The following is a 144,179-nucleotide window of genomic DNA, read 5'->3' as shown; positions in this document are numbered from 1 at the left end:
TTTTCAGAATACCATGTGTGCATGTGTGCTAAGTTGCTTCAGTTATGTCTGACTTCTTGTGACCCTGTGGACCATAGCCCGCTGGGCTCCTCTGTCCATAGGATTCTCCAGGCAAGGACACTAGAGTGGTTTGCCATGCTGTCCTCTTGGGTATCTTCCCAACCCAGGCCAGAGATCAAACCCGTGTTTTTTACATTTCCTGGAGTGGCAGGAGGGTTCTTTACCACTAGTGCCACCCAGGAAGCCCTCAAAATACCATAATATTGTATTATTATGGTATTACATATTAATTACTAATTGTAACATAAAGGTTTAAGGAGAAAAGCATTAAAAATTTCAACAGTTTCAACTGTTAATAGGTATGCAATATAAAAAGATATAAATGGTGACATCAAAAGCAGAAGGGGGAGTAAAAGGATAGAGTTTACACAAACATAAATATATATTGTCAGTATACTTCTGAAAAATATTCTACTTTATCATTAATTTTTAAATGCAGATTAAATAGCATACCTCTGACAAACTATAGTTTAAAATTACACATCTTTTACTTAAATAAGATTAAAAACATATAGTATTGGCTGGAGAACAAGATGGTGGGGGAGTAGGTGGATGTGGAGTATATGTCTTTCTATGGATACATCAGAAATACACCGTCAGACACAGAAATGCGTGCAGAACACCAGCTAAGAGCGGACAGGAGTACCTGACCAGTGGAAAAGAACAGACAGAACCACGCAAAACTCAGTAGGACAAAGGAACTAGGGAAAAACAGGAGTAGGACTGCACCTGCCCTCAATGGGTGGGGGAACTGAAGCAGGGTCCTATCCCCACAGTGGGACAATTGTCTGAATCCAAGGAGAAGCATTTAAAGCTGAGAGTAAAGCAGCTGATCTGTGGCAACCTAAATGGAGTGAGAATCAGACAGTCTTTGCCACAGTCACACATACCCTGGACAGGAACGCTGGTCTCCTGGAAGGTACAGCAGCTGGGAGCTGGAGTTAAGGGATTTTGGAGCAATCCCAGGGTGAGGGGTGCTGTTGACTGCAAAGAGATGGATCGAGCAGATGTGAGGAAGGAGATCATGGTGGGAAATGTCAGTGGAGGAAAGCCAGGCAGCCATGGAAGCAAGGGGATACTGCTGAGTCACGTAGGGGGTGACTACATAGGGGGTGGAACTATCACCATAGCCTCTCTCTCCCCACATGCCAGCATCAGCAGCTGAACAATAGAGAGGTTGGCCCATCAAATGCCTGAGGCACTGAACTACAGAGTAGGACCCCGCTCAGTTCAGTTCAGTTGCTCAGTCATGTCTGACTCTTTGTGACCCCATGGACTGCAGTACGCCAGGCCTCCCAGTCCATCACCAACTCCCAGAGCTTACTAAAACTCATCTCCATTGAGTTGGTGATGCCATCCAACCATCTCATCCTATGTCATCCCCTGCCCCACCTGTCTTCAATCATTCCCAGCATCAGGGTCTTTTCAAATGAGTCATTTCTTTGCATCAGGTGGCCAAAGTATTGGAGTTTCTGCTTCAAAATCAGTCCTTCCAATGAATATTCAGGACTGGTTTCTTTTAGGATGGACTGGTTGGATCTCCCTGTGGTCCAAGGGACTCTCAAAAGTCTTCTACAACACCACAGTTCATAAGTGTCAATTCTTGGCAATCAGATTTCTTTATAGTCCAACTCTCACATCCATACATGCTGCTGCTGCTGCTAAGTCACTTCAGTCATGTTCAACTCTGTGCAATCCCATAGATGGCAGCCCACCAGGCTTCTTTGTCCCTGGGGTTGTCCAGGCAAGAATACTGGAGTGGGTTGCCATTTCCTTCTCCAATACATGCATGCATGCTAACTCGCTTCAGTCATACTGGACTCTGTGTGATCCCATGGACAGCAACCCATCAGGCTCCTCTGTCCACAGGATTCTCCAGGCAAGAACACTGGAGTGGGTTACCATTTCCTTCTCCTACCCATACATGACTACTTGAAAAACCAAAGTTTTGACTGTACAGAACTTTGTTGGTAAAGTAATGTCTCTGCTTTTTAATATGCTGCCTAGGTTGGTCATAAAAATGGACTAAAATGGACTGGAATGGGTGAATTTAACTCAGATGACCATAATATATACTACTGTGGGTGAGAATCCCTTAGAAGAAATGGAGTAGCCATCATAGTCAATAAAACAGTCTGATATGCAGTACTCGGATGCAATCTCAAAAATGACAGAATGATCTCTGTTCGTTTTCAAGACAAACCATTCCATATCACAGTAATCCAAGTCTATGCCCTGACCACAAATGCTGAAGAAGTTGATGTTGAACGGTTCTATGAAGACCTCCATGACCTTCTGAAATAAACGCACAAGAAGGATGTCATTTTCATTATAGGGAACTGGAAGGCAAAAGTAGGAAGTCAAGAAATACCTGGATAACAGACAAATTAAGCCTTGGAGTACAGAATGAAGCAGGGCAAAGGCTAATAGAGTTTTGCTGAGAGACCACACTAGTCATAGAAAACACCCTTTTCCAGCAACACAAGGGAAGACTGTACACATGGACATTCACCAGATGGTCAACACCAAAATCAGATTGATTATATTCTTTACAGACAAAGATGGAGAAGCTCTATACAGTCAGCAAAAACAAGACCAGAAGTTGACTGTGGCTCAGATCATGAACCCCTTATTGCCAAATTCAGACTGAAATTGAACAAAGTAGGGAAACCACTAGACCATTCAGGTATGACCTAAATCAAATCCCTTACAATTATACAGTGGAAGTGACAAATAGATTCAAGGAATTAGATCTGCTGGACAGAGTGCTTGAAGAACTATGGATGAACGGAGGTTTGTGACATTGTAAAGGAGACAAAAGATCAAGACTATCCCCAAGAAAAAGAAATGCAAAAAAACAAAACGGCTGTCTGAGTAGGCCTTACAAATAGTTGAGAAAAGAAGAGAAGCTAGAGGCAAAGGAGAGAAGGAAAGATGTACCCATTTGAATGTAGAGTTCCAAAGAAGAGCAAGGAGAGACAAGAAAGCCTTCCTCAATGATCAATGCAAAGAAATAGAGGAAAACAATAGAATGGGAAAGACTAGAGATCTCTCCAAGAAAATTAGAGACACCAAGGGAACATTTCATGCAAAGAAGGGCACCATAAAGGACAGAAATGGTACGAACCTAACAGAGCAGAATATATTAAGAAGAGGTGGCAAGAATACACAGAACTATCATGACCCATATAATCATGATGGTATGATCAGTCACCTAGAGCCAGACAGCCTGGAGTGTGAAGTCAAGTGGGCCTTAGTAAGCATCACTATGAACAAAGCTAGTGGAGGTGATGGAATTCCAGCTGAGCTCTTTCAAACCCTAAAAGATGACGCTATGAAAGTGCTGCACTCAATACACCACCAAACTTGGAAAACTCAGCAGTGGCCACAGGATTTGAAAAGGTCAGTTTTCATTCCAGTCCCAAAGAAAGGCAATGCCAAAGAATGTTCAAACTACTACACAATTGCACTCATCTCACACGCTAGTCAAGTAATGCTCAAATTTCTCCAAACCAGGTTTCACCAGTATGTGAACCATGAACTTCCAAATGTTCAAACTGGTTTTAGAAAAGGCAAAGGAACCAGAGATCAAATGCCAACATCCGTTGGATCATTGAAAAAGCAAGAGAGTTCCAGAAAAACATCTATTTCTGCTTTATTGACTATGCCAAAGCCTTTGACTATGTGGATCACAATAAACTGTGGAAAATTCTGCAAGAGATGGGAATTCCAGATACCTGATCTGCCTCTTGAGAAATGTGTATGCAGGTCAGGAAGCAAAGGTTAGAACTGGACATGGAACAACAGACTAGTTCCAAATCAGGAAAGGAATACATCAAGGCTGTATATTGTCAGCCTGCTTGTTTAACTTATGTGAAGACTACATAATGAGAAATGCTGGGCTGGATGAAGCACAAGCTGGAATAAATATTGCCAGCAGAAATATCATTAACCTCAGATATGCAGATGACACCAGTCTCATGGCAGAAAGTGAAGAGGAACTAAAGAGCCTCTTTATGAAAGTGAGAGGATAGTGAAAAAGTTGGCTTATAGCTCAACATTCAGAAAACTAAAATCATGCCATCTGGTCCTATCACTTCATGGCAAATAGGTGGGGAAACAATGAAAACAGTGAGAGACTGCAGATGGTGACTGCATCCTTGAAATAAAAAGACTCTTGCTCCTTGAAAGAAAAGTTATGACCAACTTAGACAGCATGATGAAAAGCAAAGACATTACTTTGCCAACAAAGGTCTGTCTAGTCAAAGCTATGGTTTTTCCAATAGTCATGTATGGATGTGAGAGTTGAACTATAAAGAAAGCTGAGCACTGAAGAATTGATGCTTTCGAAGTGTGGTGTTGGAGAAGACTCTTGAGAGTCCCTTGGGCTGCAAGGAGATCCAATCAGTCCATCCTAAAGGAAATCAGTCCTGAATATTCATTGGAAGGACTGATGCTGAAGCTGAGAAACTCTAATACTTTGGCTACGTGATGCAAAGAACTGACTCATTTGAAAAGGCCCTGATGTTTGGAAATATTAAAGTCAGGAGGAAAAGGGGACAACAGAGGATGAGATGATTGGATGGCATCACCAACTCAGTGGACATGAATTTGAGTCAACTCTGGGAATTGGTGATGGACAAGAAGCCCTCAAATGCTGAAGATCATGTGGTCGCAAAAAGTCGGACACAACTGAATGACTGAACTGAACTGAGGTTGGTCATGACTTTTCTTCCAACAAGCAAGCGTCTTTTAATTTCACGGCTGCACTCATCAACTGCAGTGATTTTGGAGCCCAAGAAAATAAAGTCTATCATTATTTCCATTGTTTCTTCATCTATTTGCCATGAAGCGATGGGGTGAGATGGCATGATCTTAGTTTTCTGATTCTTGAGTTTTAAGTCAACGTTTTCACTCTCCTCTTTCACTTTCATCAAGAGGCTCTTTAGTTCCTCTTCACTTTCTGCCATGAGACTGGTGTCATCTGCATTTCTGAGGTTAATGATATTTCTGCCGGCAATATTTATTCCAGCTTGTGCTTCATCCAGCCCAGTGTTTCTCATGATGTCTTCTGCATATAAGTTAAATAAGCAGGCTGACAATATACAGCCTTGATGTACTCCTTTCCCGATTGGGAACCAGTCTATTTTTCCATGCCCAGTTCTAGCTATTGCTTCTTGACCTGCATATGGATTTCTCAGGAGGCAAGTCAGGTGGTCTGGTATTCTGATCTCTTTCAGAATTTTCCAGTTTGTTGGGATCATCTTTTAGGGTTTGAAAGAGCTCAACTGGAATTCCATCACCTCCACTAGCTTTGTTCATAGTGATGCTTACTAAGGCCCACTTGACTTCACATTCCAGGCTGTCTGGCTCTAGGTTACTGATCATACCATCGTGATTATATGGGTCATGAAGATCTTTCTTGTATAGTTCTTCTGTGTATTCTTGCCACCTCTTCTTAATACCTACTGCTTTTGTTAGGTCCATACTATTGCTGTCCTTTATTGTGCCCATCTTTGCATTGCAGCCTCCCTTGTGGCTCAGACGGTAAAGCATCTGCTTGCAATGTGGGAGAACCGGGTTCAATCCCTCTTTTGGGAAGATCCCTGGAGAAGGAAATGGCAACCCACTCCAGTACTCTTGTCTGGAAAATGCCATGAACGGGGGAGCCTGGCATGCTGTGGTCCATGGGGTGGCAAATAGTCGGGCACAACTGAGTGACTTTACTTTGCATGAAATATTCCCTTGGTATCTCCAGTTTTCTTGAAGAGATCTCTAGTCTTTCCCATTCTATATTTTTCCCTCTATCTCTTTGCATGATCACTGAGGAAGGCTGTCTTGTCTCTCCTTGTTCTTCTCTGGAACTCTGCATTCAAATGAGTATATCTTTCCTTTTCTCCTTTGCCTTTCACTTCCCTTTTTTCACAGCTATTTGTAAGGCCTCCTCAGACAGCTATTTTGCTTTTTTGCATTTCTTTTCCATGAGGATGGTCTTAATCACTGCCTCCTGTACAACATCACGAACCCCCGTCCATAGTTCATCAGGCACTCTGTCTATCAGATCTAGTTCCTTAAATCTATTTCTCACTTCCACTGTATAATCATAAGGGGTTTGATTTAGGTCATACCTGAATGGCCTAGTGATTTTCCCTACTTTCTTCAATTTCAGTCTGAATTTGGCAATAAGGGGTTCATGATCTGAGTCACAGTCAGATCCTGCTCGTTTTGCTGACTGTATAGAGCTTCTCCATCTTTGTCTGCAAAGAATATAATCAATCTGATTTTGGTGTTGACCATCTGGTAAATGTACATGTGTAGAGTCGTCTCTTGTGTTGTTGGAAGAGGGTGTTTGCTATGACCAGTGTGGTCTCTCAGCAAAACTCTATTAGCCTTTGCCCTGCTTCATTCTGTACTCCAATGCTTAATTTGCCTGTTATTCCAGGTATTTCTCGACTTCCTACTCTTGCATTCCAGTCTCCTATAATCAAAAGGAACATCTTTTTTGGGTGTTAGTTCTAGAAGGTCTTGTAGGTCTTGATAGAACTGTTCAACTTCTACTTCTTCAGCATTAGTGGTCAGGGCATGTGTTAGTCGCTCAGTCATATCTGACTCTTTGTGACCCCATGGACAGCCTGCTAGGCTCTTCTATCCACGGGATTTTCCAGGCAAATATACTGGAGTGGGTTGCCATTTCCTTCTCCAGGGGATCTTCCCGACCCAGGGATCGAACCTGGGTCTCCTACACTGCCGTCAGATGCTTTACCATCTGAACTACTAGAGAAGCCCAATTGACTTGGATTACTGTGATATTGAATGGTTTGCCTTGGAAACGAACAGAGATCATTCTGTCGTTTTTGAGATTGCATCCGAGTATTGCATATCAGACTGTTTTATTGACTATGATGGCTACTCCATTTCTTCTAAGGGATTCTCGCCCACGGTAGTATATATAATGGTCATCTGACTTAAGTTCACCCATTCCAGTTCATTTTAGTTCACTGATTCCTGAAATATCAATATTCACTCTGGCCATCTCCTGTTTGGCCACCTCCAATATGTCTTGATTCATGGACCTAACATTCTGGGTTCCTTTGCAATATTGTTCTTTACAGCATTGGACTTGACTTCCATCACCAGTCACATCTGCAATGGGTGTTGTTTTTGCTTTGGCTCTGTCTCTTCATTCTTTCTGGATTATTTCTCCACTGATCTCCAGTAGCATATTGGGCACCTACCAACCCAGGCAGTTCATCTTTCAGTGTCCTATCCTTTTGCCTTTTCATACTGTTCATGGGTTCTCAAGGCAAGAATACTGAAGTGGTTTGCCATTCCCTTCTCCAGTGGACCACATTTTGTCAGAATTCTCCACCATGACCCATCCCTCTTGGATGGCCCTACACGGCATGGCTCATAGTTTCATTGAGTTAGACAAGGCTATCGTCCATGTGATCAGATTGCTTAGTTTCCTGTGATTGTGGTTTTCATTCTGTCTGCCCTCTTATGGAGAAGGATAAGAGGTTTATGGAAGCTTCCTGATGGAAGAGACTGACTGAGGGGGAAACTGTGTCTTGTTCTGATGGGTGGAGTGCCCAGGTGCCCCTTTAAGTACCTGATGCGCCAATTCACAGAGGAGGACCTCAGTTAAGGGGGGCCCTCTGTGTGCCTGATGCGCTGAACAACAGAGAAGGACCCCGGGCAAAGGAGCCCTCAAAGCGCCTGAATGGGTGGAGCTATGGGGAAAGACTGGCGGAAGAGGCCTTCTGATTGCCAGCTACAAGAGGCTCAAAAAACAGACTCTGATAGGGCCATAACTCCTGCAGCAGAGGTGGTCCATGTCCCTACACATTTGGCGCTGCCAGGGTCCCCACAAGCCAAGCAGCTGTGCCACCTTCACGTTCAACTCTCACTGGGGCAGAGCTGCCACAAGAGGGAAAAAAAAAGTCTTGTGTCTATGCTCGTAGGGTTGCTTTGGTAGTGTTCAACTCTTTATGACCTTGTAGACTGTGGCCTTCCAGGCTTCTCTGTCAGAGAGGGGGTTCTCCAGGCAAGAATACTGGCGCGTATTAGCCAATACTGGTTGCCATACCCTTCTAGAGCATTATATTTCCTGCTACCCTAGTCGCCAACCCCCCTGAGTACCTGGTGCTGCCAGAACCCCTGTGACCCAAGCGGGTGCACTGCCTCCACACCTGGCCCTCACAGGGGAAAACCCAAGGCCTCCAGGGCAGCCTCAGGAGCTAAACTCCAGTGGACGACTCACATGTAGAGGTGGAAATAAAACCACAATTGAAATCCAGGGGCAATTTGGCTAAGGAATAAGATCAAAAACCTCCCCACCAGCTCTATAAGCTGCAGATTAAATCCACATGATCAACTAAGCAGACTCTGTCCATGGAATGTACAAAAGGCTATTGAGAGCTCCCACAAAAGAAAACACACTAGCTCTGACAGCTGTGGACATTGGAGGCAAGAACACACAGGAGTAGGGCCAGATTAGAATCCCAGGTACCCCTGCAGCAGGTCCAGAGATCAGCACTCTGTTGGAGGGCATCCCAGGGAGGTAAGGCGGACTGTGACTCCTGGCAAGGGAAAGGATTCTGACAGCAGTGACTCAAGAAAGACATTTATTATTCTTATTTTTTTACTTGTTTTGTAGATTCTTTTGAATTTTTTTCTATTCTTTCCACACCCCCACGTAGTAGTTGTCAATTTTATTGACACTAAGAAATCCAATTAAGCCTTTGAGGTTTTTTTTTTCTCAGTCACATTTTTTATTGTCATAAACCTCTGCCTCTGCGTTGGGCTTTTGCAGTTCTGTGGAGCTTTCCTCTTTCCCCCCCGCTTTTCTCTATTTTTAATTTTTTAAACCGATTGTTATTTTTTCTCCATTTACTCCTTTGCTTGCTTTTCCTACTGTTCTTTTCCCCTTGCAGTTCATCTTTAGCATATATAAATCTTCTTTATTTACCTCTATTTAACTTTGCATATCTATTCTTTCTTTTCTTTCTTTCCTTTCCTCTCAACATATTTGTTAGTTTTATTTTCATTGCTTTATTCCCCAATTGGCACCTTGCTTTAGTTTTGTTTTCCAGTTTTGTGCTTTAATTAGTGTTGTTCTGGTAGATATAATTTTTGGTTTCCTTTGTTTGCCAGGTCAAACTATTGTGTTTTATTTTTGCTGGACTGTTTTGAGTTTGCTTATGGGTGTATATGTATATGTGTATATTCAGTCACACCTTCTATTGTTCTTATAAACCTCTGCCTCTGCATTGTGATTTTGCAGTTCTGTGGTGTTTTTTTCCCCCCTGTTTTCTTTATTCTTCCATTTTTCCCCTATTTTTTATAATTTTCATTTTTTAAACCTATTATTTTTTCTACATTTATTCTTTGTTTGCCTTTCCTACTGTTCTTTCCCCCTTGCAGTTAATCTTTAATGTATATGAATCTTCTTCATCTACCTCTATTTAACTTTGCATATTTATTCTTTCTTTCTTTTCTTTCCTCTCGACATATTTGTTAGTTTTATTTTCATTGCTTTATTCCCCACTTGGCACCTTGCTTTAATTTTGTTTCCCAATTTGTGTTTAAGTTAGTTTTGTTCTTAACTGGTAAATATAAATTTTGATTTCCTTTGTTTTCCAGGTCAATCTACCATACTTTTTTTGTTGGGCTATTTTCACTTTGCTCGTGGGTGTATGTGTATATGTGTATATTCCATTATTAGAATTATTATGTGTCTGATTTTGTAACTGCCATTTGTCTGGGGTTCATCTTTGGTTTCTTGTTGTTGGATATTTGTTTAAATCTCACTTAATGCCATAACAAACAACTTGTGGAATCTTCGTTCCTTACCAGAGATCAAGCCATGAGCCTTTGGAGTGGGAGCACTGACTCCAAGACCCTAGACCTCCAGAGACCTAACCCTAGGGAGTTTCAAATACTCACACACTAATGAACCTAACAAAGACTAAACACAAAGAAAGAATGTTAAAAGCAGCAAGGAAGAAGCGACAAGTAACATACAAGGGAAACTCACACTTTGTGTGAGAACTCACACAAAGGAAACCACTTGAATATGAGACCCGGCATCACCCTACCACCAGTAGCATCCTGTGCAGGACATCTCATCTAAACAACAAACAAAGCAAAAATACAAACCCAATCATCAGCAGACAGGAGTACCAACTCACTCACCCTTGCCCATTAGAGGAAAAACAAACAAACAAACAAAAACTCGGCACAAATCTCACCCTATATAAAGCTCACACAAGCCACTGGGCCAATCTTATGAGGGCAGAAACCAAAAGAAGAAATAATTCAACCTTCTTCAAGGAAAGAATTCAACTTTCTTTGAAACCTAGGAACAGGAGACCTCAAGCACAATACCTTAGAAAAAAATGAAAAGGCAGAGAAATACAGCACAAATGAAGGAACAAACTGGAAACATAGAAGTCCAAATAAATGCAGAGGAAATAGGCAAATTACCTGAAAAAGAATTTAGAATAATGATAGTAAAGATGATCAAAAACCTTGAAAACAAAATGGAGAAAATTCACGAATCAATTAACAAAGACCTAGAAGAATTAAAGAATAAACATACAGAGACAAACAACACAATTACTGAAATTAAAAATACTCCAGAAGGAATTGATAGTAGAATATCTGAAGCGGAAGAACGAATCAGTGAGCTGGAAGATAAAATGGTGGAAGTAACTTCTGAAGAGCAGAATAAAGTAAAAAGAATGAAAAGAGCTGAGGGCAGTCTCACAGACCTCTAGAACCATACCAAATGCACCAACATTCAAATTATAAGGGTCCAAGAAAAAGAAGAGAAAAAGAAAGGGTGTGAGAAAATTTTTGAAGAGATGGTAGTTGAAAATTTTCCCAACATGGAAAATTTCCCAAAAGTAAATAGGCAATCAATGCAAGCAATGCAGAGAGTCCCATACAGTACAAACTCAAGGAGAAACATGCCAGGACACATACTAATGAACCTAACAAAGACTAAACACAAAGAAAGAATATTAAAAGCAGCAAGGAAGAAGCGACAAGTAACATACAAGGGAAACCCTACACACTTAACAGTTGATCTTTCAGCAGAAACTCAGCAGGCCAGAAGGGAATGGCAGGATATATTTAAAGTACTGAAAGGGAAAAATCTACAATCAAGATCACTGTACCCAGCAACGATCTCATTCAAAATTGATGGAGAAATAAAAACTTTTCAGACAAGCAAAAGTTAAGAGAATTCAGTATCACCAAACCAGCTTTACAACAAATGTTAAATGGACTTGTACAGTCAAGAAATACAACAGAAGTAAAAAATCTACAAAATCAACCCCAAACAATTAGAAAATGGCAAAAAGAACATATATACCAGTTCAGTTCAGTTCATTTCAGTCGCTCAGTCGTGTCCGACTCTTTGCCACCCCATGAATCACAGCACGTCAGGCCTCCCTGTCCATCACCAACTCACAGTGTCCACCCAAACTGATATCCATCAAGTCGATGATGCCATCCAACCATCTCATCCTCTGTCATCCCCTTCTCCTCCTGCCCTCAATCTTTCCCAGCATCAGAGTCTTTTCCAACAAGTCAGTTCTTCGTATCAGGTGGCCAAAGTATTGGAGTTTCAGCTTCAGCATCAGTCCTTCCAATGAACACCCAGGACTGATCTCCTTTAGGATTGACAGGTTGGATCTCCTTGCAGTCCAAGGGACTCTCAAGAGTCTTCTCCAACACCACCATTCAAAAGCATCAATTCTTCATTGCTCAGGTTTCTTTATAGTCCAACTCTCACATTCATACATGACCACTGGAAAAACCATAGCCTTGACTAGATGGACCTTTGTTGGCAAAGGAATGTCTCTGCTTTTTAATATGCTATCTAGGTTGGTCATAACTTTCCTTCCAAGGAGTAAGCATCTTTTAATTTCATGGCTGCAATCACCATCTGCAGTGATTCTGGAGCCAAGAAAAATTAAGTCAGCCACTGTTTCCCCATCTATTTGCCATGAAGTGAAGGGACCGGATACCATGATCTTAGTTTTCTGAATGTTAAGCTTTAAGTCAACTTTTTCACTCTCCTCTTTCACTTTCATCAAGATGCTCTTTAGTTCTTCTTCACTTTCTGCCATAAGTGTGGTGTTATATGCATATCTGAGGTTACTGATATTTCTTCCAGCAATCTTGATTCCAGCTTGTGCTTCTTCCAGCCCAGGGTTTCTCATGATGTACTCTGCATATAAGTTAAATAAGCAGGGTGACAATATACAGCCTTGACGGGCTCCTTTTCCTATTTGGAACCAGTCTGTCGTTCCATGTCCAGTTCTCACTGTTGCTTCCTGACCTGCATACAGGTTTCTCAAGAGGCAGGTCAGGTGGTCTATTATTCCGATCTCTTTCAGAATTTTCCACAGTTTATTGTAATCCACACAGTCAAAGACTTTGGCATAGTCAATAAAGCATAAATAGTTGTTTCTATGGGATTCTCTTGCTTTTTCAATGATCCATCGTATGTTGGCAATTTGATTTCTGGTTCCTGTGCCTTTTCTAAAACCAGTTTGAACATCTGAAAGTTCATGGTTCATGTAGTGCTGAAGCCTGGCTTGGAGAATTTTAAGCATTACTTTACTAGTGTGTGAGATTAGTGCAATTGTGCAGTAGTTTGAGCCTTCTTTGGCATTGCTTTTCTTTGGGATTGGAGTGAAAACTGACTTTTTCCACATATATCAATAATTTCTTTGAATGTAAATGGGTTAAATGCTCCAACCAAAAGACACAGACTGACTGAATGGATACAAAAACAAGATCCATACATGTGCTGTCTACAAGAAACCCACTTCAGACCTCAAGACACATATAGACTGAAAGTGAAAGGATGGAAAAATATATTTCATGCAAATGAGAAGCAAAAGAAAACTAGAGTAGCAATCCTCATGTAAAACAAAATAGACCTTAAAATAATGAAGATTACAAGAGATAAGGAAGGACACTACATAATGATCAAAGAATGAATCCAAGAGGAAGACATAATAATTATAAATATCTATGCACCCAAAATAGGAGCACCTCAATACATAAGACAAACACTAACAGACATAAAAGGAGAAATCGACAGTAACACAATAATATTAGGAGACTTTAACACCCCACTCACACCAATGAACAGATCATCAAAACAGAAAATTAATGAGGAAACACAATTCTTAAAAGATACATTAGATAAGATGGATCTCATTGATACCTTCAGGACACTGCATCCAAATGCAGAAGAACACAGCTTCTTCTCAAGTGCACATGGAACATTCTCCAGAAGAGACCACATCTTGGCGCACAAATCAAGCCTCAATAAATTTAAGAAAATTGAAATCATATCAAGCATCTTCTCCAAACACAATGCTGTGAGACTAGATATCAATTACAAGGGAAAAAGTGTAGGAAACAGAAACACATGGAGACTAAACAACACGTTTCTAAATAACCAACAGGTTACTGAAGAAATCAAAAGGGAAATAAAAAAATTATAGAAACAAATGACAATGAAAACATGACAATTCAAAACCTATGGTATGCAGCAAAAGCAGTTCTAAAAGGGAAGTTCATAACAATACAATCCTACCTCAAGAAACAAGAAAAACATCAAATAGACAACCTAATTTTACACCTAAAACAACTGGAAAAAGAAGGGAAAAAAAACCCAAAATTAGTAGAAGGAAAGAAATCATAAAGATCCAAGCAGAAATATATGAAAAAGAAATGAAAGAATCAATAATAAAGATTAATAAAACTAAAAGCTCATTCATTGAGAAGATAAACAAAATTGACAAACTTTAGAGAGACTCATCAAGAAAAAAAGAGAGGGAAAAGAGGAAAAAAAAGAAAAAAGAGAGAAGAATCAAATCAACAAAGTTAAAAATGAAAAAGGAGAGGTTACACCGGATAATACAAAGCAGCAGAAATACAAAGAATTATAAGGGACTATTATGAACAACTATATGGCAATAAAATAGATAAACTGGAAGAAATGGACAGATTCTTAGAAAAGCTCAATGTTCCAAGAGTGAACCGGAAGAAATAGAAATTATGAACAACCCAATTACAAGCACTGAAATTGAAGCTGTGATCAAAAATCTCCCAAAAACAAAAACCCAGGACCAGATGGTTTCACAGGAGAATTCTATCAAACATTTAGAGAAGAGCTAATGCCTATCCTTCTAAAACTCTTTCAAAAAATCACAGATGAAGGAACACTTCCAAATTCATTCCATGAAGCCACCATCACCCTAATACCAGAACCAGACAAAGACAACACACACAAAAAAGGACAACTACAGGCCAATATCACTGATGTATATAGATGCAAAAATCCTCAACAAAATTTTGGTAAACAGAATTCAGCAACACATCAAAAAGCTCATACACCATAATCAAGTTGGGTTTATTCCAGGAATGCAGATTCTTCAATATAGACAAATCAATCAATGTTATACAACGTATTGACAAATTGAAAGATAAAAACCATGTGATAATCTCAACAGATGCATAAAAAGCCTTTGACAAAATTCAGCACCCATTTATGATGAAAACTTTTCAAAAAATGGGCATAGAAGGAACCTATCTCAACACAGTAAAGGCCATACATGATAAGCCTACAGCAAACATTATTCTCAATGGTGAAAAACTGAAAGAATTCCCTCTAACATCAGGAACAAAACAAGAGTGTCCACTTTCACCACTATTATCCAACATAGTTCTGGAAGTGCTAGCTACAGCAATCAGAGAAGAAAAAGAAACAAAAGGAATCCAGATCGGAAAAGAAGTAAAAGTCTCACTGTTTGCAGATGACATGACACTATAGATAGAAAACTCTAAAGATAGCATCAGAAACTTACTAGAGCTAATCAGTGAATTTAGCAAAGTTGTAGGATACAAAATCAATACACAGAAATCACTTGCATTTCTATATACTAACAATGAAAAATCAGAAAGATAAATTAAGGAATCAATCCCATTCACCACTGCAACAAAAAGAATAAAATATCTAGGAATGAACTCACCTAAGGAGACAAAAGAACTGTACACACAAAATTATAAGATACTAATGAAAGAAATCAAAGATGACATAAACAGATGGAGAGATATTCCATGTTCCTGGGTAGGAAGAACAATATTGTGAAAATGACTATACTACCAAATGCATCTACAGATTTAATGCAATCTCTATCAAATTACCAATGGAATTTTTCACAGAACTAGAACTAAAAACTTTCACTAATCATGTGGAAACACAAAAGACCTTGAATAGCTAAAGCAGTCTTGAGAAAGAAGAATGGAGCTGGAGGAATCAACTTCCTGACTTCAGATTATACTACAAAGCTACAGTCATCAAGACAGTATGGTACTGGCACCAAAACAGAAATATAGACCAATGGAACAAGATAGAAAGCCCAGAAATAAACCCATGCACCTATGGGTATCTTATTTTTGACAAAGGAGGTAAGAATATACAATGGGGCAAAGACAGCCTCTTCAATAAATGGTGCTGGGAAAACTGAACAGCTACATGTAAAAGAATGAAATTAGAACACTTTCTAACACCATACACAAAGATAAATTCAAAATGGATTAAAGACCTAAATATAAGACCAGAAACTATAAAAACACTTGGAAGAAAACATAGGCAGAACACTCGATGACATAAATCAAAGCAAGATCCCCTATGACCCACCTCCTAGAGTAACAGATATAAAAACAAAAGTAAACACATGGGGCCTAATTAAACTTAGAAGCTTTTGCACAGCAAAGGAAATATAAGCAAGGTGAAAAGATAAACCTCAGAATGGGAGAAAATAATAGCAAATGAAACAACTGACAAAGGATTAATTTCCAAAATATACAAGCAGTTCATACAACTTAATACCAGAAAAACAAACAACCCAATAAAAAAGTGGGGAGAAGACCTCAATAGAGATTTCACCAAAGAAGACATACAGATGGCTAACAAACATATGAAAAGATGCTCAACATCACTCATTATTAGACAAATGCAAATCACAACTATAATGAGATATCACCTCACACCAGTCAGAAGGGCCCTCATCAATAAGTCTACAAACAGTAAATGCTGGAGAGGGTGTGGAGGAAAGAGAATGCTCTTGCACTGTTGGTGGGAATGTAAATTGATACAGCCACTATGGAAGACAGTACAGAGATTCTTAAAAAACTAGGACTAAAACCACCATATGACCCAGCAATCCCACTCCTAGGCATCTACCCTGAGGAAACCAAAATTGAAAGAGACACATGTATCCCATTGTTCATTGCAGCACTATTTACAATAGTTGGAACATGGAAGCAACCTAGATGTCCAGTGACAGATGAATGGATAAAGAAGTTGTGGTACATACATACAAAGGAATATTACTCAGCCATAAAAAGGAACACATTTGAGTTAGTTCTAATGAGGTGGGTGAACATAGAACCTATTATACATAGTGTAGTCAGTCAGAAAGAGAAAGATAAATACCATATTCTAACACATGTATATGGAATCTGGAAAAATGGTACTGAACAATTTACTTACAGGGCAACAATGGAGAAACAAACATAGATAATAGACTTACAGACATGGGGAGAGGGGAGGAGAAGGTGAGATGTATGGAAAGAGTAACATGGAAACTTAATTACCATATTTAAAATAGATAGCTAATGGGAATTTGCTCTATGGCTGTGGAAACTCTAACAGGGGCTTTATATCAACCTAGAGGGGTGGAATGGGGAGGGAGATGGAATGGAGCTTCAAAAGGGAGGGGATATATGTATATCTCTGACTGATTCATGTTGAGGTTTGACAGAAAAACAGGAAAATTCTGTAAAGTAATTATCCTTCAAGAAAAAAATAAATTTAAAAAAAGAACACAAAAAAAGAAGATAAGAATAACAGTACTGGCTGAAATATGGGAAAATAGCTCTCTTGTATTATTGTATTATTGTTGGAAAACTAAAGTAGATAACCTATGTAAGGCAAAATGTATTAATGTGTATCCAAAGCATTAACAATATATTTTCCCTTTCATCCAGAAATTTTAGTTTATTAGGAACCTAAAGAACCCCCCTGCCAATGCAGGAGATCTAAGAGATATGGGTTGAATCCCTGGGTCTGGAAGATTGCCTTGGTGGTGAGCGTGGCACCCCACTTCAGTATTCTTGCCTGGAGAATCCCATGGAGAGATGTGCCTGGTGGGTTACAGTCCACAGGATGGCAAAGAGTTGGACAGGACTGAAACAATTTAGCACACACGTATCCAAGCTACGTAGTCAAGCAAAGTGCACAATGACATATGAATAAAGACTGCTGAATAAAACATATGAATAAAAACATATGAATAAAGTTTCTCAAAGTGGCAGATAAGGTTATTCGGATCAAATTCTGTTATAAATACAACTAAAAATTTAAAAAATTTATATTAATTTTTTTTTTAAAAAGCCAAAGTGAAGGGGAAAAAGAACTCATCCAATTAAGCAAAACATGAAATCCTCTTTTACCCTGCAAGTACTTGCCAATGTTGGAAAATTTAAACTTTGATTTTAGGGGTCTTACGAAGCAAGAGGATACAGATATCCATTTCTAGGGTTAGATCAATAAGAAGTCTAAAAAAAAAAAAAAACCCCTCTTCAGTGAGTCAAGATTTCTAAAGGTACTGTTCTCTGGGAAAGAGCAAATTAGAAGAAACTTGGCCTTTACACAGTTTTGTTTTGTTTTTTCCCAAGTGGCTTCACATCACTTCAGTTGGTCAGGAAAACATAAATATTTGAAATTGGTTCAAAGTAGTCCCCAGACTGGTAACATACCCAGGCATCAGGCAGAAGCAAATGCAAATTCTCTGGAGGAAGCTAACTTTATCCTATAGAGAAAATTATGTTTATAAGTATGTACTCAATAACAATGACCATAACACAGTAAAAGATAACCAGGCATACAAGAAAATAAGACATAAAGAATAAAAATAGGAAAAAAGCTAAACAGTTAACGCAGGGAAAGGACTCACAAAGCCTTCAGATACTGCAGTCTTTGACAGAGTATGAAACAACAATGTTTACTGCCTTTAATGAAATAAAAGAAGAGCTGAAACTATCTTAAGGGAATAGGAAACTATACAAAGTAATTCAACAACTGAAAAAGAACAAAGTAAAACTTCTAGAAACAAATAACAACCAAATTTAAAATTCAGCTACTCAAGAGCAGATTAGGATAAACTGAGAAAGAATTGATGAATTGAAACAGAGCTGAAGCAAGTTATGCAAAAGGAAACATATAGACAAAAAGATGAAGAAGGTGGAACAGATAGAGAGTTATGATGATATACTAAACTTTATAGTCGATTAGAGTCTCAGGTGAAGAGGAGATAGAGTAGATGTAATATTTGAAGAGATAAGAGCTGAGAATTTTCTTCAAACTTAAAAATCCATCAGTCTACAGATCTTTAAGTTCAAATTCCAGTCATTACAAATGGAAAGAAATCCACACATAGACACATCTCGTTTTTTGTTTTTTTTTTTTTTTTTTTTTGCAGAAAATGTGAGACAAATCTAAAAGCCTAGAGATTTAAGAGAAAACTGCAGAGTACTTAAAGATCTTGGGAGAGAAATATTTTCTCTGGAAAAAAGCTACAGATTAGATATATGTCTCAGAGAAGAGTACCAAAATAGTAAATAGAATAATTGACAAGAAACCAGTGGTTTCCAGAAAAAAAAGTCTCCAATGAAAATGAGGTTTCTAAAATCCTTTTGTATGATTGTCAATTTCAGTTTTTGTAGTCATACTCATAAAACATGCAATTCAAATTTTTTAAAGTTTTATAATTTTATAATACTCTCCAGTAGCAACCAGCATTACCATCTCTTTGTTTTATATGCATTTCCCAATTTTACAACATTAAACCATGAGGTCAGAACCAAATGTAGTGGACTATTCATTTCTACTTCTTTCTCATTGTGTAGCTCCAGTCTGGTTAGAAGAACTAGTTCACCTTTGGGGTTGAGTTCTGATTAAGTCAATCATGTTAGTTTATTTCCCTAGGCAGTTGTCCAGAAATCATGAGTGGGCCATTTATTCCATAGCACTCTCTACTGACAGTTTTTGGCCCAGAGATAGGCACAGAACTTAAATTGGTCCTGATTAGACAGAAGAATTCTTGTTCTGTGGTTTGTAGAGTCGCTTTTTCTCTGTTCCTCTGGATGTTTACAATGAAGCACATGGCTGAGATTATTACTATGTCTATCTTAAGCCTGTGAAGAAAGCCAGCCTAAAGATGGAAACAACACTGAGTACAGCAGAACTGTGGACAAAGTTACTCTGACTCTTTTATACAGTCAAGTGTGTGTGTGTGTGTGTGTGTGTGTATTCAGTAGTGTCCAACTCTTTGCGACCCCATGGACTGTAGCCCACCAGGCTCCTCTGTCCATGGCATTTCCCAGGCAAGAATACCGGAGTGTGTTGCCATTTCCTGCTCCAGGGAATCTTCCCAGTCCAGGGATGGAACCTGTGTTTCTTGCGTCTTCTACATTAGCAGATGGAGTCTTTACCACTAGCGCTGCCTAGTACCACTGAATCAAATCACCCTGAAGATTGTCCAACCTCTGTACTTCCTGCTAATCAAGTTTATACATTTTTTAAAGAAAATGAAAAATATATATATATATATATGACACAGATATTAACGAGAGCACTTCATAAAGTAACAAATAATAACAATAGTACATTATTTAAATAAATAATGAGACATTCATACAATGAAATAAAAATCAGCCAATAAGAAAATTGTTGAAATATGTTTATTAATATGTAAGTTTATAAGTGTTACATTAAATTATTATAAAACAAAGAGAACAATATTACCTGATTTTTGTAAGAATATGTGTGGTGTGTATGTGAGTGCATGTGTGCTAAGAGAGGGAGAATAGAAAGAGAAAAACATGAAAGTATATACATCAAAATATTAACAGTAGTTTTTATTAGTTAGTAGTTGTTATGGGATATAGTAACTTTATTTTTGTTTTAAAATTTTAAAAAACCTAGTGTCTTTTCAGTCTATCTGTGACTTCAAAATTTATTTTTTATTTTACAAAACAATGGGGTGAAACTTTGTGTTACGCAGGTCAATCCAGTGCTAAGTTCTGAATTCCCCTGGCTTCAGTTCTGACTTTCATACTTGTTATTTGATTTCTGCATATCATCATCACTTGCATTGCTTTATAGTTTACAAAGCTCTTCATCTGTATTGTTTCAGTTTTCCATTGTGAAAACAGAGAAAAAAAATTAATGACTTGACCAAAAACCTCCAACAGTATTTAGAGCTTATCTCTTTACGCAGCATTAGGGTTCAGAGTTTTAGTTCCTAAAGGCAGTTAAATATGTTTTAATACTTTCCTTTCATCTGTAATTTTCTACTTGGGGCATGTGTTTTGAAGTTTTGATTTTATTTTCTTTTGAACGAGAAACATAGTAAACATTCAACAATGCTTGATTTTGGATGTTGTGGTTTGATGCTGTTGATTACTGTTACTGATATGACTATAATGATGTTGACTGCTATTTGAGATAATGGAAGCCAATGATTTCCATTGTTATCTTGTTGCTCAACTTATTATGCTTCATCTCAGCATTTGTCTATAATGTTTTTGTGTAGTTTGTCTACCTCTGTTCTTGAAAAATGTTCTTTCTCATCAATCTTTTAATGATTAGCATTTCAAGATTATCTCCCAATATTAAAAAATTCTATTGGAAAGAATGGAAGCAAGAATAATTCATAATAAAGAAGATAAAATAGCAGTTGGATCTACTTTGTTGGATACTCAGAATTAAAAGGTGCTCAGAAATAAACAGCTCAACTAATCGTGTTGCTGTGTCACATCCAGGTGTCCTAGTAGTCATTCTCCCTTTCTTCCTAATAATTACAGAACTTTCTCTCCTGCCAAAAAAAAATTTTAACAGGACAAGTGACTACCAAGTTGGAATCAACATTTCCATCTATATAAGTACAATAATGTGTTCAACTTCCTTGTCAAATCTTTAAAAGGAAATTGCTTGCTTTCACTTTCTCCTTTTCCTGATATTACCTTCTCCCTCTTCTTTCCTACTTCCTTCTTTCAAGAATATGAATGTGAAGATTTGGGCTACATATGCACCCTGAAATAATGAGGGAAAAGTCAAGATAATCACAGAAATCTCAGTCCTAAGATTCTGGGCCATTGAATCGATGCCAATATCTGCATAACTAACACTTCTTGTTATATGAGAAAAGTAACATCCAAAATTTATCTAACCATTATGTAGATAATAGCTAAACACTATTCCTAACTGATTCATGAAACAGCAAAGGGAAGGTAAATCTCACTGAAGAAAAAGACACAAGATAAACGTCCTACAACAGAAACAGATTTTGCTACCTATTAGCTATCTGTTGATATAAACTTGCTGTATCACAAACAGGAATAAAGCTTCAGTGGCATTAAATAGGAAATATTTATTGCTTATGAATCTGGAGCCTATTGGAATTTGGCTAGGTGGCTCTGCTAATCTTGGTTGGGCTTGCTCATATGTCCACAGAAGGACTGTTTTTTGACTGATCTCGCATGTCTCATTGAGTTGGCTTGCGTGAGTCTCTGCTGTACCTGTTTATCATCCTCCAACGCAATAGTCCTGGCACGTTCTTGTGTTAGTGTCAAAGACGCAAGGGTAAACTCAAGTGCACAAGCACCTTTGAAGTCTCTATTTGCTAACAACTCATGAGCCTAAGAAAAGTAAATAACCAGGCCCAGATTCAAGGATTAAAACAGAATAGCCATGGACGTCCCTGGCGCTCCAGTAGTTAAGACTCCACTTTTCCACTGCAGGGGGTGCATGTTCCATCCCTGTTTGGGGAACTGAGATACCACAAGCCATGTGGTGCAGCCCCCCAAAACGAATAGCCAGGACACAAAGGATAGCACTATGTAAGAATAAAGCATTTGTTCATTTAGGAAAGGAGATAGTAACTCAGGTTATCTCTACATTGGTTATTTCTTGGAAGTTAGGGAGAGGTACCACTGTGCTCCCTGAAGTTACTAACTTCACCAGACATTTTAAAACAGCTGAGATCAAATATCTACAAAGGGATATGATCACCTTGCATGTGTGCTAAGTCACTTCAGTCATGTCCGACTCTTTGCAACCCTATGGACAATAGCCCTCCAGGCTCCTTTGGAGGGAGGTTCTCCAGGCAAGAATACTGGAGTGGGTTGTCATGCTCTCCTCCAGGGGATCTTCCTGATGCAGTGATCAAACCTGTGTCTTGAACCCACGTCTCTTATGTCTCCAGCATTGGCAGGTGGGTTCTTTACCACTAGTACCACCTGGGAAGCCCTATGATCACATTGCTGCTGCTGATAATCACCTTAGGACATTGCAATTAAGTTAGGATGCCTTTGATCACAATTATGAGAAATACCAATTCAAATATCTTAACAAATAGCACATTAAAGAAGTGGATATAGGGTAGACCAGATAATCTGAAAGATCTTCTACCTAAAAATGTCTGTATATGTGTAAGCTCTACCCTGTTTCCATTTCTTTAGTATGTTATTAGTTAAGATATTAACATCTATAAATGTCTAAATTCTAGATTAAAATAACAATACATTCAGGTGCATGACTGAGCTCAAGAGAGGAAGAGGAAGAAGGTAAAAACTAGGGGAGTGAGTGAGTATTGAAGTCACAGCCACCCTTGAGGCATTTACCAATCTCAGTAAAGAAGATACTTGTTTTTTAATGGCTACTTGAGGGCAAGGAATAAGGTTTTGGACCCAAATGAGGTACAGTTTGAACTTGGGTCTCAGTTTAAAATCGAAACCCTTACCTGTCCTATACATACAGTGAAAGAGTGGATTGATTCAATTCAGTTCAATTCAGTTGCTCAGTCATGTCCAACTCTTTGCAACCCCATGAACTGCAGCACACCAGGCTTCCCTGTCCACTACCAACTCCCAGAGCTTGCTCAAACTCACGTCCATCGAGTTGGTGATGCCATCAAACTGTCTCATCCTCTGTCATCCCCTTCTTCTCCCACCTTCAATCTTTCCCAGCATCAAGGTCTTTTTCAATGAGTCAGTTCTTCACATCAGGTGACCAAAGAATTGGAGCTTCAGCTTCAGCATCAGTGCTTCCAATGTATATTCAGAGTTGATTTCCTTTAGGATGGACTGGCTGGATCTCCTTGCAGTCCAAAGGACTCTCGAGAGTCTTCTCCAACTCCACAGTTGGAAAGCATCAATTCTTTAGTGTTTAGCTTTCTTTATGATCCAAGTCTCACATCCATACATGACTACAGGAAAACCTGTATCTTTGACTAGATGGACCTGTTGGCAAAGTAATGTCTCTGTCTTTTAATATGCTGTCTAGATTGATTATAACTTTTATCCAGGGAGTAAGTGTCTTTTAATTTCATGGCTGCAGTCACCATCTGCAGTGATTTTTAAGCCCAAGAAAATAAAGTCTCTCACTGTTTCCACTGTTTTCCCGTCTATTTGCCATGAAGTGATGGGGTCAGATGCCATGATCTTAGTTTTCTGAATGTTGAGTTTTAAGCCAGCTTTTTCACTCTCCTCTTTAACTTTATCAAGAGGCTCTTCAGTTCCTCTTCACTTTCTGCCATAAGGGTGGTGTCATCTGCGTATCTGAGGTTATTCATATTTCTCCCAGCAATCTTGATTCCAGCTTGTGCTTCATCCAGCCCAGCATTTAACATGATGTATTTTTCATATAAGTTAAATCAACAGGGTGACAATATTCCTTGATATATTCCTTTCCCAATTTGGATCCAGTCAGTTGTTCCATGTCCAGTTCTAACTGTTGCTTCTTGACCTGTATACAGATTTTTCAGGAGGAAGGTGAGGTCGTCTGGTATTCTTATCTCTTGAAGAATTTTCCACAGTTTGTTGTGATTCACACAGTCAAAATCTTTGGCGTAGTTAATAAAGCAGAAGTAGATGCATTTCTGGAACTCTCTTGCTTTCTCTATGATCCAACGGATGTTGGCAATTTGATCTCTGGTTCTTCTGTCTTTTCTAAAACCAGTTTGAACATCTGGAAGTTCTTGGTTCATGTACTGTTGAAGCCTGACTTAGAGAATTTTGAGCATTACTTTGCTAGTTTGTGAGATGAGTGCAATTGTGCAGTAGTTTGAACATTTTTTGGCATTGCCTTTCTTTGGGATTGGAATGAAAACTGACCTTTTTTAGTCCTGTGGCCACTGCTAAGTTTTTAAAATTGCTGGCATATTGAGTGCAGCACTTTAACAGCGCCATCTTTTAGGATTTGATATAGCTCAGCTGGAATTCTATCACCTTCACTAGCTTTGTTCGTAATGATGCTTCCTAAGGCCCACCTGACTTTGCATTCCAGGATGTCTGGCTCTAGGTGTGTGACCACACCATCGTGGTTATCTGGGTCATGAAGATCTTTTTTGTTCTTCTGTGTATTCTTGCCACCTCTTCTTAATTTCTTCTGCTTCTCTTAGGTTCATACTGTTTCTGTCCTTTATTGTGCCCATTTTTGCATGAAATGTTCCCTTGGTATTCCTAATTTTCTTGAAGAGAGCTCTAGTCTTAATATTAATTCTTATTTAAATGTTTGGTAGAATTCACCAGTGAAGTTATCTTGACATGAGCTTTTATTATCTGAGATTACTGACTCAATATCCTTATTAGTAATAGAACTGTTCAGCATTTCCATTTCTCTATGGCTTAAACCTGGTATGCTGAATGTCTCTTGGAATTTGTTAATTTCTTCTAGGTGTTCAATTTATTTGTGTATGATCATTCAGTGTAATTTCTATAATATTCAAATTTATGGGGCTCAATTATAACAATGCTTTCATTTATAATTTTATTTGAGTTTTTTCTCTTTTCTTGGTAAATCTACCTAAAAGTGTATTTTGTTTATCATCTTAAAAAATAGCACTTAGTTTCCTTGATCTTTTCTATTATCTGTTTAGTCTCGTTCATTTATTTTCACTCTAATCTTTGTTATTTCCCTTCTGTTATTAACTTTGGGTTTAGTTTACTCTTTATCTAGTTTCTTGAGAAATAGTTTGTTTATTTAGATGTTTTTGTTAATATAGGCATTGATTATGATAAACTTCCCTCATAGAAGGTCTCTTGTTGCATCCCAAAGTTTGATATGTTGTATTTTCATATACCTCAAGATATTTTTAGCTTCTCTTTTATTTCTTCTTTGATACATTGGTTATTTAGGAGAATGTGACTTAATCTCTGCATCATTTTGAATTTTCCAGTTTTCTTCATGTAATTGATTTCTGGCTGTGTACTGTTCTGGTTAGAAAAGATGCTGGATGTGACATCAATTTTAAATTTATTAAGATTTATCTTGTGGCCTAAAATATGATGTATCCTGGAAAATATTCCATGTGTGCTTGAGAAGATTGTATAGTATGTTCCTGTTAGGTGTAATGTTCTGTTATATGTCTTTTGGTCCATCTTTCTATGTGTAGTTTAAGTCCAATATTTCCTTATTGATTTTTCTGCCTGGATGATCTGTCCATTGTTAACAGCTATCTTCAGTTTTTAAAAGTTCTTTTTTTCTCTTCTGATTGAATAAATCAACTATCCTGTCTTTGAGTTTACTGATTTTTTTCTTCTGCTTTATCTAGTCTTCTATTGAACCCCTCTGTTGAATTTTTCAATTCAATTATTGTATATTTCAGTTTTGTGATTTCTGCTTGGTACTATTAAGTGTTTTCTATCTCTTCACCAGAATTCTCGTTTTGTTCATGCATTGCTCTCCTGACCTAAGTGAGCATCTTTGTAACAGTTATTTTGAACTCTCTATCAGGTAAATTGCTTGTCTCTGTTCCATCAAGATCTATTTTTGGAGACTTATCTTTTATCTAGGCTATATTTCTTCTTTTCTTTATTTTCCTCTACTCTCTGTGTTGGTTTCTATACATCAGATAAAAATATGTCTCTTCATCTTGATAGAGTGGTCCAGGGTAGATGAACCTTGTCTATCCAAAGTTTAGATAGACAAATCTCCTGCTTGCCTCTCAAATTTTTTATTGTACTAGCTGCTGTCCCGGAGAAGTCAATGGCAGCTGATGTCCAAGTTTATTCTTAGTACGTCCCCGTACCTGAGGGTGTGCCAAGACACATCAGCTTCCCAAAGGAAAGGATCACATTCAGCACCTAGATACAGGCTGATTGGAAGGCTCCTCTGGCAGTAGCAGAGAAAGTAGGTAGTTGAGCTCCTTCCAAGGAAGAAGAAATTGGGAGATAGGGTGATTTTGTCTGTTTTCTCTGTGCCCTGCCCAAGTGTATAGTTGCAGAGTTCTTCTGCACCTATTAAGAACTGCTTCTTTGTTTACTGTAGTTCTATGTTGTGTTAGTTGCTCAGTCACGTCCAACTCTTTGTGATCCCACGAACTGTAGCCTCTGTCCTTGGAATTCTCCAGGCAAGAATACTGGAGTGGTTTGCCATTCCCTTCTCCAGAAGATCTTCCCTACCCAGGGATTGAACCCAGGTCTCCTGTGTTGCAGGCAGATTCTTTACCATCTGAGCCACCAGGGAAGCCCACCATAGTACTATGGGACTTATGAATTCAAACCCCATTGGCTATCAGAGCCAAGAAATCCAGAGGCCCTTCCCCTAGTCAGCAGCCACAAGATCAGGGGTGCCAGATATGAGAACACACCCTTTGGACCGGGCTAAAGAGAAAATGCCCGGAAAGTGTGCAGCATCTTCCCCAGTTTCTGCAGACGACCATAGCCAGCTCCCAAATGCATGATAAATTAGAAGCCTGACCCTCAGGTAGAAGCTCTTAAAGTATTCAGATAGAGCTTTTTCAGGAAAAGACTAGAAGCACTTTTGCTGCCTCCTCTGTGTTGAACATGGGGAGAGAGCCATGGTGAGTGCTCGTACCTGTTGACAACTACTTCTTTGTTTGCTATAGTTTTGTGGGTCTTAGAGATGCAAACCTTGTTGGATTTCAGAGTAAGTGTTTTGGGAATTTGTCACTCAGATTGGTGTCTTAAAAGTGAGGGGGCGCTAAATATGGGGTCCAAACCCTTAATTCTTCAGGCAAAAGTTTGGAATTGGGGCTTTCCTCTCAGCTGAGGAGGAGAGTGGGGCTTATGGCAAACATGTGTCTCACTCAACTTTCCTACCTACGTTGCTGTGGTATTTTCTCATTCACTCAGTATGTAGGAGTCATACACTTGGCCTTTGGATTTCCTTCAGAGGTAATTGCTTTCTGTAGCAGAACATTCAGTGAGTCCATGGGAGAAAGGGGTCAGGAGCCTCCTATGCCACCGTCTTGATTGACCCCTCTTTCTCTCAGTCTTCTTTTAAAGTCATTATACTTTTATCTCATTTTATTGACATTATCTGTTTGTGCTTAGCCTCCCTAATTTGACTCTAAATAACCTGAAAGCAAGGAATGTACCTTCATAATTTCCCATCTGCAGTACCAAATTAGTACAGAGCACATCCAGTCAATAAATGAACAAAGACATAAACCAAATGGAACCAAGCAGCCTAGTAATTATGTAGATAAATAGGTCCCTTCCTTCTGAATCTTCAAGCATGATATCTGGAAAACCGTTTGAGTGAGATAAATTTTGAGTGAGTGAACTAGAGCCACAGTTGCCAAGAAAGCCTTTTTTTATAGTTAGAAATAAACCACTAAACAATTTGTGTAGACTCAAGGAGTCTCCCCAAGAGGAATTCCCTCATTGGTCCAGTGGCTAAGACTTCATACTTTCAATGTAGGGAACCCAGGTTTGATCCCTGGCCTGCAACTAAAGATCCTGCACCCTGTAACTAAAAAAAAAAAAAAAAAAAAAAAAAAATCCCATATACCGTAACTAAGATCTAATTAAATAAATAAACTTTTTCTTTAAAGTAGTCACTCTGAGAAATAGCTCTGTTTCTTCTTTCATCTCACAAGAAAACAGTAGGAAGTAAAGATGGAGAGGAACTTTGAAATAAAAAGCCTTATAAAGCAAAAAGAGAACCCCCCTCATCTTTTAACTATTGTTCACAAGTTACTTCAAAGTTCTAAGAAGGTAAATTAATACCTTTTCTTTTCACAGGTTATGAACAGGACTGGAGCCATCTATCAACAGAGTCTGAAATCCAGGTGCTAGAGCAGTTCATGTCCCACACTGTTCTTCTGGCCTCAAGCAAAGATTAACCTTGATATGAAGCTTGGACAATAAATAAAATAACCTATGAAGAATTGTATTTGGAGTTTATACATATTTTAAGAATATTTATCAACAGATCACCAGCCCAGGTTGGATGCATGAGACAAGTGCTCGGGCCTGGGGCACTGGGAAGACCCAGAGGGATCGGGTAGAGAGGGAGGTGGGAGGGGGGATTGGAATGGGGAATACATGTAAATCCATGGCTGATTCATGGCAATGTATGACAAAAACCACTATAATATTGTAAAGTAATTAGCCCCCAACTAATAAAAAATAAATGGGGGAAAAAATAAAGTCAAACACTCAGTAAAAAAAAAAAGTTTATCTTCACTTAAATTTTATACAGTTCAAGTAATTTATTTCTTTAGTATTCACATGTCTATTTTAAAATGGTGCTAGTGGTAAAGAATCCGCTTGCCAATGGAGGTAGACTTAAGAGACGTGTGTTCTATCCCTGGGTGGAGAAGATCCCCTGGAGGAAGACATGGCAACCCACTCCAGTATTCTTGCCTGGAGAATCACATGGACAGAGGAGCCTGGCAGGCTACAGCCCATAGGGTCTCACAGAGTCAGACACAATTGAAGCAACTTAATATGCACAAGGAATAGGGTTGTGTGGTACACACTCCCTCCATTTATGTCTGCATGTGAGGAAGCTTGATTAATTAGTCATTGCTGAGAATGTAGCTAATATTGTTGTCTTAAATCCATTTTGTGTGACCAAGAAGCCTGCAGGGGCTCTGAATTGACTCTAGCCCTAGATAGCACCTTTACAGTCACAAGTAAATGTAAGATCCTGATATGACTCCCCTAGATGCCTTTGGGCTGGCCTTCCTCCTGTGCACCCCTTACATAAGACATCCCACAACCTTCACCAAACTCCTGCTGTTTTTGGTTTGAACTGACCAATCTGGACTTAGCCAGGGAACACCAATTCCACCTGTAGACCCTGATAAAGACATGTGCCTCAGGTCATGCCATGCTCTCTCTGCCTGAATCTTGCCTTGCCCTGCTCAAACGGCCCATTGAGGTACACAGTGCACCCCTTCCAGGACGTGTGAGTGATAAACTTCTCTATTTCAATTCCCTTGTGGTCTTTCTTGAACTGTGGCTCAGCAACCAGACACCCAGGGCTCTACTTAAAAAAATGCCCATTTAACAAGGTCACAACAGTCATACAAGTACCATTTTTTCCCTGAGGGCAAAGTTCTTAAAATAAAGTGAAGTCACTCAGTTGTGTCCAACTCTTTGTGACCTCATGGACTGTAGCCTACCAGGTTCCTCCATTCATGGGATTTTTCAGGCAAGAATACTGGAATGGGTTGCCATTTCCTTCTCCAGGAGATCTTCCTGACCCAGGGATTGAACTCGGGTCCCCCGCATTGTAGGCAGATGCTTTACCGTCTGAGCCACCTAACCAGCCCCTAAAGGGCTGGCCCTAAAAATCCAATCACTTAGAATAACTGCAGACCTCATGGTAACACCATAGAATTTTGTTTTCATCATTTCCTACAAACAGTTATTATCTTCTTGTGCCAGTTATTATCTGCTTTGTGGAGATATACATAGTATTTACACTGGATACAGTAGAAGACATTTCTGCTCTTGTAGGATTATACTCTTAAGAGGGAGATGGTCAACAAACAAGTAAACAAGAAAAATGAAATGAAGTAGTGATACCTGACACAAAGAAATAAAAACAGGGCATAGTCTAGACAGAGTCAACAATCACAGTCGTGTAGACAAAGTGATGGGGACAAGACAGTAAAAGAGAAAAAGTAATAGGCAACCAAATATATAATTAGCTCTCCATTATATCCACCATGTCACTTTCCCACATGTGTTGAATAACGGAACTTAACAGTTAGGCTCAAACATGCTATTATTTTAACACTTTTTATTTTATTTTTAGAAATTTTGGCCTTTTTTAGACTTACAGTATGTAGATATTATACTTTAAATTCTTCTTGAAGTCAAAGGGTCAGTCTTGTAATTGCTCGTTATGCTGTGGTATATGGCTTGAGTGCCCAAAGCATTTAGCTTTGACTAATCTGTACCATCTGCAGAGCATATCTGAAGCTTGCATTCTTGAATAAATTTGCATCACTGGCATGTTTTTCAAAAAATAAATATCTGTACTTTTTAAAAGTAGAAAATGGTTTCACAACCTCTTAGAAATTGAGAAGTGATCTTTCTGAAAAATAACTAGCTAGCTTAAATACTGAATCAGGTTTCTCCTAAACAACTTTTCTCTAAATAAAATAATCTTTGCTGTTTTTTTTTGAAGTGGTCTTTGACTTTTTTAGGTATAAAAAAGTGAAATTGAAATTTTTTTAGCATCAGTAACTTCTTCTGTCCTTGGTGGCTCAGATGGTAAAGAATCCACCCGCAATGCAGGAGAACCAGCCTCAATCCTTGGGTTGGGAAGATCTCTTGGAGAAGGGAATGGATATCCACTCCATTATTTTTCTCTGGAGAATTCCATAAACAGAGGAGCCTGGAGGGCCACAGCCCATGGGGTTGCAAAGAGTTGGACACTTTCACTTTTCTCAGCTACTTCCATTACCTCAGTTCAGTTCAGTCGCTCAGCCGTGTCCGACTCTTTGCAATCCCATGAATTGCAGCACGCCAGGCCTCCCTGTCATTCACCAGCTCCCGGAGTTGACTCAAACTCATGCCCATCGAGTCAGTGATGCCATTCAGCCATCTCATCCTCTGTCGTCCCCTCCTCCTCCTGCTCCCAATCCCTCCCATCATCAGGGTCTTTTCCAATGAGTCAATTCTTCGGATGAGGTGGCCAAGGTACTGGAGTTTCAGCTTCAGCATCAGTCCTTCCAATGAACACCCAGGACTGATCTCTTTTAGGATGGACTAGCTGGATCTCCTTGCAGTCCAAGGGACTCTCAAGAATCTTCTCCAACACCACAGTTCAAAAGCATCAATTTTTCAGCGCTCAGCTTTCTTCACAGTCCAAAATTCACATCCATACATGATCACTGGAAAAACCATAGACTTGACTAGATGGACCTTTGTTGGCAAAGTAATGTCACTGCTTTTTAATATGCTGTCTAGGTTGGTCATAACTTTTCTTCCAAGGAGTAAGCGTCTTAATTTCATGGCTACAGTCTCCAACTGCAGTGATTTTGAACCCCCAAAATACAAAGTTTGACACTGTTTCCACTGTCTCCCTATCTATTTCCCATGAGGTGATGGGACCAGATGCCATGATCTTAGTTTTCTGAATGTTAAGCTTTAAGCCAACTTCTTACTCTCCTCCTTCACTTTCATCAAGAGGCTTTTTAGTTCCTCTTCACTTTCTGCCATAAGGGTGGTGTCATCTGCATATCTGAGGTTATCGATATTTCTCCTGGCAATCTTGATTCCAGCTTGTGCTTCTTCCAGCCCAGGGTTTCTCATGATGTACCCTGCATATAAGTTAAATAAGCAGGGTGACAATATACAGCCTTGACATACTCCTTTTCCTGTTTGGAACCAGTCTGTTGTTCCATGTCCAGTTCTCACTATTGCTTCCTGACCTGCATACAGTTTTCTCAACAGGCAAGTCAGGTGGTCTGGTATTCCCATCTCCTTCAGAATTTTCCACAGTTTATTGTGATCCACACAGTCAAAGGCTTTGGCATAGTCAATAAAGCAGAAATAGATGTTTTACTGGAACTCTCTTGCGTTTTCATGATTCAGTGGATGTTGGCAATTTGATCTCTGACTCCTCTGCCTTTTCTAAATCCAGCTTGAACATCTGGAAATTCTCGGTTCATGTATTGCTGAAGTCTGGCTTGGAGAATTTTGAGCATTACTTTACTAGCGTGAGAGATGAGTGCAATTGTACAGTAGTTTGAGCATTCTTTGGGATTGCCTTTCTTAGGGATTGGAATGAAAACTGACCTTTTCCAGTCCTGTGGCCACTGCTGAGTTCTCCAAATTTGCTGGCATATTGAGTGCAGCCCTTTCACAGCATCATCTTTCAGAATTTGAAATAGCTCAACTGCAATTCCATCATCTCCACTAGCTTTGTTCATAGTGATGCTTTCTAAGACCCACTTGGCTTCACATTCCAGGATGTCTGGCTCTAGGTGAGTGATCACACCATTGTGATTATCTGGGTCATGAAGATCTTTTTTTCTACAGTTCTTCTGTGTATTCTTGCCACCTCTTCTTAATATCTTTTGCTTCTGTTAGGTCCATACCATTTATGTCCTTTATTGAACCCATCTTTGCCTGAAATGTTCCCTTGTTATCGCTAATTTTCTTGAAGAGATCTCTAGTCTTTCCCATTCTGTTGTTTTCCTCTATTTCTTTGCACTGATCACTGAGGAAGGCTTTCTTATCTCTCCTGGCTATTCTTTGGAACTCTGCATTCAAATGAGAATATCTTTCCTTTTCTCCTTTGTTTTTCGCTTATCTTCTTCTCACAGGTATTTGTAAGGCCGCCTCAGACAACCATTTTGCCTTTTTGAATTTCTTTTCCACGGGGATGGTCTTGATCCCCATCTTCTGTACAGTGTCATGAACTTCCGTCCATAGTTCATCAGGCTCTCTGACTATCAGATCTAGTTCCTTAAATCTATTTCTCACTTCCACTGTATAGGCATAAGGGATTTGATTTAGGTCATACCTGAATGGTCTAGTGGTTTTCCCTACTTTCTTCAGTTTAAGTCTGAATTTGGCAATAAGGAGTTCATGATCTGAGCCACAGTCAGCTCCTCATCTTGTTTTTGCTGACTGTATAGAGCTTCTCTATCTTTGGCTGAAAAGAATATAATCAATCTGATTTCAGTGTTGACCATCTGGTGATGTCCATGTCTAGAGTCTTCTCTTGTGTTGTTGGAAAAGGGTGTTTGCCATGACCAGTGCGTTCTCTTGGCAAAACTCTATTAGCCTTTGCCCTGCTTCATTCTGTACTCCAAAAGCAAATTTGCCTGTTACTCCAGGTGTTTGTTGACTTCCTACTTTTGCATTCCAGTCCCCTATAAAGAAAAGGACATCTTTTTTGGCTCTAAAAGGTCTTGTAGGTCCTCATAGAACCTTTCAACTTCAGCTTCTTCAGTGTTACTAGGTGGGGCATAGGCTTAGATTACCGTGATATTGAATGGTTTGCCTTGGAAATGAACAGAGATCATGCTGTCATTTTTGAGATTGCATCCAAGTACTGCATTTTGGACTCCATTACCTAGACAACCTCAATTCAGATTCTAGAGCCCCACCTTTCACTTAAAAGGCCCACAGTATCATTTTGTGAAGACTGGAGGAAGGAGCTTGATAAAACAGAAAGAACATTTTATATGAAGTCAGATATTTGCTTATACATTTATTCATTCATTAGCATATGAATATTTATTAAAAACCTTACTATGTGCTGGGCTCTGAGGTAGCATAGTGGCTAAAAAAGATATGCTCTGTCATCATGAAGATTTTAGTCCAATTCTTGTTTTCTAATATTCTGCCTGAGTAATTCTGAATAAGTCATTTCACCTCTAAAAGCCAGGATTTCCTCATGACTAAAATAAGCAATGTGTAGAAGGGTTGCAGGAGAAGGCAATGGCACCCCACTCCAGTACTCTTGCCTGGAGAATCCCATGGACAGAGGAGCCTGGTAGGCTGCAGTCCTTGAGGTCGCTAAGAGTCGGACGTGACTGAGCAACTCCACTTTCACTTTTCACTTTCATGCGCTGGAGAAGGAAATGGCAACCCACTCCAGTGTTCTTGCCTGGAGAATCCCAGGGACGGGGAGCCTGGTGGGCTGCCGTCTATGGGGTCGCACAGAGTCGGACATGACTGAAGTGACTTAGCAGCAGCAGCAGCAGTAGCAGAAGGGTTGCAAGAATTTCAGATACTAGCATAGGCTTAGCACAATGCCTGGCATACAGTGGTTACTTAGTAGATTTCAATAAGGACATCCTACCCAGAGACCCCATATATTCAGATATTTGTTTATTTATGAGTTGAAATAGTGGCAAAGGATTCCAGGATTTCAGGAAGTCTAGGTATTAGCTTATAGAAAAAGCATTTCAGTTCTGAAGAACAAATGAGGTAGTTTCAATTCATTGATTATTTTATTATTGTTTAATTTGTTATACTTATTGGATAGCTGTATTTGTTAGTTTGAACTATTATCTCCAGCTTTTTAATACCTATAAATAAATGATAACTTTAATTCCATAAGGTTGCCACTCATAAATGTGCATTTCCTAGAACAAGACTAACATTGGTTACTATTTTTAATCAATAACAAGAATCCAAGATGACACAAGTTCCTTAGAATCCTCATTAGTGGTTTTGGCAATAAATGTTTACTACCACCAATGCTTGTTTCAGAGTCTACCAAAACTACACAGTGAGGACAGAAACAGTAATTTTTCTTCGTGAGGATAAAAAAAAATTGAATGTTTCCTTCAAAAAGTTATTTTAATCTATTCTACCAAAATACAGTAAACTTATGGTTTTTCCATTAGTCTTGTATGGATGTGAGAGTTGGACTATAAAGAAAGCTGAGCGCCGAAGAATTGATGCTATTGAAATGTGATGTTGGAGAAGACTCCTGAGAGTCCCTTGGACTGCAAGGAGATCCAACCAGTCCATCCTAAAGGAGATCAGTCCTGGGTGTTCATTGGAAGGAGTGATGTTGAAGCTGAAACTCCAATACTTTGGCCACATGATGCGAAGAGCTGACTCATTGGAAAAGACCCTGATGCTGGGAGGGATTGGGGGCAGGAGGAGAAGGGGATGACAGAGGATGAGATGGTTGGATGTCATCCACAACTCAATGGGCATGAGTTTGGGTAAACTCTGGGAGTTGGTGATGGTCAGGGAGGCCTGGCGTGCTTCAGTTCACGGGGTCACAAAGAGTCAGATACAAGTGAGTGAGTGAACTAAACCAAAATATAACATAATCATACATTTTCAATCATTAAATTTAAAGTTCCTTGCAAAGATCTTACATATACAGAATCATTATTAAAGATACCTCCTAACACCATACACAAAAATAAATTCAAAATGGATTAAAGATCTAAATGTAAGACTGCACTATAAAACTCTTAGAGGAAAACATAGACAGAACACTCTTTGGAAACATAGACAAGATCCTCATTGACCTATATTCTAGAGTAATGGAAATAAAAACAAAAATAAACAAGTGGGACATAATTAAATTTAAAGGCTTTTGCAGAGTGAAACTATAAACAGGATGAAAAGACAACCCTCAGAATGGGAAAACATAATTGCAGTGAAACAACTAAGAAGCGATTAATTATCAAAATATAAAAGCAGCTCATAACATTCAATATCAAAAAAAGAAACAACCCAAACGAAAAATGGGTAGAAGATCTAAACAGACATCTCTCCAAAGAAGACATACAGATAGCCAACAAATATGTGAAAAGATTCTCAACATTGCTCATTATTAGAGAAATGAAAATCAAAACTACAGTGAGGTATCACCTCACACTGGCCAGAATAGCCATCATCAAAAGATTTGGACACTGCTGGGTAAGGAGAGGGTGGGATGATTTGAGGGAGTAGCATTGAAACACAAACATTTACCATATGTAAAATAGATGGCCAGTGGGAATTTGCTGTATGATGCAGGGAACCCAAATCCAGTGCTCTGTGACAACCTAGAGGGGTGGGACGGGGTGGGAGGTGTGAGGGAGGTTCAAGAGGGAGAGGATATATAAATATATATATAACTGATTCATGTTGATATATGGCAGAAACCAGCACAATATTATAAAATAATTACCCTCCAATTAAAAATAAAATTTTAAAAAATCTATAAACAATAAATGCTGGAGAGGGTATGGAGAAAAAGGAACCCTCTTGTTCTGTTGGTGGAAATGTAGATTGATATAGACACTGTGGAGAACAGTATGGAGATTCCTTTTAAAACTAGGAATAAAACTACCATATGACGCAGCAATTCCACTACTGGGTGAATATGCTCAGTTGCTCAGTTGTGTCAACTCTTTGTGACCCCCATGGAGTGTGGCCCATGAGGATCCCCTGTCCATGGGATTTTCCAGGCAATAATACTGGGGTGAACTACCATTTCCTCCTCCAGGGGATCTTTCTGACTCAGGGACCAAACCCACATCTCTTGTATCTCCTGCATTGGCAAGCAGATTCTTTACCACTATGCCATGTATACCCTGAGAAAATGCAATTGAAAAAGATTTGTACCCCAGCTTTCATTGCAGCACTGTTTACAATAGCCAGGACACGGAAGCAACCTAGGTGTCCACTGACAGATGAATGGATAAAGAAGTTGTAGTATGTATATTCAATGGAATATTACTCAGTCGTAAAAAGGAAGGAATTTCAGTCAGTTCTAAAGAAGTGGATGCAACTAAAGGCTGTTACATAGAGTGAAGTAAGTCAGAAAGAGAAGAATAAATATTGTATATTAACACATTATATGTGAAATCTAGAAAAATGGTATTGATGAACCTATTTGCAGAACAGGAATAGAAACATAGAGAACAGACTTGTAGACACAGTAGGAGAAGGAGAGAGTGGGATGAATTGAGAGAGTAGCATTGAAATATATACAGTAGTGTATGTAGGAATGGATAGCTAATAGGAAGTGGCTGTATAACACAGGGAGCTCAGCCTGGTGCTCTGTCACAACCTAGAAGGGTGGGAGAGAGGTTCAAGAGGGAGGCAACGTATGTACACTTATGGCTGATTCTGTGGAAAGTTCTTAAAGAGATAGGAATGCCAGACCACCTTACTTCCCTCCTGAGAAATCTGTATGCAGGTCAACAAGCAACAGTTAGAAGTGGATATGGAACGGCAGACTGGTTCCAATATGTTAAGGCTGTATATTGTCACCCTACTCATTTAACTTATATGCAGAGTACATTGTGTGAAATGCTGGGCTGGATGAAGCACAAGCTGGAATCAAGATTTCCAGGAGAAACATCAATAACCCCAGATATGCAGATGACACCACCTTCATGGCCGAAAGCAAAAAGCAACTAAAGAGCCTCTTGATGAAAGTGAAAGAGGAGAGTGAAAACGTTGGCTTAAAATTCAACATTCAGAAAGCTAAGATCATGGCACCCAGTCCCATCACTTCATGACAAATAGAAGCAGAAACAATGGAAACAGTGAAAGACTTTATTTTGAGGGGCTCCAAAATCACTGCAGATGGTGACTGCAGCCATGAAATTAAAAGATGCTTGCTCCTTGGGAGAAAAGCTATGACCAAACTGTACAGCATATTAAAAAGCAGAGACATTACTTTGCCAACAAAGGTCTGTCTAGTCAAAGCTATGGTTTTTCCAGTAGTCATGTATAGATGTGAGAACTGGACTATAAAGAAAGAGGAGCACTGAAGAATTGATACTTTTGAACTGTGGTGTTGGAGAAGACTCTTGAGAGTCACTTGGACTACAAAGAGATCAAACCAGTCCATCCTAAAGGAAATCAGTTCTGAATATTCATTGGGAGGACTGCTGCTGAAGCTGAAACTCCAAAACAGGCCACCTGATGTGAAGAACCAACTCATTGGAAAAGACCCTGATGCTGGGAAAGAATGCAGGTGGGAAGAGAAGGGGATGACAGAGCATGAGATGGTTGGATGGCAGCACCGACTCGATGGACTTGAGTTTGAGTAAGTTCCAGGAGTTGGTGATGGACGGGGAAGCCTGGCGTGCTGCAGTCCATGGGGTCGCAAAGAGTCAGATGTGACTGAGCGACTGACCTGACCTGATGGTTGATTCATGCTGTTGTACGGCAGCAACTAGCACAACGTTGTAAAGCAAGTACCCTCCAATTAAAAATAAAACCTTTTTTAAAAGAATCATAATTAAAGTAGAAGTTTAACACAAAGCAAGGGGAAAGAGATTTCCTGTGAGTTAACTTGGTTCCATGTAATTTTCAAAACAGCACCAATTCCCCACCAATATTACTTGGGAAATGCCCTTGAGCACCAGTGTCAGGGGACGTTATGGCTTTACCCCCAGAGGGACTAAAGGTTACACAGAGGAAAGAGGTCAAAAGATGGAGTCCAACTTGACTGGCCTCTAAAGGTTCATATGGAAAGACAGCTCCAATTTTGTTTTTGTCAGTTTCACAGGGAGGTGTATTTTTGTATAAAAGCAGGGTTCCAAATGTCTATGCCAGTTCTATGAATCAAAGGGAATTAGACATTCACTGAGTCTGTGGTCTGGCTCCCTCAAAGTTGAGGTGGAACCCTCTCAGGCACTGACTGGTAAAGCTTATCTATTCTACTGCTGTATGCTTTAGTTTTCTCTGTTTTGAATCTGTCCTTTGGTAGATGAGGTCAGGGATAACAATCCCCTAGCGTACTAAATCAGTTGTCAGTTTAGGAACAAAATCAAACTTTTGTCTGTCTGGTTGACCAACTGTTCATCTGAATTAATCAGCAGCTAGCAAGAGGCAACAGGTCTTATCAATAAACCAAATGTTGGCTGAATTGTTTGGTTAATTCATTGACTACCAAATTCCCTTTCAGACAGTGCCTGAATCATTATGTCTTCCCTTGCTTTTTTGTTAGTGGAAACTTCAGAGCCTCTGATTATTTACTGAATATTTGTGTTTTTACTTTGCTTTGTGATAAGCTTCTTCTCTTTCCCACAAGCTTGCATCATCTATGTCCTGGGGGAATGGACTGGTTTCCAATTAGGAAAAATATTCAGTGATTTTAGTCTCCTTTAATTATCTTTATAAGTTGTTTTCATTGAACATCTCCAAATGAAGATGTCTTCCTAAGAGAGCACAGTAACTGTGCTGTCATAATTGAGAGGAAGGAGGGTATGGAAGAGAAAGAGAGAAGAGGACAGGAGGGAGAGAAAGTGTGACCATTTATTAAGCACTTACTTTGGACCCAGCTCTGGGCCAGTGTAAATTACAGACCTATTTTGTGAGTTGGGCTTGTGGCTCCAGGGTCCAGCAGGATGCATGAGTAGAGTTAATGCAGCAGCATGTTAGCAGAGTCCACAATATTTTCATTAATATATATTTTTTATTTCCCCACTTCTGCTGAGGTGATAGAGGTAGAGATAGTAGTTGCATATTAGGGTTGGGGGCAGGGAGTTAATATCATCTCTCTACTGCCCTTAAAAACCTCATCTGCCCAGACCTGGAGGCAACAGAGTGGCTCTTTCCTGAAATGTTATAAAGTGTTTTTGCTCACATATATCTGTGATTGATATATGGCTTCCCAGGTGGCCCTAGTGGTAAAGAGCCTGCCTGCCAATGCAGGAGACTTTAGAGACACAGGTTCAATCCCTGGGTCGGGAAGATGCCCTGGAGGAGGGCTGGTAATACATTCCAGAATTCTTGCCTGGAGAATCCCATTGACAGAGGGACCTGGGGGGTCCATAGGGTCTCAAGGAGTCAGACATGACTGAAGCAACTTAACGTGCACAGTGCATCTGTGGTTGAGCAGGAACTTGAATCCAAGCCTGTTTAGTTCTAGAACCTGTGCTCTTAATCAGGCTTCACTGCCTTTCTAGCCAGTTCTCTTATATGTTTCACCTGCTTTCTGTTTTCTCTCAAGCCTTCCTGCACTGCAATAAGATACAGCAGCAGTCCTATAATTGCCCGGTGGTGGGAAAGTAGTAATTCCCTGTGCATGTATACAAAAACTGTTAATTTTTTTTAAGGTAATAGGTTAACCTGATTTTTTTTAAGATTATAAAGAAAAGACATAAAGGTAGCAGTGCAAAAGCAAGTCCAGGAGACAGGTAGAGAAGGTTATGAGAGTCTATGACCTCTTAAAGGTTTGTTCCCTCACCAACCAACAAAGCAAGCCTCACCTTCCCAGAAGTTAAAACTTGGATGAGAGGCTTCCTTGTAGGACTGTTTCTTTTCCCACCTCAGTGAGATAATGTAAACTTGCCTGTGTGCCCAAGTCCCATGAGAGGCAGTGTTCATGGTTAGGAGTGGGGAATCCAGAGAAAGTCTGAATCTCATCTCTGCCATTTTTGAGCTGATGACCATGGTTAAGTTATTTAGTTTCCCTGTGATACCATCTGGAAAGTAAAGATAATTAGAGTACTCACAACATAGGGTTACTGTGATGATTAAGTGGGTTACATATTTTCAGGACTTAGGACAGTGTCTGGGATCAAGCCCTGTCAACATCATTAGCAACAGCATCCAGGAGTTTGCTTGTATTCTCTCAGAGCCAAAGCCCTCTCTCTGAGATCTCAGGCTGTTATTTAAGCTTTTCAGGGAGCTGAGTGGAGTTTTCTCTCATGCTCTACTCAATGGGCTCAGCCTGAGTTGCCAGTTACTGGGCATCCTCTGGGTACCAGGACTTTCTGTCCGTGCAGATTCCAAGTTAGTTCTAAGAGCCCTTTGAAAAGCTGGAGCCAGATCTCCAAAGGATGGTACCTAGGATGCTGGATCAATTTTAAAATGGGATTAAAGTATTGAAGACTTTTGTATGATAAGAGTTAGCAGGACGAGCTTAACTACTCACATAATTACAGGCGCACACACTGCAGGATGTGACAAAAGAAATGGATGTGTTGTCAATGCTCCCTTCAAAGTAAGGGCAATTCCTTGGTAAACTTAAATAATGTTGACAGTCCTGAATAGCCAGACAGTTCCCAATCTTTGTACATATATTCTTTTTGCACATTCTAGGCACATGTGAGGGGCTTCCCAGGTGGCCCAGGGGTAAAGAACCTGCCTGCCAAGCAGGAAGCATGGGTTTGATACCTGGGTCAGGAAGATCCCCTGAAGAAGGAAATGGCAACCCACTCCAGTATTCCTGCCTGGAGAATTCCATGGACAGAGGAGCCTGGAGGGCTAAAGTCCATGGGGTCACAAAATAGTCAGATATGACTTAGTGACTAAGCACAAACAAAATAGGCACATGTTAAGTTCTTCTACCACTCTGTATCCCATTTTACAGATGAGAAACTAGGTCTCAGAGAATTTTAACAGTTTGTTCAAAGCCTGACTCATAAAGCAGAGCTCCAGGCTTTGTTTAGGACTCTCTGGTTACTCATGATGCCTACCTCATGATTAAGCTCACACAGCGCTTTTTGATTCTGCATGTGTGTTAAGAATAGTAAAGTGGCTTCAGTCTTAGACCTTGTCTGTGGACAGCAGTACTTGGGGAGGGGGGCAGGTTCTGTGTCTGTCCTGAACTTTGTTTGGACAAAGACAGAAATGAGGAGCAAAATTAGGCTACTTATCTCACTCAAAAGAACTTGAGGGTGTTGTGTTGTTGGTTGGTTGCACAAAGTGCCTTAGGCTACCTGGTTCTGAAACTTCTTTTCCCATTTACTGCAGTCTCATATTTTTAAAAATATCAACAGTTTAATTTTTATTTTGTCTATTTAAAATTGTGAAAGAAAGCACTCTTGCCTTTGTGTTACCCCAGCATCAAAGAACCTGAAACCTCCCATTCACATGCTTTCTTCTCTTGCTAGCACTGTGGAAATCAAAGCAGAAACAAGAGATTTAACTTTCAATTCACTAAGAAGTTAAAAGGAGGGGAATATATGGTCGATGTGATGAGACCTCTCTCTCTAAAGATAAACAGTGCTTGAGGAGAAAGGAGAGGGTTCTCCATCCCAGGCCCTCGATTCTCTACATTCTGTCCAAGAGTTCACAGATCTTCTGAAGTGTACCTGCCTTCCTTTTAAATCTTTCTTTTTTCCATAACTCTCCAGGCTAACATAGTATATTCAAGATAAGCACAGAGCAGGCAACTTTCCTTTCTTTCTTTCTTTTCCTCCCTCCTCTTTGTACTTTTCTTTGCCTTTCTCCTGGTTCCTGCTTTCATGAAAGCCCGAGGTTGCTCCTGATGAGGTAAAGATACAGAGAGGAGAAGGGGTCACAAGTTCTTACTGAAGATTCTTTTCTTTCCCATTTCAGGTCTTGGAAAAAAAAGAAAACACTCCTTCACCCAGATTAAAAAAAAAATCCTCCGAAAACCTGAGTGGGGAATGAAAAGCATCCACTGTCCGTCCATGCTCCATGTGTAAGTTACAACTTTCTGCACGTTGAATGTTCTATCACTTGTTCAGGGAGGCCATGCCATGGTGACCCTGCCCTGGGAAAACCAAACAGTAGTGGAATTTGTGCTTAAAGGATTCTCTTCCATCCCAGAGCTAAATATTTTTCTCTTTATGATGTTTTTAACTTTATATATCTTAATTATTTCTGGAAACACCCTCATTGTCCTGCTAGTTTTATTCAGCAGTCCCCTCCACACCCCTATGTACTTCTTCCTGGTGAATTTGTCCTTCCTAGAGATGTGGTATACGTCCAACATTGTCCCCAAGATGCTGCTGATTATCCTAGCCAGACGGAAGACTATCTCTGTGGCTGGCTGCCTGGCACAGTTCTACTTCTTTGGCTCCCTAGCTGCAACAGAGTGCCTCTTGCTTGCTGTGATGTCCTATGACCGCTACCTGGCCATCTGCCAACCTCTCCACTATCCCATTCTCATGACTGGCCCCTTCTGCATTAGGCTGGCTGCCAGCTCTTGGCTCTGCTGCTTCCTTCTCACAACAATCACGATGGCCCCACTGTCTAGACTAACCTTCTGCGGACCCAGTGAAATTGATCACTTCTTTTGTGACTTCGCCCCTCTGGTCCATCTCTCCTGCATGGACACCTCACTGACTGAGACGATTGCCTATGCCACCTCTTCGGCAGTGACTCTGATCCCACTTCTCTTCATCACAGCCTCCTACTCCTGCATTCTTGCTGCTATACTAAGAATTCCATCTGGCACTGGCCGGCAAAAGGCCTTGTCCACTTGCTCCTCCCACCTCACCGTGGTCATGGTGTTTTACGGGACACTGATTGCCACATACCTTGTACCCTCAGCCAACTCTTCCCAACTCTTGCGCAAAGGATTTTCTCTGCTTTATACCATCCTAACACCAATGTTCAACCCTATCATCTATAGCCTGAGAAACAGAGACATCCATGAAGCCCTGAAGAAGTGCTTGAGTAAGAAGCCAGGTTTCCTTAGATGATGGAAAAAGGAAAATAGTTATGTTTGTCTAATAGTTTATTAACTGGACTGAGTAATTTGGTTTCTACATGAAGGGCAACAGCCTAAATCAATAGCTACCAAAGACTAACGACCTGAGAGTATAGCTGAGGCCACTGCTAAATTCTAAAAGCCTCAGGTGAACTGGTACCCTGGGAATGATTTAAAAGGTTCAGATTCTTCTTCATTATCTTCAGTAGACCTGGATCCTTGTGTAAAAACTTATCTCCAAGATGAGCTGAGAAGACTGGTCCCAATTCATTCAAATATTCTCAGAGTGTCTACTATGTTCAAGGTATTGTATGAAATGTAAGTACAAAATAAATAAAAATAGAATCAGTCCCTGCTCTCACTAAACTCACAGTCTCTAGGGGAAAGGCAAACATTAATCAAATAACCAATGTAAAACTACATATATAAATATAAAATTGCACTTATGATCCAAAATTTTAAATAAAATAAACGGTTTTTAACAAGGGACTTCTCTGTGCCTAAGACTCTGAGCTATCAATTCAGGGGACCCAGATTTGATCCCTGGTTAGGGAACTAGATCTTTCATACCACAAATAAAGATTGAAGATCTCGTGTGCCACAATTCAGACCTAGGGCAGCCTAAATAAATAAAATACTTAAAATAATAATCAAATGACTACTACTTATCTGTTAGAATGACCAATGAACAGAACACGGACAACACCAATGAGGATATAGAGCAACAGGAACTCTCATTCCTTGCTGGTGGGAATACGAAATAGTACAAACGCTTTGAAAGACAGTTTGGAAGTTTCTTACAAAACTGAACATACTTTTGATACGACTCAGCAATCATACTCCTTGGTATTTACCCAAATAAGTTGAAATCTTGTGTTCACACACAAAAAACTGCACATTTATAGCAATTTTATTTATAATTGCCAAAACTTGGAAGCATCCAAGTCCTTCAACAGATGAATGGAAAAATAAACTGTGGTATATAGACAATGGAATATTATTTAGTGCTAAAAAGAAATGAGTTTCAAGTCATAAAAATATAATACATGGAGGAAACTTAGATGCATATTACTAAGTAAAATAAGTCAATCTGAAAAGACTATATGGCATTTTACCCCAATCATACCATGTTGTGAAAAAGGCACAACTTTGGATACAGTAAAAAAAAAAAAAAAAAAAAAAAAATCAGTGACTACCAGAGCTTAGGGTTTGAGGGAGGAATAAATAGGCACAGCCCAGAGGATTTTTAGGGTAGTGGAACTGTTCTTTGTGCTACTTCAATGGTGGATATATGTCATTATATGTTTGTCAAAACCAGTAGAATCTACAATACCAAGAATGAATCCTAATGTAAATTATAAACCTTGAGTGATCATGATGTATTGATGTATATTCTTTGATTGTGATACATGTACCAGGTTGTTGTGGGATGTTGATAGTGGGGGTGGCTATGAGTGGGGGAAAGGGGGATGAATGAGATATCTCTGTACTTTCCACTCAATTTTTCTCAGAACCTAAAATTATTCTAAAAATACACTTAATAAAAATAATAGCAGTAATAATTATAAGGTGTTAATTGTATATCAAGAATATGGAATTTTAATTCCTTTCTCTGGAATAATTTGGCTTAAGCAAAGCATTTTCTAATCCTTTGCACTCAAGATTTTTTTTTTTCCCAGTGGGTTTTGTCATACATTGATATGAATCAGCCATAGAGTTACACGTATTCCCCATCCCAGTCCCCCATCCCACCTCCCTCTCCACCCGATTCCTCTGGGTCTTCCCAGTCCACCAGGCCCGAGCACTTGACTCATGCATCCCACCTGGGCTGGTGGTCTGTTTCACCACAGATAATATACATGCTGTTCTTTTGAAACATCCCACCCTCACCTTCTCCCACAGAGTTCAAAAGTCTGTTCTGTACTTCTGCGTCTCTTCTTCTGCCCTGCATATAGGGCCATCGTTACCATCTTTCTAAATTCTGTATATATGTGTTAGTATACTGTAATGTTCTTTATCTTTCTGGCTTACTTCACTCTATATAATGGGCTCCAGTTTCATCAATCTCATTAGAACTGATTCAAATGAATTCTTTTTAATGGCTGAGTAATATTCCATGGTGTATATGTACCACAGCTTCCTTATCCATTCATCTGCTAATGGGCGTCTAGGTTGCTTCCATGTCCTGGCTATTATTAACAGTGCTGCAATGAACATTGGGGTGCACGTGTCTCTTTCAGATCTGGATTCCTCAGTGTGTATGCCCAGGAGTGGTATTGCTGGGTCATATGGCAGTTCTATTTCCAGTTTTTTAAGGAATCTCCACACTGTTTTCCATAGTGGCTGTACTAGTTTGCATTCCCACCAACAGTGTAAGAGGGTTCCCTTCTCTCCACACCCTCTCCAGCATTTGTTGCTTGTAGACTTTTGGATAGCAGCCATCCTGACTGACGTGTAATGGTACCTCATTGTGGTTTTGATTTGCATTTCTCTGATAATGAGTGATGCTGAGCATTTTTTCATGTGTTTGTTAGCCATCTGTATGTCTTCTTTGGAGAAATGTCTGTTTAGATCTTTGGCCCATTTTTTGATTGGGTCATTTATTTTTCTGGAATTGAGCTTCATGAGTTGCTTGTGTATTTTTGAGATTAATCCTTTGTCTGTTTCCTCAGTTGCTATTATTTTCTCCCAATCTGAAGGCTGTCTTTTCACCTTACTTATAGTTTCCTTTGTTGTGCAAAAGTTTTTAAGTTTCATTAGGTCCCATTTGTTTATTTTTGCTTTTATTTCCAATATTCTGGGAGGTGGGTCATAGAAGATCTTGCTGTGATTTATGTCGGAGAGTGTTTTGACTATGTTCTCCTCTAGGAGTTTTATAGTTTCTGGTCTTACATTTAGATCTTTAATCCATTTTAAGTTTATATTTGTGTATGGTGTTAGAAAGTATTCTAGTTTCGTTCTTTTACAAGTGGTTGACCAGTTTTCCCAGCACCACTTGTTAAAGAGATTGTCTTTTTTCCATTGTATATCCTTGCCTCCTTTGTCAAGGATAAGGTGTCCATAGGTTCGTGGATTTATCTCTGGGCTTTCTATTCTGTTCCATTGATCTATATTTCTGTCTTTGTGCCAGTACCATACTGTCTTGATGACTGTGGCTTTGTAGTAGAGTCTGAAGTCAGGCAGGTTGATTACTCCAGTTCCATTCTTCTTTCTCAAGATTACTTTGGCTATTCGAGGTTTTTTGTATTTCCATACAAATTGTGAAATTATTTGTTCTAGTTCTATGAAAAATACCGTTGGTAACTTGATAGGGATTGCATTGAATCTATAGATTGCTTTGGGTAGAATAGCCATTTTGACAATATTGATTCTTCCAATCCATGAACATGGTATGTTTCTCCATCTGTTTATGTCCTCTTTGATTTCTTTCATCAATGTTTTATAGTTTTCTGTGTATAGGTCTTTTGTTTCTTTAGGTAGATATACTCCTAAGTATTTTATTCTTTTTGTTGCAATGGTGAATGGTATTGTTTCCTTAATTTCTCTTTCTGTTTTTTCATTGTTAGTATATAGGAATGCAAGGAATTTCTGTGTGTTAATTTTATATCCTGCAACTTTACTATATTCATTGATTAGCTCTAGTAATTTTCTGGAAGAGTCTTTAGGGTTTTCTATGTAGAGGATCATGTCATCTGCAAACAGCGAGAGTTTCACTTCTTCTTTTCCTATCTGGATTCCTTTTACGTCTTTTTCTGCTCTGATTGCTGTGGCCAAAACTTCCAAAACTATGTTGAATGGCAGTGGTGAGAGTGGGCATCCTTGTCTTGTTCCTGATTTCAGAGGAAATGCTTTCAATTTTTCACCATTGAGGGTGATGCTTGCTGTGGGTTTGTCATATATAGCTTTTATTATGTTGAGGTATGTTCCTTCTATTCCTGCTTTCTGGAGAGTTTTAATCATAAATGAGTGTTGAATTTTGTCAAAGGCTTTCTCTGCATCTATTGAGATAATCATATGGTTTTTATCTTCCAATTTGTTAATGTGGTGTATTACGTTGATTGATTTGCGGATATTAAAGAATCCTTGCATTCCTGGGATAAAGCCCACTTGGTCATGGTGTATGATTTTTTTAATATGTTGTTGGATTCTGTTTGCTAGAATTTTGTTAAGGATTTTTGCATCTATGTTCATCAGTGATATTGGCCTGTAGTTTTCTTTTTTTGTGGCATCTTTGTCTGGTTTTGGAGTTAGGGTGATGGTGACCTCATAGAATGAGTTTGGAAGTTTACCTTCATCTGCAATTTTCTGGAAGAGTTTGAGTAAGATAGGTGTTAGCTCTTCTCTAAATTTTTTGGTAGAATTCAGCTGTGAAGCCATCTGGTCCTGGGCTTTTGTTTGCTGGAAGATTTTTGATTACAGTTTCGATTTCCTTGCTTGTGATGGTTCTGTTAAGATCTTCTATTTCTTCCTGGTTCAGTTTTGGAAAGTTATACTTTTCGAAGAATTTGTCCATTTCATCCAAGTTGTCCACTTTATTGGCATAGAGCTGCTGGTAGTAGTCTCTTATGATCCTTTGGATTTCAGTGTTGTCTGTTGTGATCTCACCCTTTTCATTTCTTATTTTTTTAATTTGGTTCTTCTCTCTTTGTTTCTTAATGAGTCTTGCTAATGGTTTGTCAATTTTGTTTATTTTTTCAAAAAACCAGCTTTTAGCTTTGTTGATTTTTGCTATGGTCTGTTTAGTTTCTTTTGCATTTATTTCTTCCCTAATTTTTAAGATTTCTTTCCTTCTGCTAACCCTGGGGTTCTTCATTTCTTCCTTCTCTAATTGCTTTAGGTGTAGAGTTAGGTTATTTATTTGGCTTTTTTCTTGTTTCTTGATATAAGCCTGTAATGCTATGAACCTTCCCCTTAGCACTGCTTTTACAGTGTCCCATAGGTTTTGGGTTGTTGTGTTTTCATTTTCATTCGTTTCTATACATATTTTGATTTCTTTTTTGATTTCTTCTATGATTTGTTGGTTATTCAGAAGCGTGTTATTTAGCCTCCATATGTCGGAATTTTTAACAATTTTTTTCCTGTAATTGAGATCTAATCTTACTGCACTGTGGTCAGAAAAGATGACTGGAATGATTTCAATTTTTTTGAATTTTCCAAGACCAGATTTATGGCCCAGGATGTGATCTATTCTGGAGAAGGTTCCATGTGCACTTGAGAAAAAGGTAAAGTTGATTGTTTTGGGGTGAAATGTCCTATAGATTATCAATTAGGTCTAGCTGGTCCATTGTATCATTTAAAGTTTGTGTTTCCTTATTGATTTTGTTTAGTTGATCTATCCATAGTTGTGAGTGGGGTATTAAAGTCTCCCACTATTATTGTGTTACTATTAATTTCCTCTTTCATACTTGTTAGCGTTTGTCGTACATATTGCGGTGCTCCTATGTTGCGTGCATATATATTTATAATTGTTATATCTTCTTCTTGGATTGATCCTTTGATCATTATGTAGTGTCCTTCTTTGTCTCTTTTCACATCCTTTATTTGAATGTCTATTTTATCTTATGAGTATTGCGACTCCTGCTTTCTTTTGGTCTCCATTTGCGTGAAATATTTTTTTCCAGCCCTTCACTTTTAGTCTGTATGTGTCTCTGGTTTTGAGGTGGGTCTCTCGTAGACAGCATATATAGGGGTCTTGTTTTTGTATCCATTCAGCCAACCTTTGTCTTTTGGTTGGGGCATTCAACCCATTTACATTTAAGGTAATTATTGATAGGTGTGGACCCGGTGCCATTTACTTTGTTGTTTTGGGGTCACGTTTATACAACCTTTCTGCATTTCCTGTCTAGAGAAGATCCTTTAGCATTTGTTGAAGAGCTGGTTTGGTGGTGCTGAATTCTCTCAGCTTTTGTTTGTCTGTAAAGCTTTTGAATTCTCCTTCATATCTGAATGAGATCCTTGCTGGGTACAGTAATCTAGGTTGTAGGTTATTCTCTTTCATTACTTTTGCACTCAAGATTTAAAAGTGGGAAATAAAGATTGGGGGAAATGAGGGCTCAGTCGAGGACCCATGATGAATCTGTGGTACTCCATCTCCTCTGCTATTATGGTGGCAGACTCAGTTGGAGCTGGAGCTTTGTATTTGAGTTCCAACTCTTCCTGTCATGCACTTGCTCCTCCTCTTGCTGACACATGTTCTCAGTACTTAGAAACATAGGGTGTGGTGGGCATGTGTTCTTGCCCTGAGCAACTCTAAAGAGCTGAGTTGACTTCAGAGTACAAAAGCTGAGATCAGCATTGCACACTCAGTTGCTGCCTGCCTTCTTTTCTGGCTCTTGCAAATTAGGCTCCCCTAATTGAGGATAAGATTATCTCTTGTCTAAACTTTCTTTTTAAGAGTTCTTCCCTTTTTAAGCAAAGAGATTATGTTCACTATGCATGGGAGTTAACTCAAAACCGTGGTTGGGAAACAACAGATGCAAGACTGGGTATCTCCAAACATTCTCAGATTTTGCTTTATAAAGAGAGAATTGCCCTCCTCTTGCTCCTCTTGTAAACTAAGAAAATATTGTGAGATCATCTGAGGGTACTCCTGGTGAAAGTATAGCTTGTCAGCTTTCATTTATCCACAGGTGACTCATCTGCAGCAGATGTTAGTGTCAGATTAGCTCTGCAGGAAGTTGAGTAGGAGAGCAGGTACTTGTGTCGTGGGAAAGTTTTTAATTCTAGCTCTGCCACTTTCTTGCAGTGTGCTTTTGGCAAGTTACCTAAACTCACTGATTCTAGCCTTTCTCATCTGTAAAGGAGGAAATGCCATGCCCATCTCACACTGTCCCTAAGTGCACTGTTTGGCCCATAGCAAGTGCTCAGTAAATGGTAGCTCTCGTAACTCTTTCTCTAGATTTTGTACCCAGTCTCAGACAAAATTATTATGTATTAGAAATTCAGTTTTTATATTATGAAGTAATAAATATTCAGAATGTTTAAGTCCCAGAGAGAATGTATGGACTATCCAACACTTTTTTTTAACAAAAGTGATCTCCTGGTGGATTAAGTGGAGTTTCCCTGGGCAACACAGACTAGAATCTAGCACTTCTATATCTGAGTCCAGGCCTCTCTCCCGTGTACCACACTACCTACCAACTCAGTGACTTTTCTTCTTACCTGGGGACACATAAGGAGCACTCTTGTATACGCCAGCATCACTGGTTATATTCAGCAAAAAGAGTGTGTAGTATATCACAGCACATGACAGAGCCATGGAACTCCTCCTCCAACCCCAAGACGCACATTGCACCTGCCATAAGCCTGCAACTCCAATCAGGTAACAAAGCCTCAGGATGTTTGCGGCCAGCACTATTGTCCTCAGCTGGGAGAAACTTCCCCATGGTTTCTTCTGCAGGAAGCCATATCTCCCAATCTCTCAGATGGGGAAGGGGAGATATTGATGGTAGAACTGGCTTCTTTTTTCCGCTGAGGCATGGCAATGAAACATGAAGCCTGAGGAGTCTCCAAGTTAGTGAGGGTTGCAGGACTGAAGCAGCCTCAGCCCTGGTCCCTCAACTGAAAACAAGCTCCTGCACTGGCAAGGAACCCAGGGGTCTGATCTCACTCAGACCAGTAGTTTTCTGACCTTAGAGTTGGACAAAGGTGCCTGAGAAGCCACAAAAAGAAGGAAGAAGATGAGCAGTCTCTGAGACCCACCCCTGTGCTTACTGAGCAGCTCTTTTTATGTATCTTATTTATTGCTGTTCCATTTAAAGCTTCATTTGAATAAAGGCTTATGCTGCTAAATATGTGTTCACACATACACACACATTTTTTTTTTAAAACAAGAACTTTCCTATCTTATAGCTTCCCTTATTTTCCTTGCTGGAAAAAAATGTACAAAAAGATGAAGGTCATGTTTGGATTAGTTTTATGTCCTAAAAAGTCAATGACACTTGGTGTGCACTGAGAGGACAAGATGGAGAAAATATTTAGAGGAGACTACACCTTCTAAGATGATGGGCTTCTGCAGGAAATTTTATGTGTTAGTTACCTGCACTGTATTTTTAAGCCTCTGAATCTTCGTAACTGCCTCTTACAAGGCTGAGTCTCAAAGCAACTCTTGCCAGTGACTTTCCTAGGTTTATGAGGGAGGCCTGTCTTTGTGGGACACTGAACACCTCCAGATAGCATGACCACACCCTGTCATATATGTACCTTTAGACTCAGGAGTGGGCTGGTCTGCAAAAAGAGCCTCTTGTCACCTGCAGTCTTAGATTCCTTCTGAGAAGAAATGAAGGGAAGGCTACACAATGAACTTTAAGTTTCTGATTCTTGTCCCAGGGCTATGCAGGCCTTTACTGATGGATAGGAGGGATATAGATGTACAGCCAAGACCAGATGGAGTTAGGAGGGAAGATAGTCACTATTGCAATCACAGGGAGTAACTGTGTTTCCATAGAGACCTATCACCTTACTCTCTCTAAGCTCAGGCAGGAGGACAAGTCCAACTAGTCCATATAATCTTGGTGGTTTCTCTCTGGTCCATATTTGTGTGAGCTTAAAGAAGATGGGACCTTAATAAGAGAGAGTCACAACTTTCAGGCAGAAATCAAGAGACTTTAGCACACGTGGTCCACTTTTGTGCACCCTTCTGGGATCTGACCATCCCCCTAATGACTGAAGGAGTGGATGATTGTGGTGTCTGCTGAGCTCTTTCCTAGCTGAGACACCTGGTGAAGTCTCTACAGCACATTAGGTCTTATGCTCTAAATCTGAAAAATCTGGAAGATATACCAGGAGTGGTCTAAGGAATATGCTGAGGATACCAACTAACATTCATATCATACTTTAAATTTTATAAAGCTCTTCCACATAGCTTCTTATTTGATTCTCATTTGGCCATGAAGTAGAAATGATCCACACAGAATAGATGAAGAAACTGATTCAAAGATGTTAAATGGCTTAAAGCATCTCTCTGAGTGCCTTCTAGTTTCCAACATTCTGTAAAATTTCCTTTACAGCATACTCCTAGCTCTGAGTTCCATAATTCAGTTCTTTTCCTTGGGATATGTGCTACAAACTGAAAGTGTTCCCCAAATTCATACATTGAAACATAATCCCCAATGTGATGGTATTTGTAGATGGGGACTTTGGGAAGTAGTTAGGTCATGAGGGTGGGGCACTCATGAATGGGGTTAGTGCCCTTATGAAAGAGACCCCAGGGCTCTCCATCTCTCTCGTGAGCCTTGTAAGGACACAGGAAGGAAATGACAACCTATCAATCAGGACGCAGGTTCTCACCAGATACCAAACCTACTAGTGCCTTGATTTTAGACTTCCCAGCCTCCAGAATCATGAGAAATTAATTTCTGTTGTTAATGAGCTACCAAATCTATGGTATTCTTATTAGAGCAGACTGAATGTACTAAGACAGTTTTTTTTTTTTAATTTTTAAATTTATTTTTTATTGAGATAACATTGGTTTATGTGGTAAGTCATTTTAGTTCTGTCTGACTGTTTGCACTCCTATGGACTATAGCCCACCAGGTTCCTCTGTTCCTGGTATTTTCCAGGCAAGAATAGTAGAGTCAGTAGCCATGCCCTCCTCCAGGGAATCTTCCTGACCCAGAAATTGAACCAGCACCTCATTATGTCTTCTGCGTTGGCAGGCAGGTTCTTTATCACTAATGCCACCTGGGAAGCACCAACATTGATTTATAATACTATAGAACTTTTGTGGGTACAACAATGTATTTCTACTTCTACAATTTCTACTTCTACTTCTCCTATTTTTCCTAGGGCCTAAATCAAGTAGCCACAATATATCACAGACATTATGTTAAAAAGTGCCAAACTTTTTGGCATGTAGTATCTGGGACAGTGATGCCAGTAGGGGGCTGCTGTAGTTGAAAGTTTGCCAATCCAGGCCACATTGGATTAAGTCTCAAAGGAAGGGCATATCATTGTTGGTTATTGTAGCCATAATAAAAAAAAAAATACTGCCTACCCTCAGCTTGAGGATTCTATCTGTATTTGCCTCATATCTCAATAGTGTTTATTTTCTAACAATAAAAACAGACTAACTCATTAAAAAAAAAAGCCTAAATGAGAACTTAATGATTTCTCCATGTTTATGTGAGGTTTTGTTCATTCAGGAGGCATTTTGACAGGTACTTCTGCTTGATAACGAAGCATCCATATTTTGTATTCTAACTCCGTGTCTGACCAACACCTATGATGCTGGATCAATATCATTCACTGAGAAAGCCAAGCTATGAGTCTGACCTTCTGCTAAATCCCTTCTCCAATTTAGTTTTCTTTTTTAAAGTTTTTGAGCATTCTCCTGGATTATTTAATAACATGGTCTGCCCTGACACTGCTTTGTTCTCCATTTTTTCCCTTGTTTCTCCAAATGGATAGTAAACATCTAATCGTTGGAAACGACATTAGTTCTCAATGAAATCTTGTAGGTTTGGGTCTGAGTGGGTTTACAATTCCCTATCCATTTCTGACTACCAGGGATAGTTGCCTTCGGTGGTGGAACACTTGGATTAGCCTTTCGCAGTAGGATGACAGAGAGGAGTACATTAAAGAAAATGTTTTCTCAATTAAAATGATCATTATTTCTGCTATGAAGAACTCTAGTCTTGACTAGACTGTATGCTCTAGTGCCCTGATATTCCTAAAGTTCTCTCTTTTTTTCTGCTGCATAATCCTTTTTATGGGGTATTTTTGGGGCTTCCCCCATTGCTCAGTGGTAAAGAATCCACCTGCAATGACGGATACATGGGTTCAGCCCCCGGATTAGAAAGATCCCCGGGGGGAGGAGATGACAACCCATTCCTGTATCCTTGCCTGGGAAATCCAATGGACAGAGGAGCCTGGTGGGCTATAGTCTATGAGGTCACAAAACAGTTGAATACAACTTAGTGACTAAACAACAAAAACAATAATTTAAAAGACTGAGTGGTTGATAATTCTGACATAGTTCCTAAGGCCCAGGATGGAGCTGCTCTTGCCCCAAGCACTGCATCAGGCACTGAAGTTTTTTTTTTTTTTTTTTTTTTTATAACTTTTGTATTCTTGTAAATGCTTTGCTTGACCAGTCAACACATCAACTGTAGGTGCTATAATTACTTCCTTGCTCCTTCTCACCCCAATCAAGGTTGACTATGTGGCCACAGTCAATCAGATATTTTTTCTTTTTCTCTTCCTTCCTTTTTATTTTCTGATCTATAAAAACTTCCTGCCTTCTGTCCCATTTTGCAGTTCTCTGAGACCATCTACTTTATGAAGTGTTAGATTAAGTTTGTCCTTGTCACCTAAATTGTCTTCCTTAATCCTCATTAACAATAACATGTGGCAGTATGTGACAGACAGTAACATAAAAGGATGCCTTGTTTCTGACTTGGGCAACTGAGAGTTTAGTCAAGCTTTCCATGAGATAGTAATGGGGGTGGTGGGGGTGGAGAGCAGGCTGAGTGGGAGGTTGCTAAGTTTACTAAGCTGAGTTTGGGATGCTGTACTTGAGGTGCCTATGTGGCGCTCAAATGAGAGACCAGGTTGTACATAGAGATGTGCCTCTTTGACACAGAGAGATAGTAATGAAAGCCATCAAGAGGTCTTTCCTCAATTACTCCACTACAGGGGCTTGTCAATATGACAGCAGTCCCAGGTGAGGGGCAGTGATTTCTCAGAGCGATGCCAGCTGAAGAGAGGAGAGTTTTTTTAACAGCTTTTCCTGAAGTATAGTTACACTGAAAAATAGTTTCCTGAGAAATCTTTCTCTATCCCTCTCTCTCTCCCACGTACACACACACTGTTCTATGATCAAGCAAATTTGGGGAAATCTACATATTTAGAGAATGTTAAGAGAATATTGGGCTTCCATGGTAGGTCAGCTGGTAAAGAATCTGCCTGCAGTGTAGGAGACCCCAGTTGGATTCTTGGGTCGGGGAGTTCCCCTGGAGAATGGATAGGCTACCCACTCCAGCATTCTTGGGCTTCCCTGGTGGCTCAGATGGAAGAATCCACCTGCAATGCAGGAGACCTGGGCTCGATCCCTGGGTTGGGAAGATCTCCTGAAGGAGGGTGTAGCAACCCACTCCAGTATTCTTTCCTGGAGAATCCCCATGAACAGAGGAGCCTGGTGGGCTACAGTCCGTGGGGTCACAAAGACTCAGACACGACTAAGTGACTAAGCACACGCACACACACAAGAGAACACTAAAGACTGACAAGACATTCTGCAGTCAAATCTTTTCTTCTTTAACTCAGTTTTCCCCATAAGCCAACCCTGTTCAGAAGTTACACTAGAATTTTAAAGTCTCAGGGTGAGGGAAGATAGTAATTATTGGATGTTACTGGTAATAAGCTGAAGCTGAGAGGTAGAGATTTTCTCAATATCTCACAGTTAACACAAATAAAGCTGGGACTGAAACCCAGATCTTGGGACTCTGAATCTGGGGCTCTCTCTACTAATCAAATCAATTCTACTAGTGCCCTTGAACTGTGCCTTGGAGTCTGCCCCTGACAATATACTTACATAAGGGCAGTCCAGCTTCTGAGACATGGAAGTCTGAAAGTAGTGACTCAATCAAACTTGAGACTACAAAGCTTCTGGAAGGTGGCCAGAGGGAGAATGGGGAGAAGGTGAAGTGACTTAGGAGACATTCCTAATTCTCACTCCTAGAAACTTCTCAAAATATTGATTCTTGGGTTCCATTCCTGTCTATCTACCTAACTGGGACTGAATCAGTATGGTGGGGTCAGGTATACTTATTCTTGAGCAGATCCACAGGTAATTCTGAGATGTCATTTTGATTGAGAAATGCTGCCCTTTTCTACACAAAAATCAATGTCAGATCACTCCAGAACCCACCAATTCTCACAGATTCTTGCCTGAATCAACTTGGTCTTCAAGTTTTCCTGTTTTTCATGGAAACTGGTTTAGATATTTGGGTGAACTGTGAGAGGTGTCTGAAAAGTCACAGAGGAAGGATTGCATTTCTGAGGTTAAAGAGGGCGGGCCCAGCCTCACTTCCTCCCTCTCCTCATCTGGGCTTCCTGTCGTCACAGTGTGATCACATTTATTCCCCCTTCACTTCTCCTTTTACACAAATAGCCCTGACATCCGTGTTACCAGTCTTGTCTTGGCGCTTCATTGATAATCACCAATTCTGCCTAAAGGAGAGAGGAAAAGTGCCTGCTTAAAGGTAAGATTGGTGACATTCGAATTTGACTTGAAAGGAGAGAACTGAAGGTATCTTCTTAGGAGTTTCTGTTTATCTCTCTAGTAAACTGTGAACTTTTGTGAGGCTTTTGCAAGTGTTTACTGAAGGTAGTAAAATTATCAGCAAGATCCTAGTGGCCCTCAAAAGGCAATCTGGCCAGAAAGAGTTTCAGTTAACTGGGTTCCAATTATTTGATGGGTCATGGTTTTCATGTGCTTAAATTGCTTCAGAACTTGAACTTCTCTGTCTGGTCATTACTGATGACTAGAGCCACTTGTGTGAAATGAAACTGGAAGATTTCCTACTTGATCTGGTCTTTAGAAGATTGGTCTTGTAATTTTAAAGTGAGCAGAGAACCAACAGCTAGAACTATTCTAAAAGGCAGCTGGGAGATTAAGATCTTCTTAATTTGAGAAATTTTCAAAAGTAAAATTAGTGACTCCTCAGAGATACTAAACAGAAGGACTGTGATTAATCTTAATGCCCAGCTCAGAGTCAAGGACACTGGACATTCTCAGAACCTGTGTTTCAGGAGGTAAAAGATAGACACTGCTAAGAGCTGCTTAGATTAGTTGTTTTAAAAGAGCAGGAAGAGCACCATGATCCTCAGGATTCCCCCAAATAAACTTATCCTTAGTATTCAATGGGCTTCCCTGGTGACTCAGATGGTAAAGAATCTACCTGCAAAATGAGAAACCTGGGTCTGATCCCTTGGTCAGGAAGATCCCCTGGAGAAGGGAATGGCTACCCACTCTAGTATTCTTGCCTGGAGAATTCCATGGACAGAGGAGCCTGGCGGGCTACAGTCCACAGCATCACAAAGAGTCAGACACGACTGAGCAACTAATGCTTTCCCTTAGTGTTCAAAACAAAAATATTGATAAATATAATATGACATGTACCAAATCTGGATGACTTGGAAAACAAAATGATATTGCAAGGATTTCTAATTCGGGCCCCACAAATAATGACTGAGGTATTATGGACTCAGAAAGTGATGGCCAAGCTTCAGTCCTGGCTTTCTGTAATCACTATAGTCGTTGGGGGTCAGATTACCACAAGGAACTCTAGGTGAAAGCTTTCTCCTTCCAAGATCTGCAAGAATCATACAGGGAATGGAAAGGAAAGTTCTGGAGAACCACACTCATCCACCTAATGATGAGGCATGGGAATGGGGCAAAGGGCTATATATTCTATAAGCATCTCAGGGGTTATTGACCTTTAAATTTCAAAATAATTCTTTCAAAACTTTGTAATGAATTAATTTAATAATCAGATGTTAAGTACACCCTAGGCCCAGGTATTATGCCTGGTAGGGGCAAGAGGTGGTGGGGGGGGGAGGTTGTGGGGGGGTAATAGAAAGAACCTACTTGTCCTGCAAACAGTCTTGCCCTTAAGGAACTCCCTTGGGAGATAAGAAATATCAGATACGCTTGCAAAGGAACAGAACTGAACAAAACAGAATCTTAGCTGCTGGCTAAACAAAGTTTTGCTTTCTCAATCTCCACTGGAATCTACACTATTTTGAAATTGTGGTTAAATTAGAGCAGAGGCTGAACTGTAGCATGATTTCCTGTGATGTTTCCTGTGTGGGCCAATTAAGAGTATTTAGCCTTGAAATAAGAGAATTAGACACCTTTAAATCAGCAAGGAATTAGTCAAAGCCCAGCCTTTCACCTTTCACATCTACTACTACCTAAGTGACCTTACACTTGGTAGTTGACAAGAGGCACACACTGGAAACCTTAAACTCTATTGGTCTTTAGCTTCTTATGACTTCAGATTGACTTTTGACTGTCCAGGGGGCACGTGAAGTCTGTTCACCTTCCTCACTCCTACCTTGCAACAGACCAGGAGCTAGGGATATGCTAAGCACAAGAGACACAGGAATAACTGATGTGGTATGTGTAGAGTAGCATGAGGACAGTCACAGCAATATACAAATGTAACACAATATAATCTTTTCTCTAATGGAACAAACCTGTGCACAAAATGTAGGAGGAGTTTAGGAGTGTGCCCAAGACTCCCTGGGAGAGATGATTGCTCAGGTTCATTTTCAAGAAAGGATGAATTTGCTATGGGGACTAGGGGTAACAGCATTTCAAACAGAATGTGCAAACTCAAAGAAATGTGAATGCCCAGACATGTTAGAAATAAGAGTAAGCAAATGAGACTGGAGTGTAACAAGCCATGGTTGCAGGACCAGAAGAAGTAGGAAATCTTTTCTACTTGGTTCTAGAACTCCAGAACCTAAAATGGAAGGGAAGCTCACTAGCCAGGTGAGTTTCAAGCTAGCCACGGACAGAGTTATGCCTGACATATCCACTTGACAGACTTGATGGAATACGGGTTGAAATGAGGATGAGGATGAGAGGCAGATTTCTTCCTCCTTGACCTAGGTTTTCCCCCTAGATTTTAGTGAAGGGTGGAGCTTATCTGCAAGGTTACAGCTATTCTCTTTCTTTCAGCTTCTGTTTCCGGAAATGCTGTGTTGATTTACTTACAGTGGTTTGGTTTACTTTCCTGAATTAGTCAGCACACAGTACTTCCTGTACCGAGTGAGCGTCCAGTTTGAGCAGATCACCCTGAGCCTAGAGGCTGGATACCTGGCTTCAGGAAGGCCCAGGATCCAGCTGCCACATCAGGTGCAGAGCACTGAAACAAATGCAAAGATATTAGATGGTCGTGCCGAGTGGGCCTCCAGGGTGGTCTCTGGGGCACAGAACGAAAAGATTGCAACTGGAGGCTGGGTGGTCAGTTTGGGAAAGTTGTCTGGAAGTAGGCTTTCAGAAAGAGGAAGACAATGCATTTACAAAGCGAGTGTGTGGGCACTCAGAGGGGTGGCCATGCATTTCTGTGTTGGGATACAGAGGCAAGTCCTCTCTTCATTTCCTACTTCACAGTAGAGTTCCCACTGCAGCAGTAGCATCAATACATCATAGCTATGGCTAAAAGTTGTTCCGCCACAGTGATAAATTTCTATAACAATTTAAAATAAATGTGATATATTCCAAGGGTTAGAATGTTGACACTTAAAGGGAACTTAGAGATTGTATAAATGCTCAAATAAAATGTCAACTCATAGTGAGAGCCCAGTTTTGCTACCATAACACTCCAATCTGTGTATTTTTTAGGTCAGGCAATTTGTTCAAAATCACAAATTACTTAACTAGTTACCTAGAATGTTTCTCGATTCTCTAAGAAATGTTTTTTTTTTCCCTCCACACTACACCCTTTTCTTTCAGACTTATTAAATAGGCATCAATGAACTGTGCTATTTGTTCACATAAAGAAATTTCCAGTGTGCTTTAACATAAGCAGACATGAGAATACAACTTAATAAATCCTAAAGATCTGAAATCAGTAGGCTAGCAAGTCAAATATTTAACTTGCCAAGCTTTTTTGACATTTTATATTTCAGAACTTGATGGAGAAATAAAGGTGAGAAATGATTTTGATATTGCACATGTTTTAAAATTTGTTCAGGTAAATTTGATCTCATGGCTTCATATTTATTCTATATCAGGAAAAACTAGAAGTATAAAGAATTGCCCCATGGTTTATTCTTCTGAAAATAACTATTGTAGAATCTCAATATTTATACCATGAGGGGCTAAAACTATAACAATTTCAAGATCAGAATTCCTTAGATCATTTACTTACATTCAACTTTTTTTTCACTTTTTTTTGACAAAAATTTGTACTTACAAAAAAGTTACAAAAACAATGCCAAGAATTTCTGAACCCCTTTCATTCAGATTTCTCAAATATTAACATTTTATCACATTTTAAAAAATCTTTCACCAGTTTTCTCATTTGAGAGCAATTGCTGACATGATATCTTTCCCCCTTAATGGTTTAGTGTGTATAAAAACAAAATCCTTTTCTTATATATCCACTTTACAATGATCAAAATCAGGATTTTAACACTGATATAATACTATTACCACTCCATAGATTTTATTTAGTTCAGTTCAGTCGCTCAGTCATGTCCGACTCTTCGCGACCCCATGAAGCGCAGCACGCCAGGCCTCCCTGTCCATCGCCAACTCCCAGAGTCTACTCAAACCCTTGTCCATTGAGTCGGTGATGCCATCCAGTCATCTCATCCTCTGTCACCACCTTCTCCTCCTGCCCCCAATCCCTCCCAGCCTCAGGGTCTTTTCCAATGGGTCAACTCTTCGAATGAGGTGGCCAAAGTACTGGAGTTTCAGCTTCAGCATCAGTCCTTCCGATGAATACCCAGGACTGATCTCCTTTATGATGGACTGGTTGGATCTCCTTGCAGTCCAAGGGATTCTCAACAGTCTTCTCCAACACCACAGCTCAAAAGCATCAATTCTTCGGCACTCAGCTTTCTTCACAGTCGAACTCTCACGTCCATACATGACCACTGGAAAAACCATAGCCTTGACTAGATGGACCTTTGTTGGCAAATTAATGTCTCTGTTTTTTCATATGCTATCTAGGTTGGTCATAACTTTCCTTCCAAGGAGTAAATGTCTTTTAATTTCATGGCTGCAATCACCATCTGCAGTGATTTTGGAGCCCCCAAAAATAAAGTCAGCCACTGTTTCCACTGTTTCCCCTTCTATTTCCCATGAAGTGATGGGACCAGTTGCCATGATCTTAGTTTTCTGAATGTTGAACTTTAAGCAAACTTTTTCATCTCCTCCTTCACTTTCATCAAGAGGCTTTTTCTTCCTCTTCACTTTCTGCCATAAGTGTGGTGTCGTCTACATATCTGAGGTTATCGATATTTCTCCCGGCAATCTTGATTCCAGTTTGTGCTTCTTCCAGTCCAGCGTTTCTCATGATGTACTCTGCATATAAGATAAATAAGCAGGGTGACAATATACAGCCTTGATGTACTCCTTTTCATATTTGGAACCAGTCTGTTGTTCCATGTCCAGTTCTCATGATTGCTTCCTGCATACAGGTTTCTCAAGAGACAGGTCAGGTGGTCTAGTATTCCCATCTCTTTAAGAATTATTAAATTCTCCCAATTTCCCCACTAATACTCTTCTTTTCTTTCTTTTCATTTTTTCCTGTTGGAGTTTAATTGTTTTACAATGGTGTGTTAGCTTCTACTGTACAATGAAGTGAATCAGCTATTTGTATACATTTATCCTCTACCTTTTGGGCCACTAATATTCTATATTGTTGTTGTTTGGTTGCTAAGTTGTGTCCAACTCTTTATGAGAGTTGCAGCCTTAAGCTGCAGCACACCAGGCTTCCCTGTCCTTCACTATCTCCCAGAGTTTGCTCAAATGCATGTCCATTGAGCTGGTGATGCCATCCAACTGTTTTATCCTCTGTCGCCCTCTTCTCCTCCTGCCCTGAATTTTTTCCAGCATCATGGTCTTTTCCAATGAAAATACATCATCAGTTCAGTTCAGTTCAGTCACTCAGTCGTGTCTGACTCTTTGCAACCCCATGAATCAGCACGCCAGGCCTCCCTGTCCATCACCAACTCCCGGAGTTTACTCAAACTCACGTCCATCGAGTCGATGATGCCATCCAGCCGTCTCATCCTCTGTCGCCCCCTTCTCCTCCTGACCCCAATCCCTCCCAGCATCAGGGTCTTTTCCAATGAGTCAACTCTTTGAATGAGGTGGCCAAAGTATTGGAGTTTCAACTTCAGCATCCGTCCTTCCAATGAACACCCAGGACTGATCTCCTTTAGGATGGATTGGTTGGATTTCCTTGCAGTCCAAGGGACTCTCAAGAGTCTTCTCCAACACCACAGTTCAAAAACATCATAGTTATGACCAAAAGTTGTTGGTCAAGGTATTGGAGCTTCAGCTTCAGCCTCAGTCCTTCCAGTAAATATTCAGGGTTGATTTCCTTTAAGATTGACTGGTTTGATCTCCTTGCAGTCCAAAGGACTCTACAGAGTCTTCTTCAGCAACACAATTTGAAAGCATCAGTTCTTCTGTGCTCAACCTTCTTTATGATCCAACTCTCATATCCATACATGACTATTGGAAACCATAGCTTTGACTATATGGATCTTTGTTGGCAAAGTGGTATCTCTGCTTCTTAATATGCTGTCTAGGTTTGTCACAGCTTTCCTTCCAAGGAGTGAGAATCTTTTAATTTCATGGCTGCAGTCACCATCCACAGTGATTTTGGAGTCCAAGAAAAAATCTTTAACTGTTTCCACTTTTCCCCCATCTATTTGTTAAGTGATGGGGCTGGATACCATGATCTTAGTTTTTTGAATGGTGAATTTTAAGCTTTCTTTTTTGCTCTCCTTCCACATTCATAATGAAGCTCTTTAGTTCCTCTTTGATTTCTGCCATAAGGGTGGTGTCATCTGCGTATCTGAGGTTATTGATATTTCTCTGGGTAATCTTGATTCCAGCGTGTGCTTCATCCAGCTTGGCATTTCGCATGGTGTACTCTGCACATAAGTTAAATAAGTAGGGTGACAATACACAGCCTTGACGTACTCCTTTCCCAATTTGGAACCAGTCTATTGTTCCATGTCCTGTTCTAACTGTTGCTTCTTTAGCTGCTTACAGATTTCTCAGGAGACAGGTCAGGTGGTCTTGAAGAATTTTTCACAGTTGATTGTGATCCACACAGTCAAAGGCATTAGTATAGTCAGGGAAGCAGAAGTAGATGATTTTCTGGAATTCCCTTGCTTTCTCTATGACCCAACGATTGGTAGCAATATGACCTCTGGTTCCTCTGCCTTTTCTAAATCCAGCTTTTATGTCTGGAAGTTCTTGGTTCCTGTACTGCTGAAGCCTAACTTGAAGAATTTTGAGCATTATCTTGCTAGCACATGAAATGAGTGCAACTGTGCAGTAGTTTGAACATTCTTTGGCATTGCTGTTCTTTGCCATTGGAATCTCTGACCATATATTGCTTTTAAGTGTCATTTCTGTAATTTTCTCCTATCTGGAATGGTTCCCGAGTCTGTCTTTGTTTCATTACGTTGATATTCTTGAAGACTACTGACAAATATTTTCTAGATTGTCTCTCTATTTTGGTTTGTCTGATGTTTCCTCATGACTAGATTCAAGCTATTCCAACTTTTGACAAGAATATTTATAGAAATAGCTTTCATTATCTCACAGAGAGTCTTGCCCACTGTGGACATAGTTTGCTGAACACACCATGGACAAGTCTCTAGGACAGGGACCCTCTGCATCAGAATTCTACATATTTTATGCTAAGTAAAGAGAACTACTAGTCCATTGACTCTGGAGCAGTTGTAGCTGTTTTATGTAACTGTTCCAGTTTTGAGAGTCACCTTGTTGTATAGGTCCTGTCTCAGCTCAGCCACTAGGATCATATGTGGTTTTTCTGTTGAGTGATGACCTTGCTAAGCTCCCAAATGGAGGAAACCGAGACCCCAAGATCAACTGGATTTGTGTTCCTCTTTTGCTTCTCTTCTCTTTGCTTCTTTCTTCTTTCTCTCTTTTATAAATCACCAATTCCTCTCCCTGGAGAGCAGCCTTGATAGGAAATTTTCACCAGAACACAATTTAAGGAAAGAATAAGCTGACAGATACATTCTTTTGACAAAGTGATATAGACATGAGAAGAAGTTAATGCATAAAGTTGATGGTTTGATTTGATTTGATGTGAGTAACACCCCTCCACCTAAAACTGTTTATTACTCTGTAAATAGACATGCTTGCAAACCCACATCCTACCTCAGCCTCTGCTCACAGGGGTTCAAACTGAAAAAAATGGAAAGAGTCCTCTTGGAGGTTCATCACATTGCAGGGAGGAAATTAAATGGTGAAGTAGGAGATGAGTACCCAGACCATGGGACAATGGAAGGAATGCGAGCTTGGGAGGATGAAAGACCTTGGTCTATGCCCTGTCTTTGTTGATTATTAGTTGCATGATCTTATGCTGGTTACATAGGCTGTCTGAGCTTGAACTTCCTGTTTGAAAAGTGGGGCTAAATTTATAAATAAAGTTTATTTATGAACATTTTGCAGGATTTGAAGAACTGTATCATTTATCTAAATTTATTTTGTCATGAGGGTCATAATTTGGGAGCACTTATGGAGAACAGATTTCCTCTCTTATTTAGAAAAACACTTGTGTTAGTTATGGCCCCAGTGATGAATCAAAGACCTCCACAGACTCTGTGTAGGAATAAATGGGAAACCAATAATTACTTGCTGGATACCACGTTCTTCTATGTAAATTGTCAAATAGATCTGTATATTTAAAAAATGTCTGGGAAAATGTTCACTAAAAATGTTACAGGTGGTTATCTCTGGGATGTGGGGTTGCAGAGATTTTGTTTCCTTTTTTGTATTCTCTATATTGTTGGAATTCTTTTTTTTTTTTTTTTTTTTTTTTAACAAGAGCACACAAAACTTAAAACAAAATGAAACAGGCAAAGGATTACTAAAAGGACTTCTGGCACCTAATGTATTTTATTCCTCAAGATCTAGCAGAAATTTCAGTCACCCTTAAGAATGGACTGTTAAGGAAGTTCTAGATTTGATCTTTCCTCAGTTTTCGCTGAACCAGGCAGTCTGATACTGAGCCACCCAGGAAATATTATCTCATTTAGCCAATAAGGTATGAATTATTGTATCACCACTTTAAAGAAGAAGAAATTGGGAAAGTCAGAGAGGTTAAGGTAATTGCCTGGGGCCATACTTCTGGTAAACACCAATGTTAGAATTCAAAACTAAGCCTCCCCGAGCCCAGTACTAGAGTTTGCCAAACTATGTTCCATGGAATGCAATCTTCTCTGAGATGTTAATAAGTAATCTGTAATACATGAATGGGTTTGTAGTTACACAAGTAGACATTTCTCTTAGAGACCCACAATGTACATTAGTATATAACAGTTTTCTCAGAAGTTGATCAGAAAAAAAACTTCATTGTTTTATGTTTTATTTTATTTAATCTCACTTCTTATATGGTTGACCATAGATTCCTCTCACTCCCTATGGTTTTGCTTGTTTTTGTTTTAGGAATACTTACTAACATCTCATAAATATAGTAGTCTAACACCAAAGCTGTCTTGGGTGTATCCAAATTGAACTTGAATCAGATAAGGCTGGAGAGCAAGAACTGATACTTTCTTGGAACTCCTGTCTGACCGTAGCCACTTCTAGGCTTGATTAGATTCAAGACTATATTTGATGACCTATAAGTATGGGTCAGAGAAAAAAGAGAGATTGAACTAGAAATTAATGGGACAGTTTATCAGCCCAAGGGTTCGTTGCTTGGAGAAAACTAAAGGGTGAACTTCCTTCCTGTCCTCCACGTTGGGTGTGGGAGGTACCACACCTAACTGCAGTTCAGTCACAGAGGTTTCCTGGAAGCTGACATCAGGGACTTTCTTCACAGGGCCACATGAGTCACAGATTTTGACTGCAGAAGGGTGTCGGTTTTTCCAGTGGGGTTGGTAGGGGTGGTAACTCCATAACTGACTAGCCAAAGTAAAAAAAAGAAAGAGGAAAGAGGTGGCACTCTCTCTGTGAAAACTGGGATCTTTATTGAATACAGTAAAAGTATTAAAAATCTTCACAAAATGGGCAGTTTTTCTCCTTTAATTCTGTGCAAGACTACGTGGAAAATCAGGGAAGGAGAAAGAGATTCTCTTTCCTGTCTGTGAAGGAAAGGATCAGTGGGGATATCCCCCGGTTTGTGGGCACCTCATTAGTGGGTGCTCTGTGGACAATTAGATTACAGGGCCTGAAGTAGCTGTCACAGGATCTGAAGATATTGGACCCGAGGTGACTCTAGGAGGCACCTGGCCTTCGGGGTCAGTTATTTTCTCATGTCCAGAAGATTAGTTTGGTGGCACAGTAAACCTCAAGTCCAAAGCTTGTCACTCTACAGTGTCATGTTCATTCCACTCCACCAGATTATTCAGAATTAATGAGCAAAGTTCCAGTCATTTGTTCTTTCAACAATCTCACTTTTTTAGTGTAATCAGTTACTGTGTTAAGACTCAAGGATTCAAGGATGAATAGACTACCTCCTACCCTCAAGGAGCTGACATTCTAGTGAGCTGAGTCTTGGAATGATGAGTAACTAATCAAATTATGGGGTCAGAGGAAAAGAAAGGGGCAAATTCCAATAAAGTGCCACTGAACAAAAGAAAGAAAGGAAGCACAGAGAAAAGTATCCAACATTACTTGCTAGATTTTAGAGTATACGCATCGGAATGTTGCTATGAATTTGGAGAGATGAAGAGGAAATTAGGAAGGGTCTTTTGACATACATATACACACAGAAAACCATGACTACAAACATTGTAAAGCAAATATATTTCAACACACACACACACACTCAAACAGATAAAGAAAAATGAAGTTGTAAGTTTCCCTCAAAATTAAAAAAAAAACAAACAACAAATCATCACTACAATCAAAGTAGCAAATATAGTCACCACTCACAAAAGATTATGCCTGGTCTTTTGTGATCCCTGCCTCTTGTTCTTCCCTGCTCTATTTACCCCCACTGTCATACTCCTCTACCCTAGGGAATCACTCATCTGCTTTCTGCTCTTATAGTTTTTATTTTCTAAAATTTTATATACTCTAATCACACAATAGGTACTCCTTTTTGACTAACTTCTTTCACTCACCTTAATCATTTGGAGATTCACCTACATTCTAACATGTATCAACAGTTCCTTCTTTTTATTCCCAAGTAGTATACTATTATATAGTTTTACCACCATTTATTCATCCATTCATCCATTGTTAGAACTTTAGGCTATAGATTCGCTTTCTGGACCTGATTCCAATATATATGTGGGTGGCAGCTTTTCCAAACCAGCAAGCAATTCTTGGATACCAGCAGAGTGTCTAATAATTCAACTCAATTCTAACAATGTCTACCCAGAAATAGAATCAGATTCCACAAGCAAAGGGCTCAGTCCCACAAGGCTGCCTTCGACTTAAAATACCAGCCCCAAGTCCAAGTGTTACCCAAGCTTCTGACCTACCTATTTCCTATAAGTCAGAGGTTCCCATAACCCCATCCTCGGGTTCAACTAATTTACCTAAAGGGCTCACAGAACTTAGGAGAATCCATTTACTTACTAGATTACTGCTTTAATACAAACAATATGTAATGTCAGATGAAGAGACACATAAGATGAAGCCCTAACAAAAGGACTTTCTGTCCATATGAAGCTTGGAGCCAGAATGATAGCATATAAAAATGTTCTGGTTCTCCCACAAGTGGAAGCTTTCTGAACTCCTCCTTTTTTGTTTTTGGAGGCATGATTGACTAATTCACTTGGTGATTGATTCAACCTCTCTTCCCCTCTCCCCTCCTTGAAAATCAAGGAATGAGACTGTAAGTTTCGATCCTCTATTCACAGTTGATTCTCCTGTCAACTAGGCTCTATCCTTGGGTGCTTTGCAAAGTTCACCTTCATAAAAAATACATGCCCCTCCATGATCTTAGCAGTACCATTTATGATAGTCAGGACATGGAAGCAACCTAAATGTCCATCAACAGATGAATGGATAAAGAAGATGTGGCACATGAATACAATGGAATATTACTCAGCCACAAAAAAGAACGAAATAATGCCATTTGTGACAACTTGAATGGACCTCAGTTCAGTTCAGTAACTCAGTTGTGTTCGACTCTTTGTGACCCCATGGACTACAGCATGCTAGGCTTCCCTGTCCATCACCAACTCCTGGAACTTGCTCAAACTCATGTCCATCTCCAACTATCTCATCCTCTGTTGTCCCCTTCTTCTCCTACCTTTAATCCTTGCCAGCATCAGGGTCTCTTCCAATGAGTCAGTTCTTTGCATCAGGCGGCCAAAGTATTGGAGTTTCAGCTTCAGCATCAGTCTTTCCAGTGAATATTCAGTACTGATTTCCTTGAGGATAGACTGGTTTGATCTCCATGCAATCCAAGGGACTCTCGAGAGCCTTCTCCAACACCACAGTTCAAAAGCATCAATTCTTCAGCTCTCCACTTTCTTTATAGTCCAATTCTCACATCCATACATGACCACTGGAAAAACCATAGCTTTAACTAGACAGACCTTTGTTGATAAAGTAATGTCTCTGGTTTTTCATATGCTGTCTAGATTGATCATAGGTTTTCTTCCAAGGAGCAAACATCTTTTAATTTCATGGCTGCAGTCACCATCTTCAGTGATTTTGGAGCTTAAGAAAATCTATCACTCTTTCCATTGTTTCCCCATCTATTTGCCTTGAAGTGATGGGACCGGATGCCATGCTCTTAGTTTTCTGAATGTTGACCTTTAAGCCAACTTTTCCCACTCTCCTTCGCTTTCATCAAGAGGCTCTTTAGTTTTTCTTCACTTTCTGCCATAAGAGTGGTGTCATTTGCATATCTGAGGTTATTGCTATTTCTCCGAGTAATCTTGATTCCAGCTTGTGCTTCATCCAGTCCAGCATTTCTCATGATATACTCTGCATATAAGTTAAATAAGCAGGGTGACAATATACAGCCTTGATGTACTCCTTTCCCAATTTGGAACCAGTCTGTTGTTCCATGTCCAGTTTTAACTGTTGCTTTTTGACCTGCATATAGATTTCTCAGGAGGCAGGTAAGGTGGTCTGGTATTCTCATCTCTTTCAGAATTTTCCACAGTTTGTTGTGATCCATAAAGTCAAAGACTTTGGGGTAGTCAATAAAGCAAAAGTAGATGTTTTCCTGGAGCTCTCTTGCTTTTTCAATGATCCAACAGATGTTAGCAATTTGATCTCTGGTTCCTCTGCCTTTTCTAAATCCAGCTTGAACATCTGGAAGTTCACAGTTCACATACTGTTGAAGCCTGGCTTGTAGAATTTTGAGCATTACTTTGCTAGCATGTGAGATGAGTGCAATTGTGCGGTAGTTTGAACATTCTTTGGAAAGTTTGTTTTCTATGCTATGAATCTGTTTCTCCTTTGGAAATAAGTTAGTTTACATCATTTTTAAAAAATATTTCACGTAAGAGTGATATCTTGGTTATTTGTCTTTCTCTGTCTTAGTTACTTCACTCAATATGATACAGTCGGGGAAATGAGAGAGATAAATTAGTAGTTTGGGATTAACATATATACACTACTATATATAGAACTGGTAAACAACAGGAACTTACTACTAGCATAAGGAACTCTACTCAATATCTTATAATAATGGAAAAGAAACTGAAAGAAAAAATATATATCTAACTGAATCAGTTTGCTGTACATGTAAAACTAAAACAATGTTGTAAATTAACTATATGTCAATAAAAAATAAGTCACCTTCATTAACATTAACCCAGTTGTGGCAGTAAGGGCCTGTTATGAATAACAAGATACCTTTGTGGTTCTGAATTATTTTCAGGAATTGAGGATGAGAGACCAAATATTATATATCAAAAAATGTTTTGATTGTTCTTAGTGCTCAGTGAATTCCCAAGAGTTTTGGGAGCTGTGAGCCAGAAGTTATGGATGAAGACCAAATGTTTCTGAGAAATATATTTTAGTTATCATAATATGTTTCATATCAATCACAATATCACAGGTTGTTTCCAGTTTGTGGCTATCTAATCCCGAAGAACAGCACTAAATGCTATGGAAATTCAAAGATTTTCAGCTGGATTGATAAAGGAGGTAACATTCTAATGGACACGTTCAAATGAGTGTAGTCCTTTTGGGCAGCTAACCCTTGATTATGAGGCCTGGAAAACACTCAAATCCATGTTAATAAGCATGGATTCCATTTACCAAATACTGGCTCTGTGATAAGGTGATTTAATCCTCACTTCTACCCTGTGAGGTATAAGTATTATCCCATTTTACATAGGAATAAATTGTGACTAGAAATGTTAAGCAGGTTTCCAAATCTCATATATCTGTTTGGTGGTCTATGTGAGAGTTGAAATCAAATTTTACTTCAAAGTCTGTGTAGTAAATCATCACACTTTTTTAAAATTAATTTTGATTGGAATATAGTTACTTTAAAATGTTGTATTAGTTTCTACTGTACAGCAAGATGAATGAGCTATACATGTATATATATGTGTATATATAGCCTCTCTTTCTTGGATTTCCTTCCCATTTAGGTCACAACAAGGCTCTTAGTAGAGTTATCCAAGGTATACAGTAGGTTCTCATTAGTTGTCTATTTTATACATAGTATTAATAGAGTATATATATTAAAAAATAAATTTAAAAAAAGCAAAAAAAATAGTGTATATATGTCAGTCCCAATCTCCCAATTCATCCCACCCTCACCTTTCCCCTCTTGGTGCCCATACGTTTGCCCCCTATATCTGTGTCTCTATTTCTGCTTTGCAAATAAAATCATCTATACCATTTTTCTAGATTCCACATATATGCATTAGTATATGATATTTGTTTTTCTCTTTCTGACTTACTTCATTCTGTTTGACAGTTTCTAGGCCCATCTATGTATCTACAAATGATCGGTTTTATTCCTTTTTGTGGCTGAGTAATATTCTGTTGTATATATGTACTACAGCTTTTTAATTCATTCCTCTGTTGATGGACATTTAGGTTGCTACCATGTTCTGACTATTGTAATACTGTGGCAGTGAACATTGGGGGGTGCATGTGTCTTTTGGAATTATGATTTTTTCTGAGTATATGCCAGTAGTGGGATTGCTGGGTTATATAGCAGTTCTATTTTAGTTTTTAAAGGAATCTCTGTACTCCCTAACACCACACACAAAAATAAGCACAAAATAGATTAAAGGCCTGAATATAAGATAAAAAGTGAAAGTTGCTCAGTCTTGTCCAACTCTTTGCGACCCCATGGACTGTAGTCCATGAAATTCTCCAGGCCAGAATACTGGGGTGGGTAGCCATTCCCTTCTCCAGGGGATCTTCCCAACCCAGGGATCAAACCCAGGTCTGCTGCATTGCAGGCTGATTCTTTACCAGCTGAGCCCCAAGGGAAGCCCTGAATGTAAGACCAGATACTATAAAACCCTTAGGCTTACTTACAGCCTAAATGAACTATCTCTTAAGATCATGTGATTTCTGGGCATCTTGACACTGCAAGGATAGTATGATGGATTATAAAAGCAATCTGTGAACTAGAAAAGACATAGTTATATTGGGATAAAAACAATAAATTGACATTCTGCTTTATATATCAGTCTTATGTGCAGCTTTTAAATATGAGTCCCTCTATATAACCTCATTAATTCTGAAAGAAAATTAAAAATTGTGTATCTGGATCTCTAGAATAGAGGACCAGACTTTGAATATTGATGTTCTCTACTGAAAAATGAAATTATATTTTAAAAAAATTCAAGCTCTCAATGCTAATCTCTTTTCATGTCTTCATTGGATATTTGTTGGTCAGTTTTATCTCTGCTGTAAGACTGACATTCTCTGGAAGATAGTTATTGCTTAGTAATGGCTGTATCTCCCACAGCACCTAGAACAGAAAGCACCATATATGTTTCTTTGGTAAAAGAATGACTAAGGCATAGGTATGCTCCCTCCACTTTCATGTAGAGAAGTTCATAGACCAAATGTAGAGTGTATATGCATCTCAGGGTATTTAAGAAACTGGTGGATAAAGTCACTGACCTTCCCAGATGATTGACCAGATTATCCCTGATCCACCAGATGCCTGCTTTGTGTCACTGTAATTCACGCCTCCTCTAAGAATGGCTTTACTACTTACTTCTAGAGTGCTTAATTCAATGTTAAGCACCCTGGCTTGCTGAACTGAAGCAAAAGTGAGTGTCCAAGATAAGATAATTGGTACCTCAATTCAGAGACTAAAAAAGCAAGAAATCTGGGGAAACTTTCCAGAGAAGATTCACAGCTTAAACTCACAGTGATGCTGGAGACCCTTGAACCCTGGACATTTGTGTCCTCTGATCTCTGGTGCCACTGTGCAGAGTCAGGCCACTCACTTCCTCTCTTCTTCCTTCTGCTTTTTAGGGCAAGAATATCTCAAGCATGGGCATGAGTAGCTTGAAATTGCTGAAGTATGTCCTGTTTTTCTTCAATTTGATCTTTTGGGTAAGTGTGTCTCTTCTGAGCATGGTTAAGCTCACCTCTTCCTAGCTACACTCTACTTCTTTCTCCTCTCCTGAAGAGCCTGGTGTGGAGTGCAATTCATGCATGCAAAGGTCATGTGCAGTACATCCAGCCTAAGAAGAAGGGAATGATAATTTTCTCCCCTCTTCCCATCCTGCCATAAGAAAAGCCTACATCCAACCTGGGCTGGTGATCTGTTTCACCCTAGATAATATACATGTTTCGATGCTGTTCTCTCAAAACATCCCACCCTCGCCTTCTCCCACAGAGTCCAAAATTCTGTTCTGTACTTCTGTGTCTCTTTTTCTGTGCATATAGGGTTATCGTTACCATCTTTCTAAATTCCATATATATGTGTTAGTATACTGTATTGGTCTTTATCTTTCTGGCTTACTTCACACTCTGTATAATGGGCTCCAGTTTCATCCAATGAGACAAGTGCTCGGGTCTGGTGCACTGGGAAGACCCAGAGGAATCGGGTGGAGAGGGAGGTGGGAGTGGGGATCGGGATGGGGAATACATGTAAATCCATGGCTGATTCATGGCAATGTATGACAAAAACCACTACAATATTGTAAAGTAATTAGCCTTCAACTAATAAAAATAAATGGAAAAGAAAAAAAAGAAAGAAAAGCCTGCAAAATTGAAAGACACCAGTGCGGTTGGTGATGCTGTTTCTCTGGGCGCCTTAGACTATTACTGCTCACTGCTGACATCTATGGGTGAGAAACCTAAGATTCTACACTCCCTGTATTGAATGCCTCTTTTTTTCTTGCTCCCCTGATGTCAACCCTGAATCCTTGCAAAAAATAGCTGATTGAAAAGGAAATCCCCCTTTCTGGGAAGGTTTCACTGTATTAAGGCTTCCCTGGTGACGCAGACAGTAAAGAATCTGCCTGCAATGCTGGAGGCCAGGGTTCAATCCCTGTGTCGTGAAGATCCCCTGGAGAAGGGAATGACAATCCATTCCAGTATTCTTGTCTAGAGAATCCTGTGGATAGATAGAGGAGCCTGGGGGAGGTGGGGGGTGGTGTATAATCCACGGGGTCACAAAGAGCTGGACACGACTGAGAGACTAACACTTTCACTTTCACTATATCAGATTTAGCAATTGAATTTCAGACATAGGATGAGTTGTGAGGCGAACGTGATAACCACTACACTACGGAAACGCCACTGGATGAGTTGTTACTCATGTTTTTATGAGAAGATTCTTAAAAGTTTGGCTTCTCTAGTTTTCTGCCAAGAAAGATGAACTTCTCAACCAGTGTATTCTCTTTACAAAGGGAAGACCACATATAAGCAGTTGAGCCAGTAAGGAGTAGGGATCTGAATCATGAAGATTTAAAAAAAGGAGTAGGAATCTGAATCATGAAGATACTGTGTTAGCCATGGGAATGACCATTTTGATATCTGATATGGATAGGATGAGGTATGTGCGGGACATCACAGGAGATGCTTTTTTTTTTAGGCACTTGGAGAAATCTGGGTAAAGAGTTTATTGGCTAGAGCCAAGGGAAAAAATGATTCTAGTGTCAGGTAAATGGGTATGAGGAGATATTTAAGAACCACCTTGCACTTCAGAATGTTATGTGATTCTTCTTTTCAGTTCTGTGGCTGTTGCATTTTGGGCTTTGGGATCTACCTCCTGATCCACAGCAAGTTTGGAGTACTCTTCCATAACCTCCCCTCTCTCACGCTGGGCAATGTGCTTATCATTGTGGGTTCCATCATCATGGTGGTTGCCTTCCTGGGATGCATGGGATCCATCAAGGAGAATAAATGCCTGCTTATGTCGGTGAGTAACTCTCACAGCTGATGTGCCTAAGTGGGGGAGGTGGGCATGATGTCTTAAACCACAGGCAAGATGTTTTCTGGTAGCTCATCTATTAGTGCAAATAAATTGTTTGACCATGAAGTTGGCACCTCAGCTCAATCCAGTCTGTCTAGGCCCAGAGAGGGATAAATAAGAAAAGATATCACTGTCCTCCTTAGTATCCATTTTACACTGTTAATGATGACCCTTATCATTATAATTTGCATTCATAACTTTTTATTTATTCTTTATGTATGGTTGAAATCAAGAGTCATCCATCTACCTAAATCTTCCTCACATTAGTATATATTTACAGGATCTGACTTAGAGTCATTAATTGGTGGAAAATCTAGTCTCTAGATTCTTCTGAGTATTGTGACCCTTCTAAGATGGCAGAGGATACATATGTATCTCAAATCTGTACTAGCTACACCACAGTGTGAGTGACCCAGCTAGGTGAGAGCCTATGCTGAGGCCATTGAGGTCTAACGTGAGAGATGCTAGAGCTTTTCACTTTCTTCCTGTCAGCTAACTAGCCTCAGGAGCACCTTTAGATTTAGGCTTTGCCTATAAGCTCTATGAAAGAAGAGTTTCTCATTTCTCTGGTGTGCCCACACAGAGCTTGATAATAAAGCACCACTCTATCCGTAGATATAGGTTCCCAATCACTTTTCTTCTTCCTCAAGTCATGTGGTTAATCTTCTTTCCTTTATGTGTTAAACTGGAGCCAAAAGATAGAATAAGAAAGTCCTTGTTCTCAGACAGTCCCCAGACTATTAGCAAAAGATGGAAGATAATAGACTTGGGGAAAAGGTTTTGAGTAATCAGAGTTTATGTTGGGGTAAAACAATGAAAGAAAATGAAAAAGTGAAAATGTGTTTGCTGTTAAGTATGATTAGTGCAAACATCTAAAATTGGAGATAAATATGAGTGAAGATCATGATTAGAGCACCTCTTCTCTCTGTCTGTACAGAGCTCCTCTCAACCTCTATTATCACCTTCCTCCACCCTATAATAGCCTCCTGCTTGCAGAAAGAACCAGGCCCCAAACTCTGAAGACATATGATTTAGTTTACTAGTCTTTTGCTCAACTGTTTCAGCTAGCTAATGCCAAAACTGCTTCACTGATTCAACAAATGGTAATCCATATTCACTATGCACCTGGAACTCAATAAACACAATGGGAAGAAGAGGGAAAAGCTGGAAGACAGCTGATCTGCCCTCTAGAGTCTTGAAGTCTGATTGTAGGAAAAGAACAGATATTCTTCACAAAACATTAAAAAGCCTAAGAAAGCTTGAGTAGGTGGGAGCTCCTGCCCGTGTATAGAGATCTGCCTTTATGCTGCCAGGGTAGAGTGGGAGTGGGGCAGTAGCTGGCCTCATTGTTGAGAGCATCTCTTTGCTTTGCCCCAGTTCTTTGTCCTGCTGCTGATTATCCTCCTTGCTGAGGTGATCTTGGCCATCCTGCTCTTTGTGTATGAACAGAAGGTAAGTTACAGAAAACACAATTCATTGTTGGATTGGTAAGAGTGGGGGTGGGGGGATGTGGGGAAGAGAAGTTGGCACAAGTAAGTCCTGTGATAGATCTAGGGTCAAAGTGGAAGGATGAAGGAAAAAGAGAGTGACTATAATTGGGGAGAAAGAAAATTATGAAGGTGATCATATTTGAGTGGTGCTTTGAAGGATGAATGGGAAGAACAGTAAAAATCAAGTTTATCTTCCCCCTATTTGCCTACTTACTTTTCTCCATCTGTCTGGCAGTAAAGAATATCTGTCTCAGTGCCTAAGAGAACCCATGTTTGATTTGCCCCTTTGCATTCTTTGTAAACCCAGGGTTTTGGAAGGTCAAGAAAATGCTGTGTGTTTCTTCCTTCATTGCCATCCCATCCTCAGCATTTCTTCCTATATATAAGCTCCCTCCCCTGACTTAGTTCTGAAGAGATCATTTGGAAGGGAGGAACAAATGGAACTATTTTATTAGCCTGCATTAGAAATTCCCTGTTCTTTAAACTCACCTGCTTTTTACAACAACTCCTCTGCTGGAATGTGTCCCATACAGCTGCAAGGATACGTGGCTGAGGGTTTGACCAAGAGCATCCAGCGATACAACTCAGACAATAGCACCAAGGCAGCGTGGGACTCCATCCAGTCATTTGTGAGTACAAAATCCTACTTAGCTCAGCCCAGATGTAATTTTCCAGCCTCAGTCCCCGGGCACTGGAAAGGTCTCTCTTTCATGAAAGCTTCAGAATCTAAGGTCCACAGCCCCTAGGTTCAGAATAATGCTTGGCTGTCAGAAATAGGAGAGCATGAGAATCAACTTGGTTGGTACAAGGTTGTCTATTAATAGATTCTCTCTTTTACCCTTTACCCACTCAGGCTCATTGTTTCAGCCCTACTAAGATGTAAGAAAGACCCAAACATGTCATACTGGATTAGTTTATGTATTTTCCAACTTTTTTTCTGAAAACAGAAATTGTTTAATATAGGAAATCTCTTTTGAATTCCTGAGTAGCCCAACTCATTCTTGTTACCTAGCTCACCAGAACCCCATTTCTCTTTCCCCTCCCCACCACAAACATATATTTTAACTCAGCATTCCTTTCTGGGTGTGCTGGGGTCAGGAAGCCAGTCTGACAATGGCATAGTCTGTGTCTCAGACAATACCATTATGACCACATGGAGCCACCTGTGGCCCTGCCATACCTTCTTAGTGTGGGGTAAAAGAAATAGCACAAGAATTAAAGTCCAGAGACCAGGATTGGGTGACTTTGGGAAAGTCACTTAACTTTCTGGATCCCTATTCTTCTTTCTTTTAAAAATCCGGTCTATAAACCTTTTATTATAGAATTTCTAGGCTGATATAAAAGAAAAGTGAATAATAGCAAAATGAATCTGTGGCTACATATCATCCAGCTTCAACAGTTAACATTTTGCCAATATTGTTTTAGCTAATCCTCTATGTGTTTTTTGCTAGAACTTTTTAAAGCAAATAATAGATATTATATTAGATAATAACTTTGCTTTAAGAAAACAATTTTTTAAGAACAGTCTTGTTGTTCAGTTGCTCAGTCGTGTCTGACTCTTTGCAACCCCATGGACTGCAGCATGCCAAGCTTCCCTGTCCTTCAACATCTCCTGGAGTCTGCTTAAACTCATGTCCATTGTCCAAGAGCAGTCTTAGGTTTACAACAAATCTGAAAGGGAGGTACAGAGATATCCCATATACTCCCACACTTGCATAGTCTCCCCCATTATCCACATCACTCACCAGAATGGTACTTTTTTAAAGTAAAGGCTGAGCCTACATTGACACATAATTATCACCCAAGGTCCATAGTTTACATTAGGGTTCACTCTTGGTATTACACATGCTATGCATTTGAAGAAATTTATAACGACATATATGCATCACTATAATATCATGCAGAGTAGCTTAAAAACCCTCTGCATTCCCTCCTCCTCCCACCCTCATCCTTCACAGCCACTGATCTTTTATTTTTCAATGGTTTTGCCTTTTTCAGAATGTCATAGAGTTAAAGTCATACTGTTTATAAGCTTTTCAAATTGGCTTCTTCTACTTACTAATATGCATTTAAGATTCCTCCTTGTCTTTTCATGATTTGATAGCTCAATTCTTTTTAGTGTTAATATTCCATAGTCTGGATATACCACAGCTTACTTACTTATTCATTTATTGAAGGACATCTTGATTGCTTCCAAGTTTTGGCAATTAAGAATAAAGCTTCCATAATCATTAATGAGCAGCATTTTTGTTTGTGGACATAAGTTTTATACTTCTTTGGATAAATACCAATGTGTAATTGATGAATCATTTAGTAAAACTATGCATTATTCGTAAGAAACCTCCAAATGGTCTTATGAAGAATCTGTACCACTTCTCATTCCCACCAGCAATGTATGAAATTGCTCCACATCCTCACCAGTATTTAGTGTCAGTGTTCCAGATTTTGACCATCCTCATAAGTGTGTACTGGTAGCTCATTACTTGAATTTTCATTTCCTTGATGACATATAATGTAGATTTTCATATGTTTATTTTCCATTTCTATATCTTATTTGGTGAGGTGTCTGTTAAGTTTGTTGGTTCATTTTTTAACCAGGTTAGTTGTTATTTTATTGCTCAGTTTTAAGAGGTTTCTCTCTCTCTTTTATATATAGATTTTTAGGTAACAGTCATTTATCAGATGTGTCTTTTGCAAATATTTTCTGCAAGTCTGTGACTTGTCTTCTATTTCCCCAGACACTGTCTCTTGCAGAATAGAAGTTTTTAATTTTAGCCAAGTCCAACTTATCCATTATTTCTTCCATTATTTCATTATTTATTTCATTATTTCATCATGCTTTTGGTGTGGTTTCTAAAAAGATATCATCATAGCCAAGGTCATGTAGGTTTTCTCTCATATTATCTTCTAAGATTTTTGTAGTGTTGTATTTTACTTTTAGATCTATAATCTGTTTTGACTTAACTTTTGTGAATGGTGTAGGTTCTCTGTCTAGCTGTTGGTTTGTTTATTTTTGTTTGTTTTTGTGTTTTTGTTTTTGGTATATGAATGTCTAATTTTCCCAACACCATTTGTTGAGCTATCTTTTTTGCATTGTATTGCTCCTTTGTCAAATATCAGTTGACTACATTTATGCAGGCCTGCTTCTGGGCTCTCTATATCCATTTGTCTGCTCTTTCACCAATACCACACTATCTTGATTGTCGCAGCTTTGTAGGAAGTCTTGAAGTTGGGTAGTATCAGTCCTCCAACTTTGTTCTTTTCCTTCAGTATTGTGTTGACAATTATGGGTCTTTTGCCTCTCTATGCTACTGCTGCTGTTGCTAAGTCGCTTCAGTCGTGTCCGACTCTGTGCAACCCCATAGACGGCAGCCCACCAGGCTCCTCTGTCCCTGGGATTCTCCAGGCAAGAATACTGGAATGGGTTGCCATTTCCTTCTCCAATGCATGAATGCACGCTAAGTTGCTTCAGTCATGTCCGACTCTATGCAACCCTATGGACAGCAGCCCTCCAGGCTCCTCTGTCCACAGGATTCTCCCGGCAAGAATACTGGAGCGGATTGCCATTTTCTTCTCTATATAAACTTTCAAATCAGCTGGTTGATATCCATTAAATAACTGGCTGAGATTTTGATTGGGTTGTATTGAATCTATAAATCTAGTTGAGAAGAACTGGTACCTTAATAACACTGAGTCTTCCTATCCATGGAAATGGCATACTTCCCCATTTACTTGATTTTGTTCATCAGAGTTTTATAGTTTTCCTATTATACAGGATAGGAAAGATCTTTCACTTATTTTGTTAGATTTATACCTAAGTATTTCATTTTGGGGAATGCTAATGTAAGTGGCATTGTGTTTTTAATTTCAAATTCTATTTATTCTTTATTGTAATATATGAAAGCAACTGATGTTTGTTATCAACCTTATCTTCTGCAACTTGGGTATAATCTGAGCTGTCTTTGATGTGTTGCTTTGCAGGTACCTGCAGTTGTTTCCCTCATTCTGCTCAGAAGCAGCCTTGGGTGCAAATCCCCCTTTCCCTCACTGCCAATCACTGCCCCCAGCCTCTGCCTCCCCTGCCCTGTTGTGGAGTCACACCTCAGGGCAGGAGGTCCACATGGACTCTCAGGGTACCCACCTGAGAGTGTGGGGTGGTGGTAAGCTGTGGTGAAGCAGCCTCTATCAGAGACCTAGGATGTTTCTTGAGTAAGCACCAACAATGGCAGCTGCTGCCCCACCAATACTGGGTCACCTCTGTATTCTAAGGTTTGAATCATTTCTTTGGTCATGGCCACCCCAGATCCCTTGCTGTACTGTGACATGAAATGAGTGGGGAAAGAGCATTTGCTCGACCTGGGTTGGGGCATGCCCAAAGATAGTTCCACTAAAGCAGGCCTCTTTCCACCTTGCCTTAGAGGAAAGCCAGCATGCATGTGCTCCTCATGGTGGAGTCCAGGCTTCTACAGCTCTTCTGTTAATCCAAACAGTCCTTCAATCAACAAAGGGACCTTGTCTCCCCAGTGTAGGACCCCAGGACTGGAGCTCCAGATTTGTGGCTCTCAACAGCTCACTCCCCAGGGTGGGTGGTGTCCCACCCATGTACACTCCTTTTTGCTCTGAGTCGCCTCCCAGGGTCACAGGTCCTGACCTCCTGATTACATGTGTATCTTTCTTACAGCCTTGGTTGTACAGGAGTCCTTTCGCCCTTTTAAAGTTAGTTTTCAGTGAGAATTGTTCCACATGTAGATGTAATTTTGATGTGTTCCTAGAGGGGAGGTGAGGTATGCTAACTCCTGGATTTCTAGTTTAGCACTTATACCTACATTTTAGGGAAGGAAAATAAATGTTGACCATTCCCATCATGCCATACTACCACAGGTCTACCACTTGGACTTAATAGCAGGAAGGTTATGGGGAACTTCCGGTAAAGGGGTATATATACCAGCCCAGAGGGGAAGAAATCTCAAGGTGCATCAACCTGTCCTCTTATAGGGCAGAAAAGCCCACAGAGAGACTCCACATATTCAGATCTCTTGTTTGGGAACCAGAGAGACATCTGCTTTGTAGGGAGCTTCTTCTTTTCCTGTCCATTTAGAATGTAATATCTTATGAGTTACTTGACAGACAGTAGGAAAGCCCCCATTTCCATGTGTCTATGATTTGTTTGGGTATGAAAGTTGGAAAGTGAAAGTCACTCAGTTGTGTCCAACTCTATGTGACCCCATGGCCCATGGCCCACCAGGCTCCTCTGTCCATGGGATTCTCCAGGCAAGAATACTGGAGTGGGTTGCCACTCTCTTTTCCAGGGGATCTTCCTAACCCAGAGATTGAACCCAGGTCTCCTGCATTGCAGGCAGACTCTTTGCCATCTGAGCCACTAGAGAAGCCCTTGTTTGGGTATGATGGCTCCTTTCTATGTAGATGGGGGCTATGGACATCAAGACTCCATACTCACCTCCAAACTACCCTAAGCCATCCCAAATATGGCAAACCGTGGGAATCTGGAGATTGTTTGATCTACTTCACAGCAGGGGAAAAACATACTATTTAGAATCACTATAGTTAAACATAAAGCTTCCATAAACAGGGGTCACATAGCAAGGGGATTTTTGGTCACCAGTCCAAGCCACTGTCTACATTTGGTGCGGATGAGTGGCTGAAGTTTTCACAGAATCCCCTTGGTACTGCAGACAGGCCACAGACCCAGAAGTAAGAATATCTGTGGACCTCTCCATATGTTTGAGCCACAGGAGAGGAACATATTTCCAGTAACTAGAGCCAAATAGTCCACGAGGCAAACACTGTGGTTGACAAAGAGAGATGTTTTAGGGGTAAAAGATAAGGCAAAACCTCATTCATGACTAGCATTGGAGAAAACTATCCCCAATTTTGGCTTTTTTCCCAGTGGGAGATACTGTCAGGGGAGTGTGTAATTTCCTTCTTTCTGTCTTTTCACAGCAAAGATTGCGAAACACACAGTGGACAAGTGTTACAGCTCTGCTACAGTTCAGTTTTATTTGGCAAGTGAAGGATAGTACATCCTTGAGGCATGAGGGTGGGCCAACCCCAAAAGGGAGGCTCAATCCTGGCTCTTTTTTTTTATATGTTTTGTCTCCTTCCCATGAACCTGCCCTATGTATACTGGGATAGCCAGGAAGGCTGTTTTTTTCACCTGAGGTTCTCACTCCAGTCCTCAAATTTTCTTTTGTTCCATTTTCCTGGTTTCTTCCTTTCTTTGTCTTTTAGTCACCACCATTTTGGACTCTTTTTTCCTATTCTAACTACCTAACAATACTACACAATTTGTCCTTTAATATCTCTAAGCGGTAAACTCAAATTGCAGATAGCGGCTCAGTGGGAATCCACCTGAGTAAACCTACTTCTTGTGGGTTTAGCTCACTGTGCTAATGCTTCTGGAGGGTGATTTGGGCCTGAAGGGGGCCAATTTCTATATAAACTTTCTATATAAAAGTTTTCTATAAAACTTTTTATTGTCCATCTGGACTGAAGGTGATACTGGAAGCAAATCCTATCTCCCAAGGGGTTAGGATACCAAGCCACTTGGAACGGAGAGAACAATTTAAATGCCAATGAATTATAGTAACAGCAGGTGGCATGTCTTGTGGCATCCCACTAAAAAGCAAACAAACAAACAAAAAACCCACAAGATCTTCATCCCACCTGCTAGGCCCAAGGCTTCCTTTTTTTTAAACTTTTAAATTTATTTTGGAGTATAGACCCTGATGCTGGGAAAGATTGAAGGCAAAAGAGAAGGGAGTGGCAGAGGATGAAATTGTTAGATAGCATCACTGACTCAAATGGACATGAATTCGAGCAAACTCCAGGAGATAGTGGAGGACAGAGAAGCCTGGCATGCTGCGGTCCAAGGGGTTGCATAGAGTCAGATGTGCCTTAATGACTGAACAACAACATGGCTGATTAACAATGTTGTGATAATTTCAGGTGAACAGCAAAAAGACTCAACCATACATATACACATATTCATTCTCTCCCGAACTCCCCCCCTACCCAGGCTGCCACATAACACTGAGCAGAGTTCCTGTGCTATGTTAGGACTAGACCTCCCTTTCGAACCTGCCCTCTCAGCCTCGGTTTTATTGTCCATCCAGCCAGCCATTCATATGCAGATTGTTGACCCAAGGCATTTAATAGTCTGATAGCTTCAGACAGCCCTCAGGACCAAACTTTTAATGTGCTCTCAGGAAATAGGGCTTTTAACATCTATCTGGCTGACACATTTTATAAAGCCAGCTACAGTGACTGCAGCCATGAAATTAAAAGACTCTTGCTACTTGGAAGAAAAGCTGTGACAAACTTGGCATATTAAAAAGCAGAGACATCATTTTTCCGACAAAGCTGTAGTCAAAGCTATGGTTTTTCTGGTAGTCATGTACAAATATGAGAGTTGGGCCACAAGACGGATGAGTGCCAAAGAATTGATGCTTTTGATCTAAGGTGTTGGAGAAGACTCTTGAGAGTCCCTTGGACTGCAAAGAGATCAAACCAGTCAATCCTAAAGGAAATCAATCCTGAATATTCATTGGAAGGACTGATGCTGAAGCTGAAACTCCAATACTTCGGCAACCTGATGTGAAGAGCTGACTCAATGGAAAAGACCCTGATGCTGGGAAAGATTGAAGGCAGGAGGAGAATGGGATGACAGAGGATGAGATGGCTGGATGACATCATCAATTCAATGGACATGAGTTTGAGCAAACTCTCAGAGATAGTGAAGGACAGGGAAGCCTGGCATGCTGCAGTCCATGGGGTTATAAAGAGTCACACACAACCGAGCGACTGAACAATGGTGGGGTTATGTGGTAGACGGAAAGTTCAAGGAATTTCTTGGGCCTATGCTCACTCTTATCTTTCATGTCCAGTCACCTGATCACTGCCAATTTGAGCTGATGTTCCACACATAACTTCCAATTTTGATAGTTTGACAATTTTGCCTTTGATTGTATTAATAGCAGTCTGATTGGCTTTCCTACTAGCAAAGGCTAGCACAAACCCAGAGGCTGTGTCAGCACAGGTAAGGGCATATTTATACCCTTCTGTCACAGGCAAAAGCCTATGTGGTCCACTTGCCATCTAGTTACCAGAGGAGGGCACCACCTCAAATGATGCATAAGGCAGTCCTTATCTGTAACTTGGAGGCCCAGAGATTTGAGAGGCAAATGAAGCCTTTTTACTATTTCCTAAGTTGTTTTGGGAGTTCTATGTCTGACTTTCGGTGGAGTCGTTCTACTGCATCAGATGAGGTCTGTAATTCTTGCAGACACAAGCCTCTTGTCCTTGCTAGTGTATCTGCTTTGCAATTGCCTGGTAGAGTTGAGGGTAAGTGAGTGGAAACAACCCATATGGTCACATCAGCACCAGGTTGTGTGCAAGCAGTTCAGATATCAGCCCATAACTCAGACCCCCACAGAGGTTCATTTACTGTTTCCAATTATCTTGATGCCATTGAGACATCCATATTGTCAAGCCTTTCCATACTGCCCAAATGTCAGTGGCAAGGTTGAGGGGTGTGGGATTGTAAGCAATCCCCAGCCATTCTGCTCTGAGATCTGCCCAATGACTATTATGTCCAGCCCCTTCCTTGAACCAGATGACATCTGAATCCAAAACCACAGCTATGGTGTGTCACCAAGGTAGATCACCCTTACAGCTGCCCTCGATGTACCATGTATCCACAACGGGCATCCAGGTACCTTCCTGTACTTGAAGTAAATCGGGTCCAACAGGTGATGTCACTGGGGTCTCTGGTGGGTAGATATAGGTCACTATTTGCAACTCCTGAGTAAGTGGACCAGTGTTATAAGTGCTTCTCTCTTGAAGGTATGCATGCACTTTTGTAAGGTACTCAGTTGTACATAGGCATTCATAGGCTTTAAAAACATGTCCTTAACCCATCCGAAGCAAATGGCAACCCACTCCAGTATTCCTGCCTGGAGAATTCCATGGACAGAGGACCCTGGCAGGTTACTCTCCGTGGGGTCGCAGGAGTCAGACACAACTTAGCGACTTAACTACTACTACTACTTAATCCATCCCCCCACAGGCAGGGATGTCTGTACACTGACAAGTAAGTCAGTGGTTAGACCCTCAGTTTGTTGTAAGTCTAGACATATTGCTGACAATTGTTTGTCCATAGTGCTATATAAATTCATTGCCCCTTCCCAAAACAGAGACCAAAATCCTAGTGGGACTCATTTCCCATTTTGTCACTACCATAGTCCTTATCCAAACCCTCCTGAGTATAGACTTACATCCAACTCACAACTTATGTCTGGAATTAACCACCAGTCCTTGGACTTATTTGACCATAAGTTCAACTTTTTCAAAAGCCTCTTGTAGGCTTGTGAGGTGGGGTGTTCCTAACCCAGGTATTTCGCTTTTTCACTAAATCATATGTGCTGTGTGCTCAGTAGTGTTCTGACTCTGCAACCCTATGGATGGCAGCCTGCCAGTCTCCTCTGTCCATTGGGATTTTCCCAGCAAGAATACTGGAGTGGGTTGCCATTTCCTCCTCAAAGGGAATCTTCCCAATGCAGGGATCGAACCCAAGTTCACAACTCGAACAGCTCCTATATTGCAGGCAAAGTCTTTGCTGCTGAGTCACCTGGGAAGCCCCAAAGAATATAGGGGTCTCAATATTTGGACAAGGTGGAGAATAAAAGGCCGCCCATACCCTAGCACATCTATAAAGGATTGTAGTTCTTTTCTATTGTAGGGCATGGTTTATCTATATTCTATCAGTAGCAGTTTTGGGCATCCCTTCAGTCTTAGCAGACTAGATAACTCCTAGCAAATTTACTGACTGTCCAGGTCCTTGTAGCTTACTGGTGTTGAACTCCCATCATTATGCTTAAATGTTCCAGAAGAGGCTTGGGAAAGAGAAAACAAGTCATTACAGGTTAACCTAGTATCATCAATGTAATGATAGAGAAATACAGAAAGAAGGAGAGTCCATTTCTTCAAGGGCAGGGCCACCATCCCATGACATATAGTGAGATGACGTTGGGGTAGGATGGTAAAATACCATTGTCCCCCCTTCCCACATGAAGGTGCACTGGTCCTGGGACCCCTTATCTAAGTGTTTGCTAAGCAAAGGCTTTAGACAAATCTAAGACACTGTCTTGAGAGAAGAGGCTATGTTTTGAGAGAAGTGACAATTATAGCCAAGAGTTTTTATAACTGCTGCATAAATTGGGGGTATTACCTTGATTAGTTCTCTATAGTCTACTGCCATACACCAGGTACCATTTGGTTTTTTCACTGCCTTCATGGGGCTACTGAACAGGCTTTGTGCTGGTATTATAACCATCACTTTCTCTAATTCCTTAATGGTAGAAGTTATATTTTCTTATCCTGCAGGTACCCATTATTGTTTTTTATTGCTACTACTCTCTGGGGAGATAGGTAACTTTACATAATCCCATTTAGCATGACTAAACATTATAAACTTGAGTGTCTGATCCATAAGTCGAACTCACCCATGGTGGTTTGAGGTCCAGGTCCTATAGAACATACACACCCAAAATATACTCAGATATGGGTGAAGATAAACCAGAGAAGGAGGGGGAGGCAATCTTCTGATTTGTAAATACAAGCTTTCACTTGTATTTTTCACTTTACAATGTTTGACCTCATATCCCATCAATGGTTGCTACTTCTCCTTGGAACTTAGATGGATTTCCATAAATCATAGTGCATTTTCTACAGTATTTGCTAGAACAATCTGTTTATTGGTGCAGGACCAATAAATAGTCTGTTCAACCTGGGGCCTGCAAACCAAGGAGCACCCTTGACCCCACCCCTAATCCTTAGGAATCCAGGGTATACCTGCAAATATCCATTTAATTAAGTTGGCTGGGTGCCCTCATTTTTCTCCCACCCCAGCCCCATACAAACGGTGCTGTAACAGAAGCCATACACATTTGTGGCCCATTTAACACAATGTCACTGCCCCCAGTATCCCACGAATGGAGAACCTAGGCTGCAATGCCCTCTCTACTTTTTTGTTTAAATATTCTGGCTAATTCTACTAGTTCAGGGAGGAAAAATCTCATGGGGTTGTTTTTCAGCTCTTGCGGTGGTTTAGTTGCTAAGTCATATCCGACTCTTATGACCCCATGGACAGAAGTCTGCCAGGCTTCTCTGTCCATGGGATTCTCCAGGCAAGAATACTGGAGTGGGTTGCCATTTCCTTCCTATTATCTCTCGGTTCTCTAGCATAATGTGCTTTAGTTTGAATCAGAGGCTATGACTGCAGGTCCTCTTCTTCTTTTATAATTATGTCCTCATCTTCTGAGGAGTCATGAGCCCACGTATTCCACCTCTTGGGGTCCCAGTTGTCCTGTGAAATAATAGTCCTTACCTTTGAATGGGGTAGCCTAGGGCCCTACATTTAGCCATCTTACATTCCATCATTTCAATAGGTTCTTCCTGTTATACTTTCTTTGACATAATGTGCTATGTTATAGAACATGCCATCCATACATCTCTCTCTAGTGCCCAACTGAGCTGTAATTCCTTTTCTGTGCTAAATTTTAGAGTGCATAACAAAGGCCATGCTACAGCTGCAATAGATTGTTCACTTTTGCCCCCAACTTTTGCTTTGCTACCTCTTTGGTTAATGTATTTAGTAAATCTTCTGGTGTTTCCATTGTGTCCCTGCACACTTGCATCAGCTTGAATTGTTCCATAAATTTAGCCAGATCACCCCACATGGAAATGGTTAGCCAACCTGAGATTTCCCCCACAACAGCAAGCTTTCCCCTGCTTGGCCCCTTCACACATTCTTGCATCATTTTCAGTCTCCTGCCTAGCTTGTCAATTGTCTAAGGATGGAGGGAACAGAAAGTGCCCAATGAACTGAGAAGGCATCTTGAGACAAAAACAAGCTGGGTAGATCCATATAATCACTGGGTCAGTTTATTAAAAAGTAACTTACTCACAGGGTGGTATCAGGATCAGGTGGACAACAATCTGGAAGCATTCACATCTATACTCCACACTGCCAAGGGGCTGTTAGGAAGATTTTATAGTTAACTTGGAGTATGGAGATAGGTCCTTGGAAACAGGACATGCACTCCTAAGTCAAGATGAATGGTAACTAGTCATTGGGTGCTAAAAATACATCAGCAAAAGTTTTCATCATTGTTTGGGAACTAATGGAGCATAAAGGCCACAATATCTATTATTTACAAAGCCCTTAATGACATAGAAGTGATTCACTGCACAGGGGTAGGGTCAGTGTAGGACAGGAGAAACTGTAAGGGCCCAAGATGGCATCAGCTATGCTAACTGACATACAGTGAGTCTAGGTGTGGTCAGCCTGATCCCTCCATTATAAAGTCCCCTGTGTGCCTAATTTTTGATCTATAAAATGTGAATAAGTTAAATATGCCCTCTCTACTTCAAGAAGTTTTATGTGAATAAAATCTATAACAGGTTTGTGAATAAAATGGTATAACAGGTTTGTTATACTTAGTACTCAGTTCTAAGTAGCCATAGTAAACAAGTCAGCTCTGTATTTTTTGCCATAGAGTCAAATTGGAAGAGTTCATCTTTTCTCCAAGGCCCATGGTTTTCTTTCTGTCATCTGACTAACCATTGCTTTTTGGGGCTTTGGCTTTCAGCTGCAATGTTGTGGTGTAAACGGCACGAGTGACTGGACATCCGGAGTACCAGCATCTTGCCCCAAAGGCTCAAATGTTAAGGTAACTTATTTTTGGAAACATTTCTGCTATTGGCCACTGTGATTAAACCTTTAATTCCCCTAGAAATCCAGTCATACAGGACTTAGTCCTCCCAGCCATAAACAGGAAACTTCAAACAAAAGCGAGACCAGGGAAACATAGAACTAGAAAATAAGAAAAACAAGAAAGAAAAATAAGCAAAAAAAAAAAAAGAAAGAATAAGTTTATCTAGACTAGAGATACCATTAAGAATCTCGCTACTCTGAACTGTTATATTAGAGGGGAAAAGTTTATGTGATAGTGGCAGAAGACTGTGTCTAGATATTTCTTGAGTAATAATTAGGTCTTCTTATAGTTGAAAGTGAAATTTGCAAGGTAGAAGCAGAAAAGCTTTTCTTTCTACTTACTTCCCTGCTCTCCTTCCTTGGAGATGGCAGCATCCAATCCTTTAGCAGAATCAATTATAAGTGAAGAGTGAGGAGCTGGGGGTGAAAGAGCTGATGGAACTTCTGACTAGACCCAGAGGAGAAGCCCAAATCATCTTCCAACTAGACCAAGCCCCTAAGGTCTTGTTACCCATGTCACCTACTTGATGTTGTTTGGAAATCTCTGGAAGTTGGGCGGGTGGGCCGTCTGTGAAGAAAGACTGGGATACCCACCAGCCAGCAACTGCCCTGCAGCTTGGTAGGGCCATGATATGATTACTGGCTTTTGAAGCAGAAGCTGAAATGCAACCAGTCATAGGATTGCATAACCTATATTCCTATTTGTCAATACCAAGACAGTAGTGAATGTTCAAAAAATACAAGGACCTATGTTGTTGACCTGACTCTTGGGAACTAGTTTAATGCAGGGCGTAAATATATGACTTCTACTTTATTTACTTCCACTGTAATGATAAAAATGCCCGAAAAGTCTCTAGTTTAATGTTTTCTAATTCATGCTCATTTCTTCATTCATATTTTAAATATATATATAAATATATAAAAATATATTTAAATATATATATAAATATGTTTATTTTATATATAAAATAAACATATTTATATTTATTTAAATATATTTTTATATTATTATATATATAAATAAATACATAAATATATATATATGTATATAGTGGCAGAAGACTGTGTTTAGATTTTTCTTGAGTAATAATTAGGTCTTCTTACAGTTGAAAGTGAAATTTGCAAGGTAGATTATTCTGCTAAGGGGTTAGATGCTGCCATCTCCAAGGAAGGAGAGCAGGGAAATAAGTAGAAAGAGAAGATTTTCTGCTTCTACCTTGCAAATTTCACTTTCAACTATAAGAAGACCTAATTATTACTCAGGAAAAATCTAGACACAGTCTTCTGCCACTATATATATATAAATATATATATATATATGTATATATATAATGCCTGTCCTAAGTGTCTTGGCAAAAGACAAACTATTATCCCAAATAAGCCTCTTGATAAAGTTGAGTAATATAGTAATGTCATTTGTACATGTAATTTTTTTCTAGGGTTGCTATATACAAGCAAAACAGTGGTTTCACTCTAATTTCCTGTATATTGGAATCACCACTATCTGTGTGTGTGTAATCCAGGTAAGAGCTTAATCAGAGGATTATTTTGAGAATTAAATAAGTTGAATCCTGTAATTTTTAAAGTATGTGCTTGATAAATATGAGCTCTCCTATTCAAGTAGAAAATTATGTTAATACCAGTTTAAGGCATACAGAAAATAATGCTGTAAGATTTATCTGGTCAATTTATCCCTAATGGAAATGAGTGTATCATGGTCAAATTAAAAGCCGCTAAGTGGAACCTTACTTTGGTCCCTCATTCAGCTCATCTGGAAAAGCCTGTTAAATAAAACATTTCACTTGAAAAATTGGCCTTGTGTGCTAAGGAGAAGTTGGTGATGAGACTGTAATCAATTTCCTCATTGCTTCTCTGCATATCTTGACAAGTCAGGGGTGAATAGGGATAGTTTCTTGTTCTTTTTTATTATGTGATATTCCTACTATTTTTATACCCAAGAGTCTTGAGTGTATCATAGATTAGCTAAAATCTACTTAGGAAGCTCAAAGAGAAATGATTTTTTCTCTGCTTGGAAACCAAGGAGGCCTAAGGCATGGGTAGAGAAGACTCATTGGACAATATATTGACCTGTGCAGAACTTGACTATACCAGAAGCAGGATTTCTGTGATTTCTTAAGGAGACAAAAGATGTCCCAGCACTTAATACTCTACCATCTTGCCATCATCACTCTCACCTGTCTCCCCACTGCCATTCTAAAGCTAAAGGAGAAAACTCGAGAAGGAATTAGAAGTGATAGTAGGAAGGGTAATTTCAGTGTGATGGACACTTTCTTTTCCTCTGGGATTCATCCTAGGGACTGTGGGTGAGATGTTTTACCTGTAAAGACCTCACTTTTTACCAACTCTTTCCTCAGGTATTAGGGATGTCCTTTGCACTGACCTTGAACTGCCAGATTGACAAAACCAGTCAGGTCCTAGGACTCTGACCTGCTGCTGCCATGTGCTGGAGAGACTTCTTTCATCGCTGGAAATCCAAAACAACTTGTATCATGAAGTCATAAGTGACCACCTCTTGAATTGGTGTCTTTGTTCTCCCTCCCATCTCTTCCCTATGGGGTCCCTGTCTTACACAACCAGAGAAGAGGGTGTTGGTCAGGCACTTCTCATCAGACAGCAAGACAATCCTTTACTCATTCATGGCAGTAGCCTTATCATTCATTAATACCTGAGCATTTGTCAGACATGAAAGGGCAAGAGAACCTGTGGTACTAATGGCTCAAAATCAAAGGAGCTTGACTTTCTGCATCTTTCCATTGCCAAAAAGGCTCTGGCCTCTAAATCACACACAGTCCACTCTCCAAAGTCAAACAAGAGATAAGTTTAAGGGAGCTCTGGGGGCAGATTCACTGGATCATTATCACAATCCTCTGTTTCCTTTTGACTAGGGGCCTTGACTACAGTAATGACAAAAATACTCTTTCTCCAAAGGTTAGGTTTCATTTCAACTTCTTTATTGATCCATCTAAGTCTTTCCAAGAGGAACTGTCCAATGACTCACATCCTGATTTCAGTCAATTGCTTAGACTTTGATTTACCTAACTATGAAGGAATTCAGCAGGATCAGTATTTCTGCTGGTTGAGGTAATAATCACATTCAAAAGAGTTCTGGTGTTATTTCTCTTTCAGATAAGTTTTTTCTTAATGTAATATTTTAATTCTTCAATAAATAAAATAGCTTACGATCTCACAATCACTACATTCTCATTCCTTTGTCTCAAATATAGTTTTCATGACCCAGCCTGATTGTTCTGCCTGCAAGTTAAGGATATTAGTTATCTATTGTTAAATAATGAATTACTACAAAATTTGTCACTGAAAACAACAAATATTTATTATCTCACAGTTTTTGTGGATCATAAATCTGAGAGCAGCTTAACTGGCTGATTCTGGCTTGTGATCTCCCTCATGACTACAGTCAAGATGTCAGCTGCAGTCATCTCAAGTCTCAACTAGAAGAGGACACACTTCTAAGTTCTCATATTGAAACAGGAGGGAAGGGGGCAGGGCACAGCCTTTAAAAGAATGAAATAACCATAGGATATGACAAAAATTGGTTAGAACCAACTAGGTCCAAGGTGGTGGAATATTCGATTTCCAGTGGACTTTGAGCTTCATCTTACATTTATTGTAATACATTAATATAAGCTAAGGGACACATCCAACAGTGCTATGACAGTTCTGAGCCTGACTATCAAAGATCAAACAGTGAGAGGTGACCTGATTCCTGAAAATCTCTGCCCTTTCCCCCAAATAATTGGAATAATCCTCCCACTCATCAGCCTATAAAATTGCCCAGCCCATAAAAACTAACCACACCACATTGTGAGGCCACTCTTGCCTCCTAAGGTGTCCCACATTCTGTCTGTGGAGTGTGTTTCTATCTAAAAACATACACTTCTTACCTATCACTTTGTCTCTCACCGAATTCTTTCTGTGATGAGACATTAAGAACCTGAACTTCATTAACTTCTGAAACCAGGTGTGGAATTCAGTTTAAACATTGATTTCAAGTCTCAGTCTGAGTTACACAACTTCAATATGGCTCCTGGTAGGCATCAGTTCTTTGCCACATGTGCCTATCCACACCACTGTCTTATGACATGGCAACTGATTCTCCCCAGAGCAAGACATTCAAGAGACAGCATGAAATACAGCACCCAAAACAAGTCATTAGTTCCTTTTATAAGTAACTCAGAAGTGCCATCACAATTGCCCTGCTGTACACTATTCCTGAGAAGTAAGCTGAAAAGTTTACACTTGAAGGGGGGAAATTATGCAGCATATAGAAACTATGGGATAGAGATCACTGGGAGCTGTCTTAGAGGTGACCAGCCACACCATGATTTTTTGGGTTAGGAGAAGCTAAATTTAATTGTCTTTGTTGTTATTCAGTCACTAAGTCATATCCAACTCTTTGTGATCCAATGGACTGCAGTACACCAGACTTCCCTGTCGTTCAGTATCTCCAAGAGTTTGCTAAACTCATTTCCTTTGAGTCAATGGTGCCATCCAACTATCTCATCCCCTTCTCCTCCTGTCCTCAATCTTTCCCATCATCAGGGTCTTTTCCAATGAGGTGGCTCTTTGCATCAGGTGGCCAAAGTATTGGAGCTTGAGCTTGAGCTTCAGCATCAGTCTTTCCAATGAAAATTCAGGGTTAATTCCCTTTAGCATTGACAGGTTTGATCTCCTTGCTGTCCAAGGAACTCTGCTTTGCAAATAGGTTTCCCGTACCATTTTTCTAGATTCCACATATATGTGTCAATATACGACATTTATTTTTCTTTTTTTGACTTCACTTTGTATGACAGCTTCTAGGTTCATCCACACCTCTGCAAATGGCACAATTTCATTCCTTTTACAACCACTATAGAGAACAGTGGGCTTCCCAGGTGGTGCTAGTAATAAAGACTCTGCCTGCCAATGCAGAAGACATGCAAACACACACGGTTCAATCCCTGGGTTGGGAAGATCCCCTTGAGGAGGAAATGGCAGCCCACTCCAGTATTCTTGAGAAACCTGATGGGCAGATGAGCCTGATAGACTACAGTCCATAACGAACAATACGGAGGTTCCTTAAAAAACTAAAAATAGAAATACCATATGACACACCAATACCACTATTAGCATATATCCAGAGGAAAACATAGTTCCAAAAGACACATGCACCCTAATGTTTATTGCAGCACTTTTACAATAGCCAGGACATGGAAGCAACCTAAATGTCCATTAGCAGAGAAATGAATAAAGAAAATGTGGTATATATGTATATATACACACACACACACACAATAGACTATTACTTATCCATTAAAAAGGAACAAAACGGTCCCTGTTTCTTGACTCCTGCCTCCATGATCTTCCCTGAGTTCCAAAGTATCACTCACTCGGGCATGTATGACTCTTTGTGACCTGGTAGACTACAGCCCATCAGCTGCTCTGTCAATGGGATTTCCCAGGCAAGAATACTGGAGTGGGTTGCCATTTCTTTCTCTAGGGGATCTCCCCAATCCAAGGATCGAACCCAGGTCTACCACATTTCAGGCAGATTCTTTACCATCTAAGCCACCAGGGAAGCCCTGAGTTCCAAAAGGAAGATTCAGATAGTTGCTAATTTGGGAATAGCTGCTAATCTTGGGTATGGCATAAGCCCTCTTAGAGGAGGTCACCATTAACCCCACCACAGAGCTGCCAGATCTTACACAGGACTGGGAAACAGACTCTTGGAGGGCACAAACAGAACTTTGTGTGCACCAGGGCCCAAGAGAAAGGAGGAGTGACCCCACAAGAAACTGACCCAGACTTGCCTGTGAGTGTCTAGGAGTCTCCAGCAGAGGCATGGGTTGGTGGTGGCCTGCTGCAGGTTTGGGGGCACTGAGTGTAGTAGTATATGCATGGAATCTTTTGAAGGAGGTCGTCATTATCTTCATTACCTCCACCATAGTTTGGCCCCAGATAAACAGCAGGGAGAGAACACAGCTCCACCCATCAACAGAAAATTGGGTTAGATTTAATGAGCCTGGCCCTGCCCATCAGAATAAGGCCCAGGTTTCACTCACTTGGCATACTCCTTTTCCTATCTGGAACCAGTCTGCTGTTCCATATCCAGTTCTAACATTTGCTTCCTGACCTGCATACACATTTCTCAAGAGGAAGGTCAGGTGGTCTGGTATTCCCATCTCTTTCAGAATTTTCCAGTTTGTTGTGATCCACACAGTCAAAGGCTTTGGCATAGTCAATAAAGCAGAAATAGATGTTTTTCTGGAACTCTCTTGCTTTTCAATGATCCAGCAGATGTTGGCAATTTGATCTCTGGTTCCTCTGCCTTTTCTAAAACCAGCTTGAACATCTGGAAGTTCACAGTTCACATATTGCTGAAGCCTGGCTTGGAGAATTTTGAGCATTACTTTGCTAGCGTGTGACATGAATGCAATTTTGCGGTAGTTTGAGCATGTTTTGGGGTTGCCTTTCTTAGGGATTCGAATGAAAACTGACCTTTTCCAGTCCTGTGGTCACTGCTGAGTTTTCCAAATTTGCTGGCATATTGAGTGCAGCACTATCACAGCATCATCTTTTAGGATTTGAAATAGCTCAACTGGAATTCCATCACCTCCAGTAGCTTTGTTTGTAGTGATGCTTCCTAAGGCCCACTTGACTTCATATTCCAGGATGTCTGGCTCTAGGTGAGTGATCACACTATCATGGTTATCTGGGTCATGAAGATCTTTTTTGTTTAGTTCTTCTGTGTATTCTTGTCACCTCTTCTTAATATCTTCTGCTTCTGTTAGGTCCCTACCATTTCTGTCCCTTATCGAGCCCATTTTTGCATGAAATGTTCCCTTGGTATCTCTAATTTTCTTGAAGAGATCTCTACTCTTTCCCATTCTGTTGTTTTCCTCTATTTCTTTGCACTGATCACTGAGGAAGACTTTCTTATCTCTCCTTGCTATTCTTTGGAACTCTGCATTCAAATGAGTATATCTTTCCTTTTCTCCACTGCTTTTCGCTTCTCTTCTTTTCACAGCTATTTGTAAGGCCTCCTCAGAGAGCCATTTTGCTATTTTGCATTTCTTTTCCTTGGGGATGGTCTTGATCCCTGTCTCCTGTTCAATGTCACGAACCTCCATCCATAGTTCATCAGGCACTCTATCAGATCTAGTCCCTTAAATCTATTTCTCACTTCCACTGTAGAATTACAAGGGATTTGATTTAGGTCATACCTGGATGGTCTAGTGGTTATCCCTACTTTCTTCAATTTAAGTCTGAATTTGGCAATAAGGATTTCATGATCTGAGTCACAGTCAGCTCCCCGTCTTGTTTTTGCTGACTGTATAGAGCTTCTCCATCTTTGGCTGCAAAGAATATAATCAATCTGATTTCAATGTTGAGCATCTGGTGATGTCCACATGCAGAGTCTTCTCTTGTATGGTTGGAAGAGGATGTTTGCTATGACCAGTGCGTTCTCTTGGCAAAACTTTATTAGACTTTGCCCTGCTTCATTTCACACTCCAAGGCCAAATTTCCCTGTTACTCCAGGTGTTTCTTGACTTCCTACTTTTGCATTCCAGTCCCCTATAATGAAAATAACATCTTTTTTGGGTGTTAGTTCTAAAAGGTCTTGGAAACGCTGGGCTGGAAGAAGCACAAGTTGGAGTCAAGATTGCCGGGAGACATATTGATAACCTCAGATATGCAGATGACATGACCCTTATGGCAGAAAGTGAAAAGAAACTAAAAAGCCTCTTGATGAAATTGAAAGAGGAGAGTGGAAAATGTTGGCTTAAAGTTCAACATTCAGAAAACTAAGATCATGTCATCTTGTCTCATCACTTCATGGGAAATAGGTGGGGAAACAGTGGAAATAGTGTCAGACTATTTTTTGGGGTCTCCAAAATCACTGCAGATGGTGATTGCAGCTATGAAATTAAAAGACGCTTACTCCTTGGAAGGAAAGTTATGACCAACCTAGATAGCATATGACAAAGCAGAGACATTACTTTGCCAACAAAGGTCCATCTGGTCAAGGCTATGGTTTTTCCAGTGGTCATGTATGGATGTGAGAGTTGGACTGTGAAGAAAGTTGAGCACCAAAAAATTGATGCTTTTGAACTGTGGTGTTGGAGAAGACTCTTGAGAGTCCCTTGGATTGCAAGGAGATCCAATCAGCCCATCCTAAAGGGAACACCCATCCTGGATGTTCATTGGAAGGATTGATGTTGAAGCTGAAACTCCAATACTTTGGCCACCTCATGCGAGGAGTTGACTCATTGGAAAAGACCTGATGCTGGGAGGGATTGGGGGCAGAAGGGGAGGGGGACGACAGAGGATAAGATGGCTGGATGGCATCACCGACTCGATGGACATGAATTTGAGGAAACTCCGGGAGTTGGTGATGGACAGGGAGGCCTGGCGTGCTGTGATTCATAGGGTCACAAAGAGTCCGACACAACTGAGTGACTGTATTGAACTGAACTGAACTTTCACCCCCAGTCAGTCTCTCCCATCAGGAAGCTTCCATAAACCTCTTATCCTTCTCCATCAGAGGTCAGAAATAATGAAAACCACAATCCCAGAAAACTAACCAATCTAATCGTATGAACCACAGCCTGTCTAACTCAATGAAACTATAAGCCATGCTATGTAGCGCTGCCCAAGATGGACGGGTCATGGTAGAGATTTCTGACAAAATATGGTCACCTGGAGAAGGGAATGGAAAACCACTTCAGTATTCTTGCCTTGAGAACCCCATGAACAGTATTAAAGGGCAAAATGATAGGACACAGAAAGATGAACTCCTCAGATCAGTAGGTGCCCAATATGCCACTGGAGATCAGTGGAGGAATAACTCCAGAAAGAATGAAGAGACAGAGCCAAAGCAAAAACAATACCCAATTGTGTTTCTGACTGATGATGGAAGCAAGGTCCAATTGTAAAGAAAAATATTGTATAGTAAAGAACAATACTATATAGGAACCTGGAATGTTAGGTCCATGAATCAAGGCAAATTGGAAGTGATTAAAAAAGAGATGGCAAGAGTGAACGCTGACATTTAAGGAATCAGTGAACTAAAATGGACTGGAATGGGTGAATTTAACTCAGACGACCATAATACATACTACTGTGGGCAAGAATCCCTTAGAAGAAATGAAGTAGCCATCATAGTCAACAAAAGTGTCCGAAATGCAGTACTTGGGATATAATCTCAAAAATGACAGAATGATTTCTGTTCGTTTCCAAGGCAAACCACCCAATATCATAGTAATCCAAGTCTTTGCCTCAACCAGCAATGCTGAAGAAGCTGAAATTGAACGGTTCTATGAAGACCTACAAGACCTTTTAGAATTAACACCCCAAAAAGATGTACTTTGCATTATAGGGGACTGGAATGCAAAAGTAGGAAGTCAAGAGATACCTGGAATAACAGGCAAATTTGTCTTGGAGTACAGAATGAAGTATGGCAAAGGCTAACAGAGTTTTGCCAAGATACCACACTGGTCATAGCAAACACCGTCTTCCAACATCACAAGAGAAGACTTTACACATGGACATCACCAGATGCTCAACACTGAAATCAGATTGATTATATTCTTTGCAGGCAAAGATGGAGAAGCTCTATACAGTCAGCAAAAACAAGACGGGGAGGTGGCTGTGGCTCAGATCGTGAATTCCTTATTGCCAAATTCAGACTGAAATTGAAGAAAATAGGGAAAACCACTAGACCATTCAGCTATGACCAAAATCAAGTCCCTTATGATTATACAGGGGAAGTGAGAAATAGATTTAATGAACTAGATATGATACACAGAGTGCCTGATGAACTATGGACGGAGGCCCATGGCTTTCTATAGGAGGCAGTGATCAAGACCATCCCCAAGAAAAAGAAATGCAAAACAGCAAAATGGCTCTCTGAGGAGGCCTTACAAATAGCTGTGAAAAGAAGGGAAGCAAAAAGCAGCAGAGAAAAGGAAAGGTATACTCATTTGAATGCAGAGTTCCAAAGAATAGCAAGGAGAGTTAAGAAAGCCTTCCTCACTGATTAGTGCAAAGAGATAGAGGAAAATAATACGATGGGAAAGTCTAGAGATCTTTTCAAGAAAATTAGAGATACCAGGGAACATTTCATGCAAAGATGAGCTCAATAAAGGACAGAAGCAAAAGATATTAAGAAGAGGTGACAAGAATACACAGAAGAACTAAACAAAAAAGATCTTCATGACCCAGATAACCATGATAGTGTGATCACTCACCTAGAGACAGACACCCTGGAATGTGAAGTCAAGTGGGTCTTAGGAAGCATCACTACAAACAAAGGTAGTGGTGGTGATGGAATTCCAGTTGAGCTATTATTTCAAATCCTAAAAGATGATGCTGTGATAGTGCTGCACTCAATATGCCAGCAAATTTGGAAAACTCAGCAGTGACCACAGGACTGGAAAAGGTCAGTTTTCATTACAATCCCTAAGAAAGGCAATGCCTAAGAATGCTCAAACGACCATACAATTGCACTCATCTCACACGCTAGTAAAGTAATGCTCAAAATTCTCCAAGTCAGGCTTCAACAGTATGTGAACCATGAACTTCCAGATGTTCAAGCTGGTTTTAGAAAAGGCAGAGGAACCAGAGATCAAATTGCCAACATCTGTTGGATCATTGAAAAGCAAGAGAGTTCCAGAAAAACATCTATTTCTGCTTTATTGACTATGCCAAAGTCTTTGACTGTGTGGATCACAACAAACTGGAAAATTCTGAAAGAGATGGGAATACCAGACCACCTGACCTTCCTCTTGAGAAATGTGTATGCAGGTCAGGAAGCATCGGTTAGAACCAGACATGGAAAAGCACACTGGTTCCAAATCGGGAAAGGAGTACGTCAAGACAGTATATTGTCACCCTGCTTATTTAACTTATATGCAGAGTACATCATGAGAAACCCTGGACTGGATGAAGCACACATTGGAATCAAGATTGCCCAGAGAAATATCGATAACCTCAGATATGCAGATGACACCACTCTTACGACAGAAAGTGAAGAAGAAGTAAAAATCTTCTTAATGAAAGTGAAAGAGAAGAGTGAAAAAATTTGGTTTATAGCTCAACTTTCAGGAAACTAAGAGCATGGCATCTGGTCCCATCAATTCATGGCAAATAGATGGGGAAACAGTGGAAACAGTGGCTGACTTTATTTTTGGGGACTCTAAAATCACCTCAGATGGTGACTGCAGCCATGAAATTAAAAGATGCTTACTCCTTGAAAGAAAGTTATGACCAACCTAGACAGCATATGAAAAAGCAGAGACATTACTTTGACAACAAAGGTTCATCTAGTCAAGGCTATGGTTGTTCCAGTAGTCATGTATGGGTGTGAGAGTTAGACTGTAAAGAAAGCTGATTGCTGAGGAATTGATGCCTTTGAACTGAAGTGTTCGAGAAGATTCTTGAGAGTCCCTTGAACTGCAAGGAGATCCAACCAGTCAATCCAAAAGGAAATCAGTCCTGAATATTCATCTGAAGGGCTGATGTTGAAGATGAAACTCCAATACTTTGGCCATTTGATGTGAAGAACTGACTCATTTGAAAAGACCCTGATGCTAGGAAAGATTGAAGGCAGGAAGAGAAGGAGATGACATAAGATGAGATGGTTGAATGGCATCACCGACTCAATGGACATGAGTTTGAGTAGGCTCTGGGAGTTGGCGATGGACAAGGAGGCCTGGCATGCTGCAGGCCATGGGGTTGCAAAGAGTCAGACATGACTGAGTGACTGAACTGACTGACTGAATGAATCTGGGAAGGGAAGGGAGGCAAAGAGAAGGGAGGGGGCAGCCAGGAAACAGGAAGTGCAGGCTTAAGGCAGGGTTCTGATTCCACCTTAATGTATACAGGTAACAATGTTGTTAAGCTCTTTTACATGTCAGCGTTCTTCTTACCATAAAGAAAGTTGAGCACCAAAGAATTGATGCTTTTGAACTCTGTTTTGGAGAAGACTCTTGAGAGTCCTATGGACTGCAAGGAGATCAAACCAGTCAATCCTAAAGGAAACCAGTCCTGAATATTCATTGGAAGGACTGATGCTGAAGCTGAAGCTTTGGCCACCTGATGGGCATATCCCACTCATTAGAAAAGACCCTGATGCTGGGAAAGGTTGAAGGCAGGAGAAGGGGACGACAGAGGATGAGATGGCTGGATGGCATCACCGATGCAATGGACGTAAGTTTGAGCAAGCTAAGGGAGTTGGGGATAGACGGGAATGCCTGGTATGCTGCAGTCCATGGGTTCTCAAAGAGTTGGATATGACTGAGCAATTGAACTGGACTGATTCCACCAAACTGATTCTTCTTATCAGAGAAAGACCACCTGAAGTTACATTAAAAGAAGCAGAGAAGCTGTTCAAGATTACCTGAGACAAGATTAGCGGAGTGGAGGCCCTGCACTCCCCTGCTCTTATCTTATCAGCAGCCTTCATTCTTGCACCCTTGCTATAGAACTCCTCATCAAATCCTCCCATGTTGGGACATAGATTTTTGGTGACAAAAATTGTATCTGCTGTGTCCCCTTTTGCACCTTATTATGGTTATTAGGCCTTACGTGATATGTATTTTCTACTTCACTCAAAACTCTGTCTTTGAGATTCTGTTCGACACCGATGCACAGATGCTGAGCTTTTGGCATCACAATCTATTTGAGGTTTTACCAAGCATGAGAGTTTTACATACATTTAAATTCTTCCCATTTAAATCTTGCCAAAATGTCTCTTGTGTGTACCTCCATAACACACAGAAATTTCAAAGATCTTATCAAATTTTCCTTTATCACTGTTTGTCTTTTTTAATCAATTATTTGTCTTTATTCATTATATTGACCTGATCATGTTAGAAATAAGAGATGGAAAAGGCAAAAATTAACTACACATAAAAATTGGGCCATAACCACAGATATAAAGCCCTTGAGGAAATATGGTTTTAAAAAAAATAGGTCAAACAACTTTTAAAATGTAAGTGGTAGAGATAATTTTCTAAAATAGCAGAAATCATCCAAATTGATTCAAAAAGAAAAAGAGAATTTCTGTTTCTGATAAGACAATGGCAGTATTACTAGACTAAACTTTCCATTTTAAATAACTAAAACGGGAGGAAGAGCTAAGATGGCAGAGGAATAGGATGGGGAGACCACTTTCTCCCCTACAAATTCATCGAAAAGACATTTGAATGCTGAGCAAACTCCACAAAACAACTTCTGATCGCTAGCAGAGGACATCAGGCACCCAGAAAAGCAGTCCATTCTCTTTGAAAGGAGGTAGGACAAAATATAAAAGATAAAAAGAGAGACAAAAGAGTTAGGGATAGAGACCCATCCCAGGAAGGGAGTCCTAATAGAGGAAGTTTCCAAACACCAGGAAACCCTGTCACTGGCGGGTCTGGGGGAAGTTTTCGAATCTTGGTGGGCAACCTAACTGGGAGGAAAAATAAAACCCACAGATTACATGCTTAAAAGCAACTCCCAGCAGAAAAGTACCCCAGGCGCTCACATCCACCACCAGCAAGTGGGGGCTGAACGGAGAGGAGCGGGCAGCATTGCTTATGGTAAGGAGCAGGCCTGAATGCCCTGAGGGCAATCGGAGGGAGCTAACGTGAGATAGCAACTTAAACTGTAGGATAGCAAGAGAGAGAAAATTAACTGGTGGAAAGCGCTAACCAAGGACACTGCCGGCCTGCTCGCAGAACAAAGGAAGGACTGAGCAATTCCAGGGAAGACTAGCCGGCTGCGGAAAGGCCCATCTCCTGCCTGAGGCAGGAGGCAGGGGGGAGGGGAAAGGGGCAAACACGGCCCCAGAGATGGCATCCCCTACCAAACTGCAAACAGGTTTCCAGTTTCTAACCAAAGACTTCCTGAGATTCTGGATGGTTGACATCCGCTGGGAGGGTCGCAGCTAGAGACCAACTCCCCAGAAGAGACACAAGGCGCACCAGACCGGCGCTCACGGAAACTGAGACTGGGACCGCGGAGGGGATAAGGCGCGCCGCACCTGGGGATAGTGCGCTCGTCAAGCTCCTGGGTACCTGAGCTGCTCAGGGAAGGCACAAAACCCAGGCCCAACCCTGTCTGCGTCTTTGTGGAGTACCGAAAACCTGAACCTGAGCGGCTTAGGCCTGGGAAGTGCATGCAACTCAGGGACCGCTCCCTGGAGAGCAACCTGGAGCCTGAGCAGTGTAGACAGGGAAGGCACACAAGCTGTGAGCGGGGGCAAACCCAGTGTGGCTGGAACACTGCGAGTGCTCCCCACATACGCCAGTGATATTTGTCTGCAGTGCCCTTCCCTTCACACAGCACGACTGAACAAGAGAACCTAAAAAAGAGACCATCTCCACCCACTTGTGTCAGGGCAGAAATTAGACACTGAAGAGACCTGCAAACAGAAATCAAATAAACAAAGGGAACCGCTTCAGAAGTGACAGGTGCAACAGATAAAAATCCCTGTAGTTAACACCGACTACACTGGAAGGGGCCTACAGATATTGAGAAGGGTAAGCTGGAACAAGGAGCTATCTGAAACGGAACCAAACCCACACTGCCCACAACAGCTCCAGAGAAATTCCTAGATATATTTTACTATTATTATTATTTTTCATTAAAATTTTTTCCTTTTTTCCTTTTTTTTCCATTTATTTTTATTAGTTAGAAGCTAATTACTTTACAGTATTGAAGCGGGTTTTGTCATACATTGACTTGAATCAGCCATGGATTTACATGTCTTCCCCATCCCGATCCCTCCTCCCACCTCCCTCTCTACCTGATCCCTCTGGGTCTTCCAAGTGCACCAGGCTCGAGTGCTTGTCTCATGCATCCAACCTGGGCTGGTGATCTGTTTCACCATGGATAATATACATGTTTCGATGCTGTTCTCTCGAAACATCCCACATTTTACTTTTTTTTACTCCTCTATTACTCCTTAATTTTCATTTTCATAACCCACTATAACCTTGCCAAAAAAAAGACCTTAATTTCCTAATTTTAAAGCAAACTTCATATATATTTCTTAAATTTTTGTGTTTTTCTTTTTAATATTGTATTTTTAAGAGTCTAACCTCTACTCTAGATTTTTAATCTTTGTTTTTTAATATTTTATATCAATTTTGGACATTTAAGAATCCAATATTCAGTACCCATTTTTACTCAGGAGTGTCATGATTACTCTCTCCCCCTTTTGACTCTCCTTTTTCTCCCCCAGACCACCTCTAATTCCTCTCTCCCCCTTCTCTTCTCAATCCAATTCTGTGGATCTCTGTGGGTGCTCTGGGCTACGGAGAACACTTAGGGAACACAGTACTGCCTAGATCTGTCTCTCTCCTCTTGAGTTCCCCTTTTCATCCTCCTGCTCATCTCTATCTCCTTATTCCCTCTCCTCTTCTTCATGTACCTCTGTGAACCTCTCTGGGTGTCTCTCACTGTGGAGAATCTTTTCACCATTAACCTAGAAGTTTTATTATAAGTGCAGTATAGTTGAAGAAGTCTTGAGACTACTGGAAGAATAAGGCTGAAGTCGAGAGGCAGGAGACTTAGCCCAAAACCTGAGAACACCAGAGAACTCCTGACTACATGGAACATTAACTAATAAGAGATCATCCAAAAGCCTCCATAGCTACACTGAAACCAACCACCACCCAAGAGCCAATAAGTTCCAGAGCAAGACATACTACGCAAATTCTCCAGCAATGCAGGAACATAACCCTGAGCGTCAATATACAGGCTGCCCAAAGTTACACCAAACTCATAGACCCATCTCAAAACTCACTACTGGACACTCCATTGCAATCCAGAGAGAAGAAATCCAGCTCCATACACCAGAACACCAATGCAAGCTTCCGTAACCAGGAAAGTTTGACAAGCCAATCGTCCAACCCCACCCACTGGGAGAAAACTTCACAATGAAAAGGAACCACAGACCACCAGAACACAGAAAGGCCACCCCCAAACAGCAATCTAAACAAGATGAAAAGGCAGAGAAATACCCAGGAGGTAAAGGAACATGAAAAATGCCCACCAAGCCAAACAAAAGAGGAGGAGATAGGGAATCTACCTGAAAAAGAATTTAGAATAATGATAATAAAACTGATCCAAAATCTTGAAAACAAAATGGACTTACAGATAAATAGCCTGGAAACAAGGATTGAGAAGATGTAAGAAATGATTAACAAAACCTAGAAGAAATAAAAAAGAGTCAATTAAAAATGAATAATGCAATAAATGAGATTAAAAACACTCTGGAGGGAACCGACATTAGAATAATGGAGGCAGAAGATAGGATAAGTGAGGTAGAAGATAAAATGGTGGAAATAAATGCAGAGAGGATAAAAGAAAAAAGAATCAAAAGAAATGAGGACAACTTCAGGGACCTCTGGGACAATGTGAAATGCCCCAGCATTCGAATAATAGGAGTCCCAGAAGAAGAAGACAAAAAGAAAGGCCGTGAGAAAATACTCGAGGAGATAATAGCTGAAAACTTCCCTAAAATGGGGAAAGAAATAGTCACACAGGTTCAAGAAACCCAGAGACTCCCAAACAGGATAAACCCAAGGTGAAACACCCCAAGACACATATTAATCAAATTTTAAAAGATCAAACACAAAGAACAAATATTAAAAACAGCAAGGGAGAAACAACAAATAACACACAAAGGGATTCCCATAAGGATAACAGCTGATCTATCAATAGAAACTCTTCAGGCCAGAAGGGAATGGCAGGACATACTGAAAGCAATGAAAGAGAATAACCTACAACCCAGATTACTGTACCCAGCAAGGATCTTATTCAGATATGAAAGAGAATTCAAAAGCTTTACAGACAAGAAAAAGCTGAGAGAATTCAGCACCACCAAACCAGCTCTTCAACAAATGCTAAAGGATCTTCTCTAGATAGGAAACACAGAAAGGGGGTATAAACATGAACCCAAAATAACGAAGTAAATGGCAACAGGACCATACCTATCAATAATTACCTTAAATGTAAATGGGTTGAATGCCCCAACCAAAAGATAAAGAATGGCTGAATGGATAAAAAAGCAAGACCCCTATATATGCTGTCTACAAGAGACCCACTTCAAAACAAGGGACACATACAGACTGAAAGTGAAGGGCTGGAAAAAAAAAATATTTCACGCAAAAGGAGACCAAAAGAAAGCAGGAGTCGCAATACTCATATCAGATAAAATAGACTTTGAAATAAAGGCTGTGAAAAGAGACAAAGAAGGACACTACATAATGATCAAAGGATCAATCCAAGAAGAAGATATAACAATTATAAATATATATGCACCCAACATAGGAGCACCGTAATACGTAAGCAAATGCTAACGAGTATGAAAGGGGAAATTAGCAATACCACAATAATAGTGGGAGACTTTAATACCCCACTCACACCTATGGATAGATCAACTAAACAGAAAATTAACAGGAAAACACAAACTTTACATGACACAATGGACCAGCTAGACCTAATTGATATCTATAGGACATTTTACCCCCAAACAATCAATTTCACCTTTTTCTCAAGTGCACATGGAACCTTTTCCAGAATAGATCACTTCCTGGGCCAAAAATCTAGCCTTGGTAAATTCAAAAAAATTGAAATCATTCCAGTCCTCTTTTCTGACCACAATGCAGTAAGATTAGATCTCAATTACAGGAAAAAAACTATTAAAAATTTCAACATAAGGAGGCTAAATAACACGCTTCTGAATAAACAACAAATCAGAAGAAATAAAAAAGAAGTCAAAATATGCATAGAAACGAATGAAAATGAAAACACAACAACCCCAAACCTATGGGACACTGTAAAAGCAGTGCTAAGGGGAAGATTCATAGCAATACAGGCTTACCTCAAGAAACAAGAAAAAAGTCAAATAATTAACCTAACTCTACACCTAAAGCAACTAGAGAAGGAAGAAATGAAGAACCCCAGGGTTAGCAGAAGGAAAGAAATCTTAAAAATTAGGGCAGAAATAAATGCAAAAGAAACAAAAGAGACCATAGCCAAAATCAACAAAGCTAAAATCTGTTTTTTTCAAAAGATAAACAAAATTGACAAACCATTAGCAAGACTCATTAAGAAACAAAGGGAGAAGAACCAAATCAACAAAACTAGAAATGAAAATGGAGAGATCACAACAGACAACACTGAAATACAAAGGATCATAAGAGACTACTACCAGCAGCTCTATGCCAATAAAATGGACAACTTGGAAGAAATGGACAAATTCTTAGAAAAGTATAACTTTCCAAAACTGAACCAGGAAGAAATAGAAGATCTTAACAGACCCGTCACAAGCATGGAAATCGAAACTGTAATCAGAAATCTTCCAGCAAACAAAAGCCCAGGACCAAACGGCTTCATAGTTGAGTTCTACCAAAAATTTAGAGAAGAGCTAACACCTATCTTACTCAAACTCTTCCAGAAAATTGCAGAAGAAGGTAAACTTACAAACTCATTCTATGAGGCCACCATCACCCTAATTCCAAAACCAGACAAAGATGCCACACAAAAAAGAAAACTACAGGCTAATATCACCGATGAACATAGATGCAAAAATCCTTAGCAAAATTCTAGCAAGCAGAATCCAACAACATATTAAAAAGATCATCCATCTTGACCACGTGGGCTTTATCCCAGGAATGCAAGAATTCTTTAACATCTGCAAGTCAATCCATGTAATATACTACATTAACAAATTGAAAGATAAAAACCATATGATTGTCTCAATAGATGCAGAAAAAGCCCTTGACAAAATTCAACATCCATTTATGATTAAAACTCTCCAGAAAGCAGGAATAGAAGGAACATACCTCAACATAATAAAAGCTATATATGACAAACCCACAGCACACATTATCCTTAATGGTGAAAAACTGAAAACATTTCCCCTAAGTCAGGAACAAGACAACGGTGCCCACTCTCACCACTACTATTCAACATAGTTTTGGAAGTTTTGGCCACAGCAATCAGAGCAGAAAAAGAAATAGAAGGAATCCAGATAGGAAAAGAAGAAGTAAAACTCTCACTCTTTGCAGATGACATGAACCTGTACATAGAAAACACTAAAGACTCTACCAGAAAATTGCTAGAGCTAATCATTGAATATAGTAAAGTTGCAGGATACAAAATTAACACACAGAAATCCCTTTCATTCCTATATACTAACAATAAGAAAACAGAAAGAGCAATTAAGGAAACAATACCATTCACCATTGCAACAAAAAGAATAAAATATTTAGGAGTATATCTACCTAAAGAAAGGAAAGATCTACACATAGAAAACTATAAAACACTGATGAAAGAAATCAAAGAGGACACAAATAGATGGAGAAATATAGTGTGTTCATGGATTGGAAGAATCAATATTGTGAAAATGACTATACTACCAAATGAAATCTATACATTCAATGCAATCCCTATCGAGCTACCAACGGTATTTTTCACAGAACTAGAACAAATAATTTCACCATTTGTATGGAAATACAAAAAACTTTGAATAGCCAAAGCAATCTTTAGAAAGAGGAATCGAACTGGAGGAATCAATCTGCCTGACTTCAGGCTGTACTACAAAGCCACAGTCATCAAGACAGTATGGTACTGGCACAAAGACAAATATAGATCAATGGAGCAAAATAGAAAGCCCAGAGATAAATCCACATACCTATGGACACCTTATCTTTGACAAAGGAGGCAAGACTATACAATGGAAAAAAGACAATCTCTTTAACAAGTGGTGCTGAGAAAACTGATCAACCACTTATAAAGGAATGAAACTAGAACACTTTCTAACACCATACACAAAAATAAACTCAACATGGATTAAAGATCTAAATGTAAGACCAGAAACTATAAAACTCCTAGAGGAGAACATAGGCAAAACACTCTCTGACATAAATCACAGCAGAATCCTCTATGACCCACCTCCCAGAATATCGGAAATAAAAGCAAAAATAAACAAATGGGACCTAATTAAACTTAAAAGCTTTTGCACAACAAAGGAAACTATAAGCAAGATGAAAAGACAGCCTTCAGAATGGGAGAAAATAATAGCAAATGAAGCAACAGACAAAGGATTAATCTCAAAATATACAAGCAACTCCTGCAACTCAATTCCAGAAAAATAAATGACCCAATCAAAAATGGGCCAAAGAACTAAACAGACAATTCTCCAAAGAAGACATACGGATGGCTAACAAACACATGAAAAGATGCTCAACATCACTCATTATCAGAGAAATGCAAATCAAAACCACAATGAGGTACCATTACATGCCAGTCAGGATGGCTGTTATTCAGAAGACTACAAGCAATAAATCCTGGAGAGGGTGTGGGGAGAAGGTAACCCTCTTACACTGTTGGTGGGAATGCAAACTAGTACAGCCACTATGGAGAACAGTGTGGAGATTCCTTAAAATACTGGAAATAGAACTGCCATATGACCCAGCAATCCCACTCCTGGGCATACACACCAAGGAAACCAGAACTGAAAGAGACACGTGTACCCCAATTTTCATCACAGCACCGTTTATAATAGCCAGGACATGGAAGCAACCTAGATGCCCATCAGCAGACGAATGGATGAGAATGCTGTGGTACATATACACAATGGAATATTACTCAGGCATTAAAAAGAATACATTTGAATCAGTTCTAATGAGATGGATGAAACTGGAGCCCATTATACAGAGTGAAGTAAGCCAGAAAGAAAAACACCAATACAGTATACTAACGCATATATATGGAATTTAGAAAGATGGTAATGATAACCCTATATGCAAGACAGAAAAAGAGACACAGATGTATAGAACAGACTTTTGGACTCTATGGGAGAAGGCGAGGGTGGGATGATCTGAGAGAACAGCATCAAAACATGTATATTATCAAGTGTGAAACAGGTCGCCAGTCCAGATTGGATGTGAAAGGTTGTTGCTAAACGATAAGACGCCGGGATTCTTGGCCTCCGGGCCAGAGACGATGCTGGATCACTCAGAGCTTCTGTGTAATAAAGTTTTATTAAAGTATAAAAGAGATAGGGAAAGCTTCTGACATAGGCATTAGAAGGGGGCAAAAGAGTACCCCACTCCTAGTCTTTAGCTGTGTTATATAGTCACTCACAGTCTGTTAATGAAAAGAAGAGAATGTCATAAAATTTAGAATGGCACCAGATAATTCATCCCTGGCCATAAAACGATTGACGTGAATCTTGTAGAAGGGCAGAATACCAACAAATAGTTTCGTTTACATAGATTAGGGGAACAATACCTGAGTCAGTAAATTAGGCCGTTTGGAGGAACCAACTTGAAGATAGAGTCTGGGGTACATTAACATAGCTTAAGACAATATTTCCATAAGAAAAAGAAATGTATTGGTTAACTCAAGGTTTGAGAGTTGTTAGCTTTAGGTGAGACCAGGTGTCATGGCAGCACAGCATTTTAAGAGAAACCTCCTTTTAAATTTGTTTTGAGAGGGAAAAACATATCGCTGGTTTGTTTCTTCCTGCCACTTAAGAGAGATAAAAATGTCTGGCACTTGCAGCCTCTTCCCTCCATTTGGAGACCCCAGGCTTTCCTGCCTGTTACCCTCTCAGATGCATGAGACAAGTGCTTGGGGCTGGTGCACTGGGATGACCCAGAGGGATGGGATGGGGAGGGAGGTGGGAGGGGGGTTCAGGATGGGGAACACATGTAAACCCATGGCTGATTCATGTAAATGTATGGCAAAAACCACTACAATATTGTAAGTAATTAGTCTCCAACTAGTAAAAATAAATGAAAAAAAAAAAAAAAAACTAAAATGCTAGATAAAAACTTTAAAATATTTTATTAAGAGCATTGTTGAGTACTCTCTTCAGCAGCACAAATGCTAGAATTGGAATGATACAGAGAAGGTTAGCATGCCCTCTGTGTAAGGATGATATGAAAATTAAAGAAGACTTCCAATTAAAGAATGAAAAAATGAAAGCAAACAAACACTGTTGAGCTGCAAAGAAAGCAAGAAATTCTCAAGTCAGAGACATAGTGATGGCATGAATCAGAGAAATAAGAGGAATTTGAGGGCCTTTGCCAAACTAGATGAACTTGGGTATCAGTTTCATAGTCTCATGGTGAAGAAGGAATTCATAGGGCCTGGACTCCATCTCAGGCCTGTCTGTGCTGATCGTGCGCGGCCACCTCTCCAGTGGTCTCTGAGCTCTGTGCTTTGCACCTGTGGGAATGACAATGGAAGGATAAGACCTCCCTCTGGGCAGGGGAATCTTGAAGAAGAGAAAACAGACACTAATCACCCCTGCCTCCGGACAGTATCTATCGAAATGTAATCACAGGCTTATCGGTTATTAACTGGTTAGAATGTAACTGCGGGCTTATTAATTATTAATTGTTTGAACACAAAACACGTGAATGATGGGGTTATTGTGATTGTATTTACCCTTCCTTTGTAAGCCTCAAGGGATTTGGGGTGGTGTGTTTGGACACGTACACATGGGGTATAAAAGATTTTCACAAATGCTGGTCGGGGTCCTTGGCTAAGAGGAGACTCTGCCTTGGACCTGCCGGTGTAATAAACTGCACTCCACTATCTGCATTGTGCTTCTGAGTGAGTTTGTTTCCCGGAAAGCATGGCTACAACATTCGGTGCATTGGCCGGGAAGCTCCTCACTTTGAGGAGACAGGTCTCATTTGAGGCCACCCCGAGGCTTTGTAGCTTGAATCTCCTAGAGGGGGGAAGGCGCCTTGCCCCTCTGGAAGGATTCTGCTTTTCAACGCCAGGATCTTTCACGTCAGCAGGTAATGGACAGCAGCAGGGGAACCGAGCGCTCAGGGGAGGAGGAACCCACCCATTAGGGTGGAAGAGGGCCCCCCCCCCCCCTGGGAGGGACTAGAAGGAGTGGGAACCCACAGGAGCCTGGAATAGGTAGGCGGCGATTGCTTGGTACACAGGTTGACGAGCATGCTAGGGTTTAGGAAGGAAATTTGTGATGGTCATTTAGGAGGTGTGTCCATGCCGTCTCAGGGAAAATTATTACCAAGCGATCACCAGGGGAATTTTAGGATAGGAAACTGGTCCTTGTATGCTCGTATTCTGCCCTCCCCCTGGAGGTGTCCTGTCTGCTGTGAAATTCTTGACCCCCTCGGAATTGTTAGGCTAGGAGGGGGATACAGAAGTGAGTATGAATTGGCTTTTCCGGAGATGGCCTGGGACATGAGATATTTAACCCGTCTGTGTTTTCATCCGCACCTGATCAAGCCCACCAAGGCAGAATGGACTTTAAAGGAGAAACAGTCTCGGACCATGTGATGTTCTGGTTCAGCTATGCTGACCGGCAGGTGAAGACACGCCGAACCCCCTTCTCCCTCTGGGGTCTGGCAGGTAAGGCTCTTCTCTCCCCAATTAGGAAGGAGGCAGAATGACAATTTAAGTGTCACTGAGTGGAAATATGAGAAATACATAGGGTACTGAGAACTTCGTAGACAGAATGAAAAGGAAAAGTAGAAGAAGGTCGGAGAAGGTAAGCAAGATGGGGGGAAGTGAATCTAAGGCAACTGTATTGGAGTGAAAAATTTAAAGAAAGGATTAGGAGGAGACTATGGGGTGAAGATGAAGCCTAACTGCCTCCACATACTCTGTAAGGTCGAATGGACCCCTTTGGGAGCAGGATGGCCACCAGAGAACACCATGAACTTAAAAATTGTGGAAGTAATCTATACAGTTAGTCACAGGAGAGCCAGGACACCTGGATCGATATCCATATATTGACTCATGGCTAGGGTTAGCTTGAGACCCTCCTACTTGGACAAGGTTCTGTATCCAGAAGGGAAAGGGAAAAAATTAATGGCACAAAAATTGACTGATGATAAAAAGGAAATTCTGCAGGATTTGGACGGGGATGACCTGACCCCTCCCCCATTCTGGATAATGACGCGCCTGCCTCCCAGTGCTTCACCAGGACCAGAGGCCGCCTTAATGCCTGACCCAGGACCAGGTGAAGTTTCTGCAACAGCCACTGCTCCTCCGCCAGCTTTCCCGGAGTTCGTAGAGCCGCCGTTTGGGCAGGCTCCAATCCCGGTGACAGAAGCCTCTGGCAAACACTTCCAGGATCCGACTCCAACCGAACCGCCCAAGCTATACCCGCCTCTCCTGGTGAGTACTGACAAGAAGGGGAGGGAGACGTTGGAATTAAGCAGAGACTGCACTCTGCCAGAGAGCCGGAGGGAATGAAAGAGAACAGATAAGAGACTTACAGTGCTAGCTGCTGCTCTGGGAAAGTCTATCTCGGGCCCGCCGGAAAACCTCATCTGCCCCAGGGACAGGACAGTCCTTCAACCAGCCCAAGGGAGGCCCTGGGCCCATTACAGCCAAACCAGTGTGCCCGGTGCCGAGGTTTTGGCCACTGGAAGGATGAATGCCCTAAGGCAAGGAAGGAAGAGAAAGCTCCCGCAGTTGTGGGGCTTGCTGACTTGGATATTAACTAGGGCTGCTAGGGTTCAGAGATATCAGGTCCCTGAGAGCCCATGGTAACCGTAAAAGTGGGGGACCAAAATATTGACTTCATGGTGGATACAGGAGCAGAACTGTAGGTAGTAACAAAACCTGTGGCACCACTGTCCAAAAAGACTACCGCTGTAACTGGGGTATCGGAAGAAGAGATGATTAAACCGTTTTGCCAGCCCAGAAAATGTCAGATGGTTGGGGGGGCACCAAGAGATTCATGAGTTCCTCTAGATCCCTTAGTGCCCAGTACCCCTGTTGGGAAGAGACTTGCTCTCCAAACTAGGAGCACAAATGACTTTCTCCCCTGAGGAGAGGCCCACCTTCTGGACGGACTCTGACTTATTTGCCCTCTCTCTCAATACCAACCCAAGATGAGAGGAGGTTGCATGAGCCTCTGAAGGCAGAACCGGGTGGGCCTGAAGAGCATGAGGGAGCTAACTCAATTATTCCCTGAGGTCTGGGTGGAAGACAACCCCCCTCCCCCCAGGCTGGCTAAACATCACGCCCCAGTGATAATGGAACTCAAACCAGGCACCATCCCGGTTAGAGAATGCCAGTACCCGCTACAGATGGAGGCCTGAACCGGCATATTGCCCCACATCAATAGATTGAAACAAGCAGACATTCTAGTAGAGTGCCAGTCAGCTTGGAATACGCCTATCCTGCCAGTCAAAAGGGAAGGAGGACAGGACTATAGGCCTGTACAAGATCTCAGGCTAGTCAACCAGGCTACTGTGACTTTACACCCCACTGTTCCAAACCCCTATACCTTACTTAGCCTCCTCCCACCGAGGACTAAAGTTTACACTTGCCTAGATCTCAAGGATGCCTTCTTCTGCATATGCCTCACCCCAGCATCACAGCCCATCTTTGCCTTTGAATGGGAAGATTCAGTCGGGAGCACCAAACAACAGCTCATCTGGACTCCCCCACAAGGGTTTTAAAAACTTCCCAGCTATCTTTGGGGAAGCCTTGGCTTCTGACCTGGACTCATTCCATCCGGAAGAGTATGGATGTTGGCTCCTACAATACAGGGATGACCTGCTGCTGGCTGCCGAGACCGAGGAAAAATGCTGGAAAGGGACAAAAGCACTGCTCCAGCTGTTAATGGAAGAAGGTTACCCGGTGTTGAAGAAGAAGGCACAGATCTACAAAGAGGAGGTAAGGTATCTGGGGTTTGTTTTAAAGAAGGGCTCAAGGTTCCAGACCCTAATTTGGTCCTATATACTGATGGCACTAGCCTGATAAAACAAGGACAATGGCTGTCATGTTAGCCAAAGTGGAAGGGGCCATCAAGACTGAAAAGGGATGGTGGGAATTGCCAAGTGGCAAATTATTGGTACTGGAGGAGTTGGCACACACTCTGGTAAGTCAGACACACCAAGCGATCCACCTAGGCCATGCTGCCTCCTCACAGGTGAATGCTGCCTCTCGGGGATTCAGACAAAATCCTCTGGGTATTCAGCTGAAAGGCACACTGACCCTTGAACACCTGGGAGTGGACTTCACTGAAATGAAACCTCACCGACACTACCATTATCTGCTGGTCATGGTATGTACGTTCCCGAGATGGGTAAAAGCTTTTCCTACCTGGACTGAAAGAACATCAGAAGTAGCCCGGTGCCTGCTTAGGGAAATAGTTCCCAGATTTGGATTTCCTACCAGCATTGGATCAGGCAATGGCCCGGCTTTTGTAGCTGATTTAGTACAACAAGTAAGCAAAACTTTAAACATCAAATGGAAACTGCACACTGCATATAGACCCAGAGTTCTGAGATGGTGGAATGAGCCAACCGGAGACTCTCCAAGTGGATCATAGAGACTGACTGCTCCTGGGTGGACTTGCTTCCAATGGCTCTGCTCAGACTCAGGATGACCCCACAGTCCCAAGGCTATTCTCCATACAAAATTGTGTATGGGAGGCCTCCTCCCATAATAAAACAGGTGTCAACAAATTTGTCTCAGGTAAGGGGGGATAGGATTTCACAGCAGATGGAACTGGGTAAGGTAATAAATCGGGTAACTAAGTTTGTACAAGAAAGGGTGCCGTTTCCCCTTGGGGAACAGATTCATGAGTTTACACTTGGTGACCAAGTATGGGTCAAAGATTGAAAACATGACTTGCTAGCCCTTCGGTGAAAGGGCCCTTATGTTATTCTAACTACCCCTACTGCAGTTAAAGTTGCAGGTATTGTCCCTTGATCCATCACACCAGAGCGAAGAAGGCATACCACGCTGTCCCAGAAGATGCCGAGTGGACCACCCAGAAGGACCCCACCGACCCATGGGAAACCAAGATCATTCTGAGGAGGAAGAAGAAAACGAGGTCCCAGATGAGCCCTCTACAGGATGGAGCTGAGTAAACGACTCCTGCTGCTCAGCCTCACCAATGCAATTCTGAACTTGGGTACGTGGGGCTATGCCCCTGTCAGTAATGGACAGACTCCCCGGTGGGTATCGCCACTCCGTTATGGGGACTTTAACAACAGAAAGGAACTTTCCTCTCTCTCACCAACCATAACCTTTCTTTGCTCTCCTGGTGTAAGAAGAAGCCATCAATGGGCCAGGGACATAGGGTTACATTTAACATGAACACCAGCCTTACGGAGATAACAAAGGCTTATACCTCATATATGAGAATTAAAGAGGAAAAGGGCTCCCTTACAAAAGGGGGAGAGGCCTCCCGGTGCCTTGAGCAATACTACCAGGTCTGGGATGAATATTTCTGGATGACTCCTGAGAAAGGACAGTGGATTGCCCCTTCTACTATTTGCTGGGAACAAAAAGAACAGAAAGTTGGATTTGGAGGCCATCCCCTAGACCCAAAAGAATTGTTATTTGTCCCCTGAACAAAGTAAACAAATCTTGGAATTTACCTATCACCCCCAATCAGTCTGCTCAGTGGCCCGGTTCCAACTGGCCTGGAATCCGCTGGGTAGCCCCCAATGGGACTCAGTGGCTCTGTGGGCTTAACTTATGGCCATGGTTACCAGTTGGCTGGGTGGGGCATTGCACATTAGGATTTGCTTTCGCCCATGGCAGAATTAAACCTAGCCTACACCAGCCTCCAGTAAACCTGCCTTATCTGCATGCAAGATGGACACGATCCGTGTTCCAATGGTATGACTATCTTACTGCCTTGTTTGTACCCTCTGTAGGGACAACGGATATCATGGTTAAAGTAGAGGCCTTAACTAATTTCACTAAACAGGCCCTCTTAGACAGTACTAAAGCCATTCAAGCTTTGAACGAAGAACAAATTCAGATGAGGAAGGCAATAATTCAAAATAGGATGGCATTAGACATACTCACAGCAGCCCAAGGAGGGACTTGCACCATAATTAAAGTTGAATGTTGTGTGTACATCCCTGACCTGTCTGGAAATGTATCTACTGCTTTGGAGGATATGCAAAATCAAGTGAAAGCCATGTCTAATGAAATGTTGTTATAGTAATCTTGATCATACTGTTTTGTGGGCCCTGCTTCCTACAATGCCTTGTGAATTTTGTAACCCAGAGGTTGATAGTATTCTCTCATGTGGGTGGCAGGAGGGCTAAGGTACAATATATCTCAATAAATGATGCTCATTATGGAAACTAAGAGCATCAAGAGGGGGGAATGAAGAAGGAATTCATAGGGCCTGGACTCCAGGCCTGTCTGTGCTGATCGTGCGCGGCCACCTCTCCAGTGGACTCTGAACTCTGTGCTTAGCGCCTGTGGGAATGACAATGGAAGGATAAGACCTCCCTCTGGGCAGGGGAATCTTGAAGAAGAGAAAACAGACACTAATCACCCCTGCTTCCGGACAGTATCTATCAAAATGTAATCACAGGCTTATCGGTTATTAACTGGTTGGAATGTAACTGTGGGCTTATTGATTATTAACTGTTTGAACACATAACATGTGAATGATGGGGTTATTGTGATTGTATTTACCCTTCCTTTGTAAGCCTCAAGGGATTTGGGGTGGTGTGTTTGGACACGTACACATGGGGTATAAAAGATTTTCACAAATGCTGGTCGGGGTCCTTGGCTAAGAGGAGACTCTGCCTTGGACCTGCCGGTGTAATAAACTGCACTCCACTATCTGCATTGTGCTTCTGAGTGAGTTTGTTTCCCGGAAAGCATGGCTACAACAATGGCACATGGAGTACAGGAGGACAAATTGGGGATCTGCTCATGGCGGAGAGTATAAGAATAGATCTTTCCTCCTTTAAGTCAAAGACCCCAAAGGGTTCCACCTTAGTGTAAGAGAGAACTAGAAATACTGTTCACTTTCACCAAAAGTTATATGAAAATTGCCTGAAACTTGGTAGCATAACAGAGGAAGGCAACAGCCCTAAAAAAACTGAATTCAGGGGCTTCTCTGGTGGCTCAGTGGATGTGGAGGGAGGTGGGAGGGGGAATTGGGATGGGGAACACATGTAAATCCATGGCTGATTCATGTTAATGTATGGCAATAATCACTACAATATTTAAAGTAATTAGCCTCCAACTAATAAAAATAAATGAAAAAAAAAATCTACCTGCCAAATCAGGAGACATGGGTTTGATCCCTGATCTAGGAAAGATCCCACATGCCTTGGAGTGACTAAACCTGAGCATCACAACTATTGAATCTGTTCTCTAGTGTTTCAGAGCCAAAACTACTAAAGCCCTCGAACCCTAGAGCCCAGGCTCCACAACAAGAGACTAGCTGCACTTGAAACATTTAGAGAAAAACCTGAGCAGCAACAAGACCCAGCACAGCCAAAAATAAATAAGTAAATAAAATTAAAACAAAATAAAGCAAAAAATCACACTATAAACAAACAAACAACAAAAAAACCCTGAATTCACAGTCTGGTTATCACATTGACTTAAGGTGCAAATTTATAGTGTCCAAATCCAGACTCTCAAACTAAAAATTTAGTTTAACATAGTTCCAAATGAAAAGTTATCTGGAGCCCTCGCAGATGAAAAATGCACACAATTTCTGGAGAAGCATACATAATACCAGATCTCCATGAACCTAAAAGAGCAAATTTTCAATGAAATTCAACTATTCACAGTCAAAATTCACTAAACACATGAGAAAACAAGGCACTCTCAACCAAGAGAAGCAACAAGATAGGAGAGGGCTCATGAAACTTCAGATATTGGAGTAACTTGACACAAAATATAAATAGCCATGTTTTCATATATTTATAAAAATTAAGGACAATTTTTAAATATGTGCAGAGAAAACACTAAAGAAAGACTAGGCATTTTTAAAAATGAAAAATTAATAATTGAAATTTTAAAAATATAAATTAAAAAATACAAACAAAAACAAAAATGAATATGTTTAACAGCAGGTTTGATACAACTAAAGATAGATTAATAAACAGGAAGATATATCAGTTCACATCAGTCGTGCAGTCGTGTCTGGCTCTTTGCAACCCTATTGACTGCAGCACACCAGGCTTTCCTGTCCATTGTCCACACCAATTCCTGGAGCTTGCTCAAACTCATGTCCATTGAGTCAGGAGATTTATAAAAGTAAATTAATCAGAATGTAGCTGCAGCGTGTTGAATCTTGTCCCCACAAAATATATGTTCAAATTCTAACCTTTGGTATTATGAATATGACCTTATTCAGAAATAGGGTTTTGCAGATGGTATTAAATTAATGATCTTGAGATGAGATCATCCTAGATTTAGGACAAAAGGCATTAGATTTAGGGAGGGCCCTAAATCTAATGTCTGTCATCCTTATAAGAGAAGGGGGAGGAAAATTCAAAACACAGATTCAGAGAGGAAGACCCATAGGAAGACCCATGTGAAGTCAGAAGTAGGGAATGGAGTGATGACTCTACAAGCCAAAGAACACCAAGACTTGCCAACAACCACCAGAAGATAAGAGAGTGACATGGAACAGACTCTTCCCCAGAGCATCCAGAAGGAATAAACCCTGAAGACACCTTGATTTTGAACTTCTGCCTTCAGAACTATGAGAGAATAAAACTTCTGTGGTTTGAAGACACAGAATTAGTGGTTATTTGTTCCAGCAGCTCTAGTAAATGAACACAGTAGCACATAGAAAGAGTGAAAAATATAAAGGTGGAGTTAAGAAATGGTGAGGATTAAGTTAGAGAGTCTAACATAAGTGTAACTGGAGTTCCAGAGAGAGGAGATACAAAGATTGGTAGACAAGATACTTGAAGTGATAATGGCTGAGAATATTCCAGAAGTGATGAAAAATACAATTGCTAAATAAAGCCCAATGAATTATTTTCTGAAGGAAAATGCAAAATCATACTTAGACATATCATGGTGACCCTTAGTAAGAACAAAGAAAAAAACTTGAAAATAGCCATAGAAGTTGCAGTTCTAGCAATGGACAAACAAAAGTGTAATTTAGAGCACCAAAGTTGCCCTTGTCCAGAAGATATAAGCTAATGCCACAAATACTTGCATTTCAGTTCTCTGATAAGACCCACCATTATGCATAAGGGGGTGGGGAAAAGGTGAGAGACCTCTATATTGAACCACATCCTCAGTTATAACAAACCAGAAACTTCCTACAAACTTTAATTAATTATGGAATGGGTTGCTGCGGTTTTGAAACAAGTAGAAAGAGAAAAAGAACAGGAAAAGCAAAGAGACCTCCTTGTATGGTTATAACAGCTAATCAAGTCTCACATGTCTTTGCACGCTGTGTATACAAGGTCTAGGTGGACTAATGACTCACAGAATTTTGATTTGAATTGTCCCAACTAAACATGCCCAGAGACCTAAGAGAGGTAAACCAAAAACCTCTGTGGAGGAGCGCAAATCAGTCTTAGGCTTCAGGAAATGCCCCTAAATAATTTTTAAAGGACAATGGCCAGCAAGCAATTCAAACTTCTGAGCCATAAAAGAAAATGACACTATAACATGAGCAAGAACCAACATAAATGAGAGTCAGCAGAGACAGATTTCAGATGTTGAACTTTTCAGATGCATCATTTAAAGCAACTATGCTTAATGTGTAATAAAAGTAAGTTGTAAATTAAAAAATTTCACTGGAAATAAAAAACATAAAAAATCATAGACTTTAAAAAGAATCAAATAATATCTAGAATGAAAAAAACAATAATTAAAATTAAAAACTTCAAGAGACATATGTGGCAATAGATTAAATAGAAACAAAAGACAGAATTTGTGACCAGGAAGATAAAACAGAAAAATATATTGAGAATGCAACATAGATTATAAAAATACAAAAAATGTAGAGAGGATAAAAGATGTATAAAAATAGTTTGAATTTGTTTTATTTGAGTCCTGGAAAGAATAGAGAGAAATGAACCAAAGGAAATATTTGAAGAGAATGTATCTGAGAATTAATGAAAGACTCCAATGCATAGATTGAAAAGATTCATTTAATCTAAAGGATAAGTAAAAATAAATCTACAGTTATGAGTATCACAGGAAAACTGAAGAAAACCAAAGATGGAGAAAAATCTTAACAGCAGTCAAAGAAAGTTTACTTCTGAAGAAATGACAGATTGACCATTGACATATCAGTAGTAACTCTCTCCAGAAAAGAGTGAACTTCAAAGTGTTGAGTCTGAGATAAAAATGTTTTTATGAAAAGAATAGTCAAAAGAATTTGTCTTCAGCAGGGATTCACTAAATAAAATTCAAAAGCATAAATTTTAGGCCTAAGGTAATTGATTTAGGTGGAGGATCTGAAACAGAAAAAGAATCAAGAAGAAAAAGCTTTGTAAATATGTGGGCAAATGTAAATGACCATTCATTCTATAAAACAATTATAACAATGTATTGTTGGGATGGAAAAATATAGTTTTAAAACACTAGACAACAAATCAAGAAGAGGATAAATGGAATTAAATGTTCATTTATATGTTAAATGGGTAAATATTTTTTAAATTCAGACTTTGAAAAGTAAAGTGTGCAGCTTATAATTTCTAGGGTAGGCACCATCAGAGGAGAAAGAACATTTTTAAGCTTCTGAGAGAGTATAATAATGATAACAATTGAATATAATTATTCAATAATTATGTTGAATAAATGAATATAATAATGATAATAATTATTTAGTCAATTAAAGCAAAGTCAAGAAAAGAAATAAGACACAGTGAACACATATGATAAATGTAAAGAACAAAATAAGAGGGTAGAAAGAAATCCTCAGTCAGTCAGTTCAGTCGCTCAATCGTGTCTGACTCTTTGCGACCCCATGAATCGCAGCACGCCAGGCCTCCCTGTCCATCACCAACTCCCAGAGTTTACTCAAACTCATGCCCATCGAGTCGGTGATGCCATCCAGGCATCTCACCCTCTGTCGTCCCCTTCTCCTCCTGCCCCCAATCCCTCCCAGCATCAGGGTCTTTTCCAACGAGTCAACTCTTCGCATGAGGTGGCCAAAGTATTGGAGTTTCAGCTACAGCATCAGTCCTTCCAATGAACACCCAGGACTGATCTCCTTTAGGATGGACTGATTGGATCTCCTTGAAGTCCAAGGGACTCTCAAGAGTCTTCTCCAACACCATAGTTCAAAAGTATAAATTTTTCAGCGCTCAGCTTTCTTCACAGACCAACTCTCAGATCCATACATGACCACGGGAAAAACCATAGCCTTGATCAGACGGACCTTTGTTGGCAAAGTAATGTCTCTGCTTTTTAATATGCTCTCTAGGTTGGTCATAACTTTCCTTCAGTAATGAAATTGAATGGCTGTCTGAAAAGGACTTACAAATAGCTATGAAAAGAGGAGAAGCAAAAAGCAAAGGAGAGAAGGAAAGATATACCCATTTGAATGCAGAGTTCCAAAGAACAGCAAGAAGAGATAAGAAAGCCTTCTTCAGTGATCAGTGCAAAAAAATAGAGGAAAATAATAGGATGGGAAAGACTAGAGATCTCTTCAAGATCTCTAGAGATGAGAGATACCAAGGGAACATTTCATACAAAAATGGGTTCAATAAAGGACAGAAATGGTAGGGACCTAAAAGAAGCAGAAAATATTAAGAAGAGGTGACAAGAATACACAGAAGAACTGTAGAAAAAAGATCTTCATGACCCAGATAATCACGATGGTGTGATCACTCACCCAGAGCCAGACGTGCTGGAATGTGAAGTCAAGTGGGCCTTAGGAAGCATCACTACAAACAAAGCTACTGGAGGTGATGGAATTCCAGTTGAGTTATTTCAAATCCTAAAAGCTGATGCTGTGAAAATTCTGCACTCAATATGCCAGCAAATTTGGAAAACTCAGCAGTGGCCTCAGGACTGGAAAAGGTCAGTTTTCATTCCAATCCCTAAGCAAGGCAATCTCAAAGAATGATCAAACTACCGCACAATTGTGCTCATCTCACATGCTAGTAAAGTAATGCTCAAAATTCTCCAAGCCAGGCTTCAACAATACATGAACTGTGAACTTCCAGATGTTCAAGCTGGTTTTAGAAAAGGTAGAGGAACCAGAGATCAAATTGCCAACATCTGCTGGATCATTGAAAAAGCAAGAGAGTTCCAGAAAAACATTTATTTCTGCCTTATTGACTACGCCAAAGCTTTCGACTGTGTGGATCACAATAAACTGTGGAAAATTCTGAAAGGGATGGGCATACCAGATCACCTGACTTTCCTCTTGAGAAATCTGTATTCAGGTCAGGAAGCAACAGTTAGAATTGGACATGGAACAACAAACTGATTGTAAATCAGGAAAGGAGTACATCAAGGCTGTATATTGTCACCCTGCTTATTTAACTTCTATGCAGAGATTATAATGAGAAACGCTGAGCTGGATGAAGCACAAGCTGGAATCAAGATTACTCGAAGAAATATCAATAACCTGAGATATGCAGATGACACCACTCTTATGGCAGAAAGCAAAGTAGATCTAAAGGGCCTCTTGATGAAAGTGAAAGAGGAGAGTGGGAAAAGTTGACTTAAAGCTCAACATTCAGAAAACTAAGATCGTGGCATCTGGTCCCATCACTTCCTGGCAAATAGATGGGGAAACAGTGAAAACAGTAGCAGACTTTATTTTGGGGGGCTCCAAAATTACTGCAGATGGTGACTGCAGCCATGAAATTAAAAGACACATACTCCTTGGAAGGAAAGTTATGATCAACCTAGACCACATATTAAAAAGCAGAGACATTACTTTGCCAACAAAGGTTCATCTAGTCAAGGCTATGGTTTTTCCAGTAGTTATGTATGGATGTGAGAGTTGGACTATAAAGAAAGATGAGCACTGAAGAATTGATGCTTTTGAACTGCGGTGTTGGAGAAGACTCTTGAGAGTCCCTTGGATTGCAAGGAGATCCAACCAGTCGATCCTAAGGGAGATCAGTCCTGAGTGTTCTGGAAAGAATGATGTTGAAAGTGAAACCCTGATACTTTGGCCACCTGATGCGAAGAGCTCTAAGAAACACATGAAAAAATGCTCAACATCACTCATTATCAGAGAAATGCAAATCAAAACCACAATGAGGTCCCATCTCACGCTGGTTAGAATGGCTGCTATCGAAAAGTCTACAAACAATAAATGCTGGAGAGGGTGCGGAGAAAGGAAACCCTCTTACACTGTTGGTGGGAATGCAAACTAGTACAGCCACTATGGAGATCAGTGTGGAGATTCCTTAAAAAACTGGAAATAGAGCTGCCATACGACCCAGCAATACCACTGCTGGGCATACACATCACGGAAAACAGAATTGAAAGAGAAACGTGTATGCCAATGTTCATCGCAGCACTATTTACAATAGCCAGGATATGGAAGCAACCTAGATGTCCATTGGCAGATGAATGGATAAGAAAGCTGTGGTAAATATACACAATGGAATATTACTCAGCTATTGAAAAGAATACATTTGAATCAGTTCTAATGAGGTGGATGAAACTGGAACCTATTTTACAGAGAGAAGTAAGTCAGAAAGAAAAACACCAATATGGTATGTTAACGCATATATATGGAATTTAGAAAGATGGTAATGATGACCCTATATGCGAGAGACACCAAAAGACACAGCAAAAGAGACATAGATGTAAAGAACAGACTTTTGACTCTATGGGAGAAGGCGAGGGTGGGATGATTTGAGAGAATAGCATTGAAACATGTATATTATCATGTGAAATAGATTGCCAGTCCAGTTTGATGCATGAGACAAAGTACTCAGGGCTGGTGCACTGGGATAACCCTGAGTGATGGGGTGGGGAGCTAGGTGGGAGGGAGTGTCAGGATGGGGAACACATGTACACCCATGGCTGATTCATGTGAATGTATGGCAAAAACCACCACAATATTGTAAAGTAATTAGCCTCTGATTAAAATAAATTTTAAAAACAAGAAAGAAAAGAAAAGACCCTGATGTTGGGAAAGATTGAGGGCAGGAGAAGGGGGTGACAGAGGATGAGATAGTTGGATATCATCACTGACTCAATGAACATGATTCTAGGTAGATTTCGGGAGCTGGTGATGGACAGGGAGGCCTGGGGTCACAAAGAGTCGGACATGATGGTGTGACTGAACTGAACTGAACTGAAATTGAATGTAAATGAATGACAAGAACTAGTCAAAAGACAAAGTATCATACTGAATTTTCTGAACATCAAATTATATACTATTTACAAGAGAAATGTCTAAAATTTCAAAGATCTGAAAATATATTGAATATGTCCTTTACTCATAATCCATTTATACTAGAAATCTACTAAAGAAAGACAAGAAAAGGACTTTAATTTATTTAGAATTTAGGAAGTACCCATGGAATAGAGAAGAAATCATAATATAAATTAGAGAATATTTTGAATGCTAACACTAATATATATATATATATATATATATATATATATATATATATACACATATATATGTATATATCTCAAGATACATGGGAAGCAGCTACAGTTTGGAGAGAATTTACAGCCTTAAATGCATGTGTTAGAAAAAAAGAAGAGATGAGAATTAATGAGCTAAAATCTCAATAAGTTAGAAAAATAAAAGCAAAATAATTAAACATGTTGTAAAGCAGAAGGAAGAATATTAAAGGAAGGACCAGAAGTTTAAAAATAGAAAACAAACATAAGCAAAGTCAAAACTTTGTTTTTTTGAAAAGATAAACCTCTGATGGTGTGACTTGGAGGGTGGGGGGAGGGTGGGGAGGAAGGAAAAAGACAGGGAGAGAGAGACACACAGAAAGTGAAAAACAGAGAGAGAGAGAGAGAAAAGAACCAAGAGAAAAAGCAAATACCTGGAATGTAAAGGGGGTGTCATTACAGATTCTGCAATAAGATTAAACAGAATCTGTTAAAGTTAGGTAATTCTACAGTAACAGAAAACTGATCTACTTCTTGCTTGTGTATATATCTCTTATTGGCAGAGAGCCTCTTCTCACTGATGTCACTAAGACACCCTGGCTAATGAAGTTTATGGAGTTGAAAATTTATGCCCACACACAAAAAAATTGCACACAGATATTTATAGCAATTTTATTCATAATTGCCAAAACCTGGAAGCAACCAAGATGTCCTTCAATAGGTGAATGGGTAAATACACTGGTACACGCAGGCAATAGAATATTATCCAGTGTTAAAAAGAAATTAGGTATCAAGTTATGGAAAGACATGAAAGATTCTTAAATGCATACTACTAAGTGAAAGAAGCCAATCTGAATCATACGATTCTAATTATATGGCATTCTGGATAAGGAAAATCTACAGAGACAGTAAGAAAGATTAGTAGTCATTGCGGTTGTGGAAAAGAAGGATGAATAGGCAGAGCAGAAAGTTTTTTTATGGCAGTGAAACCATTCTGTATGATACTATAATGGTAGATACCTGTCATTATATATTTGCCAAAATCCACAGAATGTTCACCAAATTAAACACATATAAATTATGAGCTTTGAATGATCACGATTTGTCAATGTAAGTGCATCAATGTTAACAATTGTACAACTGTGGAGAAGGATGTCAATAGCGGGAGGAGAATGTGTATGTATGGAGACATAAGGTACAATATATGGAAACTCTCCAAACATTCTGTTAAATTTTGCTGTGACTCGAAAATTGCTCTAAAAAATAAAGATTATAATCTAAAAAAACGAAAGTGAAATACAATTTGAGGCAAAAATAATACAAGCATTTGTCACCAGAACAACCTCATTAAAAGAAATTCTAGATCATGAGTCAACAAATAGTGACACAGGAGACTCCTGAGTTTCCCTCCTCCCACGGATTCACTGAATGTACAGTTATACTCAGAGAAATTCCCTCCTAAAGAGATCCAGGAACTAGCTGAGTCAGTCCTACACAACAGACCAATGAGAAAATACTGATACCGAAACGGGTAGGAAAGGCTGAGACACACTCTCACACCTTAAACTCCACCTTTAATACAGTGCCCATACAGTTGGGAGGGAAGACTCAACTCTCAGCTTCTTCTGAAGGAGTGAAGAGTTTGGACCACACAAAAGTTTGGACCCTAAATTTTGAGACTCCCATCCAGAGAGACAGGTTCCCAAAACGTCTCACTCTAAAACCCAGTAGAGATTGTGTCCAAGAGACTCACAAAACAACTGGAAACAAACAAAAAAAGTGATTCCTAATGGGTACATGAGAACTCATCATGACTCTCCCTCCAGGGCTTTGCACAGAAGAAGAAATTTATGGAACAGAAAAGCATGAAGAAATATAAAATCTGAGCAGCCCAATTACCAGTAAAGAGACTGAGTCAGTAATCAAAATCCTTCCAACAAAGTTCAGAACCAGAAGCCTTCACTAATAAACTCTACCAAACATTAGAAGAACTAATATACATCCAGCTCAAACTCTTCCAAAAAATAGAAGAGGAGGAGACACTTCCAAACTCTTTTTATGAGGCCATCAATACCTTGACACCTAAACCAGGCAAGGATGCTCTAAGAAAAGAGAATTATAGGACAAAATCCCTGACAAACATAGATACAAAAATTCTCAACAAAATATTAGCAAATCAAAGTCAACACTGCATTAAAAAGATCATATGCCATAACCAAGTGGGATTTATTTCAGAGAAACAAGGATGATTTAACATCCACAAATAAACCAATGTGATATACAACCCTAACAAACTGAAAAATAAAAATTATATGATCATCTTAACAGATGCAGAAAAAGCATTTAACAAAATTTAATATTATTTCAGGATAAAAACTCTCAAGAAATTGACTTGGGGACTGTATCTCAACATAATAAAGTCCATATATTACAAGCCCACAGCTACCATTATACTCAACAGTGAAATGTTGAATTATTTTCCTCCAAGATCAAAAACAAGACAAGGATGCCCACCCTTGCCACTTTAATTCAACATAGTAGTGAAATTCCCAGTCAGAGCAGTCAGACAAGAAAAAGAAATAAAAGGCATTAGAATAAGAAAGCAACATATAAAATTATTTCTATTTGCAGATGACAATATTAGGTGTAGAAAACTCTGAAAACCCCACCACAAACATTGCTAGAACTAATAACTGAGTTCAGTAAAGCTGCAGAATACAAAATTGGTATACAAAACTAATTTATGCTTCTATGCATAAACATTGAACTATCAGAAAGAAAAATTAGGAAACAATCCCATTCACCATAGTATCAGAAAAAGTAAAATATTTAGAAATAAATATAACTGATGAGTTATGAGTTCTATATACTGAAAGCTAAAAGATATTTAAAAACCTCAAAATAATTGAAAGATATTTGGTTCATGGATGAGAAGAATACTGTTAAAATGTCCATACTGCCCAAAACAATCTACAGACTCAATATAGTCCCAATATGTTCCAATGATGTTTTTCTCTTAAGTAAGGAAAACAATCCTAAAATGTGTATGGAACCACAAAACACCCTCAAAGAGCAAAAGCAATCTTGAAAAAGAAGAACAAAGCTGAAGGCATCACATTTCCTGATTTCTCAATATATTGGGTTGGCCAAAGTTTCCATGAGATACGAAAAAAACCTGAATGAAATTTTGGGCAATTCAGGTAAATATTTTATGAAGCATGGTGATCAAAATGGAATGATTTGGACATGGAAAAACGAACCAGAATAGAATCCAGAAATAAACGAATGGATATGTGGTCAATTAATTTACAATGAGGGAGCCAAAAATACAAAAAGGAGAAACAACAGTCTCTTCAATAAACTGTTGAGAAAATTGGTCAGTTACATGTAAAGAGTAGAATTTGACTTCTGGCTTCAGTTCAGTTCAGTCACTCAGTCTTGTCTGACTCTATGCGACCACATGAACTGCAGCACACCAGGGCTCCCTGCCCATCAACAACTACCGGAACTTACTCAAACTCATGTCCATTGATCGGTGATGTCATCCACCCATCTCATCCTCTGCCATCCCCTTCTTCTCCTGCCTTCAATCTTTCCCAGCAACAGGGTCTTTTCCAATGAGTCAGTTCTTCGCATCAGGTGGCCAAAGTATTGGAGTTTCAGCTTCAGCATCAGTCCTTCCAAAGAACACCCAGGACTGATCTCCTTTAGGATGGACTGGTTGGATCGCCTTGCAGTCCAAGGGACTCTCAAGTGTCTTCTTCCAACACCACAGTTCAAAAGCATCAATTTTTTGGTGCTCAGTTTTCTTCACATTCCAACTCTTACACCCATACATGACCACGGGAAAAACCATAGCCTTGACCAGACGGACCTTTGTTGGCAAAGTAATGTCTCTGCTTTTTAATATGCTATCTAGATTGGTCATAACTTTCCTTCCAAGGAGTAAGTATCTTTTAATTTCATGGCTGCAGTCACCTTCCACAGTGATTTTGGAGCCCCCAAAAATAAAGTCTGAAACTGTTTCCACTGTCTCCCCATCTATTTCCCATGAGGTGATGGAACCAGATACCATGATCTTAGTTTTCTGAATGCTAAGCTTTAAGCTAACTTTTTCACTCTCTTCTTTCACTTTCATCAAGAGGCTTTTCAGTTCCTCTTCAGTCTCTGCCATAAGGGTGGTGTCATCTGCATATCTGAGGTTGTTGATATTTCTCCCGTCAATATTGATTCCAGCTTGCGCTTTTTCCAGCCCAGCGTTTCTCATGATGTACTCTGCATATAAGTTAAATAAGCAGGGTGACAATATACAGCCTTGATGTACTCCTTTTCCTATTTGGAACCAGCCTGTTGTTCCATATCCAGTTCTAATTGTGGTTTACTGACCTGCATACAGGTTTCTCAACAGGCAGGTCAGGTGGTCTGGTATTCCCATCTCCTTCAGAATTTTCCACAGTTTATTGTGATCCACACAGTCGAAGGCTTTGGCATAGTCAATAAAGCAGAAATAGATGTTTTTCTGGAACTCTCTTGCTCTTTCGATGATCCAGTGGATATTGGCAATTTGATCTCTGGTTCCTCTGCCTTTTCTAAGACTAACTTGAAAATCTGGAAGTTCTCAGTTCACGTATTGCTGAAGCCTGCCTTGGAGAATTTTGAGCATTACTTCACTAGCGTGTGAGATGAGTGTAATTGTGGGGTAGTTTGAGCATTCTTTGAGATTGCCTTTCTTAGGGATTGGAATGAAAACGGACCTTTTCCAGTCCTGAGGCCACTGCTGAGTTTTCCAAATTTGCTGGCATATTGAGTGCAGCACTTTCACAGCATCATCTGTCAGAATTGAAATAGTTCAACTGGAATTTCATCACCTCCACTAGCTTTGATTGTAGTGATGCTTTCTAAGGCCCACCTGACTTCACATTTCAGGATGACTGGCTCTAGGTGATGATTACACCATTGTGATTATCTGGGTCGTTAAAATTTTTTTGTACAGTCCTTCTGTGTATTCTTGCCACCTCTTCTTAATATCTTCTTCTTCTGTTAGGTCCATACCATTTCTATCCTTTATCGAACCCATCTTTGCCTGAAATGTTCCCTTGATATCTCTAATTTTCTTGAATAGAGTTCTAGCCTTTCACATTCTGTTGTTTTCCTCTATTTCTTTGCATTGATTGCTGAGGAAGACTTTCTTATCTCTCCTGGCTAATCTTTGGAACTCTGCATTCAAATGCGAATATCCTTTCTTTTCTTCTTTGCTTTTCGCTTCTCTTCTTTTCACAGCTATTTGTAAGGCCTCTTCACAGAACCATTTTGCCTTTTTGCCTTTCGTTTCCATGGGGATGGTCTAGATCCCTGTCTCCTGTAAAATGTCACAAACCTCCGTCCATAGTTCATCAGGCTCTCTGACTATCAGATCTAGTCCCTTAAATATATTTCTCACTTCCACTGTATAGTCATAAGGGATTTGATTTAGGTCATACCTGAATGGTCTAGTGGTTTACCCTACTTTCTTCAGTTTAAGTCTGAATTTGGCAATAAGGAGGTCATGATCTGAGCAACAGTCAGCTCCCGGTTTTGTTTTTGCTGACTGTATAGAGCTTCTCTATCTTTGACTGCAAAGAATATAATCAATCTGATTTCAGTGTTGATCATCTGGTGATATTCATGTGTAGAGTCTTCTCTTGTGTTGTTGGAAGAGGGTGTTTGCTATGACCAGTGTGTTCTTTTGGCAAAAATATATTAGCCTTTGCCCTGCTTCATTTCACACTCCAAGGCCAAATTTGTCTGCTACTCCAGGTGGTTCTTGACTTCCTACTTTTGCATTCCAGTCCCCTATAATGAAAAGAACATCTTTTTTGGGTGTTAGTTCTAAAAGGTCTTGTAGGTCTTCATAGAACCATTCAAATTCAGCTTCTTCAGCATTATGATGTGGGGCAAAGGCTTGGATTACCGTGATATTAAAGGGAACATTAATTAATAAGAGATCATCCAAAAGCTTCCATACCTACACTGAAACCAACCACCACCCAAGAGCCAATAAGTTCCAGAGCAAGACATACCACACAAATTCTCCAGCAAGGCAGGAACATAGCACTGAGCATCAATATACAGGCTGCCCAAAGTCACACCAAACTCATAGACCCATCTCAAAACTCACTACTGGATACTCCATTGCACTCCAGAGAGAAGAAATCCAGCTCCACTCACTGACGCAAACTTCCCTAACCAGGGAACTTTGGCAAGCCAATCGTCCAACCCTACCCACTGGGAGAAACCTCCACAATAAGAAGGAAGCACAGACCACCAGAATACAGAAAGACCACCCCAAACACAGCAATCTAAATAAGATGAAAAGGCAGAGAAATACCCAGCAGATAAAGGAACATGAAAAATGCCCACCATGCCAAACAAAAGAGGAGGAGATAGGAAATCTACCTGAAAAAGAATTTAGAATAATGGTAATAAAACTGATCCAAAATCTTGAAAACAAAATGGAGTTACAGATAAATAGCCTGGAGGCAAGGACTGCAAGATGCAAGAAATGTTTAACAAGGACCTAGAAGAAATAAAAAAGAGTCAATTAAAAATGAATAGTGCAATAAATTAGATTTTTTTTTTAATAAATGAGATTAAAAACACTCTGGAGGGAACCAACAGTAGAAAAACAGAGGCAGAAGATAGGACAAGTGAGGTAGAAGATAAAATGGTGGAAATAAATGAAGCAGAGAGGAAAAAAGAAAAAAGAATCAAAAGAAATGAGTACAAACTCAGAGACCTCTGGGACAATATGAAATGCCCCAACATTCGAATCATAGGTGTCACAGAAGAAGCAGACAAAATGATAGGACAAGGGAAAATATTCAAGGAGATAATAGCTGAAAACTTATCCAAAATGGGGAAGGAAATGGTCACACAAGTCCAAGAAACCCAGAGAGTCCCAAACAGGATAAACCCAAGGTGAAACACCCCCAAGACACATATTAATCAAATTAAAAAAGATCAAACACAAAGCACAAATATTAAAAGCAGCAAGGGAGAAACAACAAATAACACACAAGGGGATTCCCATAAGGATAACAGTTGACCTTTCAATAGAAACTCTTCAGGTCACAGGGAATGGCAGGACATACTGAAAGTAATGGAAGAGAATAACCTACAACCCAGATTACTGTACCCAGCAAAGATCTCATTCAGATATGAAAGAGAATTCAAAAGCTTTACAGACAGGCAAAAGTTGAGAAAATTCAGCACCACCAAACCAGCTCTTCAACAAATGCTAAAGGATCTTCTCTAGACAGGAAACACAGAAGGGTTGTATAAACGTGAACCCAAAACAACAAAGTAAATGGCAACGGGACCATACCTATCAATAATTACCTTAAATGTAAATGGGTTGAATGCCCCAACCAAAAGACAAAGAATGGCTGAATGGATAAAAAAGCAAGACCCCTATATATGCTGTCTACAAGAGACCCACTTCAAAACAAGGGACACATACAGACTGAAAGTGAAGGGCTGGAAAAAAAAAAATATTTCACGCAAACGGAGACCAAAAGAAAACAGGAGTCACAATACTCATATCAGATAAAATAGACTTTGAAATAAAGGCTGTGAAAAGAGACAAAGAAGGACACTACATAATGATCAAAGGATCAATTCAAGAAGAAGATATAACAATTATAAATATATATGTACCCAACAGAGGAGTACCGCATATGTAAGGCAAATGCTAACAAGTATGAAAGGGGAAATTAACAATACCACAATAATAGTGGGAGACTTTAGTACCCCACTCACACCTATGGATAGATCAACTAAACAGAAAATAAACAAGGAAACAGGAAACTTTAAATGACACAATGGACCAGCTAGACCTAATTGATATCTATAGGACATTTTACCCCCAAACAATCAATTTCACCTTTTTCTCAAGTGCACACGGAACCTTCTCCAGAAAAATCACATCCTGGGCCATAAATCTAGCCTTGGTAAATTTAAAAAAAACTGAAATCATTCCAGTCCTCTTTCCTGACCACATAGCAGTAAGATTAGATCTCAATTACAGGGGGAAAAAAAAAAAAACTATTAAAAGTTCCAACATATGGAGGGTAAATAACACGCTTCTGAATAACCAACAAATCATAGAAGAAATCAAAAAAGCAATAAAAATATGCATAGAAACGAATGAAAATGAAAACACAATAACCCCAAACCTACGGGACACTGTAAAAGCACCGCTAAGGGGAAGGTTCATAGCAATACAGGCTTACCTCACGAAACAAGAAAAAAGTCAAATAAATAACCTAACTCTACACCTAAAGCAACTAGAGAAGGAAGAAATGAAGAACCCCAGGGTTAGTAGAAGGAAAGAAATCTTAAAAATTAGGGCAGAAATAAATGCAAAAGAAACAAAAGAGACCATAGCCAAAATCAACAAAGCTAAAACCCGGCTTTTTGAAAAGATAAACAAAATTGATTAACTGTTAGCTAGACTCATCAAGAAACAAAAGGAGAAGATTCAAATCAATAAAATTAGAAATGAAAATGGAGAGATCACAATAGACAACACTGAAATACAAAGGATCATAAGAGACTACTACCAGCAGCTATATGCCAATAAAATGGACAACTTGGAAGAAATGGACAAATTCTTCGAAAAGCATAGCTTTCCAAAACTGAACCAGGAAGAAATAGAAGATCTTAACAGACCCATCACAAGCATGGAAATCAAAACTGTAATCAGAAATCTTCCAGCAAACAAAAGCCCAGGACCAGACGGCTTCACAGCTGAATTCTACCAAAAATTTAGAGAAGAGCTAACACCTATCTTACTCAAACTCTTCCAGAAAATTGCAGAAGAAGGTAAACTTACAAACTCATTCTATGAGGCCACCATCACCCTAATTCCAAAACCAGACAAACATGCCACACAAAAAAGAAAACTACAGGCTAATATCACCGATGAACATAGATGCAAAAATCCTTAGCAAAATTCTAGCAAACAGAATCCAATAACATATTAAAAAGATCATCCATCATGGCCAACTGGGTTTTATCCCAGGAATGCAAGAATTCTTTAGCATCCGCAAGTCAATCAATGTAATATACCACATTAACAAATTGAAAGATAAAAACCATATGATTGTCTCAATAGATGCAGAAAAAGCCTTTGACAAAATTCAACATCCATTTATGATTAAAACTCTCCAGAAAGCAGGAATAGAAGGAATATACCTCAACATAATAAAAGCTATATATGACAAACCCACAGCACACATTATCCTTAATGGTGAAAAATTGAAAACATTTCCCCTAAAGTCAGGAACAAGACAACGGTGCCCACTCTCACCACTACTATTCAACATAATTTTGGAAGTTTTGGCCACAGCAATCAGAGCAGAAAAAGAAATAGAAGGAATCCAGATAGGAAAATAAGAAGTAAAACTCTCATTCTTTGCAGATGACATGAACCTGTACATAGAAAACACTAAAGACTCTACCAGAAAATTGCTAGAGCTAATCATTGAATATAGCAAATTTGCAGGATACAAAATTAACACACAGAAATCCCTTTCATTCCTATATACTAGCAATGAGAAAACAGAAAGAGAAATTAAGGAAACAATTCCATTCACCATTGCAACAAAAAGAATAAAATATTTAGGAGTATATCTACCTAAAGAAAGGAAAGATCTACACATGGAAAACTATAAAACACTGATGAAAGAAATCAAAGAGGACACAAATAGATGGAGAAATATACTGTGTTCATGGGTTGGAAGAAACAATATTGTGAAAATGAGTATACTATCCAAAGCAATCTATAGATTCAATGCAATCCCTATCAAGCAACCACGTGTATTTTTCACAGAAATAGAACAAATAATTTCACAATTTGTATGGAGATATAAAAAATCTTGAATAGGCAAAGCAATCTTGAGAAAGAAGAATGGAACTGGAGGAATCAATCTGCCTGACTTCAGGCTGTACTACAAAGCCACAGTCATCAAGACAGTATGGTACTGGCACAAAGACAAATATAGATCAATGGAGCAAAATAAAAAGCCCAGAGATAAATCCATGTACCTATGGACACCTTATCTTCAACTATACAATGGAAAGAAAACAATCTCTTTAACAAGTGGTGCTGAGAAAACTGATCAACCACTTGTAAAGGAATGAAACTAGAACACCTTCTAACACCATACACAAAAATAAACTCAACATGGATTAAAGATCTAAATGTAAGGCCAGAAACTATAAAACTCCTAGAGGAGAACATAGGCAAAACACTCTCCGACATAAATCACATTAGCATCCTCTATGACCCACCTCCCAGAATGTTGGAAATAAAAGCAAAAATAAGCAAGTGGGACCTAATTAAACTTAAAAGCTTTTGCACAACAAAGGAAACTATATGCAAGATGAAAAGACAGCCTTCAGAATGGGAGAAAATAATAGCAAATGAAGCAACAGACAAAGGATTAATCTCAAAAATATACAAGCAACTCCTGCAGCTCAATTCCAGAAAAAATAAATGACCCAATCAAAAAATGGGCCAAAGATCTAAACAGACATTTCTCCAAAGAAGACATACAGATGGCTAACAAACACATGAAAAGATGCTCAACATCACTCTTTATCAGAGAAATGCAAACCAAAAGCAAAATGAGGTACCACTACATGTCGGTCAGAATGGCTGCTATCCAAAAATCTACAAGCAATAAATGCTGGAGAGGGTGTGGAGAGAAGGTAACCCTCTTACACTGTTGGTGGGAATGCAAACTAGTACAGCACTATGGAGAACAGTGTGGAGATTCCTTAAAAAACTGGAAATAGAACTGCCATATGACCCAGCAATCCCACTCCTGGGCATACATAGGAAACCAGAACTGAAAGAGACACGTGTACCCCAATGTTCATTGCAACACTGTTTATAATTCCAGGACATGGAAGCAACCTAGATGCCCAGCAGCAGTCGAATGGCTAAGAAAGCTATGGTACATATACACAATGGAATATTACTCAGGCATTAAAAAGAATACATTTGAATCAGTTCTAATGAGATGGATGAAACTGGAGCCTATTATACAGAGTGAAGTAAGCCAGAAAGAAAAACACCAATACAGTATACTAATGCATATATATGGAATTTAGAAAGATGGCAATGATAACCCTATATGCAAGACAGAAAAAGAGACACAGATGTATAGAACAGACTTTTGGACTCTATGGGAGAAGGCGAGGGTGGGATGATCTGAGAGAATAGCATTGAAATATATATATTACCAAGTGTGAAACAGATCGCCAGTTCAGGTTTGATGCATGAAACAAGTGCTCAGTGCTGGTACCCTGGGATGACCCAGAGGGATGGGATGGGGAGGGAGGTGGGAAAGGGATTCAGGATGGAGAATACATGTAAACCCATAGCTGATTCATATCAATGTATGGCCAAAACCACTACAATATTGTAAAGTTATTAGCCTCCAACTCATAAAAATAAATGGAAAAAAAAAAAAAGAAATCAAAGATGACACAAATAGATGAAGAAATAATGGATTGGAAGAATCAACATAGTGAAAATGAGTATACTACCCTACCCAAAGTAATCTATAGATTCAATGCAATCCCTATAAAGCTACCAACTGTGTTTTATCAGAGAACTGGAACAATTAAGTTCACAATTTGTATGGAAATACAAAAAAACCTTGAATAGTCAAAGCAATCTTGAGAAAGAAGAATGGAACTGGAGGAATCAACGTGCCTAACTTCAGGCTGTACTACAAAGCCACAGTCATCAAGACAGTATGGAACTGGCACAAAGAAATATAGTTCAATGGGACAAAATAGAAAGCCCAGAGATAAAACCATGTACCTATGGACACCATATCTTTGACAAAGGAGGTGAGAATATACGATGGAAAAAAGACAATCTCTTTAACAAGTGGTGCTGGGAATACTGGTCAACCACTTGTAAAGGAATGAAACTAGAACACTTTCTAACACCATACACAAAAACAAAGTCAAAATGGGTTAAAGATCTAATCATAAGGACAGAAACTATTAAACACCTAGAGGAAAACATGGGCAAAACCCTCTCTGACATAAACCACAGAGGTATCCTCTATGACCCACCTCCCAGAATATTGGTAATAAAAGCAAAAATAAGCAAATGGGAGCTAATTAAACTTAAAAGGTTTTGCACAACGAAGGAAACTATAAAAAGACAGCCTTCAGGATGGGAGAAAATAATAGCAAATGAAGCAATTGAGAAAGAATTAATGTCAAAAATATACAAGCAACTCCTGTAGCTTAATTCCAGAAAAATAAATGACCCAATCAAAAAAAATGGGCCAAAGAACTAAACAGACATTTCGCCAAAGAAGACAGGTGGATGGCTAACAAACACATGAAAAAATGCTCAACATCACTCATTATCAGAGAAATGCAAATCGAAACCACAATGAGGTCCCATCTCACGCTGGTCAGAATGGCTCCTATCCAAAATCTACAAACAATAAATTCTGGAGAGGGTGCAGATAAAAGGATACCCTCTTACACTGTTGGTGGGAATGCAAACTAGTACAGCCACTATGGAGAACTGTGTGGAGATTCCTTGAAAAACTGGAAATAGAGCTGCCATACGACCTAGCAATCCCACTGCTGTGCATACACACCGAGGAAACAAAAATTGAAAGTGACATGTGTACCCCAATGTTCATTGCAGAACTGTTTATAATAGCCAGGACATGGAAGCAACCTTGATGTCCATCAGCAGACGAATGGATAAGAAAGCTGTGGTACCTATACACAATGGAATAAAACTCAGCCATTTGAAAGAATACATTTGAATCAGTTCTAATGAGATGGATGAAACTGGAGCCCATTATACAGAGTGAAGTAAGCCAGAAAGAAAAACACCAATACAGTATACTAACGCGTATATATGGAATTTAGAAAGACGGTAATGATAACCCTATATGCAAGACAGCAAAAGAGACACAGGTGTATAGAACAGTCTTTTGGACTCTGTGGGAGAAGGCAAGTGAGGCGGATGATCTGAGAGAATAGCATTGAAACCTTGAAACATGTATATTATCATATGTGAAACAGATCGCCAGTTCAGTTTCGATGCATGAGACAGGGCGCTCAGGGCTGGTGCACTGGGATGACCCAGAGGGATGGGATGGGGAGGGAAGTGGGAAAGGAATTCAGGATGGAGAATACATGTAAACCCATGGCTGATTCATGTCAGTGTATGACCAAAACCACTACAATGTTGTAAAGTAATTAGTCTCCAATTAAAATAAACAAATTAAAAAAAAAAGAAATACAAATACAACAAATACATGAAAGAAGTGCCTAACATCAGTAGTCATCAGGGAAATGTGAGTCAAAACCACAATGATGTATCCTCTCATGTCTATTAAGATGTCTATTATCATAAGACAAGAAACAGAAATAATGATGAGGATGTGGAAACAAGAGGATCTTTGCACATTGACTCCTGCTGAGAATGTAAACAGGTAAAACCATGGTGGAAGACAGTATGGAGGGTCTTCAGGAAGTTAAAAATAGAAATATCATATGACTCAGTGATACCTCTTCTGAGTCTATGTGCAAAGGGAAAAAACCCACTATCGTGGATTAATATCTATAGTTCCATGTTCATTGCAGCATTACTTACAATAGCAAAAGTATGTAAATAACCTAGATCCTAAGTGTTCATTATGAACGAATGGGTGAAGAAAATGTGATATACACATACAGATTGGAATATTATTGAAGTCTAAAAAGAAGGAAATCCTATTGGTTATAGAAAGATGGATGAACCTGGAGGGCATTATGCTAGCCATAATAAAACAGAAAGAAAAAGATAAATACTGTATGATTTCACTTATATGTGAAATATTTTCTTATAAATCATTGAAATCATTGAAACAAAGAGTATAAAGTGGTTTCCAGGTGATGGGAGGCTGGGGAGTTGGGGAGATTTGTACTTTAAAGCACACACAGTGATCCTAGACAGAAGATCCGAGATGTACAAATTAATAACGAGAAAAGAAAGTGAGCAAATGTAAATGAACATGAGTGTATGAAACAATAATACTAGTGTTTACTGGAATTTTAAAAGCTTACTTAAGAGATATACTCAATTGTCATATAACAATAGCATTTAAAGAGAGGTATATATGAAGCTAAAGTGTTTTAAAGTCTTTGTACAATCTGGGAGATGAGTGTTGTTGTTCAGTTGCTAAGTAATATCTGACACTTTGCGACCCTGTGGATTGCAGAACGCTAGGACTCCCTGTTCCTCACTATCTGCAAGAGTTTGCCCAAGTTCATGTCCACTGAGTTGGTGATGCCATCCAACCATCTCATCCTCTGCCACTCTCTTCTCCTTTGGCCTTCAATCTTTTTCGGCTTCAGGGTCTTTTCCAGGGCTGTTCACATCAAGTGGCCAAAGTATTGGAGCTTCAGCTTTAGTATCAGTCCTTCCAATGAGTATTCAGGGTTGATTTCCTTCAGGATTGACTAATTTGACCATCTTGCTGCCCACAGGACTCTCAAAAGTCTTCTCCAGTACCACATTTAAGATGAGTAGAAGTTTCAATTAAATTAAGACTTTATTAAGTTTGCAGGTTGTCACCGGTTGGTTACCACTGAAAGTACAAATACCACAACTAGCTTCCAAACTAGTAGAGGTAAAAGGTAAAATAATTTAAAAAGAATACTTATTGAAGAAAGAAATTTTCTGTTAATGGAATTAACAGAAAGCACAAAATAACAGAGCAAATATAAATCCAACTATTTCAATAGAAAAGCTAAATGTGAAATTTTTTAAGGTCCAGTTTAAAAAATTATTAAATTGGATAAAAACAAAGTTTAACAATAACAACAACAAAACCTGTTGTTAAATCAAGCAAAAAGTACTTTAAGTAAAACAGTATTATTTTAGGTGAAAAATCACTTCACCAGAAAAAAAAGTATTAAAAAATTTTTATGTATCTAATTACACAATTTTTAAATATATAAAAGCAAAAATTGACAGAACCACAGGGAGAAATAGTCAAGTATAGTTTAAAATTTCTAGAAAATTTCTTTCAGTGGTAGATGGAACAAACACTTAAAAAACATCAGTGAAGATTTAGTAAATGTGATACATAAAGTTGACCTAACATACCCATATATTGGGTTAGCCAAAAAGTTCTTCCAGTTTTTAAGTAAAAATAAGACACATTTTTCATCTTCATCAAGAACTTTATTGAACAATGTAATCACCATTTTGTTCCACTATTTTCTGCCATTTTTTCCAGGCAACTTCATAATTCCATCTTTCCAAAGTTTTTAATCTTTTTGAGCAATGAACTGTGCCAGGTGCCTTTTATAGTCTTCCAGGGAATTAAATTCTTTTTCCATTACAACAACTTTGTAAAAGACTGAAATAAATGGACATCTGAAGGAGTAGTGTCTGGTGAATATGGTGGATAAACCAGAACTGCAAAGCCAAGCTGTAAGTTATCCTGATGGAAGATTATGCATTATTCTGTTGACTAACTCCAGACACTTTTCATCAAGTGCAGCTTTTAGTTGGTCTAACTGGGAGTAGTACTTGTAGGAATTAACCATTTGGTTTTCTAAAAGGATCTCATAATAGAGGACTTCCTTCTAATCCCACCATATGCACACCATCACCTTCTTTGGATGAAGATCAGTCTTTGGTGAGGTTGGTAGTGGTTCATTTTGCTTGTCCCATGATATCTTTTGTTTCACAGTATTCACATTTCATTGCCCATAACAATTTACTTTTAAAACGGACCATTATTTTACATTTAAGTAGACAATGACATGTGGAAATATGGTCAACTTTGCTTTTTGTTTTGTTTAACTTACATGGGACTCAAACATCAAAGCAAATAACATAACCATGCTAGTGCAAATGACTTTCAATGATTGATTTTGGTATTTTGAGTATGCCAGCTATCTCCTGCATGGTATAACATTGATTGTTCTCAAATAATGTCTCGGTTTGTCATTATCAACTTTAAATGATCTAGCTGACCATGGAGCATCATCCAGCAAGAAAACTCGAGCATGAAACTTTGAAAACCGTTTAAAAAAGTTTTGTATCATTCTTTTCAGATTCCACATATAAGGGATGTCATAGGATACTTCTCTTTAGTGTCCGCAAACCACTTTTGACACATTTGATCAGTCGCAGTACCTTCTCTATGCACAGCACAAATCATTTCTTTGCATTTCAGTTGTGCTTTTACCTTTCTTGAAATAATATAGCATAATATACTAAAAATGTTGCTCTTTCTTCCATCCTCAATATTAAAATAGCTACATAAAAATTCACCAATTTTGATAAGATTTTTTTAATGCATGCTGATATGATAGCTGTCACAATAAAATCAAACCAAATGCTACTAGAGACATCTTATGGGAAAAAACAAACAAATGTTTTGGCCAGCCCAATAGAATGCTACCCATCCAATCTGAACAATGCAGATTGTTTTCAAGCGCACATACTATTAGTTTCCTATTACTGTGTCACAAATTTACTGGCTTAAAAATGACATAAATTTATTTTTCTGTAGTTGTGGATATTCGATGTCTACAATGAATTTTAAGGGCTAAAGTCAAGACTCCATCAGGTTTGATTCTTTCTGGAGACGCTAAGGAGAAAACATGTAAACGCAAATGCAATGCCAGATACTCTAAAACTCCTAGAGGAAAACATAAACATAATACTCTTTGACATAAACTGCGGCAATATTTTTCTTTGGGTCTGTACCCTAGAGTAACAGAAATAAACACAAATATAAACAAATGGGACCTAATTAAACTTAAAAGCTTTTGCACAGCAAAGGAAACCATAAACAAAACAAAAATAAAATCTACAAACTGGGATAAAAATGTTAGCGAACAATGCCATCAACAAGGATGAATTTTCAAAATATACAAACAACTTATATAGCTTAAAATAAAAAAACAAAGTAAAAAAAATGGGCAGAAAACCTAAATAGAAATTTCTCCAAAGAAGATATACAGGCGGCCAACAGGCACAAGAAAAGACACTCAAATTGCTAATTATTAGAGAAATGCAAATCGACACTATAAGGAGGTATCACCTCACACTAATCAGGATGGTCATCATTAAAAAGTCTACAAATAATAAATGCTGGAGAAGGCATGGAGAGAAAGGAACTCTCCTACAATATTGGCAGGAATGTAAATTGATGCAGCCACTATGGAGAACAGTATGGAGGTTCCTTAAAAAACTAAAAATAGAGCTACCATATGATGCTGCAATACCACTCCTGAGCATATATCCAAAGAAAACTCTAATTTGAAAAGACACATGCACTCCAATATTCATAGCAGCACTATTTACAATAGTCAAGACAGTATCAACCTAAATGTCCATTGACAGATAAATGGGCAAAGAATATGTGATGTATATATACACAGTGGAATATTACTCAGTCATAAAAAAGAATGAAGTAATACCTTTTGCAGCAATATGCATGGACCTGGAGATTATAATACTAAGTGAAGTAAATCAGATAAAGACAATCATCATACAATATCACTTACATGTGAGATCTAAAAAATGATATAAATGAACTTACAACAGAGAAATAGACTCTTAGAACTGGAAAACAAACTTGTGGTTACCAAAGAGGATACTGGGGGTGGGAGGCAGATAGACTAGGAATATGGGATTAACATATACACACTGCTATACATAAAATAGATAAACAAAGACCTACTGTGTAGCACAGGGAACTATATTCAATATCTTGCAATTACCAATAAAGGAAAAGAATATGAAGAAAAATATATAACTGCATTAAAACTTTGTTTACATTTGAAATCAATATAACATTGCAAATTGCATGTCAATAAAACTGGTTTAAAAATAAATGAACACACACATAATAATAAACAGACTATTTTTACAAATCTTTTTTACAAAATCAATTCCAAGTGAAATAAATATCTAACTATGAAAGAAAAAGAAACATAAAGTTTTTAGAGGATAATATAGGAAAGTCTCTTCTTAATCTTGGGGTAGATAAGGAATTTTTAAAGAACATGGCAATAATCAGAGAAAGAAGAGACTGATGAATTTGATTACATTTTGTTGTTGTTCAGTTGATAAGTTGTGTCTCACTCTATGAACCCATGGACTGCAGCATGCCAGGCTCCCCTGTCCTTCACAATCTCTCACAGTTTGTTCAAATTCAAGTCCACTGAGTCAATGATACTATCTAACCATCTCATGCTCTGCTGCCTCCTCCTTTTGCCTTCATCAGGGTCTTTCCCAGTGAGTCAGCGCTTCACATCAAGCAGCCAAAGTATTAGAGCTTTAGCATCAGTCCTTCCAATGGATATTCAGGGCTGATTTCCTTTAGGATTGACTGGTTTGATTTCCTTGCTGTCCAAGGGACTCACAAGAGTCTTATCTGGCACCACAATTCAAGGAATCAATGGTTCGGTGCTCAGCCTTCTTTATGGTCCAACTCACATCTGTACGTGACTATTGAAAAAGCCGTAGTTTTACCTGTATGGGAAATTTTCAGCAAAGTGATGTCACTGCTTTTTTATACACTGTCTACATTTGTCATAGCTTTCCTACCAAGGAGCAAGTGTCTTTTAATTTCATGACTACAGTCACCATATGCAATGATTTTGGAGCCCCCCAAAATAAAAGATCTGTTTCCACTTTTCCCCCTTCTATTTGTCATGAAGTGATGGGACCAGATGCCATGATCTTGATTTTTTTGCATGTTGAGTTTCAAGCCAGCTTTTTCATTCTCCTCTTTCACCCTCATCAAGAGGCTCTTTAGTTCTTCCTCAAATTTCTGCCATTAGAGTGATATCATCTGCGTATCTGAGGTTATTGACATTTTTCCTGGTAATCTTGATTCTAGTTTGTGATTCATCCAGCCTAGCATTTTGCATAATGTACTCTGCATAGACATTAAATAAGTAAGGTGACAATATACAGCCTTTTGTATTTCTTTCCCAATTTTGCACCAGTCAGTTGTTCTATGTGCTGTTCTAGCTGTTGCTTTTTGATCAGCATATAGGTTTCTCAGGAGACAGGTAAGGTAGTCTGGTAGTCCCATCTCTTTAAGAATTTTCCAGTTTGTTGTGATCCACACACTCAAAGGCTTTAGCAA

General features: G+C 39.7%; 2 protein-coding genes and 1 non-coding gene across 3 annotated transcripts; all 3 read left to right on the top strand.

The window, feature by feature from the left end:
- Positions 1 to 42,362: 42,362 nt before the first annotated feature.
- On the top strand, positions 42,363 to 43,310 carry LOC136145123 (olfactory receptor 11A1-like). The gene has a single exon (XM_065903387.1). It carries the CDS (start codon positions 42,363 to 42,365, stop codon positions 43,308 to 43,310), a length of 948 nt encoding a protein of 315 aa, XP_065759459.1.
- A 13,112-nt stretch (positions 43,311 to 56,422) lies between these two features.
- CD53 (CD53 molecule) lies at positions 56,423 to 91,865 on the top strand. Its single transcript, XM_065927335.1, has 8 exons — positions 56,423 to 56,520; positions 72,429 to 72,509; positions 74,137 to 74,325; positions 75,757 to 75,831; positions 76,403 to 76,498; positions 88,538 to 88,618; positions 90,102 to 90,185; positions 91,038 to 91,865. Exons 2-8 carry the CDS (start codon positions 72,447 to 72,449, stop codon positions 91,107 to 91,109), a joined length of 660 nt encoding a protein of 219 aa, XP_065783407.1. The 5' UTR covers positions 56,423 to 56,520; positions 72,429 to 72,446; the 3' UTR covers positions 91,110 to 91,865.
- Positions 91,866 to 110,547: 18,682 nt separating this feature from the next.
- On the top strand, positions 110,548 to 110,654 carry LOC136156758 (U6 spliceosomal RNA). The gene has a single exon (XR_010661241.1). It is a non-coding gene; the product is annotated as a U6 spliceosomal RNA (small nuclear RNA).
- The last annotated feature ends 33,525 nt before the right edge of the window (positions 110,655 to 144,179 follow it).

This window comes from Muntiacus reevesi, chromosome 1 (assembly GCF_963930625.1).
Source record: "Muntiacus reevesi chromosome 1, mMunRee1.1, whole genome shotgun sequence".
NCBI classification, from domain to species: Eukaryota; Metazoa; Chordata; class Mammalia; order Artiodactyla; family Cervidae; genus Muntiacus; species Muntiacus reevesi.
This window is presented reverse-complemented; position numbering and strand designations above follow the sequence as displayed.

Bases quoted from the DNA above. Each gene is read 5' to 3' on its own strand.
- CD53 (XM_065927335.1), top strand. From the start codon at position 72,447: ATGGGCATGAGTAGCTTGAAATTGCTGAAGTATGTCCTGTTTTTCTTC. The intron at 72,510-74,136 runs GTAAGTGTGTCT...TCTTCTTTTCAG, and splicing joins TCTTCAATTTGATCTTTTGG to TTCTGTGGCTGTTGCATTTT. The intron at 75,832-76,402 runs GTAAGTTACAGA...TGTCCCATACAG, and splicing joins TCTTTGTGTATGAACAGAAG to CTGCAAGGATACGTGGCTGA.
- LOC136145123 (XM_065903387.1), top strand. From the start codon at position 42,363: ATGGTGACCCTGCCCTGGGAAAACCAAACAGTAGTGGAATTTGTGCTT.